Here is a 118911-nt window from a genome sequence, read left to right on the forward strand (position 1 = left end):
GAAAAATTAGAAGCGATTTGTTTATTTTGATTTCCATAACAATTAACGTTAACATTTTGAGTATTTTGAACCCTTACATATATAGTACAATATTTTGAACCAATTAAGTTTTAAAAAAAGAGATATAGATAGAATGTATTAATAAAAACAAGACTAATTGCTAGCAAAAATCCGAGATTAAAAACCAACTAATGTAATTTGAGTCAATTTAAAATCAATCTTTTTGTTTTTTTGCACTTGTAAGGCAGAAACACTTACAAAGATAGTGTATTAAAAACCAACTATGTTTTTAACCTTTATTAATGTTGCACATAAAGTATTTAAAGAAAAATATACAATCAAACCCCTTTAGGAAGAACTACAGCCCAATCTTCAAATTGTTGATTGTTTCTTCACTTCTTCAAATCTTGAACCTTGTACACTTTCAATGATGGAAACAACGAAAACTTTTTTATTCCGATTCCTCTGCACAAGTTGCAACCCAACTCTTGTGTCTTGAGTCTTCAAAGCTATCACTCTTACATGGATTAATTCCTAGAAATTGAATTAATATTACTACAAAATAACTCAAACACTCATATATCTAATCGTTATCTTGAAGAATGAATGAAGAGAAACAATGTGGCAAAGAATTTATTTTTCTTTAAAAGGAAGAAGTTAATGAATGGATGTATTTATAGATGATTTTTTTTTTACTATGAAATTGACATCGACACGTGACTAATTTCCCTCGGAAACTTGTGGGAAACACAAGGTGGGTTCACCCCTCCAAGTAGATTTTTTTCTATATGCATGAGTCAAGAATCAATCCCCTAACCACGTGCTTATGGAACCCAAATCCCTTACTACTTGCATCAATCGTTTGTTGATTGATTTATAGATGATTTTTATAAAGGGTAAAAACAAGATATTTTATTTCAGTAATCAAATAATAGACTCTTGCACGAATACTGTAATTTTGCCACGTGTGTTTTGAAAACATTCATATTGGTTTCATATATTCTTCAAACAAAACAACATGGTTTGTTTCGAAATATATCTACTTTGTTTCAAAACCAATATGAGAAAAAATTTGTTTGTTTGATTTGAAATTGTACGTCATTGTGTGTGTAACGAAATAGATAGACACATTCTAAACATCAAATTCTAAATATATTCTAGTTTTGACATTACATCAAAACACCACCTAAGAGAAAATATACACTCACACTCATCCATTATTGTTGTGAAGAAAATGATTTCCTTAAATAACTCAATCTATTATTTCGGGATATGGTTCTCTCTTATGTGACATTGGGTTACGATAAATGTATCATATTTCTACTATTGTATACGTAATTTGAGTTGTCAAACCTTAATGGTTCTCAAATAATAGGCATTAAGACATTATTTACCATTATCAATTTTCAATTACTTGATTGAGAGTGTACGTAATAAAAAGAGATGTTGCCATGCAAAAACTCCAAGATATGCGAAAAGAATAAGAAAAAAACAAAGAAAAAGAAGTAGTAAGGAAACAGTAATTAGGCAAACCGTAGCAGCCCTGAAAAAGTCTCTCCTAATAGGAAACAGTTGCATATTCCCGTAATATCATTGGCGAATAGATGATGGTGAACGTGAACCCTTTGAGCGGGGTTGGATATGCTTCGCGATTATTTTTCTTCTTTCGACTTTTAGAAACAACAAAAATAAAAGAAGTTTCATCACCTTCTGCTTCAGTTTAATGAGAAACCAGCTCTAAAACATATGTGTGGCGCTCATTATGGCTAACCAATGTTCCTCAATTGTATATGTGACACCGGACAAAGCAAAATGAAAATAAGTGTTTGATTTAGGGTTCCACGCAATCTGAGCCAGTGTAGTGGACACTTGTGCCGAGTTTTTATGCTATAACAGTATAAGCAACTTGTTCGGCATTTTTAACTTGAGAATCATTATTAACAACCTTATCTGCATTAAGAAGTGTGGGGGTTAGAAGTAACAGGGGGTTCAACATGACTTGTTGGATGATCATTAGTAACGATGAGCTCTTCGGTATTAATCAGCTCACCATGAAGCTTTTCCTGAATATTTGAAGTGTCATCAGTACCGAATGAAATTGTGGCAGGGATATGCTCTTCATTCACAATGGCAATAACCGCCTTATTAGTAATTGGCGCTGCAAAAGCTTTAGAAGAACCTATACCATCATGATCGTTCTTTTCAACATATTTCAGAGTCATTTGCTTCCGAGCATGTGTAGGTTTCTTCTCACGACCAATCTTATCAACCTTGTCAACAACCATCTTATGTTTGAGCCAAGTGCAAGCACGTTGTGACCAATCATTTAGCAAGTGAGAGAAAAATTCTAGAAGCCATTCATAAGCTACTCCCAATTTAAATGCAAAGCCATCTCTTTCAACCATTATTTCATCAAAGATATGGAGGGAAAAATCAACATCAACTAAGACACGAGCATAATTACGAAACACATGTTGTTTTGTAGCATTATCAATATTCAAACGAGTCACAATCACACCTGCAATTTCAACGAGTTTTATCCTGCCAATACTTCTGAGGTTGCTCCAGTAGCCTGATCTAAACCTAGGCATGAGTTTGCCTTTGTGAATGAGTATTGAAATCTCGCTTCCACTTAGAAATTCGAAGCACCCCCGACAGTGAACTAAAAATCCCCCAACCTAGGGAAATAACACGTCATTGATGAGTCGTTTACCATTGCTTTGATATATTCAGTGATATATACGACTTGTCCCCCTTGTTAAGGACCAACTGTCCATGGAGTTTCCACTGACATTCCTCCAAAGCCTTGTCATACTCCCGTTGCGTTATCTTAGTACAAAGAAAGTCCCCCTTGATCTTTGAAACAGAAAGTCTTAAAATTTGGGGCCTAACTCATCCTTACAAAACCGGCTTATGAGGTGAGGATTGCCCCCCCTTATAAACACATTGTCAGGCCATGTCCTATCCGATGTGGGACTTGTCCCCCATGTTAAGGATCGTCTATCCATGGAGTTTTGATGAGATAAAACCGCAAGTGCACGGTCTTACCGAAGTAGTATTAAAAGAGTATCGTTCCGACAGGGAGTAGTTCAATTCAATTAACCTTTGGAAATGATTAGAAGAGAAAAGAATTGTAAGTTGGGGGTTTCCAAGCGATTGAAAATTAATAATATAAAAAGAGCCTTGGGATCGTTGGTTTCATCTAAATAACAAGTCCTTCTCAAACCAAACCTATAAGCTTATAATGTTATGTTAGACCTAATTTCTCAAGACAGTTTCTCTTATGTTCCTCTAGCAACCAATCATATTTTGCTGACTTGATTACTATTAGATTTTGGTTCCTCCAACAACCAAGCCTATTTCACTGACTTGATTGTTATTAGTTCCCTTGAAGATCGAAACTATATGTCTCAAAGATTGCAAAGCCTATTTCGCTGACTTTGCAATCCTTGTCTAAATTCACTTGTTCGAATATCAAAGCTCCACTTTCGTTTTATGAATTGATATTTGGAATAATGGATAAACAATTATCAAACCCTCCACTTTCGTTTCCACAGTTTGATAATGGTTGATCCATGTTAAAGCGGTGAATTTAGATGAGAAATTAGGGTTACATAAGATTAAGGCTTAGAGCTTGGCTTGATTAGGATTATTTCATTTAGACTTATCCAACAATCCCAAGACAAGGAGAAGTCTACTCACTCATGTTCATCGTAGACATGGGGGAGAAGAGAGAAAGCATAAAGGTAAATGACAAGAAAATAAAGGAAAAGAAAAGAACTTTAATTAGAAAAGCAATTGTCACTTATTGAATTCCAAGTAAAAGATGAATATTTGTGATGGATGGCTACTCTATTTATAGCATACACTTGACTTAAAATCTAAGCAATTACATTTGGGCTAAAAATAGAGTAGCTTAAAATCTAAGCAAAAAGCAGCAAAAGGCACTCTGGATGGTGGCACGGCCGTGCCAAGGCTAGCACAGGCCGTGCCAAGCTTCTGACTGTGGGGAGACATATTTTTGTCTCTCAATCTTCATATTTTTGCATCCAATCGGCTCCAAGTCCCTTTCTTTTGCTCCAAGACTCAATTCATCCAATATTCATTCCTGAAATAAAATAAAATGCAATTTGTAGTAAACTATCCTAAAAAGGAAATAATGCTAATATAAAATCTAAATAAAACTAAACTAAAAAGCATATAAAAATAGTCAATAAATGACTCATCAAACTCCCCCACACTTGAATCTTTGCTTGTCCTCAAGCAAAAGGCATAGACATGGCAGCAACAAAAGAATTAATATATGACAATTTAAATAAAAGCTTATGTCTCCCTTGAGGTTTCATTTCAACGTACACTAATCACAACTTCAAGTATTCCTTGTAAACTTATTCAACCCAACAACAAATCTCAAGTGAGTGTGTGTGTGTAGTCCAACCCTTTTCTTGCTCCTGTATAAGATAGATATTATGAGGAACAGGTTCTAACCTTGACAATAAAATGACCGAGAAAAATCTTTTCTTTATTTCGTATAAGAGAGATGGGAGAGTTAAGATTTGATGAATTTATACATTTGGGGGCTTGTAGATGCCTAGGGGCTATCATTTCACATTGGAAGTTCGTGAGGGGGTATCCTTTCCTCCAAGTTTCTATGATCACCCTAAGTAGTGCTACAACTTGTTTACTTCACTTAGGAAGTTCCTCTTTTTTAGAGGGTTTAATTTAAGCACAATTTGTTTTGAGAAGTCATCACCACATTTAGGAAGTTAGTGAGGGAGTATCCTTTCCTCCATGTGTTGGTGATATTCTTCCGCCCCATTTCGATTTACATATTTCATCACATTAGAATTATTCCCACACAAACTTATACTACTTTTACTCTGAAGATTTTTAAGGGTCCAGGTTACCATTAAAGCTAGAACGTGTTCCTTAAAATACATATTCATACACTTACTCAAGGATTGCAACTAGGTGCTTTTCTCATTGGAGAATTTTCACAATAAAACTTGATGTGGGTATAGCAAGAATACTTATAACACAAGAAATCACTTTCATGTACAAGAAACGATCATTGAAGAGACAACAAAAAATTTATGTCATAATAAAAACAAGCTGCTTATTCATGCCTTTTACAATAAAACACAACAAAAGAATAAAGTTCAAGGGAGTTTGGAAACACTACGACTAAAGACACTTTATTAGGCTCCCCCCACACTTAGGAGAAGCATTGTCCTCAATGATTCAAGATAGAAAAATAAAAGAGAAGGAGAGGAAGAAGAAGAAGAAGAAAAAGAAGAAAAAGAAGAAGGAGGAGAAGGAGAAAGAAGGGAAGAGAGGTAGAGGAAAGCTCACATTTTTATCATTGAGGTCCATATGGAGGACCTTGGAGGTGAAAGTGGTGCATCATGTTCCGAAGCATTTGGTTATTTTCTTCGGATATGCGGTTACCCCTTCGGACATCATTTCTTAGTCCCATTAATTCAACACCTTGCCTTTGTTGCTCGGTGCTTATCCTCTCGACCTCGGTATGCATCCATGCCCATCTTGCATTTTCATTTGTTTCTTCTTCATTATGGTCATGGTGCTCCTCATCATGGTGCAATTGTGCACCTTCCTCTTCTTGGTGCAATTGTGCACCTTGCTCTTCTTGGTGCAAGTGTGCACCTTCCACATCTTCATTATTTTCTTCTATGTGCACCTGTGGGTCATTATGAACATACAACTGATGACAGTCCATCATATCACATATTTAGAGTCTTTTTAATTAAGTTTTTATTCTAGTTTTATTAATTTAGTACTTAATTTAGAGTCATTTTAAATAAATTGTCGTTTTCTTATTATTGAGTCAAAAAGAGTATTATTATTATTATTATTTTCATTGAGAGACTTGTTAGTAAGAAATATTGGTGAGTGGACTAAAAAAGAGTAGTGGCTTGAGCAAAGGAAAATAAAAACGTAACATGCTTGTGGGAACTAGGTTACACAACACTTATATAAAAGAAGCCGCACAGCACAAGAACATCCATTCACGTTCGGTGCAATCACCGTTTTGGGATCAAGAGTTTTGGAACGGAAGGACAAGGAGATAGAAAGAAGGCTACGGACTGCACAACAAGAAGCAATAGCGTATTCATCGGCTTAATCATCCTTTTCAAATCATCTTTCAACAACTTTTATTGCTTTTTATGCACACAAACCTACTGCCTCAGACACTTATAAAATTTACACATCCTAGATATTAACTTTATTGTTAAGTTGAGATTAACACAGTCCTCGTGGATACGAACTTATTTTATTACTTCGATAGTTTTAGTACACTTGCTGAAATATTTATCAAGTTTTTGGTGCCGCTGCTGGGGACTGTTGAATCATTTCAACTTGGCAATTTTGTTTTTGTTTAGGATTTCTGTCATTTATATTTATTTATTTTTTGTGTATATATATATTGAAAAAAAAAATATATTTATTTATGCTCTTCGTTTTCTTCATTGTACGATTCTACTAAAAGTTTATCCAAGTTTTGCAGCTATGATAGACAGGTTACGCCTCTATGACACAAAAGAGATTTGGTCATTGCAGTATGAAAAATATATGCTATCTTTGAAGATAAAATATTGGGACAATAAAATCTCGAGATTAAATGAGAGATGTGGTCGTTATGAGGCTAATCAACAAGGTAGTGATTGTGAAGGGAAGAAAGAGGTGATCAACATCGATTATAATACTCAACTTCAAAATATTTTAGATGATTTCTTGGTGTCAAATCAAGTGTCATTTGAGAAGTTTGATGTTCAGTGTGGTGATCTTGTTGAGAAGGCACATGAGTCTCAAAGGAAGTTGGTTAAGATGGAGACAGAATGTCACAAGGTTGTGGTGGAAGAAAATCCCAAAGTGAAGAGTGTTGATATTTGTTCGAAATCTGAACAAACGGAGGTTAAAGAAATAACTCGTGTGAAAATGGAAGCACATCCTTCTCTAAGGTGGGAGAGCATAAATTCCAAAAGATCAAAAGTGAGTGCATGGGAGTATTTGATTCTTTGTGCTAAGTTCATGGAATTCCTACCAAACAAGAGGAAGAAGAAGGGTGATATATTCCTTCTATCATTTTTGCCACCCTAACAGTGGTTGAAGCATCAAGCTCAATGACGTAAAAGAAAGCGTTTGGTGGGAGGCAACCCATCGGATCTTAGATCCGCTCAGGTATTGTTTTTATTTTTTTTATTGCATTTTATTTTACATATAAAAAAAACAACAAAAAAAATGAAAAGATGGACGAAAAAAATAATATAAAAAAAAAAAAAATCAAAGTCCACATCAGTTCTTTTTCAATCACTCGTATTTGTCACATGTCAGTTGTGTCAGTTGAACTTTTAATTGTTGTGTTGTTATTTGGATAACTCAGTTGTACCCCCTGTTATGTAATTGAATCTGAACTTGTTTATTATTGACGAATTTGTTTGTTAGTTGACTTTTTCCAGTTTAGTAACAATTGCTTGTTCAAGTGGTATTCCAAAAGTTCATAAGGAGGTAGTGACTTGTATTTCAAAGGCGAAGTGTATGGCATGTGTGATAGGTAGTTGCAATTCCCTGAAATCTAACACTGTAAGGTTCATAGCCATATTTTATTTTTTTAATTTACTTATATAGAGTGTTCCGTGCAACTACATTTCTAGAACTTGCATTGTTTCTTTACCATTGATTGATCTTTGTCATATACACACTGAGGCAAAAGTGCTTGGTCTTGTGAGCCTTTTCCAGCCTACCCTGATTTTGATTGAATTTATCCTTTTTGAAAGCCAATTTGAGCCGGTAAGTTTAGATCTTTTTATTCGGTGACAAGCTACATATTGAGCCTAGGGACTTTTACGATTTGACCCAAAAATGTTATATTTGAGTTAGGCTATGTAGGGTGTTGCTAAACAATAAGTTTGGGGTTGCTTTCGGAATTTGCAACCAACTAAATTTGGGGTGGAGGTACTAGAGAACAAATCATGAAAAATATACACTCAAAATCAAAATGGTGTATCAAAAAAAAAATGAAAAGCAAGGGACAAACAATGAAAAATTTGAGTAATTTTAAACTCGATTGTCCCAACAAGTTACAAATATTCTCTAGTACCTTTATAAATTGTTATTTCAAGGTGTGAATGAGGAATTGAATCCATTCTTTAATTTCCGTAGGAATGCCTAACTCAAATTTTGTGTAGCCTACTTATCCAAATATTAATCTCACCTTTACCTAAACCCCGTTATAACCCTGAAAGACCTCAAAGTGTGTAATGATATTGATTTTGATTGACGTTTAGAAACTTTTCAAGCGTATGGCAATATGTAGACCTGCACGTTGATTGAGTGTGAACCCTTATCATATTATTGTGTGGAGTTCTGAATGGTGGATGCATGAAAGTCAAACTAGCTCATCGTTGGCTAGAGGAAGATGAACTTTTGGATACTACTACTTGGTTAGGTAATTGTTATTTTACTGTCGATTGTCAATGCTACAAGTGAATTTCTTGAGGATAAGGAATAGTTCAAGTTTGGGGTTGTGATGACAGTCCGTCATATCACATATTTAGAGTCTTTTTAATTAAGTTTTTATTCTAGTTTTATTAATTTAGTACTTAATTTAGAGTCATTTTAAATAAATTGTCGTTTTCTTATTATTGAGTCAAAAAGAGTATTATTATTATTATTTTCATTGAGAGACTTGTTAGTAAGAAATATTGGTGAGTGGACTAAAAAAGAGTGGTGGGCTTGAGCAAAGGAAAATAAAAACGTAACATGCTTGTGGGAGCTAGGTTACAACACTTATATAAAAGAAGCCGCACAGCACAAGAACATCCATTCACGTTCGGTGCAATCACCGTTTTGGGATCAAGAGTTTTGGAACAGAAGGACAAGGAGATAGAAAGAAGGCTACGGACTGCACAACAAGAAGCAATAGCGCATTCATCGGCTTAATCATCCTTTTCAAATCATCTTTCAACAACTTTTATTGCTTTTTATGCACACAAACCTACTGCCTCAGGCACTTATAAAATTTACACATCCTAGATATTAACTTTATTGCTAAGTTGAGATTAACACAGTCCTCGTGGATACGAACTTATTTTATTACTTCGATAGTTTTAGTACACTTGCTAAAATATTTATCAACAACAAATTCGCTTCCACCTCGGTGTTAGTCCGAGATGGGTTAGACAATAATATCAAAATGGGCACGTTGAGTTTGTGTATAAACAAAGGGGATTCGAGGTTTTATGAAATTCATAGCTATAAGGGTGTCTATGTTTAGCCTATTGTTTCCCTCAATCTTGTTTATCCCTTGGTCTTCACTAACTCCTAGTTGCCTAGCTATGTATGTTATGATACCACCAACTACGATTTCTCCCCTACTATCGGACCTATTTCCTATATGGGAAAGGTAGTCAAGCAAGTAAAAACAAGTGTTAACGGGGTGGTTGTGCAGCATAGCCCATAACATGAAGAGTTCGTCGTTCCTAGTGTTCCCTAGTTCAGTCCTTCCCCTAATAGTGCAAGCCATAACCCTTTGAAGGTACCTAAGTACAGGGTTGTGAATGTTGCTAGCTTTGTTGGCACGTGTGTTAAACTGGTCAAGACCTGTAATTCGTTCCCAAAAGGCGGCGGGTTGATAGTCAACCGGCTTTAAATCTTGATTCCAAGAGTCGTGGATGAACCCCGCATTTGCGAAGCCCATCTCATCACAGAAGTGTTGAAGAGACATCTCGTAATCAATATTCATAAGCCGGAAAGAAACTCTATGGTTAGGGTTATCAAAATTCAAACTATCTTTTGTAAAAACAATAGAACTTAAAAATTCGTAGGTGAAATTCTCATACCCTCTCATAGGTCTTAACATATCAACCCATCCTAACCTTTCTAGTAGATTAAACACATTGTCCTTAAGTCCTAGCTTATTCAAGTCATGGTTATCAGGGTACCTGCAAGGATGTAAAGGTTTAGAGATTAGAATTTTGTACCTATCTATTTGCTTGTTCTCCCTGAAAGTGATTCCATAATTCTTGGCTTGTGTTTTCTTCTTTGGGGGAGGCCCCCCTGATGAGCTTGCAACTTCTTTTCCACTTCTCTTTGAAGCCATTGCCTTGACCTTGCTGTTGGTGTGGTGGCGGTGATGGTTTGTCTTTGGGTTGTTTTGGTGGAAAAGGTTGGTTTAGTGATGTGGTGAAGGTTTAAGTGAGTTTTAGGGGTTGGGTTATGGATATTTGGGAAGAATTTCTGGTTTTTGGTTTAGGTTAATGAGGGTTACGAATTTGGGGGATGTTGTTTGGATGGATGAAATTTGTTTTTGAATGGTGGGTTATGATTGGAATGGTGTTTGTGATTGATTGGGTGGAGAAATTTTAGGAATTGGTGAGATTTTTTTTTTTTTGGGGGGGGGGGGGGGGGGTTGTTAAGGTTTGAGGTTGTATGGTTATGGAGGTTTTAGAGAGAAGTTTGAAGGTGGAGAGATGTTTGTGGTTGAGAGTGAAGGAAGAAGAAGGCCAAAAGGTGTGGTTATACCTACCTGATGATCGGGCACGGGCCGTGCCAACTTTCTGGAACAATGGTTGGTTTTGGTTTGTCAAGGTATGGCACGGCCGTGCCAAGGTTCTGGAGGACGAGGCTTCAAAATTTTCTGTTTTCTTGAATCCTACTCGGACAATTACCTACAAAATAACTTAAAATAACAAAAACAAAACAAAACAAAACAAAAGCAGTTAAATGCGTGGGTTGCCTCCCACGAAGCGCTTCTTTATAGTCATTAGCTTGACGTTTAAAGAAAGTGTCCATTAGAAAGGGTCAAAGATGTTGTATTGTGTAGATGACGCTAAAAAACGTTCTTTCACATCATGTTCTTTGACCATATTGCAATAATAAAGGGCGGGACCTTCCTTAACATTTTCGAACTCAAATCCTACCATGTCATCGCTCACTTGAAAAACTATCCTATCACTCTTAACGTCAACTATAGCGCCCGCAGTGGCGATGAAGGGTCTTCCTAGGATCATAGGGCAATCATGGTCTTCCTCGATGTCAACAACCACAAAGTCAGTTGGGATGTATATCCCTTCTATCTTAACGGGGATGTCTTCAACATATCCAGCTATCGGGATAACAGAACGATCGGCTAACTTTAATATCATCTTGGTAGGTTTCAATTCTCCTATTCCCATCTTTTTAAAGAGGGATAGAGGCAACAAACTGACACTGGCTCCTAAGTCGCACAAGGCTTTGTCAACGGTTTCTTTCCCTATCACACAAGGGATGGCAAAACTACCTGAATCTCTAAGCTTTTGGGGTTGCTTCTTGACGATTGCACTACTTTCCCTAGTTAAAGCTATTGTCTCTTTGCGATCTATAGCCTTTTTCTTTGAAAAGATTTCTTTTAAAAACTTGGCGTATAGAGGCATACGAGACAAAGCTTCAGCAAAGGGAATCTTAACGCAAATCTTTTTAAGTATGTTTAAGAATTTAGCGAATTGAGCCTCCAAGTTGAGCTTAGTAAGCGTTAATGGGTTAAGGGCCTTGTTCTTATCAAGCGGTTTCTCACCTTTCTCACCAAAAAGCCTAGCACTCTCTCCCTTGACACTTTTGGCTTTAGTAACAGTCTCTTCTAACTTACTGCCCCCAAGAGAAATAGCATTGACATGAGCTTTGGGGTTTGTTTTAGGTTGACCAGGAAAGACTCCTGGTGTTTGAGAAGAGGATGCCACTTGTTGGGCCACTTGGGAGATTTAGGTCTCAAGCATTTTGGTGTGTGTGGCGATAGAATCAACCTTAGTAGTGAGTTTGGAGAGAGAGTCGTTCAGAAATCCTGTTTGGTTTTTCAGTTCTTGAAGATTTTTATTTTGTTTAGCTATGCAATTTTCCAACAAAATCTCCAAACTTGATTTCTGAGCCACTCTCTGGTTGTTTGTATAGCCAGGTGGTGCTGCTTGTCCATAGGAACCTTGAGGATTTTTGTAAAAATTTTGATTTGGCCTCGTTCCTTGGTTATATTGAGCGTAATTCAGTTGCTCAATATTGGCAGCACTACCTAACTGACAATCAACACCGATATGACCGGATATACCACAGATTTCACAAGGAGGGGATGCAGAAGAAGGTGTGACAGCATTAACATTAAGTTTTTCAAATTTTTGGGTTAATGCCTCAACCTTAGCAGCAAGGTGGTTATATTCAGAGACTTCGTATATACCTGCCTCTTTCTTAGAGGGAGTAGGAGCGGTGACGGCTCTCTCGTTGGTCCATTGGTAGTGATTCTGAGCCATGTCTTCAATCAAGGCATAAGCCTCCGTATAATTTTTGTTAATTAGAGCTCCACCTGCAGCTGCATCAACAGACATCTTAGTGGTATATGACAAGCCATTATAAAATGTGTGGACTATAAGCCACTTTTCCAAACCATGGTGGGGACAAAGTCTAAGCATTTCCTTGAAACGCTCCTACGCATCATAGAGAGACTCCCCATCTTTTTGATTGAACCGCGTGATTTGATCTCTTAGTTTAGCGGTTTTAGATGGGGGAAAAAATCGGGCAAGGAATGCTCGCCTCATATCGTCCCATGAAGTGATGGAACCGACTTCTAGGGAATGGAACCAAGCGCTAGCTCTATCCCTTAAGGAAAAGGGAAAGAGATGAAGTCTTACGGCTTCTTGGTTCTCTTTTATGGTGCCACTGAGTCTAAGGAATGAAGAAATATGGAGATTTGGATCCTCATTGGGTGATCCAGAAAACTGATTTTGCTGCACCAAATTGAGTAGTGCAGGCTTGATCTCGAAGTTATTACCCTCAACCGTTGGGTACACGATAATAGCTTGTAGCTCTTCCATTGAAGGAGTAGCATACTCTTTAAGAGTGCGTTCAGTCATAGCAGTATTACTTTGTGCTTCTCTCTTTTTCTTATGCAAATATCTTTCGATCTCAGGAATAAATTCTCCGAGACTTTTACTTCTTCGCATAAGAAATTGAGAACCCAAGAAGTTAATTGGTAATAAAAAGAAAGAAGTAGAAGAAAAGAGTAAGAGAAAAGAGTTATAATCACAAAGAAAGAGTTAATCAAATTAGTTTACTCCCCGACAGCGGCGCCAAAAACTTGATGAGATAAAACCGCAAGTGCACGGTCTTACCGAAGTAGTATTAAAAGAGTATCGTTCCGACAGGGAGTAGTTCAATTCAATTAACCTTTGGAAATGATTAGAAGAGAAAAGAATTGTAAGTTGGGGGTTTTCAAGCGATTGAAAATTAAAAATATAAAAAGAGTCTTGGGATCGTTGGTTTCATCTAAATAACAAGTCCTTCTCAAACCAAAACTATAAGCTTATAATGTTATGTTAGACCTAATTTCTCAAGACAGTTTCTCTTATGTTCATCTAGCAACCAAGCCTATTTCGCTGACTTGATTACTATTAGATTTTGGTTCCTCTAACAACCAAACCTATTTCGCTGACTTGATTGTTATTAGTTCCCTTGAAGATCGAAACTATATGTCTCAAAGATTGCAAAGCCTATTTCGCTGACTTTGCAATCCTTGTCTAAATTCACTTGTTCGAATATCAAAGCTCCACTTTCGTTTTATGAATTGATATTTGGAATAATGGATAAACAATTATCAAACCCTCCACTTTCGTTTCCACAGTTTGATAATGGTTGATCCATGTTAAAGCGGTGAATTTAGATGAGAAATTAGGGTTACATAAGATTAAGGCTTAGAGATTGGCTTGATTAGGATTATGTCATTTAGACTTATCCAACAATCCCAAGACAAGGAGAAGTCTACTCACTCATGTTCATCGTAGACATGGGGGAGAAGAGAGAAAGCATAAAGGTAAATGACAAGAAAATAAAGGAAAAGAAAAGAACTTTAATTAGAAAAGCAATTGTCACTTATTGAATTCCAAGTAAAAGATGAATATTTGTGATGGATGGCTACTCGATTTATAGCATACACTTGACTTAAAATCTAAGCAATTACATTTGGGCTAAAAATAGAGTAGTTTAAAATCTAAGCAAAAAGCAGCAAAAGGCACTCTGGATGGTGGCACGGCCGTGCCAAGGCTAGCACGGGCCGTGCCAAGCTTCTGACTGTGGGGAGACATATTTTTGTCTCTCAATCTTCATATTTTTGCATCCAATCGGCTCCAAGTCCCTTTCTTTTGCTCGAAGACTCAATCCATCCAATATTCATTCCTAAAATAAAATAAAATGCAATTTGTAGTAAACTATCCTAAAAAGGAAATAATGCTAATATAAAATCTAAATAAAACTAAACTAAAAAGCATATAAAAATAGTCAATAAATGACTCATCAAGTTTCCACTGACATTCCTCCAAAGCCTTGTCATACTCCCGTTGCGTTATCTTAGTACAAAGAAAGTCCCCCTTGATCTTTGAAACAGAAAGTCTTAAAATTTGAGGCCTAACTCATCCTTACAAAACCGGCTTATGAGGACTTGTCCTATCCGATGTGGGACTTGTCCCCCATGTTAACGACCATCTGTCCATGGAGTTTCCGCTGACATTCCTCCAAAGCCTTGTCATACTCCCGTTGCGTTATCTTAGTACAAAGAAAGTCCCCCTTGATCTTTGAAACAGAAAGTCTTAAAATTTGGGGCCTAACTCATCCTTACAAAACCGGTTTATGAGGTGAGGATTGCCCCCACTTTTAAAAACATTGTCAGGTCATGTCCTATCCGATGTGGGACTCTTAACACACCCCCTCACAACCAGCGCTATTGGGCTTGGTTCGTGGACATAAATGGTGGGTGGCCCGATAGCAGGTGGCCCAATGGATCTTGGAGAGGCTCTGATACCATCTTGAAATCTGGGGCCTGACTCATCCTTACAAAACCAGCTTATGAGGTGAGGATTGCCCCCACTTATAAACACATTGTCAAGCCATGTCCTATCCAAAGTGAGACTCTTAACAGAAAGCGCATCAGTCACCAAAGAGCCTGAGATAAAAACCACCGCAACAAATAATTGATTGGCCTGTGTTGCCCAAGTTGCTGGTTTGTCTGTATTGAGTTGAATGTTGACCGCAACAAATAATTGATCACGTAGTTGCTTGGCCATTGTCATGCTACTGCCATGAATTCACGATGTCAATTGCAATGAACGTGAAGAACAGTTGTGTGTGGTAAAATGAGTCCCGAAATCAATTGCAATCAGCGTGGAAGTACAATCAACATGAAGGTTATGTGTGGCAATGAGAATAATCTGTTAACGACCTCCAAATAATACCCTAAATCACGATGACTTGAACATAATAGCCTCCGTGATCAATTGCAGCAGCACCAATTTGTGTCGTTGTTGTTTTCACAAAGGACATGTAACACCAATTAGAAATTTTAAGCACGGAACAAGCACAATCAGCACCAGGTATAGATAACAACACTAATCTTTATTTTTTATTTTTTATTTTTATAAAAGCACTAAAATATAAAAGAGAAAGTATTTTTCTACACTTTGTCTATAGAATTTTTTATGTATGATTTTATTATACACATTTGAAAATAGTGTATATAATAAGATTGTTTGGCAAATACTTGAGCAATTCAAAGTTTGAATTGTGAAAAAGGCAGCCATAAGGATTATTAAAGAGAACAAGAGAGTTTATGCTGATTAGAGATCTGGCAATTTGGAGGTCATTAGTGTGTTAGAATCTGACTTTTGGATGTTTGTATATAATAGACATCCTAACATAAATATTTATGTCACTTGGTTGCATATAGTTAAAAGTATTGAAAGACCGCTCAAGTTATATAATGACATAATTCAGTCGTATAGTTATTTAATAACAAAATTTATACGGTTCATTAGCTTATCAATTATTGTTGTTAAATGATAGAACAGGTAGAGAGAAACTTTATGCTAGTTATACCACTAATCAAAGACATGACACATAAAATCTTTCATATGGTTGTTGTCATTAAGGATGTCTTGGATTAGTGAGAGTCTATTTTATTTTATGTTATATACTTTTGTTTTGGTATTGATACAAACTTTATGTTATGATTTTCTGCAAAAATAAAGTTCATGAGGTTGTTATTGTTATAACCATTTCTGTATCATTTGTGCAAATATTGAATTTGCAAACTTCAGTTTTGATCTCACTAAAGTTTTCTGTTGGACCAGTTGAAAATAGACATGCTTTAGAGATCACATTACATGAAATTTTCATGTCACTCATCCATATCGATCTATGTCATCAAGTGCATTGATATGGTGGTCGTCGTGGTTTCGTCACGTTATACGTTAGTGACGACAGCCGCAGTGGTCCCATTATTAATGTATGAGGTGGACCAGATTGTAAAGTTGAAATCTAAAGATAAATAGCATTCAGATGCGCGCCTAAAGAATTGTGATATAATTATTAAGATATGTAGCCCAAGTGAGAGATTGTTGGAATATTTTATTTGTTTTACTATATTTCAATATCATTATGTGGGCAAATATCGTAATAATAATTATATTAGCTTATCAGTTGTGAGCCTTAATTGATTAGTGATCAAATTAAGTAATAAGGCTATAAAGTTTCTTATTGGATAATTAATTAAATAATTAATTAGTTGATATGGACTCAATATGAGTGGATGTCTGGATGACCCATTAACAGAATAATGAAAAACCCTGATGATCATCCAATATAGAAGAGACTATGGTCCACAATATATCAGACACGACAAACTCTCTCTTCTCCCCATCTGAAGAGAACTTGAGGCATAAAGGTACCGGTTGAGGAAGAATCAAATCAGCCGCCGCTAACCCTTTGTTGTGTGTTTCAGATCATCACACCTTCTCTTGTTTATTGTTGTTGAGAGGGCTGCCATAAAAACTTTATCCAGGTAATCCTAATACCCTAATTCTTAATATCCTTGATAAATCAAACATGTTGTCGATCCGATCATAATCATGTTCATTGTTTTTGTTTGCTTCCACTGTTTATTCATAATTATTGAACATGTTTTATGAAATTTATTTTTATTAAGAACTAAATTTCCAACAAGTTCTTTCACTTTTCTTTTTGTTGTTTTTCTTTTTATCAGTTTGTAAATATTGTTCAAACTTTTTTGTTTTTTCTTGGCAAATCTTGTGCTACGAGGACATTTTGTGTTGGTAATATAATCTATTTTACCTTCTTCAAAAAATAAAAAATAGAGAGGAGAGTGTATGGAATATGACAGGTGGAAATTTTCAATGGAAAAGATGAGTGAGGGGAAGTAACCTTTTGTTCCCAGAAAAATATAATTGTTCTTTTCTATTAATAAAATTACTAAATCATCCTTTAATGATAACCAACTAATTGAGTTTTTAGTAAAAAGTAAGTGAGAGTATGCTTATTAATTTACTTCTTCATGTTTTTAGGTGGAACTATGGAAGTAAGTTAGCAACCCCATATATACAGTAGCAACCCCATATATACAGTGGCGGAGCCCTTCATGGGTTGGGGTGGGCCACGGCTCACCCGAAAAAATTAAAAAATCAACGATTATAGGTCTATTTTGCAAGATTTTATGCAATTTTGTATCGGTTTTATGTTTTGGTTGATTCAAATTCCTGCAAAGTGGTGTAGTGGCCCACCCAAAAATTTAAATAATTCAATTATAGATCTATTTTGCGAGATTTTATACAATTTTATGTCGATTTTAGGTTTCGGTTGATCCAAATTCCCGCAAATTGGTGTAGTGGTCCACCCGAAAAATTTAAATAATTCAATTATAGGTCTAATTTGTGAGACTTTAAACAATTTTTCAGTAGTTAATTTTAGTGGCCCACCCTAACATTTTTTCTGGCTTCGCCACTGCATATATATATATATATATGAACCGTAAAAGACAGTCTTAGATTGGGTTTTGGTGGAAGGAGGAATAAAAATATTTTATGCAAAATCACGTTTAAATAAAAATTATTGTGAGTATTCTTTCAACAAAAAAAAAAAATTATTGTGAGTATAGTGGTTTATTTTCAGGAGTCTGTCTTTTTAACAACCATTCATGAGAGTTCTTTTATCACTTACAAAAAATCCTAATACAAATCATAAAAACTCAAGACTTAGGCTCTGTTTGGTAAAAATAGCGGATAGCTATAAGTTAGCTGATAGCTTTTAGCTGATAGCTGATAGCTGATAAGCTAACTGAAGTGTTTGGTAAAATTAGCGGTTCAACTAGCTTATAAACGTAAAATGACATAAAAGGGTATTTTTAATTCATTATAAAATTTGTGTCAATTGATATTTAAAATATTTAAAATTTCATAGTTTAAATATATTAATCTAATATGTCTTTCATATGTTATTTTTAAATTCATAGGCTAATGTTTTATTTAAAATTGATTTTATTTCAGTTTTTAGACTTTATAAAAAAATTAAACAAAACCTTTAAAAAAAAATTAATTGTTACCCACTAAAACAAAATTAAACGTATTGACCCAAAATCAAACAAAATTTTGTTTTTAGACTTAAAAACAAAATTAAACATAACGTAATATGATTTATTAAGGCAAACGTAACATATATTTTTTTAAGAAAAAATGTAGTTTTTATTTTCGTAAACATGAGCATATATTTTGTAAAAATAAATAAAAGCGTGAGCATATATATTTAGTTAAAGTGAAATCTGGGATTAAAAGTGCTATGTTTTTCTTCAACGTAGTTATTTATTACAAAGGGTAGATATGAATTTTTGTTAAATTGATAAGGGTAAAAATGAGACAAAAAAATGAGAAGCTAAAAGCTATAAGCTCAAACGCTACTTGGAATAGCTTCTGAAAAATAGCTTATAAGCTCGTGAAATAAGCTATAAGCTTATGGTCAAAAAGTGTTACCAAACAGAGCTTTTTTTGTGAAACGAGCTTATAAGCTATAAGCTAAGAGCTAAAAGCTCTTTTTTTGGGTTTACCAAAGAGACCCTTAATAGATTGGTTTCTTTTTCACTTTTTGCACCACTGTTTTTCTTAAACTTCTTTTATCGATCAACAAAACAAAATTATTCCTATCAGGATATATTCTTATTCTACCCTTTTTTTTATGATGACAAACATCTCGTGTAGATACTTGCTCAAATTTGCTATAGTTATATGCAGAGGGGGAGTATAATTAGCACTTATATTGATCAATAATATATCATATATAAGCAATAATTATACTCTCCATCTCTCTGTATGAAAAACATTCAAAGTCCACTCGCCCCAAACACATGCTAATTTTTTCTTTTGTGACGAAAACTCAATTATGATGAAAATTATGTGATGTGTTATAGGGATGGCAATGGGTAGGGTACTATAGTATCCATCCCCATATCCGCGTTTGTAAAAAAATGCTCGTACTCGTGTCCGTACCCTCGTGGGCAACAACTTTAGTGCCCTTCCCCATACCCTATAGGCACTTAAGTGCCTATACCCGCACCCACTACCCGCACTTTAGCCATGGAAAAATAATAAAAATCACCACACTTGAAATAAAACTATGATCCAATTTTTTTTAAATCAACTTACGAAATAATATGAATCGTAATATTTAACCAAATAAAAAAACATCCAAATTATTCCTAAAAAGAAAAAAAATAGATACCTTACATCAGTTATACGTTAAAAAGTTGTAGTTGCATGTTAAAATCATAATAAATTGTTACTAAAGTTTTTATTAATATGTTTTAGGTTTAAGGTTATGCTTAAATAGTTATATTTATTAATTAATTGTACACCAAAAATAAATAAATTATTTATAATATTATATAAATACATATATGCAGGTTGCGGGGATGGGTAGTACAGTGTCCATACCCGTGCCCATACCCATATAAATTTGCGGGTAATTACCCATACCCAAGTCCGGATCTATGAAAGCGGAGTTTTACCCTACCCATAGTGGATATTTTTTGCGGATGCTCATAGGGTCTGTGTTCAATTGTCATCCCTAGATGTGTAGAAGAGATAAATTATACACTTTATTTATCTTCCTTCCAAAGTTTTTTCTATGGGCCACGGTAAGTGAAAAAAGATAATGAGTTGTCCTCTTCAATCCTCACCCAAATGGAAAAGTTCACTCCTCACCCAAACAGAAAAGAACAAAAACTCATTTGAAAGAGAAAGGAGGGAACATGTTTTATTCATCTATTGATTGGATCATTGGGTTCCATTAGGTAGCATTATTGCTTTAATAGATGGTGGTTACATAGTACTTCCAAGTAGAAAAAACATGGTGATTGCTCTACGGACCACTAAGTTTGCTTAAAAATCTCTAAAATTTATCAATTGTAATTGAGAATCACACAAAACTTATCGGAAGTTACGACCCAATGGACGTTGTTTGAATCGAAGCATAAATTTTAATCGACTTATTTCATAAGGGAAGGGACATGCATCAGTTTATGATAAAATGGAATGACATTGGGAGCATATGAATCAAGTCTTTCAAATAGGTGAAACAAACATAAGTAAAATACTCTAGTACACAACAAGTTCCAAAATACACCAAAAGCACCTACAAAATGCAGTAACACAAAATGGACATGGACAGCCAATAGCAGGTGCTAACCTACAACAACACAACCTACAAATCCAAAATGGAATACTTCACTAAATCCCACACCCAGAATATGTGAAGCCAGCCTCGTGCGGTTCCCTCCATTCTAGACCATGAGACCCGAATCTTGACAGAAATCCAACGTCCCAATAACCCAACGTAGAGCGGATAAGCCAGTACAGTGTACCCAATATCCCAACCAACTAAGCCCAAGCAATATTCCGACACAATATTACCCCCATTTGGGTCAACCAACTAAGCCCGAGCAATGTTCCGACACAATATTGCCCCCATTTGGGTCACAAGTTGATGTTACCTAACTCAGCTTTGTGAATCAAAGATTAGAAATCAATTCTATGGTTGGAATGTTTCAATAATACATCACCATAACAAGCCTAAACTGAAACATAAAAAATCTCTAGCAATCTCAATATCACATTGACTAATATCAATGCTGGAAAAGTTAGAGAAATAGGCAATAATGCATTTTAAATTGCAATCGGTAAGTGCTTACCGCCACATCATATACACTTATAGATGATTTCTTGCAATAATAAGAATGTCAACAAAAACAACTGTAACCAAAATTTAACCATTTTTATATAAAAATTGGAATTCACGATCAGACACACTCACACATACTTTCAGTTTAAACCTTGAGAAATGATATTTATACAACCATTTTATGACATCTCTTTCATACTCACATGATTTCTTATTCTTTCTCTTCTTTTTTTCTCTCCATTATTTTTTACCAATAAAAAGAGAGAGAAACAAATTTGTCACTAAATTTGTCATGAAATAAATGTACAAATATCATTGCTCTTAAACTGTGAAGCCCGGATACGAGATACGATACGGATACGATACCGCACCGATACGTCGATACGGAAAAATTTCAAAAATCAAGATACGATACGGCTGAGATACGTTAATAAAAAAAATTATATAATTAAATGTACAATATAATTATAACCATTTTTTTTGAAGAAGCTAAAATGAAATTTATTAAAATCACAATTAATCCTAACCAGCACAAGGAATGCTAGACTAGGTGTCGTATTATAACAATTGTTTTAATATGCAAATATATTAACAAACAAAAGAAATCAGTCATAGGCTCGTAACACATCAACATAAATATAAATAATATTGACGATTAAGAGAGTGGTGATTAGTCAATTACATACACAATATATACCAAAAAGAGCATCATCAGTGATATACTATATTCAAAAAGAACATTGTTAGTGTTATACTATATCGATCTAAAAAATAAGCACTATATCAAAAAAAGAACACATAATTACTCAAGAGTTAAATTATTTTAGTTAACATTAATCGTCTCAATCTCCTCTCCTCCATTTCCATCAACAAGATACAAACCAGCTTCCAAATCTGGTTCATCCAAAGACAACTCTACTAACTATAAAAAAAAAAAAAAAAAAAAAAAACACACTTATCCGTGTGTATCGGAACAAATAGAAGTATCCTTCGCGTATCCGGGACGTATCGGAAAGTATCGGATAATTATTTTATAAAAAAAATAAAATTTAATATTTGGATACTCTCCGGATACGTATCGGGAAGTATCGGGCAGGTATCGGTGCAGGATACGCAAGGGATACGATACGTCATCCATTTTGAAGTATCGGGGCTTCACAGCTCTTAAACCTTTGACACAAACATAGCTCAAGGAAAATCGCCTTCCTGTTTCTCAAAGTACATGCACAACAACTCTCTTGGGTTTGTACATTTGTGCAACTTCTCAGACATTTGCTTACAGCTATGACATTCTAACTAACAGCACATACAGCACAATTTACCATCATCAACCATTGTACCAAAAAAGGAAAAAGTCATAGTTTGTACACTAATTTCCACAAAATTGTACCTTCCAAATCACTCCACAAAGACACTCACCACCATTATTCCCAAATTCTATTCGGAAGAAATAATATAAAATAAAATATTCAACATACAAGAGGGAGAATATTTTAAAAAGGTAAAACAAAGTTAGCTAATACTAATACTAATATAAGTAAATTTTGACTTTTAGATTCATTCAATTAATAATGTATTTAGTCTATAATATATATCACATACATCATTGTTTGAATAAACCTAAAAGTCAAAATTTGCTTATATTAAAAAACGGAGGGAGTATAGAAGATTAAGAAACCCAAAATCATATACATTGTTAGACCAACCTAACATAATCTTTACACTAAAAATTAAAAAAAAAAAAAAAAACTAAACCAACTAATTAACCTAACAAATAAAAAAAACTAATTCTGATTCACTTTTTGATTTCATTATTATTAGGAAAACAAGAAGGGCACCTAAGAAGACCATTCTCATTACAAACATTACAAACTTTAAATCCAGCTTTATCATTATACACCTTTCTACTCCCATTACACACGTTACATAGAACAAACCTATGACCAGCGCACACGTGGCATTCAATTGGATCCACTACGGGTAAATCTTCTAGCATTTTCTTGAGCTCGCCAATCTCGTGCATTGATCTAATCTCTTCGCCTCCACCGATATATCTTCCACCTATAAAAACACGTGGCAATGATAAACCGGTTCGACCCATTATCCGGTTCAATTCGGTCAAAAAAGACGAATCCATCGACACGTCGCGCTCGTCGAGATGAACGTGGAAGGCGCGTAGAATTGCGAGTGCGCTTTTGCAGTCTTCGAAGATTGGTCGAACCACGCGCAGGCTTGTGAAGTATATCACCACGCGCTGTTCTGTTCCCGGAAAATAAATGGGTTTTGGGGGTGAAGGTGGTGGAGTTTGTTTTTCCAGCGCGTGTGTGTCATTGTTTGGTGGGTTTTCGGGTTGAGAGATGGAGCGTGGGAGTTTGAGGGGAGATGACCAGGCACGGAGGAGTGTGTTGGCGAGAAGGACGCGTTGGAAGACTTGTTTTGTTGTGGGTTGTGAAGAAGGTAGAGGTTGTTGAGGTGGTTCTTGAAGAATTAGGGTTTGAATGTCTTTGAAGGAAGAACAAGAGAATGAGGATGAAGAAGATTTGTTGTGAATCTTAGATGTTGATTTTCCCCACGGTTTCCACATTGAATGTGGGAGATTGAAAGTTACTACCTTTGTTGTCTTTGTTGTTGTTGTTCTTATGTTTCTTTGTTGTTTTTTTCTTCCTCTTTTGTGTCTTGGTTCAATTTTTGTGGGAAATGAGAAATGGGTTTAGAGAAAGGGATGTTTTTTTGGTTAGAGGTAAGGTTTTTGGATGAAAATGGGTATGAGGAAAGAATGAATTTTTAGGTTTTTTTTTTTTTTGAGGAGGAAAAATGTGGAAATTAGGGGTTTGATGTCTAATTTTAATGATGTTTGGAGATGGGTGAATAGATGGATTGAAAGAGAGGGTTGGATATGGGTTGATTGAAGTTTAGGTTTTGGTGGTAGTGAATAGTGAATGAGAGGTGTAATGTAAAAGTGGGTGGTGGTGAATTTGCATGTGTGCAAAGTTTGGGGATGTCCTCAGCTTTTTTATGTTTCTCTTTTAACTTTAAGCTTTTGCTTGAGACAAAGAAACAGAGAGGAAGCTAGAGACTTGAGGAAAAATGAGAGAGAAAAATAATTGGAAATTAGGGAGAGGGAAATTGTGTTAGGGTAGAAAGGGGGTAATGTGAGACGGTGGTTAGGTTAGGAGCTTAGGTTAGTAGTTGAAGGATTGGCTTATTTTAACTATCGGGCTTTGATGATGTTCAATAAAGAGGTGATCATTGCTCTTCTCTACTCCCTCTTGTCTCTCAATAGATGACTTAGTTGACAATATACATTATTGATTTAATACACTTTGATTATATTTTTCTACTAATTTACAAAGATAAATAATATCATGTAAGATGTTGTTGGATTTGTCTTGATGAATATTTTTAAAATATTAAATTTTCATAATTTTTTTAGTAGTGAATTGAAGATATGAAAGATAAAACATATGTATTGGTACGTGTGTCGGAGTCAACTAGGTCATCTATTGAGGAACGGAGGGAGTAATATTTATGTGTTTGTTCTTTCCCATCACAATAATCGAACGTGAGTTTACTTCACAAGTACACCATCCGGTTATAAATATAAGCAAAAATTCATATTTTAAATTTATTCAATAAATGATGTATGTTGTCTACAATAAAGACCGCATACATCATTTATTGAATGAATTTAAAACATAAATTTTTGCTTATATCTAAACCGGAAGGTGTATAATTTTTAGCTTGTGTTTACTCAGATAAGATAAGACAGAAATGAACAACAAATGAGAGAATATCAATTCTCTAAAGAGGGAGATAGGGGTGAGAGGCCCTTGTTGTAACACCCCGTTACCCAAAAGCAATTAAATAGCATATATACATCAGAGTAATTCCACATAACGAGCATGCTACACGTCATTTCAAAATTCTTAAATAGAAAATAAAACTATTTAATCAAATCAACTTATTATATATGAAAACATAGCAGCGGAATAGTTTTCAAAATCCATAACCTCATGAACATCCAACAACAGTCTATGGCATTAAAGGCCTTAACATAATTCAACATCATTGTTCAAAAGACAACAAGAGGCTCCACATCACAAGTTCCAAAATTTGATACATGGAAAGGAAAAGCAACATTAATATAAATGATAAATCTCATCCCACGTATCAGAGCCCTAGACATGACTTTGAGCCACCACCTACTACTCAGGATCACCTGCAAGTTACCCATAGGAAGGGCAACATTTTCAAGCAGAAGGGGTGAGATTCACAACAATAAATATAGATATTAAATCTTCAATTGAATCTAACACCCTATAACTTCAAATATATCATCTTGCTAATATAAATAATTTATTCACAAGCCACAACAACATCATCATAATCCACTTAACAAGTATGTATACAATGTACATATTTACCAACAACATCATCATCCAAACAACAACTACAACCAACAACTAAAACTCATGCAATGACATGACCACTGCTAAGACACCATCTTAGACTTCTTAATGAAATGCAATATGCATGTGGTACCAAACAGGACCGAAGCCCTCACCGCTTTTGAATGGTTAAAGCATTCATCAGGACCGAGGCCCTCACCGCTGTTGAGCAACTAGTACTCCAGGACCGAAGCCCTCACCGCTGTTTTATGCATATGCAATGGACCTACTTGTGTATATCTACATACAACTGACCATGCAATGCAACTCCATGTGACTCCACTTTAACAATATGTATGATTCAATAATTAACATACATTTCAACCATCATCAATAATCATCAATCCAACAATTCAATCAACCCAAAATAATGCATAATTATATATAACCATGCTCAAATCCAACAACATCAAACCACTACTAATCATGCAAGCAAGTCAACACTCAGGAACTGTGCAACTCGCCTCGCGAGCACATCTGCTCGCCATGGCTAGTTCACAAAAACACTAGCTTGCCATGGCGAGTTCAAGGCGAACTCGAGGCGAGTGAAAATCAGGTGCTCTCGGGGAAAATGACATTTTCTCACTCAAATCCCAATTCTAAGCTCCCTATTCATCTTTTTAACCTAAAACTTCCACCATTCATCTTTATTATCATCTAGGTACCTTAAACCATCCCCAAAACATCTTATAACAACTTTTCAAAAATCACAATTTTATCTGGGCTACTCGCCATGGCGAGTTGGACTGCTCACGAGGCGAGTGATGATGTTGTTCACTTGCGAGGCGAGACATGAATGCTCGCGAGGCGAGCGATGAACATCAGTACGGGCAGAAAACTGGTTTTTCCCCAAAATCCCATTTTTCTTCCAATCACTCTCCAAATCAGTTTACAGATACAAATTAACTTTCTGTATGCACTTAGAACCTATTTCTAACACCAATTTCATGCTTACAACTTCACAATCCACATTTTCAACATAAAACCCAAAATCCCCAATTTCACTAAAACCTGTTAAACTCAAAATCAGAATCTAAAATCTACACTATTGAAGTAAACCTCACCCTTACCTTAGTTCAGAATGAAAAATGCACAGCAAAAAGGGGTTCCTCTGGTTCTTCTCTCTTGCTCCTGGTTTTCTCTCCCTTGGCTTGGTTTCACGTAAACTGCTTTCTCACGTACAATACTTCTAACTTCTATTTCCTAACTTCCCACTTAAGAGTAACTCCCTCCTAATTACACTTAACTCCCCATAATTTCTAATAACTCCTATTATTTTCCAAAATCCAAAATAATCATTATTTCATACTTATTCTAATTATTATTAAATAAATCATATAATAAAATAATGCACCACATAAATCACTCAAAAATACACATATATATATAAACATATGCATATACTCCATATAATTCACCAAACCATCATATATAAATATATATATATACTCCACATAATAAAATAATTAAATATAACAACTAGGGCGTTACACTTGTTATTATAGCTTACTAATAAAATTGATAATGATAATTTGTGGATGAGTGAGAACCTTTGTTTCTCTCTTAAAATAATCACACATTTGATTAACAAAAGGTCTTTATTATTCACCTAATCATGTAATTGTGTCAAATAATGTAATGTAATAATACATCATTTTAGTTAGATATAAACCCAATCATTTTAGTTGGATGCATTATCATAATTTAAAAAGGATCAAATAACCCCTTATTATAAAATAAATGGGTAGATAATATTAATTAGTTAATACATTTTTAAGTAAATTACACTTCCCTTCTTTTAAAATGCTTAAAATTATACTCATCTTTCCTCTTATGTTAAAATATACACGTTCCTCCCCTCTTATTCAAAACATATTAGAAAACATATCACTCCCCTCTCTTAAGAGAAACTTGAATTACATTCTCCTCCCCTCTTATGTTAAAATCTACACTTTACTCCCTCAATTTTTTTATTTCTAATAATCTAGCAAAAAAATAATAATCTAACACGTTTTTTAAAAAAAATAGTATTGCAGGACTATTTTAATATAATCAAAATTTGAATACATATTTTTCGCTATTTTTTATTCACAATTTCATTAACATGTAGTTTTAAACCCTATTATAAAATATGAAAAACCAAAGATAAAATTAAAATATGTGAAAAATTACTAAAGACAATAAAGTATGGTTATTTAAAAAATAATTTTATACTATAAATTATAAAATTAATAACAAAATATTTAAATTTAATTACCATTGGCATTTAAATTATAAAGAAATGAATTTATTTTACTTAAATGGTGGTTCAAAATTAGTATATATCATAAAAATATTTATTTCTGTTAAAATTGATTAAAGTATAGTGCATATTTAATTATTAAGGGAGAGGGTTGTAATTCAAGCTTATAGGGGAAGATATTGTATATTTTTATTTTTCAATGGAGGAAAATGCATATTTTAACATAAGAAGGGAGAGGAGTGTAATTCAAGAGAGAATGGGGCAAAAGTTATGGTGCATAAGTCATTTCCTTATGCACCGTGCATAAACACATCGCAACCATCAGATTTCTTTCATTTTGAAGATTCTGGAAACCATTTCCACAACAAAAATGGTTTTGGCTCACTTTGGGGGTGTAGGAAGCAATTATGTTGGATTTATGCACGGTGCATAAGGATTTCCTTATGCATCATAACCACTCCCAGAGAAGGGGAGTGTAATTTTTTTGTCAAGTAACCTAGTGACTAGAGCTCACACAATTAAATCATGGAGAAGTGAAGTGTCCGGAGTTCGAACCCCGACCTCTGCATATAATATGCAATATCTTTACTTACTGAGATAAATTAACGGAGATGAAGGGGAGTGTAATTTACTTTACATTTCTATGGTAAATTTAATAAATGGGTAGATCATATTACTTTATACGTTTATCTTTTAAAATGATTGTTCAAATATCATTTCTAGTTTATATTTCATCTTAATATTTGTCCGTTATCATTAAATGTTTGAGCCGGAATTCTTGAATATTGGTTTGGAAGGAATGAACAAGTCGGAATTCTATGATTTGATTTTTGACGCAAACAGACTTTCAGAGTATAACCCAATTGGTGCTTTATGATGATGTCTTGGCTTGTTGAGGATAATTCTTCATAGGATAGGATAGTTCTTCAAAGTTTCATGATTTGATCTTCACTTGGTGAAGCTCGCATAGGATAAAGCTATCCGAGCTTTGTTGATTGATCTTGAAATATCATAAGTTTTTAGAAGTTATAACTTTTTCGGTCATATTAACTTGTGCCTTTAGACATATATTAAGAAACTCAAAAGTAGAAATTTTTTCTTAAATTTTATGCATTCAATTAATTAAAAGTAAAAAAAATTAAATTCAAATACATTAATTACAACAAAATATTTTTACTTTTAACTTAATAACTTGTGTTTTAAGGGTGCAAGTTAGAATTTCTTTTTTGAAAAAAAAAAAAAAGAATTTCTTTTAACTTTTTATACATTGTTGATTGATTAGACCATCAATCTCATTTTTTCTTCCTTAAAAAGTAACAATTTTATAGGATCGTTGAATTTAAAAGATTGATTTTGTTGTTCTTTTATCGAATCATTCATAGAATTTCTTAAATCAGACAATTGATCTAATGTTACTTATGTACGATCATTCAGATAATCACTTCATTTAGAGGATTGGTCTTGTCTTTCTTTTCTTAGAACCTTTCATTTAGAAGGTAGAAATTCCGACTAAGTTTGCGCTCTTAAGTAACTCTTATCCTCTTCTACTCAGTCATAATATATATAAAAACTGTTTATAAGAATGGGTCAAACCAAAACCCTCAGACAATAAAAAGAAGATAAAACATAATGAAAGGAAAAATGAGAATTAAGGAAAACGATATATAGACAAACCGCATTATTCCTTAAAAAATCTCTAACTTTAAGTGCAAAAATGAATTATACAATGATGTTAGAAAAAAGAATTATATAACAATAGCAATTTAATTGAATGCCTTTTTTTTTTATTTTTAAACCAGGTATCCTCCGCGCGCAACTGCGGAGACTAATCCCTTGAACATTGTGAGACCTAAATGGATGGCAGATTCTCCCTAAGAGTTTTAACGTTGCTGCATGTCCAAAGCTGGATTCGAACCCAAGACATTGATTAAGCTAGAAGAGACTCGTTCCATCTCATCTAAATGCTCTTGGGTAATTGAATGCCTGTTTACTCATGCGATTAATATTAATATTCCATTTTTTTTATAAGAATATTAATATTCTTTATTATAGGCCAAAAAAACAATAGTAGATTGATAAAATAAAAACATGAACAAATTGGGTGTTAGATCCTTATTGCAACCGAGTGTACTCATGGTGATAATGACTCATGCGCCAGATGTTTTCTTCCCACTAATATACAATTAACTGACAATTACGTGCACCATTCTATGACATTGTCATGTTGCAATAGACACTAAATAGACACTAATTAAGATTAAAGTCATTGAACTTATAATTGAAGTCTCCATCATATATATGATTTCACCAACATGGAAGCAAGCATGGAGCTTAATATCCCTACTTTCCCAGCAAACCGTGGCACGTCTTCACCAAGTTGATGTGGCAGGGGCCACTTTATTTAATTAAAAAGTAGTACTACTAGTACCTCTTTTTTATGTTTTTATTTTATTTTTTTAAGGATCTTTTTTATGGTTTATATTTTCTCAACCTTTTCTATGAATTTATTGACTTATTTCACATGTAGTTACTGAATAATTGAATATTGATTAAGTAGGTTATCTATCATTAAAGTTAATTGAAAAATTAATATGTTAGTCAAAATATTAAAAGAAATTAAATGATATAAACTTATAACTAGAATTTTTTTTTTCTTCCCTAATATTCAAACTTGACTAACCAGAAAGGTCCCTCCCGTACAACCACAACAAAAGGAAAAAAATGAGCACATATACCTGTCAATTAGGACTTCTAAATGCACGCAATGTGATCTAAAGAAAGTTGGTTTGGTGAAGAAAAAAAAAAGATATTTGTGTTGAGTTTTGAGTGTTTGAAAATGAGAAACAGCAAAGGATTATGAATTATGATCGTTATATACATATTTACCAGATGGTGTCCAGAATGATCCTTCCAATTAATTAGGGTTAAAATTCAAAACCATGCATGGTGTCTCTAAGCATATAGTATTTGGTTTATTGATATTTAATTTACATATCTATGTCTCGTAATATTAACTTTACTTACTACTTGTATATAATTTAATTGAATATTATAAAAACTAGCCTCTAAACACTACAACATAATTAAGATCTAGTAACACTTGAAAATTGTAACTTAATCAAGAAAAATGTTACTGATTCAATTTAGTAACATTTGAATAATTGTTAGGTAAATGCCTTGTTACTAAAAAGATTTAGTCACATTTTATGTTATTATTTGTAACAATAAAAAAGTGTCGCAAAATATCCATTATTGTAACACTTTTTTATCATCAATAACAATAAAAAAATATCAAAATTGCAAATTACTCCCTATTATATTTATATTTTTAGATATCAAGTTTGACACAAATCTTTTAAAAATATCATTTTGGATCACTTTTGTTTCAAAATTGTAAAAGTTATATAAAAAATGGCCCAAAATAGTTTAGAAAATGAAGAATTTTATTACTCCAAACCAAAAAAAAAAACAATTGAGTTACCTAAGAATTATGTCTAAAATTTTCAATTACCTCATCTAACCACACTCTTAAGAATTCCCCAAATATCTATTCCTTTTTTGACAAATGCAAATATTTAATTAGGCATGCATATTTAGTCAAAAAATATCTAATTAGACACATATATATATATATATATATATATATATATATATATATATATATATATATATATATATATATATATATAAAGTTTTGTTTTAACTTTTAATATATAGTACTAGCTAATTAGACATCTATGATCTATTCATTTGTTTTCATTATTATTTTCACTTTGCATATGTTAATTTGTGGAAAAAGTAGCATATGAAGAAGGTAGTACAAACATACAAAGATAAGGAAATTGATCATGTGATTGTGGATTTGTGGTCACCACCACAACCATATGCAATAATAACATTTGAACATGAACAAGCGTGTTTATCAGTCCTATGGTATCAATGACTTTCAAAGAAAGCTGAAGGTTTAGCACCACTATCACCAAAGTAAGTGGATTCTGAAAAGTTTCACATGGTGGTAAAGAAAAAGGTAGAAGCAACATATTAGAAGGGTGAAGGATGATGATTGTAAACCCACATGCACATGCAATGTTGTGTTTGATTTAACATTGAACTAACAATCTCGAAAAATGCTCTCTCCTTTTATTGGCAGCGTAGATAATTGTTTTATGTGATTTATGGTTGATCAATTCTTGAAAATTATTTAAAATTCTACAAGGATTAACGTAGTTACATTTAAGGAAAAGTTTGTAGTTTTTTTTAAGAAATTAAAATGGAATATATTAATCGAAATTCTTGAATATCAGAAGTACCGAATTCAGGATAAATATCACATTGCATCAAAAAGAAAAAACAGGGAAAAAGAGGATAAAGAGACTTCATTACGTAATTCCCAAGCAAGTTAAACGGTTAAGCCACCATAAATGATAGGTAAAAGAAAAATTAATTCTATTCGCTTTCGACCACCGGTAAATATTTGAAGCTTAATTTTGCAAAGAAGTTGTTGAAGCGATTCTTCTTGATTGCGAAAAATTCAAGCATTTTTTTACACCAAATTATTCAAACACAAGCTAACCATATGAGTTGAAAAGTTATTCGGATGTTTTTTTGGAAACCCGCTTACATTTCAAATTGAAGGAAATGGTCTGCCACATGTTTTTGATGCACCATAGTGAATTCCAGCCAATTAGAGATACCAATCCAAATTTTTCTAAAAAAATCACAAGATAGAAACAGATGATCTAAATCTTCCATTATACCACAGCTACCCACACAAAGTTGAACATTATAATGAAGAATGTGCCTTCTGATTAAATTATATGTTGTTGGTAAATGGTTACGGAGCAAACGCCAAACAAAAGACTAACTTACAGAGGGACCTCATTATTCCAAATTGTGTTTAAGTGACCGGCTGCAACAATGTTAACCGACGACATCATGTAATATAATAAGCACTCGTTACATTGTATTTGTTGAAAGCATGCAATTGCCAAAGCCACGTGTGAGGATTATTAGGTTGCAAATCAATACTCCCTCCGTCCCGTAATATATGACCCATTTGAAAATGTGTAATTTTGACATAACTTACTTTGACCATATTTTTCTACTAATATACAAAGATAAATAATATCGTATAAGATGTCGTTAAATTTGTCTCGATGAATATTTTCAAAATATCAAATTTTCATAATTTTTTTTAATATATTATTCAAGATATTTAAGCTCAAAATTATGCATTGACATGCGTTATAAGGTCAACTGTTTCAAGTATTATGAAACAGATGAAATATCTCAAGCTAATAACTTGCGTCACCACTTCCATGTTTCACCATCCACACCCCATTCAAAAGAAAATATTTCAGTCACCGTAGTCATTTTGTAGCGGCTAGATAAAAAATTAGATTATAGTAGATTATAGTATTACTCATTTTTATGATAGAGAGTAATCCAATCATTTTTTTTAGGGAGTAATCCAATCAATCTTGGTTTGGCAAAATAATAAGAAAAATCAAAATTAGATTTATCGCAAATATGATGATATGAACTTTTTATTATTTGCACAACTTTTTATACACTAGTCAATTTTCCATTAAGTTTTTGACGTTGTTCTTGGATTTCGTTGATTAGTTTTTAACAAAGCAGTTTATTTTACTTAGGCATAAATAAATTTACTGTTATTTTATTCAAAAATATAAAAAAAAAAATCGCTCTTTTTACTTCCTTATTGTGCAAAGCTACTAAGGGCATCTCCAACATTGTTCTTTGCTCGGTCCTTAAACTTGAAAAACATGTTTTATTTTCTTTTCCATTGGAGTTGGATGACAAGATAGAGAACAGTTGCCCCTAGAGTATAAAAAGTAGAAAGTGTAGGATACAAAAACTAGGGAAAAGGGAGGGGTGCCCATAGAAGTAGGATAGTGGGGGTTTGGGGTGTATAAAAAGTCATTAATGGAACCCACTTAGAAACATAAACTCAATTTTTGCATCAGAGTGAAAGTGTTGAAATTTTTGAAAGACACATGTGTCATCTTTGGACCCATATAAAGTGATTTAAGAACAACCAAATGACTCTAGCATTGGAGAGATGCCCTAAAATATTTCTGAGTTGTATATGCAATGTGAAGGAACAAACTAGAAAACGGTCAAATTAGCAAGACAAACAAAAAAATATGCAAGAAGAGCAGTTGAATTTGCAATTGTCAAAGATATTGAAAATTGAAATCACCCCAAAAGAAGGAGAAAAATATTCAACTAATATAATGGGTGATAATCGATCACCAACGCCACCTCGAAGGAGAAATTTGGGTGATTTCGTCTCAAATCAATTGAACGTTTTATTTTATTTTTTTGAAAATATTGTTTGTTTTTTTTTTTGGTCAATTTTGAAAATATTGTTTCAACAAAAGATCGTTTCCACTTTGGCGACCATTTTCTAAATCCTCGAGTTTTAGTGTTAACTGGAAATTTTGTTTTCCACACTAAATTTACTATTTGGAAATTTCTGTTTTTGACTCTTTAGATATAAAACTTACACTCTCTTTATTTCTGTCGAATAATGTTGTCTAACACCAACATTCTTGGCAAATTCAATTCGACCGGCAAGACAAAGCTCGTATTTTAATTTCCTTTTATATGATTCAAAGTAGGATTTGTTAAATGTTCAACAGCTTCTAGCCTTCAATCTCCTGGTTTTAATGCATTGATGTTCATTCATAAATTCAAAATTGCATTATGATATAGCTCTTCAAACGTCGATGATCTTATGAAAATGTTTCTTTGAGATCATATAGCCATAGGCATTTTGAGCCAATTCATCTGCATGAAAGTTTTCTATTCAAGTAATATACTTCAGAATCACTTTATCAAATTTAGAAAGTAATATATTAGCTATTTCAAAATATCTGAATAGATTAAGACTTTCACATTTATAATTATGTTTTAAAACCATGTTCCAAAACCAAATTACCCCTTTATTATCATGAAAGGTTAAAAAGGTATTGAAAGGTTAGTAAAAAATAGATAAATTCTTATGATTAACAAGTTTGTTAAGTGGTCTCACTCAGTACTATGTATTCTAAAGGGACAAATACTACAGACAGCTAAAAATATTAAATTATTTTCAAAAGAGCTTGAACTTTATACAATTTAAAGAGATATTTATATTCTATTTTTCACTTGTAAAGAGGAAAAACTATGAATAAAATTCTCAAGTTTGTTTATGAAATGATTCTATTTCTTTCCTTATTTCATCTTGCAAGGGAAGTTCATGATGTTGGCAAGCCATTTCTAATCCTTTTCAAATTTCCTTTTTTGCTTTGTTGTTCATACACAATCTTTTATCATGTTTCAGTAACATTATTTTATTATCTTTTTTCATTACAGCACATACTGATATTCCATGTGAACCCGATGCTGATTGTCCAAAATCATTGCATGAGTATTTTGAAATGAAGTGCATTGATAAAAAATGTGAATGGAGTAGGAAGACATCTCTGATTCCCTGAACACACCACCTATAGAATACATTGAATAGTGATGATGAAACGTCACATATAATATTTTTTGCTATGTTTTTAGTTATTTTATTTGCATTTGAAAGCAAATAAGAAGTCAATTAGAGGAGATGTCAATGGTTTTAGTAACATTTTGTTTTTATTTGAGTCGTTATAATTCAGTTTTATCCTAAATTATCCAACTTCATTGGTGTTTTGAGTCTTTTTAGTGAAAAATTATGTAAATCGGCAACACAAGACATCATGTGAAGGATGAGGATATGAAGACTCCTGATACGCACATGCGCGCACGTACCATGTGCCATACGTATACATTGCGAGCAAAATGTGTTTTCTTGTTTTTCAAGATGGATCGGTGGAAAAACCCAATTTTTTCTCTTAAATCCTAAGTAATGATGTGCTATATATATAGACCCTTGCACACTCTTCTAATTATTCAGAAAGTTCGTAGGACAAGGAAAGGTTCAAGCATCAGAGCTTTAAGGCAGAGGATCTTGATTCTCCTCTTGTTCTCTCTAGGGCATGCTTGTCTATTGCTTTGTAATGGTATGCTGTCATGTGCAACTAAACCTCTTTGATCAGGGTTCCACGAGAAACCCCTTCTTATTTTTTGGATTCAATTAATAAAGTTTTTATTCAGTTTATGATTTAAGTGTTTGATTTAATTTGTATATGTTTGTTTCTATACCATATCGTAGATGAACCATATTAGAATTGATGACCCTAATTTCATCTGAATTGCGACAATATTAAAATAAAACTTCCACTTATTCATCATGGGATCATGTTCTACTTTCTTAAATCAAACGACATGTCATAAACTAATAATCTTCGAAGTCGGAAGGGGGATTCAAGGATTTCCTATCGCCGTTATACTTCTCAATCACCAAACCTAATCTCGCATGTTGATAGAAAAATTAAAACCCTGCAAACCACTTCATCTTTTCTAAAATCTTTTATTTCAAATAAATTCCGCTAATTATCAATTTGAACGACAATCTCTATATAGAAACAATAACTTACTACTTTACTACTACTTGAATATTATTTGGTGAACTTGTAAATCATACACCATCAAATAGTTAGGATGAAACATAACTTTTATCTTACTTCGAATCTTATAAATTTACTTTATTGTTACACATATAATTTTCAAACACTTAAATTTATATTACTCTTACCTTTTAATTAGATTTAATAGCATCAGATGCCTTGTTCGGGTTAAGAATATATGCGTTAAGAAGATATGTATTCTTGTATTATAGACTAATGTTATTTAACATATTTTTTATTTTATAATAATGACATGACATGTTATTTAAAAGAAACGAATATTAATATGTGTTAAAGAATCATAATAAAGACTAAAGATCGAAATTCCTATTTTACCCGATCAGTATTTAAATAACTTTGTTAAAATTGTATATCGTCATTTCTAAAATTTATTATTCTACATGACGATGGACAAAATTTTAGAATAGATTGGAAAATAATACAAATAAGATAAATAATGACTAGTTGAAGCTCAAATTCAACTAATTTTAGAATAGGCCAACGCAATAATAACAATATCAATGTTAGTGGTTGAAGCTCAAATTCAAAATTAACTAGTTGAATGGGCTACAGAGATCTAAGTACAAGTCCGGGAGAATGCAAAAAAATTTCGTATAGGAGATTGAGTTATTGCGTTAGCAAAACAAATTAAATGTGCATTATATGTTATGTTCATATATTACAAAAGTTGTCATTTATTTATTGTACTAGAACTTTGTAGTTGATCACCATTTCTTATTTTTTATAACTGAAGAATTCAGTGGAACAATACTATTTAGCGAACAGGGTGCTCAATCCTTTTGATGGGTGATTCGATTATCACATCTTTGCCAACAAAAAACTAACAACAATTCATCTTCCTTAACCTGGATCTCCATTTGGAAACAAATGACCCCTTGGTTAGGGACCTTTTAGTTAGGTGAATGATTATATAAAGATTTATTGCAAGGTTATACTGTTTCTCCAACTTCGATTTAGGTATTTGCGTTCGCTAGGGTTTGCGTTGAGTTTTGACTTATAATTTTATGTATTGTATTGTATTGTGTAGTAACCTGAAATCATGACACGATTGGTCCAACTCATGGCACGATTTGATAGGATCTAAAACACTATTAATTAAGCACTTCTTGACCCATTTGTTAAGTAAGCTTGGTGAATCTCATGGAAACCAAATGAGTAAACTTTTAGGGTAATTAGATACTAAAGGTTGAGGGTCTTTAGGTGATGTTCAAAGCTTCAAGATGTTATCTTGGAGAACCAAAATATGTGGCTTTGGGAAAAGGTTGGTGCCTTTTGGGGAGATATTCATGGGGTTGGGAAACACATGAGTAGAGAGTATTGTGAAACAACTATGGTGAGTGAAATCATTTATTCTTTTGTTCATGGGAAGAGATTGGGAAATGGGTATAAATTAGGTTTGCTCTTTGTGACTATAGATTGGGAAATGGGTATAATTTATTGTAACCATTTTGTATCTCTTTGTAAAGAACTAATTGATAGTGAAGTGGAGAGATCTCTCTCCCCTAGAGTAAGTCATTGTTGGACCGAACAAGGTAAACATTTCTTGGTGTGTTTGTTTCTCTACTCTCTTTATCTTGTTTATTCTTTGGTTTAATTGTTTTACATTTGGTTGCTAGATTAGATCTAGATATGTTGTTGCTTTTACCTTATTTCGGTTATTGGGTGCCATTGATGCTTGCCCCACGAATCTAAATATTATTGATGTAAGATTTAGAGTGTCAGAATTCACAACAATTTGCTTTTTTCGGCCACCATTTTCAGTTGCTTTCACCGTATTTCTCTGGCTTTGGGATCTGATATTTGTGGTGAGACACAACCGTGTTGATGCTTCACGCATTACAAAGGTTGATCACATCATCGTGCTCCTTTGAACCACATATCTAGGCTCACGGTTTCTGCTACTGATTGTTGACAATTTAGGGTTTGGTCACGATGAACATGGCTCTTCCTATCTGCAATTGGAAATGTGTTCTGATAGCTACTAATTTAAGTGATGGCCAGCAACACTAGGTGAAACAACGTTCGTTTGCACAATAAGTTTTGAATCAGGATGATGTCTTTGTTCGCAACTTTGAAAACCTTTCATTGAGGGTCATTCTGTTTGTGTCAAACTAACTCCGGAAATTTATGATCGTCGAATTGAGGTTTGTAAAAACAATCTTAATGGACTTTTGGTAATGAGGATAGGAGACAAGCCTCTAACATTCCAGAACCTTACTATGAAGCTTCCAAAATCTGGAAGGAATTTGGCCAATGGCACCTAATATATCTGGGTCGAGGTTTCTTTGAGTTCCAGTATGCCGCTAAAGATGAAAAGATGAAGGCTTGGTCTATTGGAACATACAACCTCACACCTGGTTTTCTCATGCTCTCTAAATGGGAACTTGACTCTAATCCGTACACAGAAAAACAATCACACGTTGAGGTATGGATTAGACTTTTTCACTTACCACAAGAATATTGGTTTCCTCAAACCCTACTAGAAATTGCCAATGGTGTCGGTACACCTTTATTGATTGATGAAGCGACAAAAAAAAGAGATTTTGGTCATTGTGCATGTATACTAGTTGTCATTGATGTTTATTAGAAGCACTTTTATGACGAGGTTATGGTTGAGCATGAGGGATATGCCTAATGTTCCCGTTGTGTGCGAATGGCTTCCAGTATTTTACACCAATTGTTTTACTATTGGGCATTCGATAAAGCTTTGTAACAAACTCCATCCTAAATAGAAAACTGACCAGCATAAGGAGAAGGGAAATTCTTCCAAGCTCCTTATTACTATCAATGATGACAATTCTCCTAAAGACCCTCCTGTGAACAATTCTAAAGCTACCCCTGAGCAGGATGAACAGCCGAATGCAGATTTTATGGATGAAACCCCAAAAGATGATCCGGTGAAAAATTCTACTCAAATCCCCAAGGAGAACCAGCCTAAAGTTTTTTCTAAAAATGAAGGTAACAAGAACTCGCAACCAGACCCTATTCTTGTTGAAAATCATGTTGATGGACATGACAACTCTTGGAAAAAGATTAAGCTACTAGTAATGATAATGATACCAATGTCACACATCACAAAAAAACTGAGATTCCATAAAATGATTGCACTTTTAAAGAGGATTTGGATTCAGACTCTGAGGTAATATCCTCTACGCAAGTCCCCTCATACCAAACAACCTCTCCAATGAAACTACATACTCCACCCTTTTCCCCAAATCTTTCACCATCTTGCGAATGCACTTAATCTGAGCACACACCTTCACCAAATCATTCTCCAGCCAAAAACCTTGAGGGCATGGCATCTTCTGAAATCTCGTGTATCCCATCTCCAAACCCTTTAATAGCAGACAATTATATACCTCTATCAGTTGTATGACCATCTGAGACTATCCAAGTGTCTGATGATGAATCGATGAAGAAATAGCTGAGAAGGTCAAAAAATTAGCTGCTAATGTAGAAAACCATTACACCCTCTACCAAAACAAACAATCAGACATAGATGCTCTTGAACAACATCTATATGGTGAACTTCACTCCTTAACCTCAACATTAACTGAGTGTGACCCTGCAATTGCAGCTATACCCATAACTACAGTTGCACCCCATCCTATCTTTGTACAAATCATAGAAACTACCACAAAAATCCAAACCACATATATTCCCATCAACACAGTTTGATATTCTTCCTAACCAAGTATCATATACTAACCAAACAATCATTGAAACCATTCCCACTCAAACCGACTCTGAGATCAGCAGAAACTGTCTTAGAAGTCATTACTCTCACAACCTCTAAACCAGTCTCAGAAGTCATACCCTCAGAATCCACTCCTAAAACCACCTATGAACCAACTTCTAAGAATACGAGAGTACAAGATGTTATGTCAGATTCTCATTTTGACACAATAGTCTTGTATTTCTCATAAGCCTCCATGTCTCATACTTCTCCACGCAGACAAACAACCTATAACCTGGACCATCTTTCTCATTTATAATCTCACAATAAACTTGTGGAAATTTTTATAATCATTTATTGTAGAGTTCAGGAACTGTTTGCTAAAAGACTCAAAACTTTCAGCATTGAAGACTACGCTGCTAAGTGGGATGAACTGAGAGCTCAAGTGGATTCTGCGTTGGTAATTCTAAAGGCAGTAGGATCAGAATATGTGGAAGCCAACGTAGAGGAAATCTATGCTTTGTTTGCTGATGTACTTAACCAAATGGATATGGTGGAGCTTAGGCACAATTCTATTAAGTAGCTAGAAGCTCCTAGGATTGCTATTGTTGCTGATGATCTTGGTGAAACATCTCTTCTTCCCTTTTGTCTCAAACTATCTTCACAAGATCTGACTTGCAGCCAGAACATCTGTTTGTCAGGAGAAGTTTACTGGAAGATCATGCTCTAGAGGTATTTAAGACTGAAATTAAAGAAGAACTTGCAGCTCAGAGGAAGAAGAAAGAAGAACTTGAAGCTCATATTGGGAATGTAATTGCTAGACAAGAGTCAATGGAAGCAAAACAAGATGAGATGAGATATGACATGCCATGAAGGCAAGGGTGAACTTAGATTGTCACTAGACTACTCATTTTATACACGAGTTAAAAATCATATAAATCATTGGGTTTTTTTACTCAATGATTTAATCAACCACAAAAATTGGTCATACAATATGTTCTACTAGTGCATAACATGTTCTTACTCCAATGGTGCATTTTATCAACAAATACTTTTACCATAGTAAACAAAATTTGTCCCTATACTATCACAAAAGGGTAAAAAAAGTAATGAATAGATGGTTACAAAATAATTAATTGGGTTAATAGGTCTTTACCCCCTATAATATAGGGCACTTTTGGTTTTGCCCCTTGTAAATTTTTTTTTTTAGATTCCGTCCTTGTAAAATGAAGATTCTTCAAGATTGCACCCTGAGCCCTGTGACTCAGCAGAATCTATGATGTGGCAATTGTTTTTTATTTTTCATTTTTTTTTGGATGCCAAGTGTAAAAAATAATTTACATGTCATTTTTTACAAGAAGAAACTTATTGCATTTCATTCAAAATAATAGTAGAGATGCAAGATGGAATCCTAATATGAATATGGAAACTAGCAAGACGCAAAGCCACTCTAGCAAAGCTATGAGCGACTTCGTTGGCTTGTCTCCGAATGAACCTAACATCAGAGGTTACTAAATCATAAGCTAATAGACGTCTACAATCATTAATAACTGCGCTAAAATTAGAGACGCCACTAGTACTACCATAAAGACTGTCTACCACAATTTTGGAGTCAAGCTCAAAGTCCACAATACCTAGTTGCAAATCACGAACCCACTGCATTGCTGATAACAAACCCAAAGCCTCACCCAAATCGACATCAAGGAGCGGAGTCATCCATTCAGTCTTGGCTAAAACAAAACGACCTTCTTCATCTCGAATGCAAACACCAATACCAACCCGATTCCAAGCTTGAGAAAAGGACGCATCAACATTACAAGTAAATCTACCGGGACTTGGTTTAATCCACTTCAAATCATTCGGGGTGGAAGGATTTTGAGGGCTAGGATGCCGAATATTCTGAGCATTCCTCCAGCTAGTAAGAAGAGAACCTGCACGAGCACAAATATCTTGAGCGGTATCAGTGATGTTGTTCCATACCTTATTGTTTCGATGCTTCCAAATACTCCAAAGAGTCACACTAAAAATTTGCTTTTGCTGCTGATCCAGGTGTTGTAAGATAGCAAACACATTGGTTGGAAAACTGACATTAATATCAAAGACAGCCATCAAAGGGCTCCATAAGCCAATATGTTGCCAACAAAGCATACTTTTACTGCACATAAAGAACAAATGGTTGCTATCCTCTCCGAAATCATCACACACTGCACACCTGTCAGTGCATTGAACTCCTTTAGATTGCAAACGAATTCTCATGGGCAAGCAATTACGGCAAGCTCGCCAAAGGAAATTCTTAACTTTCGGGGGCAATTTTAAGCTCCAGATACAATTCCAGTTACCCGGTACACGGTGTTGAACACTTGCCATATCATGATTCAGAATATCTTTATAAGCACTTTTAACTGAATAATTACCATCCCTTTCAAATTTCCAAACAGGCATATCATGAGTTACCGAAGGAAGCAACGGAGTGTTAAAAATATTTCTGGCAGTACTAGAGTCAAAGAAAGTATTAATGAGCTCCATATTCCACTGTTTCTGGGGTGTAATCAACAAGTCAGAAACAGTGATGGAAGGCCACTCCGATTGATGATGAGTTGAAGGTAAAATTCGTTCAATTTTACTGATCCAAGGATGATCCCAAACTGATATCGTTCAGATTAAATAGTTGGAATTTAAAAATATTTATATCCAAATTTTTAAAAATTAAAATATTTTCCAGAATTTTCATTCTTTGTAGAAAAAATTAAAAAAACTTTTTTATTTCGAAAAAAATCTGAATGTTTTTTAATTTCGAAAAAGATAAGACAATTTTCTATTTCGGAAAAAAATCTAAATGTTTTTTAATTTTTGGAATAAAAATCTAATTTTTTTTCGATTTAAAAAAATAGTTTGAATTTTTTCAGATTTTTTAAAATATGATTTTCGTTTTTTTAAATTTTATTTTTTATTTTAATTTTTTTAAATAAAAATGACGTAAAAAAACTATTTTTTTACACGTGGCAAGCAAAAAAAAATAAAAAATAAAAATAAAAAGCCATGTAGGTGTCACATCATAGATTCTGCTGAGTCACAGGGCTCAGGGGGCAATCTTGAAGAATCTTCATTTTACAAGGACGGAATCTAAAAAAAAAAAATTACAGGGGGCAAAATCAATAGTGCCCTATATTAAGGGGGGTAAAGACCTATTAACCCTAATTAATTGTTATGATTGGCAAAGTTTGTTAAGTGACTACTATCTTATTAAATGTGTTAAATACACAAACTCAACACATTGATATACTCAAGAGCTATTTAATTGTAATAATAATTTTGTGAAGGGTTTTTAACTCTTCATAAGAGCTAAAAATTAGTTTAATTTTTTTCGAGAATATGAAATACACTATAAAAGATCAAATCATACTCTATATTTCACAATGAAAGACGAAAAACTATGATTGAAACTCTCAAATTTGTTTATGCAATGATTCTTTTTCTTTCCTTATTTCTTATCACATCAGAAGTTGGTGGTTGTAAGCCATATTTTCATCCATTTTGAATTTCCTTCTTTGCTTTGTAGTTCATACACAACTTTTTTTTTTATCATGTTTTAGCAACATTATTTTATTATATTTCTTCATTGTAGTGTATATTGGATGTGAAACGGATCGCGATTATCCACCGTTAGCAAACAAGACTTTTTATCTGAAGTGCATTGATAAAAAATGTGAATGGACTGTCACTGATTCTCTAAGTACAAGATCCGGAAGAATGCAAAAACTTTCCATATAAGAGAATGAGTTTTTGAAATGTGCATTATATGTTATGTTCGAATATTACAAGTGTTGTCATTTATTTATTGTATTAGAACAATGGTTTTATTTATTTTTCCTAGAACCTTGCTTTTCTTATTTTATACTCTAATATTATTGTAAGACAACAAAGATTGTGTTTTAATAAAATTGTGAAATCCCTGCAAAATCGCAGGTTTTTACAGGATTCTAGGAATTAATTTATACGTGTCAACTTCGACCTAGTTCGCATAAAATCACAAATTACCTTGGCTTTTAGGTTTTGAGTCATTTATGTATAAGTATTTTATGAACTTGAAACTAAGTCATTTATGACCATACATAATTTATAACAAATATTTAGCATTGTTTTGAATTTTGTACAATCCATCGATTTTGATTGCGATTTTCGATTTTTCTATCATATATCGATTCTACAAAAGTAGTTGTGTAAAATCCTTCGATTTCGATTTTCGATTTTACTATTCCCTTTCGATTTGAAGCAAGATCCAAATCACCATTCTAACAACCTGTCTTTCTAACTAAAGATAAGTTTAAGACACAACGGATTTGATGAAAACAGCTCAACAGAAATAAATAGATAGATACTTGAGGGATATCAATGTCATTATCATCGTCATCCTCACAAGCAACAACAACATTTATGTGACAATGGTATGAAGGGATTTCCATCTTGGCAACATCCCTTGCTAAATTCAAAATACAATCAAACTTTTTAGCTTATTTGAGAGTAGGATTGTCTTATATAATCCATCTTTCAACTCAAATCATGATGCTTGATTATCCTTGCTGGAACTCTATTACTAAAGAACATGTCCTTTAAATGTGTTCATGTATTTGCATTACGTTCAAAATTCTTATTTGTAACCATGACATGCCTACAAGAACATGTGCATATGTTTGTTTTAGTTATTTCTCACCTTAACAAAATTTGATTACTCGCATTTGGGGATCCATGCTTTGATAAGCCATACCGAATGAGAAGTCATTTGATCTCTTTTATCGATTTTTAAACTAAGATATTACTAGAACATGCATATTTTGTAAAACGAGTTTATGAGAGTGACTTCATACTATTATTCAATGTTTCAAGAAGTTTAAGTTATTTTTCCGAATAAGTTGTAATTATAAATTAAAGACTTTTTATTTAAGTGCTTTGTGAATGTATTGATGTGGAGTTTCAAGCCAAGTGAAGCTCGTCTCTTTTCATGGAAGTGTTTCAAAACGCTAAGTATTTCAAATCGAAAATATCTTAGAATATAGGCTAAAATATGGTTTTAGTCCCTGCAAATATGCCTCGTTTTGGTTTTAGTCCCTGTAAAAAAAATTGTTTTTGGTCCCTGCAAAATTTTTTGTTTTGAAAATAGTCCCTGGGGGACTATTTTCAAAAACAAAAAATCTTGCAGGGACCTTTTTTAAAAACAAAATATTTTGCAGGGACCAAAAACTTCAAAATTGGTTCAGTTATAATGTACCACGTATGCAAATAATCACAAAAGTCAGGTCAGGGACTATTTTCAAAAACAAAAAATTTTGCAGGGACCAAAAACAAAAAAAAAATTACAGGGACTAAAACCAAAACGAGGCATATTTGCAGGGACTAAAACCATATTTTAGCCTAGAATATATATTCCACTTTAGGGTTTAGAGTGGCTAAGTTTTACTTCTTATAAATCAATTGAGAATTTAAAAATTATATAGTTTAAACTTTTTTTTTGTCAAGTAGTCTAGTGGTTAGAACTCACAGAATTAAATGTGGAGAAGTTGAGTGTCCGGGGTTCAAACCCTGACCCCTGCATATTAACATGTAATAACCCTAGCAACTGAACTAAGTTTATGGGAATATATAATTTAAACTTTATCAAAATCAAATATGAATAAAATAATTATTTCAGTAAAAGTATTTTAAGAATCCTATAATAAGTATACAAAACATAGATTGTCACTAGACTATATGAGTTAGCAATCCTATAAATCATTAGTCTTTTTTACTCAATGATTTAATCAACCACAAAAATTGATCATATACTATGTTCTACTTATGCAAAACATGTTCTTACTCTAATGGTGCATTTTTTCAACAAATACCTTTACCATAGTAAAAAAAATTGTCCCTTTACTATCACGAAAGGGTAAAAAAGTAATGAATAGATATTAATTAATTGTGATAAAAAAAATTGTGAAAAGTTTTTAACTCTTCATAAGTGCTGAAAACTAGTTAATTTTTTAGGAGAGTATGAAATACACTATAAAAAGATCCAATCGTATTCAATTTTTCACATGAAACGACGGAAACTATGACTGAAACTCTCAAGTTTTTTTATGCTATGATTCTTTTTCTTTCCTTGTTTCTTATCACAACAAATGTTGGTGGTTGTAAGCCATGTTTTCATCCATTTCGAATTTCCTTCTTTGCTTCGCAGTTCATACACAACTTTTTATCATGTTTTAGTAACATTATTTTATTATATTTCTTCATTGTAGCGTATTATGGATGTGAAACGGATGCCGATTGTCCACGGTCTATGAACAAGGATTTTTATCTGAAGTGCGTTGATAAAAAATGTGAATGGACTGCAAAGATCTAAGTACAAGATCCGAAAGAATGCAAAAACTTTTGGTATAGGAGATTGACTCATTCTGTTAGCAAAACAAATTTGCATTATATGTTATGCTCGAATATTACAAGAGTTGTCATTTATTTATTCTACTAGAACAATGATTATATTTATCTTTTCCTAAATTCATAAACCTTGCATTTATGATTCTGTACTCTAATCTTGTTATAAGACATCAAAGAGTTCTATTTGACACTCAAGTTCTCCATGTAAGCCCAAAACTATCGACTTTGTAGTAGATCACCCTTTATTATTTTTTATAAGAGCAGAATTTAGTGGAACGATACTCTTTAGTGAACATGTGCTCAATCCTTTTGATGGGTGATAGGATTATCTCGTCTTTACCTGCGAAAAGTTGACAGCAGTTCATCTTCCTCAACTTTTAGTTACGTGATCGATTATATTTGTTGCAAGGTTATACTGTTTCTGCAACTTCGACTTAGGTCTTTGCGTTAGCTAGGGTTTGCATTGAGTTTTGACTTATAATTTTATGTTTGAGTTTCAGCAAAATCGTGGCACAATTCGGCAAATCCTGGCATGATTTTGAATCAACAACTTGGAGGTTTGTCACCGCAAAAATCGTGGCACGAGAGGATAAAATCGTGGCACAATTTTGGATAATGTTTAGTATTGTATTGTGTACTAACATGAAATCACAACACGATTGGTGCAACTGATCATGGCACGATTTGACATGATCTAAAACACTATTTAAGTACTCCTTGATCGATTTGTTGAGTACGCTTGGTGAATCTCATGGAAACCAAATGAGGGAACTTTTAGGGTATTTAGATATTCTAGGTTGAGGGTCTTTAGGTGAGGTTCAAAGCTTCATGATGTTATCTTAGAGAACCAAAAGAGGAGGCTCTTGGGAAAGGGTTTGTGCCTTTTGGGGAGAGATTCATGGGGTTAGAAAACACATGAGTGGAGAGTATTGTGAAAAAACTTGGTTGAGTGAAATCATTTAGTCTCTTATTCATGAGAAGAGATTGAAAAATGGGTAGAATTAGGTTTGTTCTTTGTGAGCTTGTTGAAACTAATTTATTGTAATCCTTTTGTATCTATTTGTAAAGAACTCGTTGATAATGAAGCAGAGAGATCTCTCTCCCGCACAATAGGTCATTGTTGGACCGAACAGGGTTAACATTTTTTTGTGTGTTTGTTTTTCTACTCTCTTTATCTTGTTTATTCTTTGGTGTGTTTTGCTTTACACTTGGTTGCTAGATTAGTCTAGACATGCCGTTGCTTCTAGTTATTTCAGTTATTGATACTTGTCCTACAAATCTAAATTTCATTGGTGTGAGATTTAAGGTGTCCAAATTCACATTAATTTGCTTTTTTTCGGCCACCATTTTCAGCTGCTTTCACAACGCCTTTCTCTGGCTTTGCGCTCTGATATCTGTGTTGATAACAAAAAATTATCTGGATTCAATTAATACATTTTTTATTCAATTTATGATTCAAGTATCTATTTAATTTGTATATGTCTATTTCTATACAATACCTAATAAGTGATGCATTGTTCCTAGCTTGTGGATAGTCATTAACTAGATACAACTACATGTACTACCAATGGATATAGTAATCAAGAGTGTGACAGATCCTTTTTTTTTTTAAAAATAAAAAAATAGTGTGTCAGATATAGAATTGTTTGACTTGCTTATTTAGCCTGCATACTTAAACAATTTGTCATCAAACAAAATATTCATTTTGTTTTTGCTATTATCAAAACCTCAAAGATATATACTGTATTGTAACGGTACTAAAATTGATATAAGGGAATCTAAATTAATTGATAATGTTTCACTTTGAACACACAATGAGATAGTAAAATTGTAGGAAATAAAATTGCAGGAAAATAAGGATAGTAAAACAAGAGAAGAGGTTAGGAGAAGAATGTTGACATCACAATTTCCATATCCTCTTTCCTTGGCATTCTCTTATTTATAAGGGTTTATATTCAAATTTCCTATATTGCCCTTTAAGCTATTTGACTCATTACATGTATCTAAACTAACTTAGTTCTTACACTTCTATTTTAGTGGGTAATCCCCGTGAAATCCTTTCAAAATCGCTAGTTTTAAAAAAAGTTTTGAAGGATTTTAGAATTTTTTTTATACGTGTCAATTTTGACCTAGTTTGCATAAAATCGTAGGTTTCCTTCATATTTGGGCTTTGAGTAATTTATGTATAAGTATTTTGTAGAATTGAAACTGAGTCATTTATGACTATATGTAATTCATAATAAATATTTAGCATTATTTTTGTTTTGGTACAATTCAATGATTTTCATTGCGATTTTACCATTTTCGATTTTGCTCCTATATCGATTCTACAAAAGTAGTTTAGTAAAATCATTCGATTACGATTTTATGATTTTGGATTTTGTTATTCTCTTTCGACCTGTAGCAAAATCTCAATTTTGACAACATGTCTTTCTAACTAAAGATAAGTTTAAGACACGACTGATTTGATGAAAATAGCTCAACATAAATAAATAATAGTTACTTGAGGGACATCAATGTCATTATCATTGTCATCCTCTCAAGCGACAACAACATCTATTTGACAATGGTACGAAGGGATTTCCATCTTGGCAACATCCCATGCTAAATGCACAACTTTTTTCTTCATTTGTCCCTAAGAAACGCATTCAAACTTTTTTGCTTCAGCCAATCAAGAAGTTCTGTGAGAGTATAATTGTCTTTTATAATCCAACTTTCCCAAACATTTCAAATCAAATCTTGATGCTTGATGATTCTTGTTGAAACTCTATTACTAATGAACATGTTCTTTAAATGTGTTCATGTATGAATGTGACTATCAAATCATAAGGCCAGGGTGAAATAGGTAATCTTCAAATGTTTCACAAATTCATCGTAGTGAACAAATATGAATAAAATAACTTTTTTTAGGGAAAATATGAATAAAATAATTATTTCATTAAAAGTATTTTAAGATATAAAAATTTCAAGTTTATTGTGGGGATGTGCAAAGGTAAACTTAGATTGTCACTAGACTACTAATTTTAAATATGAGTTAAAAATCTTATAAATCTTTGAGTTTTTTTTACTCAATAATTTAATCAACTACAAAAATTGATCATACATTATGTTCTACTTGTGCATAACATGTTCTTACTGCAATGGTGCATTTTTTCAACAAATACCTTTTCCATAGTAAAATAAAAATAAAAATAAAAATTGTCCCTATACTATCACAAAAGGTTAAAAAAGGTAATGAATAGAGATTTACGAAAGAATTAATTGTTATGATTAGCAAAATTTGTTAAGTGACTACCTTATTAAATGTGTTAAATAGACAAATACAACACATTGATGTACTAAAGAGATGTTTAATTGTAATGATAATTTTGTGAAGGGTTTTTAACTCTTCATAAGTGCTAAAAATTAGCTAGTTTTTTTAGGAGAATGTGAAATACACTATAAAAGATCCAATCATATTTTATATTTCACATAAAACGACGAAAAACTATGACTGAAACTCTGAAGTTCGTTGTAACCAAAAAGAAAACTCTGAAGTTTGTTTACGCTATGATTCTTTTTCTTTCCTTCTTTCTTATCGCATCAGAAGTTGGTGGTTGTAAGCCATGTTTTCATCCATTTCAAATTTCCTTCTTTGCTTTGTAGTTCATACACAACTTTCTTTTATCATCTTTTAGTAACACTATTTTACTATATTTATTCGTTACAGCGCATTTTGGATGTGAAACGGATGCGGATTGTCCACGGTCTACAGACAAGAATTTTTTTTTGAGATGCATTAATAAAAAATGTGAATGGGCTGCAAAGCGTCACTGATTCTCAGAATACCAAATAAAGGAGAATGCAAAAACTCCCTATAGAGGAGAATGAGTTATTATGTTATCGAAAAAATGTGCATTATATGTTATGTTCGAATATTACAAGAGGTGTCATTTTTTCTATTTTACTAGAACAATGATTTTATTTTTATTTTTCTAAACTCATGAACCTTGCATTTATGGTTTTGTACTCTAATATTATCGTAAGAAAACAAAGAGTTTTAATTATATTATCTTATTCTCTCTTAATTTTGGAGGTATCATTATATCATATCAAATTCAAGCATAACATAACTTAATTCCAGCCCCACTTGCCTATAAGAATAGCTTTAAGAATTAGGTTAGGAAATAGTTTTTATTTTACTTCAAAACCTACAATTTTATTTTATCACATTCTGTTACACTTATCATTTTCAATCACTTCAAATTATAAGTTTCTTATGTTTTTTTGCTCAAAAAAAAATTGTTTATTATGTTTTAATTAGATTTAATACTCTCACATGCCCTGTTGGATTTTAGAATATATAAAAACTATAATGTCGCTACAAAATTATTGTTACTTACCACAATAACAGTAAATAGTTTAATTGGTTGTGTGATGTAACACCCTTTTTTTTTTTTTTTTTAAGGAATAACACCCTGATATTTAATAACTAGTGTATTATTTATAATCTACCTTTTCTTAAAATCAGAGTGAAACTAACTCTTGAAATTCTTTTCGAAAAATGATGATTCAACACTTTGACAAATTTTATAAAATGATTTCATAGCACTAATTTACTCATAACTTAGATAGTTGACATTAAAAATATTTCAAGTACAACTATCTGAGTTTAAATATATTTCCACAACAAAGATACAAGGTTCTCAAAATAATGAGGAAAAAGTAAATCAAGTGACAAATGGCATCAAGCCTGAGTGCTTCAGATCGCCAATCCAAGTTGTCGTTTCACATGTCTTTAGTTTCGAACCAATTTGCGACGCAACTACTAAGAACTTGTAGCATAATCCAAGTCCACAAGTAAATTAGAAGATCACGATCCTAAAATAGTATATATAAAATAATACAAACATACAACATAACATAGCTTATGAGAAGACATGACATTTAATTCAACGAATAAAAGAAACGTACAATTAACCTAAAATTCAAGGCTCGTGTAAATGATTCTAGTATTTACCACTACGTAAAGTGTGTTGGATAACCTACACTAAAAAAAATCATGATCTCAATAAATGGTCAAACAAACATGTAGTCTCCATTCTAGCACGTCTAGACCTCTCATGATGGTAGAGCAACCAAGACTCGATAAAATTCCAAAACATTAAGGTAAAATTTACACATAGGATAACCACACCTTAATGTAGTCTAGGTGACTCACACCTCGTTCTATAATGTCTTCAATTTCTAAGAAATTTGGGACATAACTACTAACAGCCTGGGGCATAATCCAAGTCCACAGATAAATTAGAGGATCATGTTAAAAAATATATATATAAAAGAAAATTGATATACAACATAACATGACATGTCATAAAACATGACATTTAAGTCAACGAATACGAGAAATTTAAAATTAGTCTAAAATAAAAGACTTGGGTAAATGATACCAGTATTTACCATTTCATAGAGTGTCGTGGATAACCCCCACTAAAAAAGTAATGATCTCCACTAATCCCTCACAATGGTCGAGCAATCATGTGGCTGTTGGTTTTTTAAAATTTTCAATCCTCTTAGCGAAATAAATCTTGATGAATGGATCTTGATTAAATCATAAATCAAAACTCACTTAAGGATTCATGTGTTTATCTCTTGAAGTGCAGATCCTTTGAAGTTGAACTGAAAGAGTGAGTGGTCACGAGTACTGCTTGATGACAGCACCTTTACTCAGTCCACACACGAACAACTTCCTTCACTCACAGTGCTAGCTCCTACGAGATGAAGGCTTAGAGAGAAATGGGTAGTTTTAGGGTTTCATAAATCTAGGGTTTCTGAATGTGAAATTAGGTTAAGTGGTGTACTATTGCTTCATCACAGGAATTCTATTTATATAACTACTTGTGTGCTTATTAAGTCAAGCGTTATTGGACTTATGTAAGCTCAATAACCTGTTTGATGATTTGCTAGCTAATTAGCTTCACATACTAAATGCACCCCCAAATAACAAATCTTATTTATTTGTCTCATTTATTATTACATGGTCCTTTTTCAGACTTCACATATATTGATGGATCAATTTTTATAATTAACCCTTTTATATATGGGTTTTTTAAGCATCCAAATTATTTTTTTACTCCTAAATGTGCTTATAATAAGGACAAAAGTTATGTGCATTTTCTTATGTATTTTTCATGTGATTCTTAATTCAAAATACATATTTTTATGGATATAACAAAGTTTTAAAAAAATTATGGATTTGAAAAAATCATGGATTTAGTTTTAAAAAAAACATATGAAAAGGACCTAATAAAATGCACCTATGTTTTTTCTTATAAATAAATATCATTTGCTTCCTTAAAAAAAATATATCATTTGCATATCTATTTTTAGGTTGTTTTTGAACTTTCAATAACTTTTTAATAAAAAAATATGTTATATGATACTCATCCATTTTTTTTAGTCAACGAGAATGTGTACTTTTTTTAAACTCTTGAAACTTTAATCTACCTAAAGCATAGTTCGATAATGCATATGAATTATTTTAAAAACACATTTACATTTACATTCAATGCTTGTTCCGGACCGACATAAAACCTAAGGTGAATGGCCCCAAAAAGTTAAGGCTCATATTCCTCAGGAGAAAGCACTATGATGGTGCACCCAAAGTCATGTGTGTATGCCGCAGAGACATCTCTTACAACCTCCAGGATTCACGCCACGAAATTATGAGGTAGTTATCGACCTCCATGGCTATATAAGCATGACTCAGCATCACGCTCAAGATACACTTTTATTCACCCAGTTTTCACACACAATCCACCTCTTTCACATACCGACTTGAGTGTTGGAGTGCTAACGTGTCTGCAGGCACCATTCTCTTTCGGCGGCGAACTCTCCTCTACATTGGAGCACCATGAACCACCGCGATAGTAACTGTAATTTATGTAGAACCACCACTACGTTTCTTTAATCTTCATCAGACAGATCAATACCAAATAATTTTGTAAATCAATATAAATTTAATAAGCGATGTGAAAGCAATGTAGAATAAACCATGGAATTATAAAATTAAATACAAGTTCTTTTTTACTCAATGATTTAATCAACACAAAAATTGATCACACAATATGTTATACTTGTGCGTAACAAATTCTCACTTCAATGATGCATTATTCCAACAAATACCTTTATCATTGTCCAAAAAGAAATTTGTCTCATTATTGTCATGAAAGATTCAAAAATAAATAGTTACAAAATATTGTTATAATTAGCAAGTTTCTTAAGTTTCCTTCTTATTAGGTGTGCTAAATGGACAAACACAATACATTGGTGTACTTAATTGAACTTTATAAACTATATAAAGGTCAAATCATGTTTTACTTTTCACATGAAAAGACGAAAATTATGGTTGAAATTCACAAGTTTGTTTTTGCTATGATTCAATTTATTTCCTTATTTCTTATCACAATAGAAGTTGGTCGTTGTAAGTCATGTTTTCATCCATTTCAAATTTTCTTCTTTGCTTTGTAGTTCATAAACAACTTTCTTTTATCATCTTTTAGTAACATTATTTTACTATATTTATTCATTACAGTGCGTTATGGATGTGAAACGGATGCGGATTGTCCACGATATACACACAATAATTTTTCTTTGAAATGCATTAATAAAAAATGTGAATGGTCTGCAAAGCTTCACTAGTTCTCTGAGCACCAAATCAAAGAGAATGAAAAAAACTCCCTCTATAGGAGAATGAGTTATCATGTTAGCAAAGCAAATATGCAATACATGTTATGTTCGAATATCACAAGAGTTGTCATTTATTTATTAATGTACTAGACCAATGATTTTATTTTTATTTTCATAAACTCGTGAACATTGCATTTATGATTTTTGTACTCTAATGTTATCGTAAGATAACAGAGTTTTAATTATATTGTCTTATTCTCTCTTAATTTTGGAGGTATCATTATGTCATATCCAACTCAAGCATAACATAACTTAATTTCAGCCGTACTACATATCAGAATAACTTTCAGAATTAGGTTAAAAAAAAATAGTTTTTATCTTACTTCAAAGTCTACAATTTTATTTTATCACAACTTTTTTACACTTATCATTTTCAATCACTTAAAATTATATGTTTCTTACGTGTTAATTGGATTTAGTAGCATCTCATGCCTTGTTGGGTTTTAGAATATATGAAATCTAGAACGGCACTACAAAATTATTGTTACTTACCACAATAAATTCAACATATAAGAGAAATGTACAAATAGCATAAAGACAAGACTCATGTAAATGATCCGAGTATTTACCACTCCGTAGAGTGTTATATAACCTCCACTAAAAAGTCATGATCTCCATAAATGGTCGAGCAATCATGTAGTATATGCCATTTTGACACGTTGATGGGGCATTATGCAAGTCCGTAGGTAAAGTAGAGACTACATAACTACTAAAAGCATATGTCATGTTATCTTTTATATCTATATTCAAAAATAACATATTTAAAAGAATATAGATATAAAACATGACATGGCATAGCAGAAAACATGAATTTTAAGTTAACGAATAAGAGAAATGTACAATTGGTCTAAAATGCAAGACTTGTGTAAATTATCCCAGTATTTACCATTCCATAAAGTGTCGTGGATAACCCCCACTAAAAATTTATGATTTCCATAATTATACAACTCAAGTAATCCCTCACAACGGTCAAGCAATCATGTAGTTCCCATTCTAACATGTCCAAGGTAACCCCTCATGACGGTCGAGCAACCAAGACTCGGTCAAATTCCAAAAAGTTAAGGTGGAACTCGCACATAGGACATCGACGCCTTGTTGTAGTCTAACCAGCTCACACCTACTATGAAATGCATGAGCATATGATTCCTCATATATTATAATAACAAAGCATACATATCAATCCATCATATGTAATAGCAACAACTAAATGTTAAGTTGTCAACGTCTTGGGTATCTAACAATCTATTTGAATATCGTACAATACTATTTAATTGATTGGATCTCTCATATTCATATCAATAGTAATGAATGTGTATTTTTTTATGTTGTTAGAATACGGTGTCAAACTTTAGTCGTTCAAATAACCCTACTTATAACAATTATTTTTTTAGAGAACAATACTCCTAACAATAACATACTTCCGGTATTTGTATTTCGTAAAATCATATCTAAGCAAAATCTATAAATGCAACAACACTATGATAAACACATAACAACTTAGCACACAAACATGCGTACAAACACACATGCATTCTAATATATGTAATATCGTTATAATGCTTCCTTACCTCAACAAGCTTTCCTAAAATAATCACTCATGTGCTCATTGAGGCCTGGTTCCCTAAACCGCATAAATAACTTATGTCAATAACAAACTTCCTAGTTTGCACTACCTAACCATATGGTTCATCCAACAAAGTCTAAAAGGAAAGATTCATTTTCCCCAACTTTGACTCATTTAAAAACACACTTGCGTGAACATCATTTTTAGTATAGCAGTATGTGTTAAAAATTAGGCTGAAGAGCAAAAATTCTAGGTGATTTTAAGACGGTTTTTGAAACCCTCCCATTATTCCTGTTGAAAACACACTTGCGTGAAGAAGCATGCAAAATCTTGAATTAGTTAAGAGCTAGCATAGCTGTATAACATAAGACATTTAAAAAAAAAAACTACAATAATATCAAGGAAAAAATTTAATATCTACTCGTCAACATATAATTGCGGGACACTCTACCTAGTCCACCATTGGACCAAGAGCAATTCAATTAAGCACATCTCCTACCAAAAAGTAGTAGTCGAGAAATAGAACTAGAAGATGAAGAAGATATAACGTAGAATTATTCAAAGCAAACAAGTGAAACAACATAAACCGAAGTAGCTTTTCAACTCAAATATGAACTGTGAGAGGGTCAACAATGTTTTTCGCCTTGCATGAAGGCACTACGAATATGGAACATTGAAGTCAAACACTGTCTTTCTAACTAAGATATGTTTAGGACACAACTGATTGTATGAAAACAGCTCAACGGAAATAAATGGATACTTGAGGGATATCAATGTCATTATCATCGTCATCCTCACAAGCCACGACAACATCTATGTGACGACGGTATGAAGGGATTTCCATCTTGGCAATATCCCTTGCTAAATCCACAACTTTTTTGTCCATCCGCTCTTTGTGCCTAGGAAACATGCTATTAAAAAGCAGGCAACTTCCACAAGAAATACTATAAGCATTCAAACCTTTTTCCTTCAGCCAATCAAGAAGCTCCCTGAGAGTAGGATTGTCTTTTATAATCCATCTATCCCATACAGTCCAACTCAAATCTTGATGCTTGATGACCTTTGCCGGAACTGGCTCAGCCATGGAAAAGAGAGGCAGTGCTAAGTTGGCAAAGGTGTTCCGGTAGTCCTCGAGTTTGTGCCCTCCATCCAAAGCTTTGTACAACTCCAGACAGACAAGGCCGGTGGCCATAGCAGTTGAGGTTGCAATCGCTGGAATGATCCGCCCAGCAATAAACTTGGCCTTCAGCTTGTCAACTTCAGGAATGCTGTAATTGCGTGCTCTCATGTTGGCAAGCCCAGCTATCACGTCCATATGGTAGTTTGTATCATCATCCTGCAATTTTTAGGTAGGAATTTTTTTTCTCAGCTCTGATTTAAATAAAAAAATAATGTATTGTTAACCTAGATTCTATCCTAAGCATGTACAAACTTCCAATATTGCTTACTGAAACCACCAAATACAATTACAAAACAGAAAGGACTTCACCAGGCAACATGGTGAATATTCTGTCAGAAGAAAAAATAAAAATATACCTTTTCAAACTGGATTGGCTTCATCCTGAAGCCTGGTTGCAGATTTGACCGCAATCTCTCCAACTTGACAATTAGATCATCAATAACAACTGCATCATCCACAGAAGCAGTAGAGAGACTGGTTGCCTTCTCATCTGTCACTATTTTTGCATCCTTCTTCGGCTGAAAGTCAGGTACTATCATTCTATCAACAACTTCTGCCAACTTAGTAGGGTTTTTCACCCAGTCAGGGGTAGGGATACCAAATGTTTCTGCGCGTAGTATAGAGGCTGCCATCAGAAACTGGAGATGACTTGGATCAGAGGAGGAGAACTGCAGTGGACGAGGGAATCGTTTTGGTGCAGACCAAAATGGAGCTCCAGTACTCGTTGCAGCATCCTCAGGAAATGTATAAGCCAACTGCTTCACTCGGTTAGCAAAATAATCTTCAAACCTGTGAATAAAAAACCATGCTTGAGTGTAGGACATACAGATACAGGTAAAAATAATATACACCAGCATGAATTAACATAGATAAAACATATATTATCAAGAAAACATACTTAAGCCTAGCCCAAGTAATACAATCTTCAAAAGCCTCACACTTCTCCTTGTCCAAGCATTCAAGAACTCGCTCCAAATTATCCCTTGCCTGAGCATCACCAGCGTTCTTCATTGCATTAGTATATTCACTTGGGTTGGATAAATATGCATTTACTTCAGCTGGAGTTTTCTCAAGCAAACCCTCAAACTCTGATCGAGCCCAAGTCAAGCAGTGGTCAATGTTGTGTGGAAATGAATGCACAGTACACATCGGTGCTTGTTTCTCAGGGGGATCTCTTGAGGCACCATAGTTTTCTGTTAGGTGGGGAATGACCATCTGGGTATTGCATTTAGCTCCAAGAGTTCCAGATTCAAGAAGTGGTTTCTGGAAATATAGGCATCGCTGATCCACATATAGTCTTGCATTCACATTATCTAGTGCATTAATCACAACACTCAAGTTTTCCCAAAAGGTATCATGAAACACATTTTCAGTTTCAGAGCTAACACGGTTCTGCAGAGCTTCAATATTCAGTTGAGGGTTTATAGATGCAGCAGCTGTTGCAGCAACTGTGGACTTCGCCTGGCCAATATTCCAATCACGGAAGAGGAACTGCCTGCTTAAGTTACTCTTCTCTATGACATCATCATCAGTAACTGTAAGCTTCCCTTGACCTCCACAAGAAACTCCCATTAAGGCAAGATTCTTTAAAAATTCACATCCCAGTGCACCAGATCCAACAACAAACACATCAGCATCATCAAATTTCTTCTGTAACTTTTGCCCAAAAACTGAAATCTGAGCATCGTAACGACTATTTATTGGTTTTAAATCATTAGGATGCAATGGTTCTGTCGGAAGTGATTCCACAGAGTCGAAGTAGAAAAACTGCAGAGATCACAACAGAAACAGAAGTTAAAAAAACACAAATACAACTTCGACCAGAAGAAATGTAAGGTATTATAACCTCCGGGGAAGGGGTAAACTGAATACGGCAAGGAGAAAAAAGAAGTTAAAAACATGATATTCACCAACAGACTAGGTATTTCTATATGCCAAGCAAAACTATATTAATACAAGTATATCTTTGAACTGTTTTAAACTCTTGTGACAATGCATCAAGGTATGGATTACCGTTAGACAGGGATTGTTGTACAGACAGAGGGAAGAACATGCAATACTTGAATGCTTGGGAGAACCATGGATATTATAAAAGAGGTCCAGAATCCAAACAATCAAATTATAGTCAAGACCAAATTTCACTTATGCGGCATCATCAGCTTCAACCAAGTGCCTTGCACAAAATATTGAAAAGCTTTTTTCAAAAGATCCAATATCAGATATAAGTTTTCTTTGTTTAAAATATAATTATGCCAGAGAATTATTTATACAAAAGACTAGAGAAGATGCACAGTTCTACTTCTTGAAATCCCAATTGAAGCAGCAAAAAGAACACGCAAAACTCAAATGGCTGACTAACTTGGGAGAAATTTTATGGCAAAATACTTCCATATGGGCTAACATCATTTGCAGCGCCCAATATTTCAAAATAGAAGAGGATATAAGGATTAACAAGAAATATCAAATACCTGAAACAGTGGATGAAATTTCCCGGAGCATGCTTTTACAACCTCTTGTCCTACAATTCCACCGAACATGGCAGCCATAGGGTTCAATACTGCCCGGGCACCAAAGGCAAATTGCTGTAGAAGCTTGGGATTCACATCTTCCAACCTTCCATCACCTAAGTTCCCATTAATATCACTGGCGATAGAAATGAATTTATGTGCATCTTCCTCTGAACCAGCGACGGGGAAGCGGCCTATCTCTGAAATGAACTTATCCAGGGCCTGGAATGCTAGATGCAGTAGAGGTGGGCGGTCAAACTTAGAAAAATCGCTAAGAAGAAATTCGCCTGGATCATTGAGTGCTTCCCTTAGAGGTTTGAAGTTCAAAACCTTTGGTTGTTTGGCCTGTGTGACAATACCACCTTTTTCATAGGCACCATAGTTTGTGGTGTCTTCTTCAAGAGTGAATGAATATGCTCTAGCATTTTTAATCTTTCTTGGCTTTCCGTCATTCAACTCTTTCATACCATGAACTTCAGAGAACACAACAAGGTCTCCGTCCTGAAACTCAAGTCTCTCATCATCAACACAAGATACTACAGCAGGGTTGTCATTGCTGATGGATGCAATTATTCCAGTATGTGGTTCCTCCCCGTCAACATCAACAACTGTAAACTCAGGTCCAAAATCACAAAACACGGAACCAAAAAGACCTCTAACTTCAGTTTTAATAAAAGCAATAGGAGGCTGATGACTGTGGCAGTAATCATTGAACTCAACAGCTTTCTCAAGACTGACTTCGGTAAAAACAACAGCCTACAAGACAGTTATAATAAACAAATTTAAATTTATTCAAATAAGTCAGAAACAAATGGACGCACTATACAACTACAAAGAAGGACAGGTTTTACAGAAATGGTCAAGTAAATTAAAATTGCTCGTCTCACATGACTTCATTAATTGATCTACAATAGAATGATGTTATTTGCCTTCACACTTCTACCAATTATATATAAAAATGAATTGACCATCAGAATTATTGTGATAGACGGTCTACAACAATATAAGGTAATGAACACAGTTGTTTCCAATCATGTTATTATTGACATTCATTCCACCTAACATCTAATATCACATCAACACTTCCAAAAACCTTAACATTAGATACATATACTGTGTTGTTTAAGATTTTAAGCAAGAAATACGTCTCATTTACTTCAAAATTTTATAAGAAATGTTATCAACGTTATATAGGCTTAAAACAATAGTCAAATACATGTGACCCGGTTTGCAGCTATTCTTCCTTTAAAAATGTTTGGGACATAAAAAAATAACATGAAAAATTAACCAATTAATCATAGACCCAAGACCAAGAACTAAAATATTACTCTAATATGTACGATATGTGACAAGTGACATTATTTCCGTATGATATGTGACCAGGGAGATTATTTCTGAAGTATGACATAAAGTTGAGAAATTGCTCAAGTACTAGATTAATAAGAGTGGCCCAAGCACAAAGCAAGTAAAGAAAAATTATTGGTAATGGCTAATATTCTACCCTCACCACATCCTAAAATCAGAAGTTACCAATTCAATGATTAGTAATAACAGGAGTGAAGTTTCTCCTCGTAAATAATGGGTCTCTCATCTTTATTATGACTCTCCTAATTAGCAACTACCATATTCATCTAACGAGTTGGGTTTTTTCTATACTATTATTAATCTTAGTTATACATTCAATTATTTTATACTGTAAACTTTAGAATTAGAATAGACAATGGCCACCAAAATAATGACTTCAATAAACATTAATCACCAATTTAATATAAGCCTAAGACCAATAGCTAAAATATCACTATTATATGTATGATATGTGACAAGTGACATTATTGCTGAAGTATGACAGATACAGTTCTGAGAAAATGCTCAAGTACTAGATTAATAATGGTGGCCCAAGAACAGAGCAAGTAATGAAAAGCTATTGGTAATTGCTAATGTTCTATCCTCACCATATTCCTAAAAAAAGAAAGTTAATAATTCCATGATTAGTAATAACAGAGTGAAGTTTTCCCTCGTAAAATAATATGCTCCTCGTCTTATTATGACTCTCTTAATAATATGCCTCCCATCTTATTATGATTAGTTATATCTTCCATGATTTTATAATGTAAACATTAGAATTAGAATAGACCATACTCCCTAGCCACCACAATAATGACTTCCATAAAAATTAATCACCTATTATGCAAATGAATCGCCTTTATTCAATAATTTCAAATATTTAAATCTTCAAATTCCATTCCCATTCTACATAATTAATGCAAAAACTTGCAGTGTTCTAGTTTTGTGGTCAAGAGAATTTCCTCTATTTCCAAACGAAATACAGGCTCCTATCAAGCTTTAATAACATATTTATTTTATTATTTTAACTGGTTTCAAAACACCTCATTTCAGAGTTCAATGGAAGTCTAAATACACATTGGGACACCCATCTTTACAGATAATAGCATGTTAGAGTCTATGCACATGTGCTGTATAAGTCATATAAAAAAAAAGAGCGTAGCCTGTACTGTTATATAACTAGCAGATCTATAAATTCCAAGTATATGTGTTGTACCCACCCTGTACAGATTCAGATCTCATTTTCTCTCATTAGTTTCTCACATTCCTCACTTTATCATAGATTCATAGTACACAGTACAATTAAAATAATAGCAAAAGCAAATAACCCAGAAATGTAAACCAAATAGAGAGAAGTATGTTAGCAATATAGCATGTGAAGATGAAATAAAGGCTTAGCACTAAATGCCTCCATGATCTTATTTCATGTTTGCAATGGCATTCTACTTTTTAATCATTATAATAGCCAGGTTTTGCAGTTGATATGCATCCATTAAATAGTGTAGCATATGTAAACTATATAACAGAGGATTTGGGAATACGTATAAAAATGCAAGATTAAAAGTTTGTCATTTCAATATTAAGGTGTGAATAAGGAAAATCATTTCCTACAATTCCATACACAATCACTTGATATATGGTAGGTAAACATATGAATGCGTTAAAAGAACTGACTCCAAAAAATAAGTAGAGAGCAAAAGTAGAAGTACCTGGAAATTAGAAAGTTGTTCTTTGGTCAGCTTAGTTGTCAAGCTCAGTACAAGCACTGCGTTATTGAGTTCCTGCAGCTTACTGACAGAAGCCACTGCCCTGTTTTTACCAAGATCATTTTCTGAAAACACGAAGTTGCTGGACAAATCCCATAACTCTACAGTCCCTTCATCGTGCAAGGTTACAGATTTTACACCAGCAAGAATAAGATTCTTTGCTGCACACAGTAAATTCAATCCAAGGCATTAGAAAAAGCTGACATGTTGGAATTTTTATAACTAAACTGTTAAAAATAAAACATGAGACAAATGAAATATTTCAAATTGCAAAGCAAAGATCTCTTAATTAATGATTTTAAATTGAATGGGACGTAAGTTAGTACCTCTAACATTTTTGGAATTAGGATTTGGATGTGCATGATGCCATGATCCATAAACCTTACAGTGTTCTATAATCATAGAGATCTAGGGTGTGGTTGGAGAGCGATTTTATTAAGGTAGCATTTGGAAGGTTATTTTAGAAATACTTGTAAAAATAGCTTATAAAATGTTCAGACTATTTTCAGCTAATTTTCCTAAGCTCCTATAGCTTATGGTAACATAAGCTAGCATTTAAAGCAGAGTTTACCCTATTGCCTCTTCATTTGTTGAAAAAACTATTGCATAATCTCTTCTCTTCAATAAAATGTATATTCAAACAACCCGTGAAAACTTGTCTAATAAGTAATAAGATATTCTAAGGAGTTCAACTAAACATTTACTTATAAGCTATCCAGAGAAGTTTATACCTGTGTATCCAAACCAAACACTAATATAAACACTTATATCAAGAGATAAATTCAAATAAGATTCAAACTTCAAACATGTAATAAGTTCATGTTCCAAATGCCGTATATTAACACAAAAAACTAAAGTAAATACTTGTATCAGAAGATAAAATCAAATATTAATTGAACATCTATTTTTGTCATTTAATATTATAAGCATAGTTCAGCCGTTAATTTTATCAGACATTTCACCTAATTTATCAACTATCCGCTATTTCTTATCAAATAAAGCCTAGATCTATCAAATTAATAAACATCATCAAACACATTTATTAGTTGGAAAGGAGTATTTTATGACCAATCTCAACACCAAGTCCCCACATCCCCTAAAAAAGAACACTAAAGCAAAAAACCTCATTGTCTCACGGCCAAACAAGTAGCTCAGACCTTAAAGCTTATAGATTATCATTTTTTCTCAATTTTACCCTTGTTATTTTAATTAGGAAAAAATTAACAATTAAGTAAACATATCTTTTCTATATCATTTAATTTAATATTAATAACATTTTATCAGTCCCGTGAGCTTAGCTCAATTGGTAGAGATATTGCATTATATATGCATGCAGGGGGCAGAGGTTCGAAACCCAGACGCTGCACTTCTCCACATTTAAAAAAATGTGTGAGCTCCAGCCACCAGACTACTTGACCAAAAAATAAAAATAACATTTTATCAAACCATACAAATTCAAATCAGCTAACTGCTTATCACTACTTATCAGCTCTCAGCTATCTCATCATCAGCTATCCACTGTAAGCTAGCTTGTCAGCTATCTGTTATTTCTCATCAAACAAAGCCTAGATCTATCAAACCAACAAACATCAACAACGCATAAGTTAGTTAAAAAGAGCAAGCATTTTATTACCAATCTCAGCACCAAGTCCTCGCATCCCGGAAACAAGAACACTACTCGCGAAAAGCCTCCTCATAGTCTCCCTACCATACACAGCAAGCTGCCTGCTATGCAGATCCTCATCAATCTCCTGCGGGTTAGAATTTCCAAAAGCCATACTCGACGCTGCAATCAAATTCACACCACTGTTACTGCTATCACCGCTGCTACTGACACTCTTGTTACTCTCGTTCACGGTCGATTCACCCATCCGCGCCTTCTTAACCGAACCTGGATTGTTACTGTTACTGTTGCTGTTGTTGATCGGTTCTTCTACAACAACTTCTCCTTCACTAACTCTCTTTCTTGGAAGCATATAGTGAAATAATCTGCTGAATACGCGGCGACAAATACGCACCATTGAGAATATCAATAAAACAAAACAAAATCAAGAAGATGAAAATAAAGTGATTAAGTTAGAATCGAATCGAAATCGATGAAATTGAAAAACCCTAAGAAACATAGGAAGAAGAAGAAGATGAATCTAGAAACGTACCGATGAGGAAGAAAGGAATGGAATCTGATCGGAAATGAGAGAGAAAGTTTGGAATTCTTTTTGGTTCAGTTTGGAATTGTGTAAAGAGTGTAAGAGGGTTTGGTTTGATTCGGTAATAAAGCGAGAGAGGAAATTTTTTTTTTTCTGCCCTTATTTAATTCCAAAAATACAAAAATGCCCCACTTTTGAAAAAAATTGCATAAATGCCCTACTTTTCAAATTTTTCTGGTAACTTGCAACACCCACTTGCGGGGTACCTTAAAAAAATTTAAAAAATTCACTACCCCGCAAGTGGGACTTGCGGCCTACTATTTTTTTTTTTTTTTTTAAATTAAATAACTCACTTGCGGGGTGTGAGTTATTTTTTTTTTTTTTTTTAAAAATAATACATTGCTACCCCCACTTGCGGGGTATGCATAATTTTTTTTAAAATTTTTTTAATACCCCGCAAGCCCCACTTGCGGGTTTGTTTTTTGTTTTTTTTTTTAATTTTTAAAATAAAAAATAATAATAAAAAAAAAGAAGGAAAAAAAATAATAAACATATTAAATATCATGATATCTACAATTATTATAAATGCCCGGCTGTCCCACACCCTCGTCTTCGACGATTTCTTCCGCGATTTACTTGAGGGTCATGTTGGTCTTCGTCGTTGTTATCTGCAGCTGATTGTATTTGACTACCATAACCCAATGACAATGACACATCGTGTTCCCTTGTTGGCCATCCCATATCCAGAAATTGATCAGTAGAGTTCAACGAAGCCGGAGAAAAGTGAGATAATAGGTTTGTTGGTGTTGGTGGGTGGTTGTAGTTTTGGTTGGTGTACATTGGGTATTGTGGGTTGCTGTAGGGGGGGTAATTGGTGTTGGACGGTCCAGCTTGGTTTGGGTCATTATAGGAGAAGTAGTTGTTGTTGGATGCGCCAGCTTGGTTTGGGTCATTGTAACCATAAGTTGACTGATAATGGGGCTCATATGCATTTCTCGGGGAGGTATATGGTGGTGGTTGGATGATGTTTTGTTGGGGGGTGTCGAGAAATTCATACATTACAGAACCATGAATGTTTTGGGTTGTATGTGGTTGGGATTGATGATCATGTAGTTGAGAAAAAATGTCTTGATCCCAAAAATCATCATGAATTGGTGTTTGGTTGTTGCGAATTTCAGGTTCATGTTCCGGCTCTTCGGCTTCGTCTGGATCTGAATTTGATGGGTTTGTTTCAATTGAAATCCTTAGACGTGGGTTGCATGTGGTTGTCAACCACTCAATATACGCATGAGTGTGGGTGAGTGATCTTGGCCGCATGCGTGGTAAAGTATGGCTCCGTCGGTTGTCCCAATGTTCGCACTCTTCTGGAAAGCGATAACCATTTGATTTGTACCACGTCTTGAACCGTTTGTCTATTACATGGTACTGTGTCATGTCTCGTGGGGGCCCTGGTATTTCTTGTGGCAGACCAAATTGGAGCTTGACCCTATCAGTTGGATGCCATTCAACTTTGTCAAAACATATAAGGTAACTTGTTGCAGTCCACTCCCAATATTCTTCAGGCAAGTTGTGTGGAACATTCTTGTATGGTCTCCATTTAAACTAGCACAAGAGATAAGATGTAGTGTAAGGTTAACAATTTTGATATATATATATATAAAGTCATAATTAAAAAATCAATTATAATATTACATCATGGGGTAGTATGTCATCAAACTTTTTTCGGTAAGAAATAGTGTCATGGCTTGGATTTTCATAATATCTTGAACCTGCACCTGTCCATCTAACAAATGATATAAACAATTTAGTAACTAATTTATCAAATAATAATATTAATAAGAAGTGAGAAAATGTGACGAAATAAATATTAAAAAAAAAATTGATCACGATTACTTTAATCCAAGCGGCCACTGGAGTGGGTTATCATTTTTCGGAGCGATATAACTCAACCGACAATATCCCCAAACTTGTAACAGGAAATGACATCCTGTTAGTGCTTTTATATTTGGGTGTGATGCCTCACACAAGCCACGATAAAGGTAAGTCAACACTGCCGATCCCCAACTATAGTTTCTTGTTAGATTAAAATCCATTAACAAATACAACCAGGAGTTGTGCACAAATAATCCAGTTGTATTAGGAAACAAGAACCCTCCAAAGAGGTATAGTAGGTACCTCCTAGTGTGTTGTATTTTTACCTCCGGAGGAGATTGTTCACTGAAGTTATTATCGACCAGATTATCCTTTAACCACGACAATGAGAGGGTAAAACCATCAGTTTTATTTGCTGGAGGAGTTATTCCCAACAATTGAGCACAAATGTTCCACGCAAGATTTGGAGGAGCCGTAACAAATGGTCCGCAAAAAGGTAATCCGAGTAACATATATACGTCTTCCAACGTGATTGTGCATTCACCCGTTCGAAAATGAAAAGTATGTGTTTCAGACCGCCACCTTTCTACAAGAGCGGTTACGATGTGTCTATCGATTTTGTAACGCCCTATTTGAGAAACCTCAAAAAATCCGGTTTGACGTAGATACTCTTCAATATGAGGACTTGGTATTATGTGTTGTCTAGTACGGGTGACGAGAGGTGCACCCTGTGCATCCTAACAAAAAAAATAAGAAATGAATACAATTAAAACATAATCAAAATATAAATTTAAATAGTTCAATATATATTGAAATTAATATTGAACTATAATATTAAGAGTAGTATTAATAATTAAAATGTGAAAACGACATTAACAAATTAATATTTATATATACCCATCTTCTGATATGTTCTTCATTGGATCTGTGATCATTTTCCAACCACAAGTATGCCATTACTTTATATAATTTGTTTGAAATATTGGTTGTATGTGAGTGAGTAAGGAAAGGAATGTGAGTGAGTAAGGAAAGGATTGAGATAACTAGAATATGTCTGAAGAGTTAAAATATAGTTCTAGTATTTATAATGTAAAGTTATGTGTAAATAGGGGAAGTAGTTGTGTGGTATCGTAATGAATGAAGTGAAGAATTCAATTCATATCTTTTACTAATTCAACACCTGCAAAGCAACAACACATGCAAAGCAACAGTCTTAAAATAAATATAGAAGTGACAACTGCATCAATAAATATAGAAGTGACTACTGCATCAGAAGCACAGAAGCATGGTGTTCAACAAGCATGCTACTCAACAGTATCATATTAATCAAGTAAGATATGACTATTGCATGCAAAATACATTAATTTCTTGGGAGAAATTTTTCACCAAAATGACACATGCATGGTTGATCACGTGATGCATGCAGTCCATGAAAAAGCAGTACCTTTAATCCAATCCAGCTGGCGCGTGGGGCGCGTGCTGTCCTACCTCGCAACTCCAGCTTGCGGGGTACCCTCCAGCTGGCGCGTGGGGGGCCTAACCCGCAACTACAAGTTGCGTGGTACCCTCCAGTTGGCGCGTGGGGGCGCGTGGGGGCCTAACCCGCAACTACAAGTTGCGTGGTACCCCAACCATTTTTTTTTTTAAATTTTTTTTAAATTTTACCTCACAAAATATTATAAATGTGGTCCGCATGTTACGAGTATATTGCATCAAACCACTCTACTTCATACACGCTTAGTCATTCTTAAGACCAAACCAAATCAATGGCATCAAATATAAACGTTTTTGTGTACTATAATGGAGAAGTTAAACAAAATGATTCCGGTATTTTTTTTCAAAGTCAGTATACCAAAGGTTTTAAAGTCAGCATGGCTAGTACTTACTTGCATCTCAAAAAAAGAATTGCGGAGAAAATATGTCTCGGACATAATATGGTTGTGTCTGAAATTATGTGTCGGAATCCCATGTTTGTTGGAGCTACCGCAATCCACTACCAGGCGTTAAGAATAACTGATAACGACGATGTCGAGTTTATGTTTAACGTACATAAAAGTCATAGTTCGTTGTCCTACATAGAGCTTTATGTTACGTTTGAGATGAAGAATCCAACATCTAATTTTGAGTTAAATTACCCCTCAAGTTCTAGTCAACACCAAAATCTACCACAACAACAATATAACACACAACACTGCAATCCCTCATCGTCATCGTCCCAACCGCACTACAACCCGTCATCGCAACCGTTTCAATCACAGTGGTCACAAAATGTGTACGAACCACCACAACTAATAACTCAACCTCATCCCTCTCAACCCGAAACTTTGAACGATGAAATCAATATATTCACCTCCCAATTCCAAGACCAACCAACTGATGAAGTTCAAGATGATGAAGACAATGATGATGAAGAACTCCTTGCCGCACAAAACGGTGACGAGAACGAAGAAGACGATGAAGACGATCTGCCACAACTACCAATTTTACCAATTAGAGCTTCTTACAACCCACCAAGGTCCATGCGCAACGTCAACGATGACCACTCAACTGAACTTTACCATTCAATGGCTCTTCCGGTCGATCAAGGTATTGCCCCAGGGATGCAATTTCATAACAAGAATGATTGCATTCTCGCAATTAAATATTATCACATGAAAAAATCAACCGATTATATTGTGAAAAAATCAGATCCTGAAAGGTATGTCATCAAATGTAAAGATACAAAATGTGGTTTCAAATTGCGGGCCTCGTGGAGGAAAAAAACTGATAAATGGGAGATTGGGAACATGAATGATCATACATGTGTCTCAACAGAAATGACACAAGATCATCACAAACTTAGTTACAATGTGATATGTGAAAGTGTTAAATCACTACTATATATGGATGCCTCAATTACAGTGAAGGTTATAATTGCACACATCCGAGAGAAATTTAATTACACAGTTTCATACAGAAAGGCATGGAGAGCAAGGAATAAGGCGATTGAATCAATTTATGGTAATTGGGAGGAGTCTTATGAAGAACTACCACAGTGGTTGATGGTCATGGAAAAAGATTTGCCAGGAACAATAATTGATTTTCAATCAGACCCATCAACAGAAGTGGCAAATGAGACCGTCTTCAAGCGTCTCTTTTGGGCCTTTCGTCCGTGCATCTCAGGTTTCGAATTCTGCAAACCAATTGTCCAAATTGACGCAACTTGGTTGTATGGTAAATACAAGGGAACATTGTTGTTAGCTGTTGCGCAAGATGGGAACAACAAGATATTTCCCATAGCTTTTGCAATCGTGGAAGGCGAGACCAAGGAGGCATGGAGTTTCTTTTTGAAAAATTTAAGGCAGCATGTCACCCCACAAGAGAACATATGCCTCATTTCTGATAGACATGTGTCGATAAAGAGCGCGTATGATGATCCACAGAATGGATGGCACGATGCTCCGACAAGCCATGTTTATTGTGTCCGACACATTGCACAAAACTTTATGAGATCATTCAAGGATGGAGAACTAAAGAAGAAAGTTGAATGCATGGGTAAAAATCATATCTCTTTCCACGTAAATTCGACATTTTATTTGTTTAAAATGACACATCTAACTTTTTTCAAAACAATGCAGGTTACGCCATGAACATCCCTACATTCGAATACTACCGTTCTGAAATTGCTGTTGCAGACCGAAAGGCTTTAGCATGGGTCGACAATATTCCCAAACAAAAGTGGACTCAATCACATGATGATGGTCGACGATGGGGCCATATGACAAGTAACTTGGTAGAGTCACAAAACAACGTGTATAAGGGTATTCGAGGACTTCCGATCACAGCTATCGTGAAAGCATCATATTACAGGTTGGCGGCCTTGTTTGCTAAAAGAGGACATGAGGCAGCGGCAAGGGTAAATTCTGGTGAGCCATTCTCCGAAAACAGCATGAAATATCTCAGGAATGAGGTGATTAAATCCAACAGTCATCATGTCACTCAGTTTGACCGGGATCGATATACCTTTTCCGTCCGTGAAACCATCGATCATAAAGAAGGATTGCCAAAGGGAGAATACAAAGTGGACCTGCAAAATAAATGGTGTGACTGTGGACGGTTTAGAGCGTTACACCTACCATGCTCACATGTCATTGCCGCATGTTCTAGCTTTTGTCACGACTACAAGACTTTTGTCGATAACAAATTCACGAATGAGTGTGTATACGCCGTATACAACATCCACTTCGACGTGGTTCACCACCAGACATATTGGCCTAATTATGAAGGACCGAAGGTGGTTCCCAACAAGTCAATGCGTAGGGCAAAGAAAGGTCGTCCACCAATTACTCGCATTAGGACCGAGATGGACGATGTGGAAACTGAGAGAAGATGCGGTGTTTGTAGGATGCCTGGTCATTCCCGCAAAGATTGCATTAATATTAGACATCAGTAGAAATTTAGTCTTTATTTTGTTTATAGGATGTCTAGTGATTAATATTAATATTATTATTATTATTATTATTATTATTATTATTATTATTATTATTATTATTATTAATTACCAGAAAAAATTAAAAAAAAAAACAAAAAACAAACCCGCAAGTGGGGCTTGCGGGGTATTAAAAAAATTTTAAAAAAAAATTATGCATACCCCGCAAGTGGGGGTAGCAATGTATTATTTTTAAAAAAAAAAAAAAAAACTCACACCCCGCAAGTGAGTTATTTAATTTAAAAAAAAAAAAAAAAAAAATAGTAGGCCGCAAGTCCCACTTGCGGGGTAGTGAATTTTTTAAATTTTTTTAAGGTACCCCGCAAGTGGGGGTTGCAAGTTACCAGAAAAATTTGAAAAGTAGGGCATTTATGCAATTTTTTTCAAAAGTGGGGCATTTTTGTATTTTTGGAATTAAATAAGGGCAGAAAAAAAAAAATTTCGCGAGAGAGAGGTGTTTCTGGATTTTTGTAGGAAAATGTGTTTGAGTAGGATTTCTATAGTTTTACTCTCTTCCCAATACAATCATCAATTTAATTACCGTAACTTTTTAACAATTTTTACATACTTACAAATATTAAAAACCATTAAATGATGGACGCACCGGTGGCGATGAAATGTGGAACGAAAGGTGCATGCAGGCACGTTAGCACTCAAACGTTAAAGTAAGTTCCAGAAATGAGATAGAATGTGTAATAAGTGTAGGAAAAGTGAATCATACCTTGGGGTGAAGCTAAGTTGCCCTTATATAGGCGTCTGTGAGAACAATCGCCTCCACAAAAAGTGTGGCGCCTCATCAGAAGGTCGTTAGGGGACACGTGTACATTGTCTGATGCACGGGGGGCATGTTTAGGTGCGGTGATGTGAACCAGAATTAGGGTGTTCATCCAAGTGACGTACGTCGATCTGGTGGGCTCCTTGTCCACGTGTCAGCGTTGGATTGGTTTTATCGTCGATCCAGAACAATTTCCCCCCAAGTCGTTGTTGCCTTTAAGGTGCAATGGCTTAGTCATGTGAGGCGTTTTAACAAGGCGCCTTTTAATATTGCCGCCTTCAAGGGTCTTGAGAAGGTTTTGTTGCTACTCTGTGCTAGACATGGCGGCGTCCTAAGGCAGTGAGTGGAAGTTGTTGGCATAAAATGTTTACGATGTGATGGTTGTTTCCACATGTCAGCTTCGTGGGGTGCACGTGTATTGGAGAAAGTGCTTCACGAGTGCGTTACTCGAGTCCATTGTGTTGCTTGAGGTTTTTCTTAGTCGTTGGATCGTGACCTTCTAGTTTCCTTTCATCTAGGTCGTTCGATCAAAATTCTTTAACCTATAAAAGGAGGGATACCTCTTCATTCCATTCATTACGTCCTCTAGACTTTCAATATATCTAAGGAGTTCTCTACATTTTTTCTCCTTCCTCAAAACTTTATTTAAGGTCTTTTCGCACCTTGTTTTACTCCTTTTCTCTGTATTTCTGTACACCCTCTTCGTTTTTGTTCTTTTCTGGGTTGAGAGAGAAATATGAGTGTTTGTTCTAGGAATCTGATGGATTTGTCATCAAGTGGTTATTCGCCTTCCAGTGGTTATGAAAGTATTATTTTGATGGATATTGCTGTCATCTTAGGGTTGGTGTTGGCTTTGACTTCCTCCCGATAGTTTTAAGGAATCATGTTGTGGTTAATGTTTTCAAATGGGATGCTTCACATCTTGAGCCGAGGGAATCCCTCACCAAGTTCCTTATCGCGGAAGCTTAGTCATGTGTATTTGTTGGGGAGATATATGTTGGGGCTGAGAAAACTAGGTTGGTCAAGAAGCTTGCCAAGATTAAGAAAGAACATGAGGCCTATAGCTGAGGCTGTTGATTTGATCCAAGAAATTGCGGTGGAAACTTTGGGCACCATGACAAAAACTAAGGGAACTACATTCATTCTCAAACAAGTTCGATTGCGCCTAGATTTCCCGGACCAAGCTTGCATCCAGATATTCTCGAGAAGGATAAGTCCAAGAGTAATCGATGTAGGTGCAATTAAGGAAGAAAAAAAAGGGTGTATAGCGAGCGGTACGTCTTGGAATTGAGAGCCTCGACTAGCGCGCCCACCTGCTTCTTCCTTGAGTGGATCAACCTCCTACTTTTCGAAGAAGATGTTCGGTGATTTGGTTTTTCTTTTTATTGTTTATGTAATTCCGATGTGGCGACCCCTCTTGTAATGATTTGACCATCTTAATGAAAATAGGTTCCTTTGTTCACTTTTTTGCCTTGAGCTTTGATTCTTTATTTGTGTCGCGTTGATTTGCTTTTTATTTCATGCCGCCGTTTTATGCATTTTATTTCATGCCGCATTTAATCTTTACTTCATTTGCTTGCGTTCGTCTGGCGCCCAAGGGAACATGACCGGTGAAGGTTTAGTCCCCCCAAGTTGACACTTGGTTTCATGGGTGTTTTTAGGGGGCGAGACTCTCTAGTTGAAGGGTGCCTAACCCTTAGGCGGGTCTGCCACAATTCTTTAGGTTGTCGTTTCATTTGGTAGTGAAAGCCATGCTAACCGTTAGTCTTTGGCAGTTGTTTAGACTGTCATTTCACTTTATAGTGAAAAGCCATGCTAACTGATCGTCTTTGACGGTTGTTTAGGCTGTCATTTCTCTTGGTAGTGAAAGTCATGACAACCTTTCGTCTTTATGGATGCTACCTCATGTAGGTTTAAGACTTTTGATCCTGACAATGAAAGAATTTAACAAATGCATATCTTTTTGAGAGTAAAACGTTCATTTTATTAATATCATGAGAATGCATTTACAATGGGTTCTATCTGTAAACTTCAAAAACCAAAATACAAAGGTAAAATTTAAATCAAAGACCATTAGTATTTAGCTATAATAGGACATCCACACCTCGATGTAGTCTAATCGGCTCACACCTACTATGAAATGTATGAGCATATGATTCCTCATATATAATAAAACAATGTACATATCAATCTAGCATATGTAGCAACAACTAAATATTATGTTGACAATATTTTGAGTGTACAATACTATATAATTAATTGGATCTCTCGTAGTCATATCAATGATAATGAATGTGTATTTTTTTTTACCTTATTTGAATACAGTGTCAAACTTTAGTTGTTCAAGTAACCTTACTATAACAATTATTTTTTCAGAGAACAATACTCATAACAATAACATGCTTCCAATATTTGTATTTCATAAAATCATGTCTAAGCAAAATCTATCAAATGCAACAACATAATGATAAACACATAATAGCTTGACACACATGTTCAAACAAACATGCATTCCAATATATGTTATATCATTATAAAGCTTCCTTACCTCAACAAGAGATTTACATATCGTCTAAGCTACGTATTATTTGTGTTATAGACTAGTGAGTGTTTAATACTTATCATAATAGTGAAGTGTGATTTTTTTTAGTTAAACCTCCATTCAATAGTGAACATGGGTCATTATAATCCGGGATTCAACTGGGAAGTATGTTTTGACAAAGAATTGCTCCACACATAAATTAAACTAAGATTCTCCTAAACCATTCAATTTTTAGTATAGCTCACTAATCATTTGAGTTCAATTAATTTGCTATATCAACACGTGATTTAGAAGAAAGATACAGCAGTATGTCTTATAGAATTTGGCTAGAGAGCAAAATTTCAATGGTCAGACACAAATTTAAGATATTAAAATTGTTGAAAAAAATAAAATAAATACATCGAGTGTAATATCCTAATCTTACCTATGAGTATTAATAAAATCTTATAATAAATGTATCTTATAATTTCTAAAATATATTCAACACAATGACTGATACAATTTTAAAATAGATTAGGGAATTCAATAATAAATTTATTGATAAGCATAACCATTAGAAAAATTAACCCTAGATACACAATAAAACTAAGTAGCATACACGATTACTTACTATAGTATAAACTAAATCAACAGCCACTGAAAAATAAAGACAGCATTTACTTTAAGACGGTTTTTGAAAACACAATTTCATGAACAACCACACAAAATCCTGACTTAGTTAAAAGAGTAACAAGAACTTAAATAGAAATAAAAAAAAATAAAAAAAAACAGCAGAATATTTCATATACCCAAATAGCATAGCTGTACTAACACAAGACTTTTTTAAAAAAAAAAGAACTACTACAATATTAAAAATAAAAAATTCAATAACTACTCGTCAACATATAATTGTAGGATACTCTACCTAGTCCACCATTTGACCAAGAGCAATTCAATTAAGCACAGTTCCTACCATAAAGTAGTAGTCGAGAAATAGAATTAGAAGGGATCAGATGCCGAAGATATAACGTAGACGTAAGTAATTCACCATCTCAAGAAACATTGGTTAACTAAAGAATTATTCAAAGCAAACAAATGACACAACATAAACCGAAGTTGCTTTTCAACTCAAATATGAACTGTGAGACGGTCAACAATGTTTGTCACCTTGCCTGAAGGCACTACGAATATGGAACACTAAAGTCAAACACTGTCTTTCTAAGTAAGATATGTTTAGGACACAACTGATTGTATGAAAACAGCTCAACGGAAATAAATGGATACTTGAGGGATATCAATGTCATTATCATCGTCATCCTCACAAGCCACGACAACATCTATGTGACGACGGTATGAAGGGATTTCCATCTTGGCAATATCCCTTGCTAAATCCACAACTTTTTTGTCCATCCGCTCTTTGTGCCTAGGAAACATGCTATTAAAAAGCAGGCAACTTCCACAAGAAATACTATAAGCATTCAAACCTTTTTCCTTCAACCAATCAAGAAGCTCCCTGAGAGTAGGATTGTCTTTTATAATCCATCTGTCCCATACAGTCCAACTCAAATCTTGATGCTTGATGACCTTTGCCGGAACTGGCTCAGCCATGGAAAAGAGAGGCAGTGCTAAGTTGGCAAAGGTGTTTCGGTAGTCCTCGAGTTTGTGCCCTCCATCCAAAGCTTTGTACAACTCCAGACAGACAAGGCCGGTGGCCATAGCAGTTGAGGTTGCAATCGCTGGAATGATCCGCCCAGCAATAAACTTGGCCTTCAGCTTGTCAACTTCAGGAATGCTGTAATTGCGTGCTCTCATGTTGGCAAGCCCAGCTATCACGTCCATATGGTAGTTTGTATCATCATCCTGCAATTTTTAGGTAGAAATTTTTGTCAACTCTGATTTAAATAAATAAATTAATTATGTACTGTGAACCCAGATTGGCAGATTCTATCCTAAGCATGTACAGACTTCCAAATTTGCTTATTGAAACCACCAATTACAAATACAAAAAAGAAAGGGCTTCACCAATGAACATGGTGAATATTCTGTCAGAAGAAAAAATAAAAATATACCTTCTCAAACTGGATTGGCTTCATCCTGAACCCTGGTGGCAGATTTGACCGCAATCTCTCTAACTTGACAATTAGATCATCAATAACAACAGCATCATCCACAGAAGCAGTAGAGAGACTGGTTGCCTTCTCATCTGTCACTATTTTTGCATCCTTCTTCGGCTGAAAGTCAGGTACTATCATTCTATCAACAACTACTGCCAACTTAGTAGGGTTTTTCACCCAGTCAGGGGTAGGGATACCAAATGTTTCTGCGCGTAGTATAGAGGCTGCCATCAGAAACTGGAGATGACTTGGATCAGAGGAGGAGAACTGCAGTGGACGAGGGAATCGTTTCGGTGCAGACCAAAATGGAGCGCCAGTACTAGTTGCAGCATCCTCGGGAAAAGTATAAGCTAACTGCTTCACTCGGTTAGCAAAATAATCTTCAAACCTGTGAATATAAAACCATGCTTGAGTGTAGAACATACAAATACAGGTAAACTAATATACACCGGCATGAATTAACATAAATAAAACATATATTATCAAGCAAACATACTTAAGCCTGGCCCAAATAATACAATCTTCAAAAGCCTCACACTTCTCCTTGTCCAAGCATTCAAGAACACGCTCCAAATTATCCCTTGCCTGAGCATCACCAGCGTTCTTCATTGCATTAGTATATTCACTTGGGTTGGATAAATATGCATTCACTTCAGCTGGAGTTTTCTCAAGCAAACCCTCAAACTCTGATCTAGCCCAAGTCAAGCAGTGGTCAATGTTGTGTGGAAATGAATGCACAGTACACATCGGGGCTTGTTTCTCTGGTGGATCTCTTGAGGCACCATAGTTTTCCGTTAGGTGGGGAATGACCATCTGAGTATTGCATTTAGCTCCAAGAGTTCCAGATTCAAGAAGTGGTTTCTGGAAATACAGGCATCTCTGATCCACGTATAGTCTTGCATTCACATTATCTAGTGCATTAATTACAATACTCAAGTTTTCCCAAAAGGTATCATGAAACACATTTTCAGTTTCAGAGCTAACACGGTTTTGCAGAGCTTCAATATTCAGTTGAGGGTTTATAGATGCAGCAGCTGAAGCAGCAACTGTGGACTTCGCCTGGCCAATATTCCAATCACGGAAGAGGAACTGCCTGCTTAAGTTACTCTTCTCTATGACATCATCATCAGTAACTGTAAGCTTCCCTTGACCTCCACAAGAAACTCCCATTAAGGCAAGATTCTTTAAAAATTCACATCCCAGTGCACCAGATCCAACAACAAACACTTTAGCATCTTCAAATTTCTTCTGTAACTTTTGCCCAAAAACAGAAATCTGAGCATCGTAACGACTATTTATTGGTTTTAAATCATCAGGATGCAAAGGTTCTGTAGGAAGTGATTCTACAGAGTCGAAGTAGAAAAACTGCAGAGATCACAACAGAAACAGAAGTTAAAAACATGATATTTACCAATAGACTCTGTATTTTTACAAGCCAATCAAAACCATTTTAATCCAAGTATATCTTGGAACTATTTTAAACTCTTATGACAATGCCTCAAGGTTTGGATTACTGTTAGACAGGGATTGTTGTGCAGGCAGAGGGAAGAACATGCAATGCATGAATGCTTGGGAAAACCATGGATATTAAAGAGGTCCAGAATCCAAGCATTTAAATGACGGTCAAGACCAAATTTCACTTATTATGAGGCATCAGCTTCAACCGAGTGCCTTGCTCAAAATATTGGAAAGCTTTTTCCCTAAGATCCAATATCAGATATAAGTTGCCTTTGTTTAAAATATAAATGCCCAAGAATTATTTATACAAAAGACTAGAGAAGATCCATAGTTCTACTTCTAGAAATCCCAAATGAAGCAGCAAAAAGAACACGCAAAACTCAAATGGCTGGCTAACTTGGGAGAAATTTAATGGCAAAATACCTCTATATGGGCTAACGTATTTGCAGCGCCCAATATTTCAAAATACAAGAGAATATAAGGATTAACAAGAAATTTCAAATACCTGAAACAGTGGATGAAATTTCCCAGAGCATGCTTTGACAACCTCTTGTCCTACAATTCCACCGAACATGGCAGCCATAGGGTTCAATACTGCCCTAGCACCAAAGGCAAATTGCTGCAGAAGCTTGGGATTCACATCTTCCAACCTTCCATCACCCAAGTTCCCATTAATATTATTGGCGATAGAAATGAATTTATGTGCATCTTCCTCTGAACCAGCGACGGGGAAGCGGCCTATCTCAGAAATGAACTTATCCAGAGCCTGGAATGCTAGATGCAGTAGAGGTGGGCGGTCAAACTTAGAAAAATCGCTAAGAAGAAATTCGCCTGGATCATTGAGTGCTTCCCTTAGAGGTTTGAAGTTCAAAACCTGTGGTTGTTTGGACTGTGTGACAATACCACCTTTTTCATAGGCACCATAGTTTGTGGTGTCTTCTTCAAGAGTGAATGAATATGCTCTAGCATTTTTAATCTTTCTTGGCTTTCCGTCATTCAACTCTTTCATACCATGAACTTCAGAGAATACAACAAGGTCTCCATCCTGAAACTCAAGTCTCTCATCATCAACACAAGAAACTAGAGCAGGGTTGTCATTGCTAATGGACGCAATTATTCCAGTATGTGGTTCCTCTCCATCGACATCAACAACAGTAAACTCAGGCCCAAAATCACAAAACACGGAACCAAAAAGACCTCTAACTTCAGTTTTAATAAAAGCAATTGGAGGCTGATGACTGTGGCAGTAATCATTGAACTCAACAGCTTTCTCAAGACTGACTTCGGTAAAAACAACAGCCTACAAGACAGTTATAATAAACATATTTAAATTTATTCAAATAAGTCAGAAACAAATGGACGCACTATACAACTACGAAGAAGTACAAGTTCTACTGAAATGGTCAAGTAAATTCAAACTTGCTCCTCTTACATGACTTCATTAATTGATCTACAATAGAATGATGTTATTTCCCTTCACATTTCTACCAATTATATATAAAAATAAAGTAACCATCATAATTATTGTGTGTGACTGTGATAGATGGTCTACAACAATATAAGGTAATGAACACACCTGTCTCCAATCATGTTATTGTTGACGGTCATTCCACCTAACATCTAATATCACATCAACATTTCCAAAAACCTTAACATTACATACATATACTGTGTTGTTTAAGATTTTAAGCAAGAAATACGTCTCATTTACTTCAAAATTTTATAAGAAATGTTATCTACATTAACACTTCCAAAAACCTTAACATGACATACATATACTGTGTTGTTTAAGATTTTAAGCAAGAAATACGTCTCATTTACTTCAAAATTTCATAAGAAATGTTATCTACAATATAATGGCTTAAAACAATAGTCAAATACATGTGACCCGGTTTGCAGCTATTCTTCTTTTAAAAATGTTTGGGACATAAAAAAATAACATGAAAAATTAACCAATTAATCATAGACCCAAGACCAATAACTAAAATATTACTCTAATATGTATGATATGTGACGAGTGGCATTATTTCTGTATGATATGTGACAAGGGACATTATTTCTGAAGTATGACATAAAGTTGAGAAATAGCTCAAGTACTAGATTAATAAGGGTGGCTCAAGCACCGAGCAATTAAAGAAAAATAATTGGTAATGGCTAATGTTCTACCCTCACCACATCCTAAGAACAAAAGTTACCGATTCAACGATTAGTAATAATAGGAGTGAAGTTTCTCGTAAATAATGGGCCTCTCATCTTTTATCACGACTCTCCTAATTCACAACTACCATAACTGTCTCATGAGTTGGGTTTTTTCTATACTATTATTAATCTTAGTTATACATTTAATTATTTTATACTGTAAACTTTAGAATTAGAATAGACAATGGCCACCAAAATAATGACTTCAATAAACGTTAATCACCAATTTAATATAAGCCTAAGACCAAGAGCTAAAATATCACTCTTACACTCTTATATGTATGATATGTGACAAGTGACATTATTGCTGAAGTATGACATATACAGTTCTGAGAAAATGCTCAAGTACTAGATTAATAATGGTGGCCCGAGCACAGAGCAAGTAATGAAAAGCTATTGGTAATTGCTAATGTTCTATCCTCACCATATTCCTAAAAAAAGGAAGTTAATAATTCCATGATTAGTAATAACAGAGTGAAGTTTACCCCCGTAGAATAATATACCCCTCATCTTATTATGACTCTCAATAATACACCTCACATCTTATTATGATTAGTTATATCTTCCATGATTTTATAATGTAAACATTAGAATTAGAATAGACCATACTCCCTAGCCACCAAAATAATAACTTCCATAAACATTAATCACCTATTATGCAAATGAATCGCCTTCATTCAATAATTTCAAATATTGAAATCTTTAAACCCCATTCTACATAATTAATGCACAAACTTGCAGAGTTTTAGTTTTGTAGTCAAGAGAACTTCCTCAATTTCCAAACTAAATACAGGTTCGTATCAAGCTTTAATAACATATTTATTTTACAGATAATAGTATGTTAGAGTCTGCACACGTGCTGTATAAGTAATATAAAAAAAGAGCTGAGCATGTACTATTATATAACTAGCAGATATATAAATTCCAAGTATATGTGTTGTGCTCCCCTGTACAGATTCATAATGCAAATACATGATTTCTCAGATCTCATTTTCTCATTAGTTTCTCACATTCCTCACTTTATCATAGATTCATAGTACACGGTACAATTAAGATATTAGCAAAAGCAAATAACCCAGAAATGTAAACCAAATAGAGAGAAATATGTTAGCAATATAGCATGTGAAGATGAAACAAAGGCTTAGCACTAAATGCCTCCATAATCTTATTTCATTTTCACAATGGTATTCTACTTTTTAATCATCATAATAGCCAGGTTTTGTAGTTGATATGCATCCATTAAATAGTGTAGCATATGTAAACTATGTAACGGAAGATCTGGGAATGCATATAAAAATGCAAGATTAAAAGTTTGTCATTTCAATATTAAGGTGTGAATAAGGAAAATCATTTCCTACAATTCCATACACAATCGCTTTATATTTGGTAGATATACATATGAATGCGTTAAAAAAACTGACTCCAAAAAATAAGTAGAGAGCAAAAGTAGAAGTACCTGGAAATTAGAAAGTTGTTCTTTGGTCAGCTTAGTTGTCAAGCTCAGTACAAGCACTGCGTTATTGAGTTCCTGCAGCTTACTGACAGAAGCCACTGCCCTGTTTTTACCAAGATCATTTTCTGAAAACACAAAGTTGCTGGACAAATCCCATAACTCTACAGTCCCTTCATCGTGCAAGGTTACAGATTTTACACCAGCAAGAATAAGATTTTTTGCTGCACGCAGTAAATTCAATCCAAGGCATTAGAAAAAGCTGACATGTTGGAATTTTTATCACTAAACTGTTAAAAATAAAACATGAGACAAATGAAATATTTCAAATTGCAAAGCAAAGATCTCTTAATTAATTATTTTAAATTGAATGGGACGTAAGTTAGTACCTTTTAACATTTTTTGAATTAGGATTTGGATGTGTGCATGATGCCATGATCCATAAACCTTACAGTGTTCTATAATCATAGAGATCTAGGGTGTGGTTGGAGAGCGATTTTATTAAGGTAGCATTTGGAAGGTTATTTTAGAAATACTTGTAAAAATAGCTTATAAAATGTTCAGACTATTTTCAGCTTATTTTCCTAAGCTCCTATAGCTTATTGTAATAAGCTAACATTTAAAGCAGAGTTTACCCTATTGCCTCTTCGTTTGTTGAAAATACTAATTCATAATCTCTTCAATAAAATGTATATTCAAACACACCTCGTGACTATTTTCAGCTTATTTTCCTAAGCTCCTATAGCTTATTGTAATAAGCTAACATTTAAAGCAGAGTTTACCCTATTGCCTCTTCGTTTGTTGAAAATACTAATTCATAATCTCTTCAATAAAATGTATATTCAATCACACCTCGTGAACACTTGTCTAATAAGTAATAAGCTATCCTAAGGAGTTCAACTAAATGTTTACTTATAAGCTATCCCGAAGAAGTTTATCAATGGGAGTATGGGCATATAAAAAATAATTGCTACATGAGTATCCAAACCAAACACAAATATAAATACTTATATCAAGAGATAAATTCAAATAAGATTCAAACTTCAACGTAATAAGTTCATGTTCCAAATGCCGTATATTAAAACCAAACTCTAAAATAAATACTTGTATCAAGAGATAACCTACAAACAACCAATAAGTTTCCCTTTCAAATGCCCTTTAATTGCTATTGTTTATCATATAAAGTACCCTATCTTGAAAAGCAAATAAAAATGAATCATGCCTAGTGGTTTGTTTGGAAAGTACAATAAGCTAGCTTATAATTGATAGATATCTTATAGATTATAAGCTTATATGACTAAAAGAGGAGTGATATTTGTACAGCCAATTTTGTACAACTCTTGTTACAACTACTTTTCTCCTCTTTTTATTGGATAAAAACAATGGAGAGAGAAAGAAGAAGGGAGAGAATAAAAACACATGTGAGTATGAGAGAGATGGTTGTTTCAAAAGTTGTCAAAAAGTAGATGTACAAATATCATTTCTCTTAATAATAAGCATTGCTCAGCCGTTAATTTTATCAAACACTGCAAGTTGTCACCTAACTTATCAGCTATCTGCTATTTCTTACCAAATAAAGCCTAAATCAATAAAAATCAACACATTTAATAGTTAAAAAGGAATATTCTATTACCAATCTCAACACCAAGTCCCAACATCCCCTAAACATGAACACTAAAGCACAAAAACCATAGTCTCATGGCCGAAAAAGTAGCTCATAGCTTAAAGCTTATAGGTTATCATTTTTTCACAATTTTACCCTTGTTATTTTAATAAGGAAAAAATTAACTATTAAGTAAACATATCTTCTTTATATTAATAACATTTTATCAAACCCTACAAATTCAATCAGCTAACTACTTGTAAGCTCTCAGCTATCAGCTATCTTATCATCAACTACCCGCTCTAAACAATCTTATCAGCTATTTCTTAGCACACAAAGCTAGATCTATCAAATAAACAACACATAAGTTAGTTAAAAAGAGCGATAATTTTATTACCAATCTCAGCACCAAGTCCTCGCATCCCGGAAACAAGAACACTGCTGGCGAAAAGCCTCCTCATAGTCTCCCTACCATACACAGCAAGCTGCCTGCTATGCAAATCCTCATCAATCTCCTGCGCGTTGGAATTTCCAAAAGCCATACTCGACGCCGCAATCAAATTCCCGGTACTGTTACTGTTATCGCCGCCGCTACTGAAACTTTTGTCACTCTCGTTCACAGTTGATTCACCGTTCCGCGTCTTCTTAACCGAACCTAAGTTGTTGTTACCGTTGTTGTTGTTAATCGGTTCTTCTACAACAACTTCTCCTTCACTAAGTCTCTTTCTTGGAAGCATATGGTGAAATAATCTGCTGAACACACGGCGACAAATACGCACCGTCAAGATTATCAACAAAAGAAAACAGAAAAATTGTTAAAAACAAAGTGATTATGTTAGACTCGAATCGAATCGATGAAATTGAAAAACCCTAAGAATCGAATCGATGAAATTGAAAAACCCTAAGAAACATAGGAAGAAGATGATCAATCTGGAAACGTACCGATAAGGAAGAAAGAAATGGAATCTGATCGGAAATGAGAGAGAAATGGTATTCCTTCTGTTCGGTTTGGAATTGTGTAAAGAGTGTAATAGGGTTTGGTTTGATTTGGTAATAAAGCGAGAGAGATAGGGGTATTTCTGGAATTTTGCACGAAAATGTGTTTGAGTTGGAGTTCTTCTAGTATTACTTTTCTAGCAAGTAATGAAGGGGACGAATTGGTAATAGAGGAATGATATGTGAACAACTAAATTGTACGACCAACAATTTACTTGCTATTTTTAATAGGGTTTGTCTAACATGTGCAATATTGCACATGTTAAGGTAACTAAAAGTAGCAAGTTTTTATTGAAACCAACAATTATTTAACAAAAAGTTATATATTTAATACAAAATGTTCAAGTTCCAATGCAAAGTTACTATTTTAAATTTCTTAACATGTGCAAATTTGCACATGATAGAAAAACCCTTTTTAATAATATTTTGCTTGATTTCGATTTCTGTACTCCTCACAAAGTTAAAGGTTGTTCCATTGATTGTCCAATTTTATATGTACAAATAATATAGCTCTTGCTAATAACACCCATATTTTTAAAATTTGGATGGATTGGTGATTGACTATGTAAGGAACTGATTCATTGATCGAAGCACTGAGTTATTGATAGAACCACATGACTGAATTGGATTGAATTGAAAAACTCGATTATATGACTCGACCTATATAAAATCTGGGTTGTTGCATGCATTTCCTCGTGACATTTGGGTTATGGCATGGGTAACACTTGGTTGTTGCATGTATTTTTCTTGACATTTGGTTTATTTGATGTATTCTTCATGAGTCATGACACTTAGGATGCATTTTAGGTGCTTAAAGATACAAATGGTAGGGTCTTTTTGCTGAAAGACAAAAATGATAAGGTTGCCATTTTGTCATTTTCAGATGCTAGGATTTCGGTGTCAATGAACAAAATAGTGTAAAATTGTAGAGCTTGTTAGGGTTTAGTTAGGGTTTTATGACATAACTTTCTTCCTTTTTTATTAATAATAATAATAATAATAATAATAATAATAATAAGGGTCTTGCTAACCAGTACCCAGGATATTGGTTAAGGAATCTACTAACAGAAAATTTGTCTTGAAAATATAAGATGTTACTTTTGATCAAGTAATGATTACACAACTTTTTTTGAAAACTTACTTGTTTTGGATGCTTAATCAATGCCTTTAGGACACTGGTTAACATTTTCCTAATAATAATAATATAATAATAGTTATTATTTTTTTTATTTTTATTATTAGCATAAAGATGGGCACTATTATGCTAATATGTCCGCTCTCTTTACCAAGCTAACGTGTATGTATATTTTATTATGTTTGTTTGTATAATTTTGATTACAATTTTAAAATTTTTAAATATTAATGAAAATTATTCGTACACACATCGATTTACGTATAAATTATTGTCGAAACATATAACAAAATTATTTATCAACTTGATGTATTTTGGTTTGTCTATATATAAAATAAAAATAAGATAACGATCATCTTTTTTTTTTTTGACAAGAACGATCATCTTCTTATTGATGATATTTATATTGACAAAAAATATACTTGATCTAGTTTGTTACACTTTTTTTAAGGATAAAGAAAAAACTGGATATTTACTCGTATCGTGTTTGTTGCATGATTTTGTGTGGTAACAAAAAAAATTGTGTTTGTTACACTTTTTAATATTTGAATTCACTGTCATCCATTATCTTTTTTAAATGGTAAAAAAAAATCAGACATATACAATTTGTTACATTTTGTTTTAATATTTAAATTTACTCTTACTATTTGTTATATGTTTTATTTTTATTGAAAGTTGAGGGTAATTTTAGAAGGAGAAAAAATCAGTCCAAAAAATTATATTTTCTTTATATATAGTATAAATATAATCTATACTATATATAAAGAAAATAACCCATTTAAGTTATTTTCGGCTGGTTTTTTCTCTTTCAAAAAATGCCCTCAATTTTCAATACAAATAACATATTAATAAATAGATAAAAAAAACTCTCCTCCAACCTACCTATTTATCGAGAGTTCATTCGGGGCTTTTTGAAAATATAAAAAAATATAGACACTCAAAGTAAATATATTTTTTACGCTTGTCCTATTTCTTATGTATTCATTTACTAGCGACTCGCGGACCTTCTATACTATTCTCCATTATTCTTTCTTAATCATTCTCCTTGGATTGGATATTCTCTAATCAATATTTTCTTCATCGTAAATATACTGTGAAAGATCGACAAGAGGATAACACTGAAGGTTGAAGAGACTCTATAGTCAGTTAGTCACTTCCTATTTCTATGTTGGAGGCACCGTCATTGATATTCTGCATACTTTTGAAAGGATCATAGGTTCTAGGGGATAACTTTATCATTTTGCAATCGTATCCATATCAAGTCTCATTTTTTGAACACATGAAACTTGCAAATAATATTTCCTCACTGAGTCTTATGCCTTGAATTTTGTTTTCAATTCCCTCACGAACATGTTCATGCAACTTTTTGATTTAATTTGCCACATCTTCTGCATTTACATTGTATTGTAGAGCGCTTGAAAGGGTTAAGTCTAATAGAAGGGGACGCATAACATAAACTACCTCAAATAAGCATTTTTCGATAGTTTGATTGGTTTATTTTCAGTGAACTCAACTTGTGCAAGGATATGATCACATTGTCTCAAATTCTTTCCAAAATTTCAAAGTAAATTTTCCAAAAGCTTGTTAATTACTTTTGCTTGTCCATTTGTCCGAAGATGACTAGACAACAATGCTAAATTGTAGTTTAATACCTTTCTCTTCCACAAAGTTCTCTAAGGTTTAAGATTTCACATTCCATATTTTGGCCTTATCGATGAATTTTGAGTCATGTCATGATTTTAATGCTAAAGTTACCTCCAATGAAATACTATGATTAATTTCCATCAAATAAAAACAACATCAGCAATACTTGATGCATTGCTCAAAAGTTGAATCCACAAGTTCAACAAAACATCGTTACTCAAAATCAAATGATAATATTATCAATACAAGCTAAAAAAGGAATTGGCTTGTTTATATATTCATATGGAATTTATGCTTCTTTATACTTATTGATTAAATATTGTTTACCTTATCATAATACAAGATAACATGCTTATTGTTACCACTATTGTAATGTGGATGATTTCCTTTTTCTGGCCAAGATGGAGCCATGGCACTTTACAGTTTTTGGACCTTTCACTTTCGAATCCAAATTTCACCTTTTTTTTTAAGAGGGAATTTCACCCTTTTTTAGATGCCCACTAATGAAATTTGCTATTGCACATTCTTGTTTAGCAAAAGTGTAAGTATTATTATCAAAGAAAAGCATAAGCATGTGATTGACTTCAAGATACGATCGTTGTTATACTTTTGAATTGCTTCCATTTTGTAGAGGTGTTTACCTGTGGTTTTTTGCTTTGTTTTTAATCTTTTTGCTCTCTGGATAAATGAATCTTAATAATCTCGAGTTCGGCTGAGAGATGAATAAAATCCAATTACGATTGTTTCGTTTAAAATTTGAACTTGGTACTCCTTAACAAATAAAACATATTGTTTGTTGATCAGTGACGAATCAACGTTAAGTGTGTTGGGGCACCATAATCACCTCAGTTGTGCGCACTCACTAAAAATTATTAAATAATTTTATCTGTGAAGAATTAAGCACACAACGATGTAAGAGATGAATTATTGAATACTTGTTTGATCATTTAAATAGTGAAATATACTTTTGATAGTTAAAAAAATGAAAGATAGAAACCAATTTTAAAACATAAAGACACAATATTTTTGATGGTGGCCGGGGTTTGAACCCCAAACCTTGCATATAGTGGTGGCCGGGGTTTGAACCCCAAACTTTGAATATATTATGCATTGTCCATACCAATGAGCTAAGCTCACGAGGACAAACACAAATATACAATATAATTATAATTTGTAAATGTTGAGATATCTTCAATTTTTTGGTATATATTTGTAAACTTCAAATTTTTGCTTGATGGCAATAATGTCATAATTTTATCATTTATCCATGTTGCCGGTAATTTTTGAAACTTGATAACAAATGTGGATTATTCTTAAAAAAAAAAAGTGGATTATAAATAAAATCTATATAGGGATATCACAAAATTTGATAGGATTGTAGTGCTATTGTTGCAATTGTAGTAAGTAAGTAAATAAATGAAGAATTCACTAGATAACTTCAAAAGTAATATGCATGCATAACATAAATATTTGATGCAGATTGATTTAACCACCCCACCAATGAACAAATAATTAATGAAATACTTTGTCCTTGTGCATAAAATTAGGCTCAATGTGATAATGGGAGCAGATATATATGTGTAAAATTCCTTGTATCCCACACAAACAAGAATGTGTCACTTCGCACCTGAAATGGTTGGATTATTTCCCCACCAAAGAAACACAGAATCAAATGGAACCCACTTTTTGATCCCATTAATATAGCCTCCATGAAACAAAACAAAAGAAAAACTAACTAATGACCACTTTTTTTTTTTTTTTTTTTTTTTTTTTTTTAAGGAAACTAACTAATGACCACTTGTTGCCCCTCAAAACGTGTTATATTTTGGTTTTTCTTTTTCGCTATAAATTCTCCTTTTAAGGAGAATAAGTGAGATATATGGGGTTTCAACCCCGACTCCTACATATGTTATGCAATATTCATGTCAACTGAACTAAACTTATGGAAACATGTTTTGATTTTTCTATTTCTCGCAAAATTATCATAGTTTTCACCAAATAATATTTCTGTGATGCATTTATTTATTTATTTATAGAAGATAAGTGTTAGTGGTTAATTTGTTTGAAGAATGGAAAGTTTTTTAGTAGCAAGGGTCGAAGCTTAGATTGAACTTTGGACCTCCTACACAACACTCTTTAATTAAACATCATTGATCATTGCGTTAAATCGATCATGTTATATCGACATATTGAATAGCAGCGTGACTGTTTTACTTAAGTTTAATTACTATACTTCGTTTACATGTGTACTCCTATACTCGAGTGACCGTTCATTTATCAGTAAATACGAGTCATAAACAACAAAAGGAATTTTAGTGGCCTCAATAGGAATCTAACCCCCACCCATTGGAAAAAGTGATGGTTACTCTCTGATCCTTAACCTCAACTAATGACAACTCCCTAAGCTAAAAGTTGAAAAATTATATATCTTCATAACTGCTATATAAACACGACAAACTCATTTCTATATGTTACCTTTACAATTTTCTTTCAATATTTTAGGTTCATCAAAGGCTGTATACATATAAAGTTACCTACTTTTGTTGTATGGTTGCAGCAATATGGCTAAAATATCGGAGAATTGAGGACGTTTGGAAGGGGTATTGTTCCAGCATTTTGTCATAATGTATTTTAGATTTGGTTGGCAGTCCTTGGGAACTTCAGGTCTAAGGCCACAGGCTGCAATGCCAACTGCTGCCTGCACAGGAGAAAGTGCAGAATATGCTGCCTCACCACTAACCATCTCCCAAATTACCATGCCATAACTATAAACGTTGCTCATCGATGTCTCTGTCACGCTTTCAGGGTCTCCTGCAATTATCTGTTTTCAACCCAAAAAGGAAGAGGAGACAATGAGTTAGCATGAACTAGGGTCCTGTTTGGATAAACAACTTAATTAAGCACTTATAACATACAAATCAAAGAGTGTCAGCAACATTGATGTGAATTGGTGTGTTCGTGTGATATGTAAGGGCATTACCTCTTGGAAGACTAGTTAATAAAGCATGAAAACCAGCTTATTTATGCACAACAACCAAAAAACTATATGGTTATTTGGTAGTCTTGAGTAAAAAAATTTATGTACTGTCTATTAAGTTCTCACTTTTCTCTTTGAATGAACACCTTTATTCGATAGTTTTTTTTTTTCCCGGTCTGCGCACGAGGTGTGAGGGCATTCTGATCATCTTAATTAATAAGACAAATAATTATAATACTGTGAAAAAGACCATATCAAAGGCTTGAGACATGCGGGCTCCATTCTCAAATTAATTCTGGTATAATTACAATTACAGAAAGCATACTTATACACGAGTGGTTAGTGTTAAATAAAGGTATGCATGCATTATAAGGGAAAGCAAAAGAAGGAAATTATTAAGATATGTTAGGCATGCTCAAACAATGATGTCAGGACAAGTGACATAAACTTTTTTCAAATGTAAGCTAGTTTGATGATGCTTCACACACAATGTATCGAAACAACGATTTTTGAGACAAAAAAGTTACTGTAAGTTTCTCTCCGGCTCAACTACTAGCATGTCATTTTCATGTTGTACTGGTCCATAAGAGCATAAAAAAGAGGTAATAGAGCCAAAACACTATACTGGAATTTTTCTTTGAACTAGCAGTGGATACAAGGACAAACACAGCAACAGAGAAGACAAATAAGAAAATTCACATAACAACTTGGTCATATTACGGAAGAAGAAGAAAACACCAAAAAAGGAAATCAGTAAGAACATAGCTGCAATTCTTTGTTGAACACATGTGGGATAAAATGAAATTTTTAAGAAACTTTCTTAATGTCAGATAGCTAGTTATAACATTGTAAATTAGTAAAGCTCTGAAATTCCTTGAGGAGAATGCTAAGTTGGCTAAATTAACATCTCAAAGCAGATTTTTTTCCCCATGTTTGATAGAATTTGATCTTATTATTGCTTTCAATCAGTGAGAATAAGGGTTCATATACAAAGCTCTACTCCTCCATCTCATTATAAGTGTTATGTTTGAAATATTTGCATGTCACAAACTATTTGCCACTTTAGAATACCAAGACAATACCTATTTAACTTTTTTCAATATTACCCTAATTTAATTAAATAGTCCACTTAACTACTACACAACTGCTACTTTGAGAGTTTGAGTTACTCCAATTAATGCGTGTATTTTAGTCTTAACACATTAGTGTACTATGAACAATGACATAACTAATCATTTTTTAATTAGTGTGCATTACCTTAAACAACACTATATGACACAGATATGATTGAAAATGCATACTCATAGTAAATCCATGTGCATAAGAGCATTAGTATTTTCTCACCCTATACTTAGATACAAATCATTATGAGTCAATCTTTGCAGGCAGTGTTACAAATTTATGTCAAATCATTATTACACAAATACCGTATTTTATACATATTGTATCTGATACTTGTATCAAGTCTATGCATCATAAGAGGTGGGGTTTTGGTTGGTCTTGCAGGGGGCTAGCAGCTGCCTGTCACTGCTTGCTACGTTAGCAGGCTTGTTTGTGCTGGTTTGGATGGTTTGCTCGTCCGCGTAACAGGTTTTGAGGGCTGTTTTTTCATCAGCCTTGTTTTTGGGGTTTGGGACAGCAGTGGCGTGTGCTGTCTAGATGGAATCCCTCTCCCCCTGTCCTGCTGCTATTCAGCGTTTTTGGGCAATTATAGGTGTTCTGGAGCTTGGCTTCGGGTTGTTCCTTTGGGGGTGGCTGGTTTTTAGGTTCCTCAGATATATGGAATTTTTGGGTAGTCCCTTGTGGGTGTTCCGCATATATACGGTACCTTTGTAACCTTTCCTCTTTCGCCCTTGGTTTTTGTGTGTCTTACACAAGCCGGGCTTACTAAATTTTGCAGTTTAAAAAAATAAAAAGTCTATGCATCATAGTTTGTGTGTTAAAGGCAGCTAGGCCGCATATTTGTGTGACACAATCTTCAATACTTGCAACAATTATTAACTTGAAAAAAAAAGGGAATGAGTAGAAGCAAACCTCAGGAGCTAGCCATCTATAACCATCAGTTTCATACTCCATTGCTTCTCCGACACTCTTGCAGGCAGTGACTACACCCATATTTCCCAAACAAGCATTCCCATGCCTATCTAACAGAATCCTCTGCGTATTAAGATCTCTGTATGCAACACCATGATCATTCATAAACTTGATCCCCTCGGCTACATCAACCGCGATTCTAACAATATCCTTACTCTGAAGCTTCTTGTTCTTTAACATTAAGTCATGCACAGACTTACCTACCATGAACTTAGTCACCACGCATAATCCATGGTTATCATCCACACATATGCCACAGAACTGCAGAATGTTTCTATGGCCACATGTCATTAGTTCCAGAAGATCTTTGTGGAGCTCGAACTCGTAAGCATTTCCTTTTTCACACCCTTTCAGCTTCTCGATTCCAACCCTTTTCCCCATGTAGATCCCTTTATAAGAAGTAGGTCCAATCTGTTCTGTAAACTCAACATAATCAGCATTCAACAACCATTTCTCAATCTCATCACCACCCGACTTTATCGTCTGCCATTCATCGACCGATACAGTGAAAGATGAGGTAGGCAAAGGCATCTGAAGCTGAATCTTTTGGCTAGAATTCTCAAACTCCTTTCCACTACCACTATCTTCTCCAATCTCCCCTAATTCTCTCCCCTTGAAACTCTCTTCCTGACACCCACAAAGTCCAAATGAAAGCTTCACATTCACAGAACCCGTTTTGGGCTTCTTTATCGCAAACTTCAAAGCATTCTCAACTCGGGTCTTGACCAATTTTTCATGCCCGGTCCTAACAACAAGAAGAACAACCCCTAAGGTGAAACCTTTCTTCTCAAAGATCTGTGCCCTCTTGCTACAAATGGAGAAACTATCCAACGCAACCGACATTGCAGGCCATGAAATGAGCGCGTTGCAAGCAAAATTGAGCTTCAAAACAGACCCCTGAGCCTGAACCTCACCATCACGACCACCACACTCTTGTTGAATCAAAATCGCAGGCTGATCACTTTCCAATGCCTGTTCCATCAACTTGATGTGAAGAAACACATCCTTCATATCAAATTCAGCCTGTGCATAACTATAAACAAAAAAACACAAACATAAAAAAAAAAAAAAATTATTTTTTTAAACAAACAAAGAAAATCATCATGACCTTAGTTTTTTTTTGTTATGTATAGCATTTACTAACAAACAACACATGCTTAAAAAAATCAACCTTTAAAATTTATTGGAAGAAAAAGTGAGAATGAGATACAATATGACCCAATTTTATCATATTTGATTCAGTAAATTGTACTTTTTGTTCTCTAAATGTGTGAGACAGTGCCACTATAACCCCACAATATATTGAAATTACAAAAACATCTTTGAGCATGTCCTTAGTATAGTAATTTCATAGACTGTACTAACTAACAGAAGAAACATTCAATAAGCAAACTAACTAAAGAAAGATACATTTTAGAGCAAAAAAGAGAAAGAGCTATAGTGATAACTATTGACACATTCAAGACCAATAGCAATAACAATAATAGAACATACAATCTAGTATTCAATTTGGTTCCTTTCTATAATCACTAGAGAAAAAAGGTACCTGAGAGGAAGAGAATTGTAATGATTACGAATGGTGGAGATAAGATTATCAGGAAGCTGAGTTCCAGGGTAGAGTTGAGTAAGATTACGAAGAACAGAAGCCCAAGCAAGTTTCTTAGAAGAAGGAGGAGACTCAGGATTGTTAGTATTATTAAGGTTGAGTGTGTTTTTGAAAGATGTGATTGCATCAGAAAGATTACGACCAAGTTTGTGAAACTTGTTCTTGTGTATGAGAATGGAAGAGTCTTTGGAAGCAAGAGAAAGAGAAGAAGAAGAAGAAGTAGCTTCTGATCTGTGGTGAGTTTTCATGAGGACTTGTTGTTGTTCAACCGTGTCTTCATCAGTCATGGTGGTTGTGGTGCGAGTTGGCCAACACTCTAAGGCTGCAGCCATTGGAAATGTGAGGTAGAGTGTGGTGGTGATTTGAGGGAAGAAAGGCCAAAAGGTGGTGGGTGGTAGTGTGGGGATGATACTAATTTCAATGTGTTTTGTGAGGTTAGTACTCACTTCACTGGTCACTAGTAATAAATGCCTATTGCAATATCTTTTTTTTTTTTGTCAAATTGTCTGGTAAGGAAACTCACATAAAATATGGAGAAACTCACATAAAATATAGAGAAGTAGGATGTTTGGAGTTCGACCTCCCGATCCCTGCATATATTTATTAGATAATATCTCTACAGATTGAACTAATCTGCTTTAATGTTATTATGGAGGACCAAAGACCCTAATTACAATGAGTTAGAAAAAATAGTTTGTTTTTTATACGACTTCTGTCATATTTTATTACGTAGATATTCATGAAAATATTTAATGAATTATCCAATGACATTTAGTATTGTCATATCAATTAATTTTATAATATTTTTTTGGTTTCATCCACACGGATATCGGAATTCAATTCTTTTTTTTATTAAACGGAATTCAAACATTGGTTCACTAAGTTGTGAAAAATAAGTTCATCATACTATGGTCAACTCTATATGGTAATTAATTTTATACTTTATCTGTCGTTTTTTCGAGTTAGAAACTCGTGTATGTGTATGTCTGATATATAGTGAGTTAGACAAAATCACGGTACCACATTTTTGTCAAAGTTAAAAAGTGTAGGTTTTACAAAATTATACAAATTTGGTGTGATTTTGTCAAACTCACATTGATATAAAATAATCACTATATATTTAATTTCACATTGATATAACATAGATAGTACATAATTTGTTTAAAGTTTGTCATAACAATCATTATTTTACATGATTGGCTATCTATGTTCTACGACTTTGTGTGATGAATCCCTTCTAGCAAGATTACACACCTTGATGAAACAAGACAAAGGTTAACCTAGATTCAAGATTACATATCTTGTGTAATGAATCTCTAACACTAGATCCGCCATGCATGAAGGTGTTAGTGCACTGATTAGAGTATAAGGTGGCGAAATCATAATAGAAGATGATGTTAACATTGGTGATTGAATGAATGAAATTGATGGTTGTGTGATGTGGGGAGAAAGTGGAACATGGTAGGTTTGGTTGGATACTAAAGTCATTGGAAGTTTGGAACCTGGTCTGTTTTGTGACCCACATCATAGAGAAATTAATCAATAATGGATTTCATTTTGGCCGTTAATTAGGGTAATCAATATAGTGACACATTGTTGCCGTTGTTTTTGTGGAGCTAATTTCCTATTGTTGGAACCCACTTCATGAATGGATCACATTTCTTTATGATATTTTTTGTATTTTTTATGTTCTTGTTACATGATATTTTTTATATTAATATTTTCAAGAAAAATATATCATAGTAATTCAGAGTTCGGTCAAAAAATAAGTAAAATTTTGTTAGTGATTATTTAAATTTAAATATAAATTTGATTCTCTTGCATGATTCTACTTTCGATGAAACTCATTAACCATTAAAGTTGAGCTCTTAATTTCTAAAATATACTTACTTTGTCTATTTTCTAATCTGATTTACACAAATTTATAATAGTAAAAGTTTGTTAGTTTGAAGAAAAAAAATATGGTTGAATTTTTAAATATATTACAAAACAAACCCCAACTTTGTTAAATTTGCTTATATAACTTAATAAGTGAAGATGAATATTCTTCCTGCCCTAATCCCATCTTTTCAGCATGTTTAAAAGAATGGATTCCTCTAAAATAAACAACTTACTTTAGAGTATAGAGATGATATTTTCAATCATTAGCTAATAGAATAAAGGTTGATATTACAAATTGCATCATAAGACATTACAAGTTTCTTAGAAAAATAATCTTAACTTTCTCTGTTACACTTTAGAGAAATGTAATGGAAAATCATAAAAAAAAAAATGTTATGGAAAATTGCTTGTAGTAAACTATTAACAGATGAGGGAAGAAATAGAAGAGATGTATCTACTTGTGAACTGTGCTTAGAATGCAACTAGAGCCTTGGAATTGAAACTATAACACATATGCATGCAATTCGAGATTGTGAGAATGTTAACTCTCTCGGATTGGAGCATATTTTGAGTGGATTCTATCCTTAGCGGGAATAGAACATATCTTGTAAGAAAGTGGATGATATTTCTAGGAGATAGCAAAGTTTTTGTTGTAGTTACGATGAGCTCTCTTTAAATTGATAGGTATGTTAGTTGATATGAAGTAGACAAGAGCGACGAGTAATCGATGAAAGTGCTCGTGCAAGATGGTTTTCAATGCGGAGGAAGAGATTTTTTGTGACGAGAAAAGGACATGCAAAACATATTAGTATTCCGATGTTCAAGCCAGTGAGTGAAATGAGGAAGGAAAGACGTGAAAAAAGTGGTAAAATTTGATTGTATCTTGAGTGTGGCACAAAACCACACTTATATAGTGGAGTACAACGCGAAGTGCCGGATAACATTAGATATTAATACACTCCAAATTGAAAAGGGTGTGCTCATGTGCGGTAAGACGCACATGAAGTCTTCCATGTTGCCTCTAGAAGCTATGATTATAGATTACTAAACCGTCATGCATTGGACGGACGATGCAGGTTGAGGCTCAATCTGAAACCGCTACCCCAAACCTTTATTGTGCTTTTTCCAAGCACTTGTTTTCCCAAACAAATGTCAAATTGTTAGCGTTGACCAAGCAATAAAAAAATCCAAATAAAATGATTAAATACCAGCAACAAACCTCATATGCTTTGCTTTCAAATCCATTAAGGGCAGTTTAGATTAATCTTATTTTGAACCTATGTAAAACAGATTATGCAAATAAATAAACTTTTATGTATTATTAATAAGTTCGTAAATGTAGTTTATAAAAAATAATTTATAATAATACAATTTTTGTCCGTGAAAAATCATAAATTAACATAATAACTTATTTGTTTGCATAAACTCAAAATAAGTCTAATCTAAACGAATCTTAAATGACATAGCTGCAAATCAAATTATAGGTGCAATTCCAATAGAGATGCCGAACTTTGCTTATCTTTTTAATAAAACCAATTATCAAAACAAAAACATTTTTAATAGAGCCAATTATCAAAACAAAAACCCATGTTTATAGAAAACCATGGATCTCTCATTCTTCCCTGTTCTTCCTCTATTCTCCTTGTTATTTCTAAATCTCCTTGTTCTTTTATTTTATTTGCTATAGTAGTTCAGTGGGAGATTAGTCACTTTAGTCCTTGAATAGGAAATAAGTCGTCACTTTAGTCCCTGAATACAGATAAAATAGTTCCTGAATGTAAACTCTGTTAGTCAATTTAGTCCCTGAATGCAGACTTCGTAAGTCAATTTAGTCTCTGAATGTAGATTCCGTTAGTCACTTTAGTTCATGAAATTGACCAACAGAGTCTACAATCAGGGACTGTTTCAGGAACTGTTTTGCAATTTCTCTCCATTCAGTGACTAAAGTGACTGACTTCCCTAGTTCAATTGAGACATGTTTTTTTTAATAAAAATTCAATAAAAAAAAATTCAAAGTGGATCAAATCAGCTATAAAGATTGGGCCCACAAGGGAAGACATTTAATCTACAGAATTTTACTCATTTCAGTTTAACTTTTGCTCTTTGACACCTCAAAAACACTAAAATACCTCCAACAATAATTAACTATCGCTTACTAAATGAACCACATGCAGTTAGCTGTCGTTAAGTTGCAAAATTGAAAGAAAACCTCCAGCAGCATATGATCACTTTAAATACTAGGCAATTCCATTTTACTAGTAATTAATAAGCAGCACCACTTTGCTCCCAAACCACAATATTTCAAAGAAACCACTTTCACTAGATTCACTTTTCGTTAATTATCAAGGTATACCAACCTATCTGGGTGTGATATTAAGCCCCAGGGGCGTCCCTTAGGGGGTGCAAACAGCTCAAACGAGCTGGGCCTCCTTCAAGGATGGACCTCAATTTTTTTTTTTATACCCAGTATTAATATATATCCTCCAATAAAAAAAAAATTATTTCATTCCCTCACAAAAGTTGAAACGCGTTTCCTTGCTCTCATCACCAATTTTCTTCCATTCCATCACCGATTCACAACCACCATCACTGATCAATCATCAACTGATTCATATGATCATGCTTTCCTTCTTGTTCTTCCTTCTTCACCAAATCATCATTGATTCTCAACTCTCAAGATTTCAATCAGTTTTCCCCTTTCCAAAACAATAGTGTTTGGTAAGTAAATAAACTCTCTTTAATTAATTTGAATGTTGAAATTGCTAAATAGAGATTGATAGAGATTTGTTGAATGTTGAAAACAACACTGTGTCAAATTTCAATCGGTTTTCCCCTTTCCAAAACAACACTGTTTGTTGAATGTTGAAATTGCTAAAATAGAGATTGATAAAGATTGATAGAGATTTGGTTGATTATTAACAGAATTAATAATAATTGATTTATGCATATTTACTGTTTTGGGAGTTTTTGTTAAAATTATTCAAATTTCAGTGTATAATTGAATTTATATATCATATATGTTGCTAATTACTAATTATGTTTTAATTTTATGTTGCGAAATATACAATAGAAAAAGTTGATTGATGAATTTGCTTCAGTAAATGCACGTAGGAAGTCTCGTTTCGGTGTGAATGAAGACTCGTTTTGAAGGTATTCGCCTAAACTCGTTTTATATTATTTATTATATTATTTATTTTTTTATGTTTACAGACTTCATTTTTAATTTAAACAGGGCTGCGATTTTTTCGCTTGCTGTGACTGCCTGACTTCTGTACTGCCAGCTTTGTGGATTTTTTTGTTGTTGTTGTGACCGCTTGGTTGTTGTGCTGCCAGCTTTGTGCGCGCATGGCTTTTGGTGGTTTTGTGCAGGTTTCATTTTATGTCCTCTTGTTTTAGCCTTTTAGGATTATTAGAATTAGTTCCTCTTATTTTGGTGTTAGGTGGGGGTTCCTCATGTATACGATAGTCATTTTCACCTCTGAGTGTACCGCATATATACGGCACCTTGTATTTATCTTTTAAAAAATATAAATAGAACATTGCTCTTTTAAAAAAAAATACGTTTTAATTTTATCGCTGACCTTTTTTCATTCCCAGAGCCGAGCCTCCAAATTATCAGGGACGGCCGTGTTAAGCCCTTCTGCATAATATACAACATAAGTCCAACCAAACAAGCACATAATCACTAAAACCAATGTCAAACACAATTCTAGAGCATGGCTTCATCAATTCTAGTTTGATAGTTTACAACTCAAACGACACTTAACTTTTTGATGGAGGTTTTTTTAATTTTGCAACACAAAGGCAATTAACTGCAAAATATAAAAATATCCCTAATATATTATCATTCTTTCTTTTTTGATAGATAAACGAAATGATAAAGTTATTAGAAACTCACACATATAAGTGGATGAGTCGGGGTTCAAACCGCAATTATAGTATTCGACCTAACAATTATGGAATATTTGTCATTTTAGCCGAGACTTGTGGACGAATATATTTTCATTATATATTGATATTTTTCCTAATAAAAAATGTAAAACGAGGATAATTTGTGATTGCAATTTTAACTTTATTGTTGTTGTGATTTGATAGAGGAGGCTGCACTCTTAGTTCTTTTTCGTGTATTTTACGATGTATGTTGAAACAAACTACAGATGCATGCATATACACTTCTAGTTTTTGACTTTGTGCAATAGCTAGATCAAGTTAGTTGTGAGTATTGTCACAAAATTACAAATCATCTTTTTAAAAAAGTACCCAACTAAGTTATTTGGCTAACACGAACATCATGTTTGATTTGGTATATTTCTTATTTCACTTTATTTTGATTCCAATAGTATAAGATATTTTATATATTTGATTTGATTGGGGTAAAATGTTACAATGGTTTTATATTTTTGGACAAGGCATCATGGAGATTAGGAATCAAAGATGAGAAAGCTGATAAATTAGATTAATATTCTTTAGTCTTAATCAAAAAAAGATTAATATTCTTAAGTAGGATCAATGAATTAACTTGTATGTCTAGCATTTGGTGCAAGCTTATGATCTAACAAACAAATATGAGATGCTAAGAATCCTAACACGCTCAATTTTTTACATATTCCGATTTGCCAAATCTTAGACTTCTTTTTATTAGTTTTTTCTTTTTCTTGAAAGATTCCTTTTTAGTAGTTATTAGTATAAGTTTGTAGGAGTGATTGTGCATATCTCAAAACTGCCTTATAAAACATGCACTAGATTTTTGCACTAACTAATGTAGGACTTAATATTTTCTAACAGGCCAGTAGACCCATCTTTTTATAAGGTACCATTAACTTTTTTTTTCCTTGAAGAATAAGGTACCATTAATTATTGAGATGTGTGGATGATATGAATAGTATATATCCCAATTAAATTTTGAGTTTAACTCAAATAAGTAAAATTGACTTGTAAAATGAGAAATATTTGTATTTGAGTTATGTTTAAGCATTACTATTTTTTAGACTTGAAAAATATCATTTTCAGTTGGCTTTTTTTAAAATAAAAAAAATTCAACGTGTGTTTTTCATCCGTATCCGTATGAAATTAACAAATTTTGTTTTTATTCCTTACAAAAAAAATTTCAACTTTTAATCCTTCTATTTTCTTCAACTTTTAATCCTTCTATTTTTTTTGTCATCGCTTTTGAGTCCCGCCGTTATATCCATACAAATGTGTTTAACGAATATCAAAGTGACCAGTCTTGTGGACGTTTTTCTTTAATTACATTGAACTTTCTAAACACCAAAAATATTTATTAATAATGAAAAAGTTTTAGCAAATTAGAACTTTAATTTGAATAATTCATATTGACCAGCTAGTTTTTTTTTTTGGTTACAACCAGCTAGTTTATGTTCATATTAATGTGAATATTATGTTCAAGAAACGTTAAGAAAATATAAAATTATGTCCAATAAGGACAAGAAAACTAAACATTTTTTAAAGGAACGAAACAAATTTTTTTGGAAGGATGAAAACATCCTATTTCATTTTTTAGGGAACAAAACCAAAATTCGTTATATTTTTAGGGACGAAAAATTTATTAACCTTTTTTGTTATTTTTCTTTTTTTTTTTTATAATATTTTATCAGGGCCATTTTGAGTTTTTATGGCAGCGAAAAATATCGTAATTATGTTCTACAACTATGCAAAGATGTAAAGCATCTAGCCTCTAGGTATGTCTCTATTCTCTTTGCCCAAAACATCATTGTTTTCTCCATCTATAAACGATCGATGGAGGAATTTGTGAATGACTTTATTCGGCCGCAAGTTCGTATGAACCTTGACTCTGACATCACTTCATAACCGATGCATCCGACTTCATAATCATGTTTAGAATAGAATATTAGAATAGAAAATCCTACTTCATCCCTAAAAAAAAAAATCCTACTTCAGAATCAAATACACCTCAAGTCGTTTGTTCTCCAAGATTCATAGTCCTTTTTTTAAAGATGTTTCAATGATAAAAAAAAAAATTAATTTGAATTAATATCATTTATGATTAATGTGTTTTATTTTCTAATCAAGTTTTTTTAGTGTTCTTAAGAATAGGGCATCACAAATTCACCTATTTAAATTATATAAAGAAACAAGAAATCTGAGTTCAAAATCATGACACTAAAATCAAGTATTAAGGCTCATTTTCTAACTTAGTAAGACTTCATAATCATATAGTTAAAACAAGATCAGAATCATCCAGATTTCATAATTAAAAGGCATTTCATAATTCATATTATAAGCTTCAAGATCAAACATCAAAATCAACTTCAAATTCATGAAGACTTCTTAAACAAAAGCTTGGAACCCATCACTTCATAACCAATGGTTTATACTACACTAACTAGTCAAAAACTTCATAATAATGTTCATAATAGAACATCATAATGAACAATCCTACTTCAAAATCGAGTAAATATATAGTAGCTTATTCTCCAAGACTCACATGTCCACATCAGAATGAACAAAACAATCCTACTTCTTGATAACCCAAGATCGCCTCCATCCATGCACCACTAATCGTAACTTTTTCAATAAAAAAACATGTAAATTTACTTGGAATAAGCCATTTAAACCCGTCTTGTTTTCTCTTTTTACAGTTACACTAACTCTATTCATTATCACATACGTTTTAGAACGAAATCTGAAGCTTTGCATACCACTTTGTTGGGAAAAAAATGGTGAAAAATCGGTACTACTATTATTAATGACACAATGTATTTAACATTTATATGTATTAGCTAAACGATTAACACAAAGGCTAGCTAACTAACACTAACTAACTAAAAGAAACTGCATACACTACAAGGCCAAACACAAGGTCAACAAACAATAGTCTAGTACATATGAATTATATTCACAACAAAAAACACAATGAAGATAATTTCACATTGGCTTATTTGATTCAATGGTCCTCTAATTAATTTTAAGTTTTCATTTTGGTCCCACAATTAATAAAACGTATGTTTTGGTCCTTCAGATTTTCCTCCTTTTGTCAAATAAATCTTAACAGTTAACTTTAACTTTAAATGTCTATGATGGACCAACCTTAAAAGTGGTCTATCAGAGACCTTATTAATTTTAACCGTTCGATCTATTTATCATAAAAGGGACCATTAGATCTTCACCTTCTTCTTTTTCATGATCATCATAAAAACAGTTGATTACCAAACTACCCTTGTCATATCTTCTTTCTTGTTCATGGTCTTCGTTAAAAAAACCCAGCAATATCTATTGGTAGCTTTGCGACACTCTTGTCTCTTTTGTTCCCTCCTTCTCCTTTGAAACAACAACATAGCAACCCAAATTAAACAACAACATAGCAACCCAGATTAAACAACAACAACAACATCATCATCAATTCAACAGCAACATCATCACCATCTACCCAAAATTTGTTCATCAATTCAATAACAACATCATCACAATCTACCCAGAATTTGGTCATCAATTATACAACATCATCACCATCCACCAAAAATCCAGATTTAGAAAATAAGGGAAAATTAGGGTTCAATAAAAATTGGAGCTTTTTAAAAATTAGGTTTCAATTCAACAACAACATCATCATCATCACCATCACCTGCTTCTTCTTCGTCTACAACAATGGATTTTGGATAGAGGCCCATCATGTGTTTGATAGAATGTATGAAAGGGAATTGGAATTGAGGAAATTCAGGAAGCGTTTTGGATCCTAATTTTTTAGACTCAGAGGAATGAGGTTATAATCAGTATGAAATTGAAATAGAAATATGATTCATACTTTCATGTTCACTTTTCAGTAATTGTTCTCGTATAAATACGATTGAAAGTGAAGTTTTTGATAGGGAATTGTTTGGCCGGTTTTCCCTCTCTTCCTCTTGCCCTTCTCTCTTATGAGTTTCTTCTTCTTCTGTTGGGAGAGAGAGGGAAAAAAAAGAAAAAGGAAAGTGGTTTTCTTGGTTTTCTTTATGCTACTGTTGTTGTTGTTGTTTTTACTGAGAAGGAGAAACAATTTGTTGGTTTTTAATTTAATTTTTTTTGGGATTGTTGAAGTTTTTTTATGAAGATATGAATATGAGTGATGAAGATGAAATTTAGAAGATGAAGAAAAGGAAAAAAATTAGGTGTTGGTGGTATATTGTAAGATAAAATAGACTTGTCTAATCCAATGGTTCTCTTTTTAAAAAGAAAATCAAACGGTTTAAATTAAAATAATTAATAGGATCTATGGTGGACCACTCTTAAGATTGGTCCACCATAGACATCATTTGGGGTTAAACTTAACGGTCAAGACTTATTTGGCAAACAGAGGAAAATGTGAGGGACTTAAACGTACGTTTTATTAATTGTGGGACCAAAATGAAAACTTGAAATTATTTGAGGGACTAATGAATCAAATAAGCCTTTCACATTTGAACCTGTTCCGGTCTAGGTTGAGGGCCAAAAAATGTAATGTATGGACTTCCACCTCGTAGGTCTAGGAGGACTATAGCATGGACTCACCCTAGCCTGCATCGTAACTCGCCATAGTTTGCACAAAAATAATAACTTGTCAGAAGGATCTAGACCGTTCATGATGGATCCAATGATAACTTCCTCTTATTTATTTACATGTGTCTCTAGAGTGACATGGATCAACCACAAGGTTAAGGCCTAACTGCTATCTCATTGGCCTATATAAGGCTAACATCAAGACCTTACAAGGTATGCCTCTTTATAACCCTAGCTAGCCTATGTTTGTTTTAGCGATACAATTACTGTGGACATACGTTTGGACAAAATCTACAATTAGCAACTTCTCAAAAACCACAACAAATGTACATAGGGACACAATATTTTCCTTGTTGCCGCTAACCAAACATGCTATTAATCATACCGACTTGACCGTTGAAGTGCCATTACATGTACCACCCCCTCAGTTCCTCTGTAGTAATATTATTGGTGATATGATCCATAAAATACAACTTGTACACGCAAGAAAGATCAATGTTCACCAATCACCACACCGGTACACTCCAATGCTTGCTAGCTGCAAAAACTCTAATTTGATAGAACATGTTTGTCTTATTGTCTAATAATAATAATAATAATTGTGCATCAGCATCATCCTAACTTAATAAATTATATCATTATAATCATTTCTTTAATCAATTTTATCTCTTTTCTTCCTAATCATATTTTAACAGTAGTACCGTATCACTTTATTATAAGGTGGCGTATACTTCATGATTAACGATCAAACACCATTATTCTTCTCAATTTCATAAACAATTCAACTTTTTTATATATAAAAAAATTCTCACATCACTGTTACATTTTTTAATTTTTTTTACAAGATGATAGATTTTCTTAATTTATTAGACTGACTATTCTTTTCTTCTTTTTAATTTATTAAATATTTTTCCCGAGCCAATTTATCACTACACCCCCATGGAATGTTTAAAAAAATTGCATTTCTTTCGTAATATCAAAATAACAATAATATAATAAATAAATTAATCAATTAAAGCAATCAGAAGATCCAACGTATTCCCTAAGAAAAAAAAGAGCCAACATATAATCAAATTATTAAGATGACCTAGCCATAGGCATAGCCATGAACTACGATCAAGGCCGGCCCTGTGCACGTACATCAAGGCCCTCGGTACAGGGCCTCAAATTTAAGTTGGCCTCAATTTGAAAAAAAAGGAAGAAAAAAATACGTACCAACGGACAAATCTGTCACTAAATGTCATTTTCTGTAGATAAAAGTCTAGAATTCAACTATTTTACTAACAATTATACCTTGTCCGTAGGTAAATGTCTATTTGTATGTGGGTAAAAGTTATGTTTTAACCATTTCTCGTATATTTAACTAGAACGTATATATTTATCACTCTCAGTGGAGTTGAATTTTTTTTCCAATACTTTTTAAATTAGAATTGTCAAGATTATAATGTGGCATCTGAATTGTCGGAGACGATCCTGACTATGATCCTCTGATGTCGAAAAAGAATGTGTGAAAAAGTCCACAAATCGTAACTCAACCGTCAAAATTATCGCTAAGTCGAATGTTGTGATTGGGGTTCAAACAGTTAATCAAACTTTATGATAGTTGTTTCTTTAATTACGAAGGGTTGTAATATAAGACATCCTTGTTAGGGTTTGGTGACTAGTATTATTAGAGATTTAGTGAAGTTAATGAAGTAGCAAATTCTTTTGTAAAGTTTATGCTCGGGTTAGATGATGATAGTCATATCTTTAACATTACTCCTCAATTTGCTTCCTTACCCTTGTTAGTTGATGGTTGTGGTGTAGCCTTCTTTATAGGCGTCTAGTTTTCTGTCCTTTTTTCCTTTCATTGTTTTTTTAAAGTAGTTTAATTGTTAAAATTTACATTTAAAGTAAGTAAATAAATTGGGTGTTTAGATACGTATATCATGTAATGTTGATACATTTGAACTATATTTCTTCTATCTTCTGATAAGGTAATGCCGCCCCTTTTATTCATCATAAAGTTAATAATGGAATCGTAATTTATGCATGAGTTGGAGTTTAAATTCACCACTTATTAATTTTATAAAAGTAAATTTTTAATCATTAGACTATTTGAAAAAAAAAACAAATTGATAATAGAATCATAAACAATGATGTTTTTTCATAGTTTCACGGCTAAACCATCCGGTTCAATTTGTTTTTTTAAAGTTACGTACAAGTAGAAGCTATTAATATCTCTTAACCATTTGATGGAGTATTGATATGCAACCTATGCATAAATCTCAATGACTGATTAGTTTGTTTGCAACAGAGAACTTGATTAAAAAAATACAACTATTTCGCACAGGGAATCTGTACCCTATACATAAATGAAATATTATATTTTAGTGTAGTTATTTGGCAATTTTTTTTATATTGGTATAATTCCAAATTTATTCTTTATTAATTTAAAGTATTCTTTTTACAATTTTATCATTATTTATCAAACTAAATAACTGATTTTTTTTTATTTTTTTTATCTATGTTTAAATCTGATACCAAATAAGTTTTGGTTTTAATCTTTTTTATTTTAATTGTATCCTTCTTCTGAATCATTTTATTTCATCTATTTTATTCTGTGTGATCAAAGTAATAGAAATTTATATTTTTTATTTATTACAAAAGAGGGCTATAAAAATGTTGTTTTAAATTGTATCTTATATAGTATAAATGGCGTCTTTTGTTTGTTGTTTTTATGTTTTTGTCGGTCTCTGTTCATCATATGCAGGGACTCGATTATTAATAAATTTTGCCTTTTCTTCTTCAAAAAATAAATTTTGCCTTTAAAAAAAGATTAATTAGTAAGAATTTTATTTTATTTATTTTATTTATTTATTATAAAGAGGGCTAAAAGCCTAGCCATAACAATTTTTTTACACAACCACAAAAAAAACATAATTTAAATGCAATATATTCTTCTATTTTATCTCATTCATGATTTAAGTCTCTCTATTATTTTATCTCATTCGTAATTTAGTCTCTATTATTAAGTCTGCAATTTTAGTTCCCCAATTCTTGTAATTGTTGACTTTTTTCTGCTCCTATACATTTTGAGGTTCATGTTTGATTATATGACAAATGAGATGCTTAAACAACATCTAAGTGGATGTCATAGAAGTGATTTATTAAGTGAAAACTCATACATTGCCTAATAAGATTCTTAGCAACGAACTAATTTACATTTCATCAAAATTTACATTAACTTAAATCACAAATTACAAATGCAACCAAATTTTATGTAAATCATTGTCTAGTGAATTCTCACTTAACAAATCACTTTCGTGCCATCAACTCATGTCGTATAAGTCTCACTTCTCATACTAAAATTCAGTTTCAAAATATCTTGGATGAAAAAAAATCCAATCATTTCAGAATTCAGATAATAAAAACAGTGAAAATATAATTAATGATTCTTGTAAATTGAAAAGAGACATCTTAAAATGGGGAAAAATTTATTTACATAAGAGTCTTGTATATAAAGACGGGGTGTAATACCAAATATGAAGTCAAAGTTGAAAATCAAAATTTTCACTCTAAATTTATAATCACTAAAATGCTTTTATAAAAAAAAAAAAAATAGTCTTGTTAAATAGTGCTCCCAAAACAATAAAAAGTTTTAAGGTGAAAATGATACTTTTTAAGTTATTGAAGAATTGACTACACAATTTACAATATAATACTATTATATTTGATTATTGGTCAAATGCATCTAAAGGTCTTTTAAGTTTTTCGTTTTTCCCAAAGTGGTCCTTTAAGTTTCAAAAGTCTCAAACAAGTCGTTTTAGTTTTTGAATCGTTTCAAACAAGTTCTTTTAGAGGCTGATGGTGATGATTCAGATGATAGCAACAAAGAGCATTATCCACCATTTGTCATGCCTAAAAAGATGACTAATTTTAAGTGGGTGTTAGGAGCCAGATTTGGTACCAAAGATGAGTTCAAAGAAGCAATTACCAACTATGCTATCTACATTATGACTTGTTTGAAACGATTTAAAAACTAAAATGACTTGTTTGGACTTTTGAAACTTAAATGATCACTTTGGAAAAAACGAAAAACTTAAAGACCTTTAAATGCATTTAACCTTGATTATTTGACCAAGACACATGATATCCCAACCATACTTTTTTTTTTTTTTTTTACAAGAAAGCCAGACTTATTAGTTAGTACTTCCTCTAGTAGTATTATTCATAAAAGAAATTTAAGTTAATAAAAATTAATAATTATAATTAAAAATTCAATTCAAATACATGAACTTTTGTTGACTAAACTTTCACTTCCAAATAAGATCCGACAAAGTATTTTCCAAAAACAAATACCAGTAGAGAGTAGAGGGAGGGCCATACCATATACCGGTAAATATGAATGTTAAACCTGTCACGTCAAGATGGCCCAGTTTGTATGAAAATTGTGAATAGTGTTCAAATCAGTCCACAATCTATACTCGTCCCCACCACCAACATCACCACTACCCATTCATTCGTTCAATCCAATTCATTCATCTAAGCTATTTTACGTCCCATCACCCAATCTCTCTCTCTCTCTCTCTGTCTCTTCTTTCTCTCCACATTACCCATCCTCTAAAATTCCCCTTCTCCTCTTACACATATTGCCAAAACCCAAAGAAAAAACCTACTATTGTCGGTAATGAAAGCTGCATCGGGTGGAGAACCACCACCACCGTCAATACCATCAGAAACACCACCGGAGACAGCACAACCACAACCTTCATCACCAGCAACACCAACACCAAGCCGCTACGAGTCACAAAAGCGACGAGACTGGAACACGTTCCAACAATATCTACGTAACCACAAACCACCATTAACCCTAGCACTATGCAGTGGAGCACATGTGATTGAGTTTCTCAAGTATCTTGATCAATTTGGAAAAACTAAGGTGCACGTGATAGGTTGTCCGTATTTCGGACAACCTAACCCACCTTCTCCTTGCGCTTGTCCTCTTAAGCAAGCGTGGGGAAGTCTTGACGCTCTCATCGGACGTCTTAGGGCTGCTTTCGAGGAAAATGGAGGGAAACCGGAGAGTAATCCGTTTGGAACTCGGGCGGTTAGGATTTATCTAAGGGAAGTTAAAGATGGTCAGGCCAAAGCTAGAGGAGTTCCTTATGAGAAAAAGAAAAGGAAGAGGCCCACTGTCACCGCTGCTGCAATAATATCAACTGCAGCAGCGGTGAATAGCAATGGACCTGGTGACGGTGATGTTATTGATGGTAATACCGAAAGAATTGGAGCTGGTGTTGGTGTTACCACCAATAATAATACCACCGTCACACCTATTGTTAGTGTTAGTACGGCTATAGTATAGTATTTAATTTTAATGTTTTTTATTTTTTTCTACTTTATACATTTTGAATGTTATTAATATTATTCACCTTTAATTTTAGGGTAATTAATCATGATATTATGGTTTCATAAATTAATTCCATATTCATGGTGATTTTTTAGATTGATTTGTAGTTCATCATCAAAGTGATGTTTAGTCCTTGATCACGATCAGACGTTGATCCACATATCACAGCGAGATTCATACTTTTGAGAAATGTTCTCATAGCTATGTTTTGTGTCTGGTGTTGAGCTTTCAGCAAAGAAGTCTCGTTTCTATCAGCTCGGCTCAGTTCGGAACAGTTTAATTTTCTTTTTCCTCTGTCAGCTATATGTTACTAATTACAATAAGATGTAAACTCACAATTCAATTTCCTTGATATGGCACTATGTTACTAGGTTTCTTCTATCTTCTGACATGAAATGTGTTTGTTTCTCTCTTTTGTTTGGTTTTTGTTATTATTATGACTCGTGAGTGAAAAGAACTAGTTGGATACCTTGTTTTTCTTTGACTTGCAGAAAAATTCAGAAGATTCCAAAGTCTTTCATTTTCCTCAAACCTTTATTTTATGTTTACATTACATTCACACTTGGTGGCATATTTCTATGATGATACCATTAAGCAAACAAGCAAAAGCACATATAATTTTCATTATGACATTTCCACTTTTGTCTTGACCTGGTGATGCAAAATCAATCAGTAATGTGTAGTTGGAAACTTAACAATTTAGTAATGAAAGTTTGAAAGATGAGAAATATGGGGCCAAAGACAGTGTATTTTTTTGGAAACAAAACAAGGAATTGACCCTTCCATAATATTTACAATCACCTTGGTGAATTTATCAAAATTACTGTGAACTTTTAAAATAAAACTTTTGTTAAATCCAATAATAATGAATATAAACTAAACATACACTTAGTTGGTAAATAGTAAATACATAAATAAAAAGGTTTATATTGATTTTATTTGATTTTTTTATATGCTTGTAAGAAGGGAGCAATAACATAGAAGAGTCAATAAGTCAAATTCTTCTTCATTTATAAAAAAATTACTAGATTTAGAAGTAACACTATTCAACTGGTCCCAGGGTTCTGAGATTTTCTGTGTTCATTTTATCTTACACGTGTGCTTATCATTCACATCATATTTTTGCTATTCTGTTTCAGGTGCCCCTTTTGCAATAAGTTGATCTGAAATTTGTGTTTTCATATTGTTGTTATGTTTTGTATAATTTGAAGTAGCCACAAATAGCCAACATAGCTGGTACCATTGTCCACATTGATAATAATTCCATTCAAATGTCACAAGAATCCGGATTCAAATCTCCGAAACGATGTAAGGATCTTTCAAATGGATAATAGATAAGTATATATGTCAATACTTTACGCTCTGAAGTCTTTCCTTAGCCCTAATGAACTCTCAAAGATAACTTGCAAAAACCTTTTATTATTATTTTTTCATAAAAAAGAGGCAACCACAAGATACAAATTTGTTAGATCTATAGGTTGTATAGTAGTTAAAACTTGAATATTTAAAAAAAAAACAATAGATAATAAAAAAGTAGCACCAATAATTATTTTACACTTATTCTCTTAAGGTTACAAATTTAAACTTTTAATATTGAACAAGAATTTAGAGTTACTAGTCTAAAATTTGAATGTTGCAATGTGCTTAGGCCTTAGGGCATAAAATCTAAATGCAAGAATTTTGCTTATTTTATCTTCAAAATTTGCTGAGGTATGTTTTTGGTATTTTGCTCCACATAGCTTTCTCTCAGTAACATCTTCACACCTTACCCCTCCAATAATTGACATTTTCCCCTATGATATATTAAATCCTAAAAGAAGATATAGGGTACAAGAGTTAATTATGAATGAAAAGAAAAAGATGATCCATTGTGATTGCTGCTCATATTTTGTTTGAGTAACCACTACCTAAGCTTGAAAACGACCACCAGCCAACCGTTTCTTACATTCTAGATACAATATTAGTTTATGTTATTCATTTGTATAATCATGAAATAAAATAACCCATAACTATAATTTAAAATGTTTTGTTTGTTTTTGTAATATAGACCCACCAACCACTTCCAAACAAGACCACAATTTTGAATTTTAATACGGAATCATGGACCCATATCCACTAAAATCATTATTCATCTACTCATGATAATGTACTCAAAATGTTTTTTAAACAATTTATTTGTGTGAAATATTTGAGTATCCTCATGTTAGTCTATAACTAATTTTTGCTAGAGAATATTGTTTGATCATTTTCAATGGAATTTTTTCTTTCAATCATGTTTTTTCCCGCTAAACTCGAATCTAGGTCATTGTTTAAAGGATCTGAGTCCAATTCAACTCTAACCACAAAAACGTTTCTTTTATTACTTTTTTTTTTATCAAATAGTATAGTGGCTAGATTCACACACATTATAGTGTTTCTTTTATTACTGTTTTGTTTCATTTTTTTTCATAGAAACTTGTTTGATTCTTTTTCTTGGATTGATATATTTCCTTTCCTTTGATAAATTTTCATTTCATATTTATGTAGAGGAACTTTCGCTTTCTGGCCTTTTGTAGAACCACGTAATTTCTATAGACCACTTTATTACTCACTTTCTTTTTGTTTTTTTCTTTATTGTGTACGATGGCTACTTTAAACCATTTCAATTTCTGAAAAGTCAAAAAGAAGAAAATATTTAAATCGAAATAAAAGTTAAAATCCACATTTTTCCACTTTTGTGTAATTATACACTCTTTGCTTTTTTTATTTGACAAACCCTTTTACTAGGACATGCAAGTATGTAAATATGGAGTTCAATACTTATTATCTACCAGACGTAAATATTTATTATAGTTGTACTAACTTGTGTCTAGGGGCATATGTATATCAAAATAAAAAGTGAAATATACAACTTTTAAGACAAATATCATATATTAAGTTTCTTAACATATCTCTTAACCACACGTGTTAATATTTTTGCTAATGTTTTATACGGCCAGTATATTTAATTATATCTCCATTGGATTAAAAAAAAAATGCAAAAATTTCACATAATGAAGTATTTTTGGATGTTGTTTAAAAAGTATGTTTGGATATATAATAAATGCATAATAAATAAACTCGTGTAAGAAATGGGCGTGGTAGAGAAGGAGTATCCCACTAGACATAGCTTCTATTCTTCCATAACTCGTTCCCTATAATTAATGTTCAATATGTCTATCGTAGACTTCATTCATAGGGTAGTTGGGAAGAATGGAGTTTTCTGATGGGAGTAGTTTTGGTATTGGGATGTATTGGAGTTAGTTTTTATTTGAGTGTAACCATTAGAGGTGTAGGTATGGAAGAATTTTTTATCAACTAAACCTAAGTCATAAGGTATTAAAGGAATAAAATCCTCTCTATTTTCTACCCTCTCTATTTGGTGGATTCAATTATTTAATACTTTAAAAAAATTTAAACCTACAAATATGAGAGGTCTAAGATCATAAATTGAACAACTAAATAAGAACAAATATGTCTCTAGATCTAGATTACAATGTTTAGTGATCCTAAAACAGTCCAATATATTTTTGGACACATACATAATAAAATTGTTTAACTTCTTTCCCATTGTCCTGCTCATAGATTCCATTTATAAGACTAACAAATACCAACTGCAGTTCCTTGCATTTGATTTTCAAAATATTATTACGATTAGTTATTCAATTCTACTCTTTAATTAATATTATTTTCACAATATATTGCACTATGTATTTATGGCGATAGTGATCATATTAAAACATGATTAAAGATAATTTAGTAAAGTTATCACTCGCTCTCATTCATTTATATTCACTTTGTTTCAAAATAAATGTCATTTAAGATTTTCACACATATTAGTAAATCCAATGATTAGTAGAAATGGGATAGGAATTTTACCAAATTATGCCTATCAACTATTCATTTCTTTACTACTATCATAAATGCAAAGTAAAAGTAATGTTTTGGGAGTAGTGTATATAGGAGTAAAATTGGAAAGATGTGATTAACATTTTATTGGAAATCAAAAGTGATATTAAACAATTTTTCCCCTAAAATGACACTAATTTTGCACTAGAGGGAGCACAATTTTTCTTAATTTATGTGAAATTATCAAAAGGGTCTTGTTAAATGGAAGGAGTAACAAATCCAATAGTTGAATGGTCGGAAAAAGTTCCAACTTCGTTGGATGTGTGCTCTTATGAGATTGGTTTTCTACTCATGCATGGGAGTTCAATTCAACACTTATCAACTTATTAGGACGATTATTAATAGAAAATAATAAAAATTGCTATTATGACACTAGTAAAGGAAAAAAATATAAATATTTTTTTTGAAATATAAAAATATAAATATTTTGACTTGAAAAATGGTGTCGTCGTCTTTTTTGAAGTTATTCAAGATGTGTCAACTCAATGGTCAGAACTCTGTTTTGTAACATTAAGGAACATAGTTTAAATCTCACATGAGACAATTGTAATATGACCAATAGTGTCACTCTTATTAATAAAAAAAGTCTTCCACCTTTAAAAAAAAACTTCATTGAAATTTCAAAATTGTTATTTTCAATGTAAAATTTCTATTTTTTTCTTAACTAGAACCCTTAGGGAACATGTTAGCATGACTTGTTAAATATTTACAACTAATTTTAATTTAGTTTCATACTTAGTTTAACAATTAATTTGTTGAATTTGATTCTCGACTATTATAGATGACCATACGATGAGACCTCAGTATTTCATGAAGGGTCTACTAGCTCACACTCACATTCAGAAGAACCATTCAAGTGAACTTGACTTTAGAATGACCATTCAGGCCAACTCGACCTCGGAAGGACCAACCATGTCACACTCAATCTCTAAATGACCAATTAGGTTAACTCAACCTCAAAAGGACCAGACATGTCAGGACAAACCTCATACAAACCATTCAGGTCAATTCGATCTCAAAAGTCTCAACCAAGTCACACTCGACATCAGAAGGACCACTCAAATCAATCGGCCTCAAAAGGACCAACTAAGTCACAATCAACCTTAAAAGGGTCATTCTAGTCGACTCGACCTCCAAAGAACCAGTGAGGTCACACTCAGTCTTAGAAGGACCTTCAGTTAACTCAGTCTTCAAAGGACCAATTAGGTGACATTCAGTCACGAAAGAACCATTGAGCTCAACTCGACCTAAGAAAGATCAACGTACCTAATCACTTGATTAACCATATACATCAAAGTCAAACTAGAAGATATTCCGGCCAAACAACTGTAAAGATGAATTGTGATCCCCCAGAATTGTTATCCTCGTGCCGTGTGTCATGCACGAACTAGAAACGTGTGAAGGAAATGCTTCATCTTCATGCACCATCTACTAACGAGTTGTGTAAGCGTGGACAAGTGTGGTACGCATGGACCCTTACAACCAGTTGTGTGAGAGTAATCCCAATGTATAACTTAATGGGTTTGGTTGACAAAAGAAATATCCATTAGGTTAAGAGGTTAATTCTATTAAACGATACACTTCGAAGGATTAGAGGGCATTCTTGACCTAAACAATCTATTATATTGTTTTGTGTTTACATATGTAAACATGTTCTTAAACAAGAAGTTGAGTTTGAACTTAAAATTGAACTTTTTAAACAAATTTTTTGACCTTAATTTATGTACAATTTGATTCTTTTAATTTGTTAACTAAAATTGTACAATTTAACTCAAATGCTTACAATCATATTGGCTTATAATCTAAAGCTTAGAACATATCTTGAGTTGTAAATGTCATTTTGAAATAGAATAAATTGAAAGTAAAAAAATAAATAAAAAGATCTGCGGCACATTCTTGAAATTGATATAGTACAGTCAACATTTTGTTACAAGTTTAAGGCCTGATATTCCATTTGTTGCTATAAACAACTACTTTTGGTGATAATTTTTTGAGTTATAGACATCATTTTGAGATGAAAACTTGAGGCATTTGAAATAAATAAATAAATAAATAAAACATTCTTTATAATTCTTTTGAATATCAAGAAGACAAAAAAAGTTGATTTAAATATTATATTATTGTTCAAAATTATCTATTCAGAAATGTTGAACCCTTACAACAAAATCACATCTTTTGTTGAAATTTGGAACTTAACTCAACCTTATAAAACCGGCTTATAAGGTGAGGATTGCTTCCTCTTTATAAACTCTTCTCAAGAATCTTATCTATCCGATGTGGAATTTGGGTTTTTCCAACACCTTTCTTCATCTTTACTGCATTAAATGCATCTAGAAGTAAGAAGTCATTTTAGGATCCACATAAAGCTATTTATTTATTTGATGAACGTTCCCTAACGCAAATTATGTGGCTCTTGGGTAAAACTATTTACCAAGAATTTATATATGCTTGAAGTTGAAGGAACCATGTGGTTCATTTAAATCTTTATCTTTCTGTCCAAGTAATTAAAACTATCGGGACAGAAGAATTTGAATGGATATAACCTATAAATAAAGTTAATTTTGATATAGTAAAAGAAGACTGTGTGAAATGTGAAACTACATTTGTATTTGGCTGAAAGAAGCAAAATATAAATTGAATAAGTGGGTCCTAACTCTTTTGAAAAACTGCAGCTTGAGTCACCGACAGGGATATCTAAATCTAACATGCAGATTGATTTATTTGCTGACACAACTTGTGTCTCACTCATCTCATGCTCAATCAACTTCTATTCATTACTTCACCACTTCAGAGAGAGTGTCCCCACTACATTTGGGTGTGTATTTTTTAAGAAATAATATTTGTATAATTATTTTCTAATAATTTTTAGTGACAATTTTTTCTCTTGTTGTTCGAATTTTAAATAATTTTTAAGTATTAATATATGGTGAACTACTTATAAATGTAATCCATGTTAAAATTTCTCCTATAATATAAGGCACTCGAGTTTAATTAAAAATTATTCAAATCACCAACAACGATTGATACGTTAATTAAAATCTTTAGTCATCACAATTCCGATAGTAATATGACGATGTTATTTTCGATAAAATATAAAGTGAAATAAATAAGTTGAACTTCGAGACACACATTTGTTTTCTTGTATGATTTAACCGACATCAATTAAATTACTATCTTAGACATTACAACAAGAAGAGTGGTGAACCTCTTTTGTATTTTCTGTTTGATACTCTATTAGAAATGGACAACTCTTGTTTATTTTGCCATAAATCACGTATAAATTCAAAAACTTAAAAGCAAACAATGTGTAATTTCTTTTCTTTGTTGGTATTTCACTTTGATATCAAGATACATGCATGTTAGGGCTTCTCTCCCACCTTTCATTTGTTTTTACCATTCAATAGGAAGTTATGAATGATAGTCAATTATACACATTGTATCTGCGATATCTACATGATAAAAGTCATGAGATTTCCTAAGCCACAATAAAAGTTGTTATTGTGTTGGTAAAATGGTGGACCAAACCACATAAATATTTTAAAGTCAATACTAATGCAACAAAAGTACAAGGAATTTTTATAAAAGATTAAGGCAATAAATTCATGAAGGAAACATTTTTTTTTTATCAAGTAGTCTAATGATTCGAGCTCACACATATTAAATGTAAAGAAGTGATTTGTTTAGAGTTCGAACCACATCCCCGTATCAACTGAACTAAGTTCACAGAGATCGCCCTCTGCATTTTAACTCACACAAATTTGAGACACACACATACATGTTCTTTCTTTTTTTAACAAGGTAAATGTTTATTAACTTCTTTTAACGGAATCAGTACTGTAATAAGTTAGCATCACAGATTTTGTGCTTGTGTGTAACCCTATGCTGAAATTACATAAATATAAATGACACTGTCGCAATAAAGAACTGGGGGAAGAATTCTGTGACTCTTGGTGACGAGTTAGCTAGAATATTGAATTGAACTTAATTTTGAAAGAGACCACAGAGATATGGGTAAGATGAGTTATTATTATGGATTTAAAAGTAGACTCCCCCCACTGGACAACAGTCAATTACTTACTGAGAGAATTCTTCAACACTGTTGCACAATATCTCAGTTTGTCTTATTTCTTGGCATAGGATCTTCTCGAAAATTGTCATTTAGAAAGAGATATACATAAAATATACATCGTAAATCCTACCAACAAGTGGGTTCCATCATCATTACTTAATTTTAAATTGTAGGGTGATGTTAACTTGTGTCCTAAATCACATGTTAAGCAATTTAAAAGTAGAAACATTTTCTTAAATTGTATGCATTCAGTTAATTAAAAGTAAAAAAATTAAATTCAAATACATTAATTATAACAAAAAAAATTTACTCTTGACTCATTAACTTGTGCCTTAAGGGCACAAGTTAGCATTTCCCTAAATTTTATTGTTTTTTTTTTATAATTCCAAATAGAAGAAATCCAAAATAGAGAGGATCTTGACTCTATTCTTGCTAGACATGACAACGGGACGAGTTTTAGCATACTACTGTATTGACTCTGTTATACAAGAAATTCTTGCTTGCTAGTGTATCAACACCCAAGATTCTATTTTGGCGACTCAATTGGATTATTTTTTTTTTTTTTTTAACAAAAGTTGGATGATTTTGTTGAGTATGTTTTTATTTCTCTTCTAATCAATTATTCTTTCTCATTAAAATAAATCATTTATTTATCAATTTAATTACACTAAAGTATTTCCCCTACACCCTATGGCCATGCGCTGTTGTATACTTGTATTCGTGTCAGTAATGACTTCAATTTTTTTTATTAGATTAATAAAATGAAAATAGTCATTAAAAATTTATACAATTTTTTACTTGATGGGTTGGAGTATCTCTTTTTGTTTTTTGATAGATAGATAAAATGACAAAGTCATCATAAGTGACACACAAAAAATGGAGGTGTTGGAGTACCTATTATACTTCTATAACATAATATTATAATTTGATTATAAAAAACTAAAAAACATATCTTCAAAAAATAAAAACTAAAAACTAAAAAACACTGTGGTACAAGATAATGTTTTATAATTTAGATGTCATTGTCTTGAGTTGCAAATTGCAGTACAATACTCGAAGAAAATTGGAAATAGTTTTTGCAACTCACCTCTTTCATAACAATTAACCGAAATAAACAAAACAGTCCACAACCAACTCACCTTATAATATACAAGGACAAACACAAGGTGAAACAATTAGTGAGTCAAGGGCATGATGAACTCTAAATGTATATAAATAATATCTTAATAATAAAAGCTAAGTATAATCTAATTTTGCAACTCGGCTATCAAAGTATTGAATTTGATCACAGTTATCAATTTAATATTACATCTTATAATTAACTGTATGCAAAGTTTAATGCAAATGTTATTTTTTTTTGGTTTCCAACAGATTCCTTCTATCGCATGTAATCATATTCAAAGTGTGTCAAACACTAAATGTAGATACCTCTTTTAATCAGAATTTGAACCTTAGTTTGCCACATTGTGAGAGTCTAAACAACGCAAATGTTGATGATATGGCTATGATAATTTAATGCAAATTGCCTACTCTCTTTCAAAATCAAAATGAACAGTTAGATAACATGGCCTATTAATTGCTTTGGATGATG

General features: G+C 33.3%; 7 protein-coding genes, 5 long non-coding RNA genes and 1 other non-coding gene across 16 annotated transcripts; 8 read left to right on the forward strand and 5 right to left on the reverse strand.

Moving 5' to 3' along the window:
* Nucleotides 1-12423: 12423 nt before the first annotated feature.
* On the forward strand, nucleotides 12424-12530 carry LOC120580754 (small nucleolar RNA R71). Its single transcript, XR_005646511.1, has one exon. It is a non-coding gene; the product is annotated as a small nucleolar RNA R71 (small nucleolar RNA).
* Nucleotides 12531-22669: 10139 nt separating this feature from the next.
* LOC11408662 (uncharacterized protein At5g39865) lies at nucleotides 22670-24226 on the reverse strand. Its single transcript, XM_003615745.4, has one exon. The coding sequence runs from the start codon at nucleotides 23630-23632 to the stop codon at nucleotides 22844-22846; it is 789 nt and encodes a 262-aa protein (XP_003615793.1). The 5' UTR covers nucleotides 23633-24226; the 3' UTR covers nucleotides 22670-22843.
* Nucleotides 24227-34869: 10643 nt separating this feature from the next.
* LOC11415689 (uncharacterized) lies at nucleotides 34870-35896 on the forward strand. Its single transcript, XR_003012559.2, has 2 exons — nucleotides 34870-35007; nucleotides 35119-35896. It is a non-coding gene; the product is annotated as an uncharacterized lncRNA (long non-coding RNA).
* A 7458-nt stretch (nucleotides 35897-43354) lies between these two features.
* LOC11410665 (uncharacterized) lies at nucleotides 43355-44110 on the forward strand. Its single transcript, XR_003012283.2, has 2 exons — nucleotides 43355-43511; nucleotides 43625-44110. It is a non-coding gene; the product is annotated as an uncharacterized lncRNA (long non-coding RNA).
* A 1897-nt stretch (nucleotides 44111-46007) lies between these two features.
* Nucleotides 46008-47559, forward strand: LOC11416593 (uncharacterized). The gene is made up of 3 exons (XR_003012208.1): nucleotides 46008-46166; nucleotides 46275-46822; nucleotides 46914-47559. It is a non-coding gene; the product is annotated as an uncharacterized lncRNA (long non-coding RNA).
* Nucleotides 47560-49851: 2292 nt separating this feature from the next.
* LOC11408663 (uncharacterized) lies at nucleotides 49852-50464 on the forward strand. Its single transcript, XR_003012574.2, has 2 exons — nucleotides 49852-50011; nucleotides 50123-50464. It is a non-coding gene; the product is annotated as an uncharacterized lncRNA (long non-coding RNA).
* Nucleotides 50465-53732: 3268 nt separating this feature from the next.
* LOC11407108 (uncharacterized) lies at nucleotides 53733-54260 on the forward strand. Its single transcript, XR_003011943.2, has 2 exons — nucleotides 53733-53875; nucleotides 53987-54260. It is a non-coding gene; the product is annotated as an uncharacterized lncRNA (long non-coding RNA).
* A 1978-nt stretch (nucleotides 54261-56238) lies between these two features.
* LOC112421986 (ubiquitin-activating enzyme E1 1) lies at nucleotides 56239-84091 on the reverse strand. Of its 3 annotated transcripts, none has more exons than XM_024784511.2 (7): nucleotides 64659-64787; nucleotides 64136-64491; nucleotides 62446-62663; nucleotides 59354-60148; nucleotides 57784-58652; nucleotides 57242-57674; nucleotides 56239-57041 (listed from the first exon to the last, which is right to left on the reverse strand). In XM_024784511.2, exons 2-7 carry the CDS (start codon nucleotides 64476-64478, stop codon nucleotides 56445-56447), a joined length of 3255 nt encoding a protein of 1084 aa, XP_024640279.1. In that variant the 5' UTR covers nucleotides 64479-64491; nucleotides 64659-64787; the 3' UTR covers nucleotides 56239-56444. The 3 variants fall into 3 exon arrangements, with proteins under 3 accessions (XP_024640279.1, XP_024640280.1, XP_039690394.1); XM_024784512.2 differs by having other exon boundaries at nucleotides 64136-64494; XM_039834460.1 differs by lacking the exon at nucleotides 64659-64787 and adding an exon at nucleotides 84052-84091 and having other exon boundaries at nucleotides 56244-57041.
* Nucleotides 66000-67566, reverse strand: LOC120580574 (protein MAIN-LIKE 2-like). Its single transcript, XM_039834461.1, has 3 exons — nucleotides 67419-67566; nucleotides 66342-67258; nucleotides 66000-66251 (listed from the first exon to the last, which is right to left on the reverse strand). Exons 1-2 carry the CDS (start codon nucleotides 67476-67478, stop codon nucleotides 66539-66541), a joined length of 780 nt encoding a protein of 259 aa, XP_039690395.1. The 5' UTR covers nucleotides 67479-67566; the 3' UTR covers nucleotides 66000-66251; nucleotides 66342-66538.
* LOC120580678 (uncharacterized) lies at nucleotides 68393-70953 on the forward strand. The gene is made up of 2 exons (XM_039834727.1): nucleotides 68393-70055; nucleotides 70139-70953. The coding sequence occupies exons 1-2, from the start codon at nucleotides 68393-68395 to the stop codon at nucleotides 70951-70953; spliced, it is 2478 nt and encodes an 825-aa protein (XP_039690661.1).
* Nucleotides 75329-84188, reverse strand: LOC11409554 (ubiquitin-activating enzyme E1 1). 2 transcript variants are annotated; one of them, XM_024784432.2, is made up of 7 exons: nucleotides 84052-84188; nucleotides 83507-83859; nucleotides 81513-81730; nucleotides 78363-79157; nucleotides 76896-77764; nucleotides 76355-76787; nucleotides 75329-76145 (listed from the first exon to the last, which is right to left on the reverse strand). In XM_024784432.2, exons 2-7 carry the CDS (start codon nucleotides 83844-83846, stop codon nucleotides 75549-75551), a joined length of 3252 nt encoding a protein of 1083 aa, XP_024640200.1. In that variant the 5' UTR covers nucleotides 83847-83859; nucleotides 84052-84188; the 3' UTR covers nucleotides 75329-75548. The 2 variants fall into 2 exon arrangements, with proteins under 2 accessions (XP_024640200.1, XP_024640201.1); XM_024784433.2 differs by having other exon boundaries at nucleotides 83507-83862; nucleotides 84052-84179.
* A 4930-nt stretch (nucleotides 84189-89118) lies between these two features.
* Nucleotides 89119-94029, reverse strand: LOC11407426 (serine/threonine-protein kinase STY46). The gene is made up of 3 exons (XM_003615756.4): nucleotides 93499-94029; nucleotides 91893-92985; nucleotides 89119-89702 (listed from the first exon to the last, which is right to left on the reverse strand). The coding sequence occupies exons 1-3, from the start codon at nucleotides 93888-93890 to the stop codon at nucleotides 89412-89414; spliced, it is 1776 nt and encodes a 591-aa protein (XP_003615804.1). The 5' UTR covers nucleotides 93891-94029; the 3' UTR covers nucleotides 89119-89411.
* A 14419-nt stretch (nucleotides 94030-108448) lies between these two features.
* LOC11407427 (protein LIGHT-DEPENDENT SHORT HYPOCOTYLS 5) lies at nucleotides 108449-109713 on the forward strand. The gene has a single exon (XM_003615757.4). It carries the CDS (start codon nucleotides 108602-108604, stop codon nucleotides 109277-109279), a length of 678 nt encoding a protein of 225 aa, XP_003615805.2. The 5' UTR covers nucleotides 108449-108601; the 3' UTR covers nucleotides 109280-109713.
* The last annotated feature ends 9198 nt before the right edge of the window (nucleotides 109714-118911 follow it).

The sequence above is a fragment of the Medicago truncatula genome, chromosome 5 (genome assembly GCF_003473485.1).
Source record: "Medicago truncatula cultivar Jemalong A17 chromosome 5, MtrunA17r5.0-ANR, whole genome shotgun sequence".
In the NCBI taxonomy this organism is placed as follows: domain Eukaryota; kingdom Viridiplantae; phylum Streptophyta; class Magnoliopsida; order Fabales; family Fabaceae; genus Medicago; species Medicago truncatula.

Excerpts from the sequence above, each read along its gene's own strand:
- LOC11408662 (XM_003615745.4), bottom strand. The coding sequence starts at position 23,632 with ATGTGGAAACCGTGGGGAAAATCAACATCTAAGATTCACAACAAATCT.
- LOC112421986 (XM_024784511.2), bottom strand. The coding sequence starts at position 64,478 with ATGCTTCCAAGAAAGAGAGTTAGTGAAGGAGAAGTTGTTGTAGAAGAA. Across the intron at positions 62,664-64,135 it reads AGGACTTGGTGCTGAGATTG|CAAAGAATCTTATTCTTGCT; the intron begins GTAATAAAATGC and ends TACTGTGTGCAG. Across the intron at positions 60,149-62,445 it reads AACAACTTTCTAATTTCCAG|GCTGTTGTTTTTACCGAAGT; the intron begins GTACTTCTACTT and ends ACTGTCTTGTAG.
- LOC120580574 (XM_039834461.1), bottom strand. The coding sequence starts at position 67,478 with ATGGCATACTTGTGGTTGGAAAATGATCACAGATCCAATGAAGAACAT. Across the intron at positions 67,259-67,418 it reads AAGAACATATCAGAAGATGG|GATGCACAGGGTGCACCTCT; the intron begins GTATATATAAAT and ends TTTTTTTGTTAG.
- LOC120580678 (XM_039834727.1), top strand. The coding sequence starts at position 68,393 with ATGGCTAGTACTTACTTGCATCTCAAAAAAAGAATTGCGGAGAAAATA. Across the intron at positions 70,056-70,138 it reads GAAGAAAGTTGAATGCATGG|GTTACGCCATGAACATCCCT; the intron begins GTAAAAATCATA and ends AAAACAATGCAG.
- LOC11409554 (XM_024784432.2), bottom strand. The coding sequence starts at position 83,846 with ATGCTTCCAAGAAAGAGACTTAGTGAAGGAGAAGTTGTTGTAGAAGAA. Across the intron at positions 81,731-83,506 it reads AGGACTTGGTGCTGAGATTG|CAAAAAATCTTATTCTTGCT; the intron begins GTAATAAAATTA and ends TACTGCGTGCAG. Across the intron at positions 79,158-81,512 it reads AACAACTTTCTAATTTCCAG|GCTGTTGTTTTTACCGAAGT; the intron begins GTACTTCTACTT and ends ACTGTCTTGTAG.
- LOC11407426 (XM_003615756.4), bottom strand. The coding sequence starts at position 93,890 with ATGGCTGCAGCCTTAGAGTGTTGGCCAACTCGCACCACAACCACCATG. Across the intron at positions 92,986-93,498 it reads TACAATTCTCTTCCTCTCAG|TTATGCACAGGCTGAATTTG; the intron begins GTACCTTTTTTC and ends TTTTGTTTATAG. Across the intron at positions 89,703-91,892 it reads ATAGATGGCTAGCTCCTGAG|ATAATTGCAGGAGACCCTGA; the intron begins GTTTGCTTCTAC and ends GGTTGAAAACAG.
- LOC11407427 (XM_003615757.4), top strand. The coding sequence starts at position 108,602 with ATGAAAGCTGCATCGGGTGGAGAACCACCACCACCGTCAATACCATCA.